Here is a 122329-nt window from a genome sequence, read left to right as displayed (position 1 = left end):
TTTAAGGAAAGACTGGATGTAGGACTTCGTGCCATGGGCTAGTTGACGTGATGGTGTTTGGTCATCGATTGGACTCGAAGATCTGAGAGGTCTTTTCTGACCTAATTGATGCAGTGGGTGTGTGAGCCGTCGCCCAGCGTCAGATGTGCCTCATGGGCCTGGGGTTAGGGAGGCCATTACTACTCAGGAGCACAGGTGGATAGTAAGTTTATGGCCTTTGGAAGAAGAGTCTGGCATCTTCAGAGTACTACAGGGATGTTGTGACGTTATGCAGGGAGAAAATTAGAAGGGCCAGAGCCCAATGAGAACTTAACTTGGCTACTGTTGTAAAAGACAACAAAACCTGTTTACATCCGTCACAAAAGGAGGACTAAGGAGGCTCTTCATCCTTTATGGGAAGGAAGGGGAGACAGATGAGGAAAAGGCTGATGTACAGAATGCCTTCTTTGCCTCAATCTTTAATAATAAAGCCAGTTACCCTCAGGATACACAGACCCTTGAAGCAGAAAACAGGAACAGGCAGTAGAATCCTCCAGTAATCCAGGAGGAAATGTTTACTGACCTGCTACATTGCTTAGATACTCCTAAGTCTGTGGGCCCAGATGCGATCCACCCAAGGGTACTGAGGGATATGGCAGAAGAGCTCACCAAGTCACTCTGAATCATTTGTCACAGTCCTGACTAAGTGGACAAGTCCCAGGTGACTGGAGGTTGGCAAATGTGATGCCCATCTACAAGAAGGGCCAGAAGGAGTATCTGGGGAACTACAGGTGTGCCAGTCTGACCTTGGTGCCAGGGAGGGTCATGGAGCAGATCATCTTAGGTGCCATCACATGGCACATACAGGACAACCAGGGGATCAGGCCCAGCCAGCATGGGTTTAGGAAAGGCAGATCTTGCTTGACCAGCCTGATCCCCTTTTATGACCAGGTGAACCTGCCTAGTGGATGAGGGAAAAACTTTGGATGTTGTCTGCCTGGACTTTACTGAAGTCTTTGACCCTGTCTCTCATATGCTCTTGGAGAAACTGGCTGCTCATGGCTGGGACAGGTGCACTGTTCACTGTGTAAAAAACTGTCTGGATGACTGGGCCCAGAGAGTGGTCATGAATGGAGCTAAATCCCTGTGGTGGCGAGTCACAAGTGAAGTTCCTGAGGCCTTGGTTTTGAGGCCAGTCCTGTTTAATATCTTTATTGATGATCTGGGTGAGGAGATCAAGGGCAGCCTCAGTCAGTTCACAGCTGACCCAAGTTGAGTGGGAGTGTTGATCTGCTGGAGGGTAGGAGGGCTCTGCAGAGGGATCTGGACAGGCTGGATCAATGGTCCAAGACAATTGTATGAGGTTCAACAAGGCCAAGTGCCAGGTCCTGCACTTGGGTCACAGCAACCCCACAGAGCACTACAGGCGGAGGGACAGAGTGGCTGGAAAGCTGCCCAGTGGAAAAGGACGTGGGGGTGCTGGCAGACAGCGGCTGAACATGAGCCAGCAATGTGGCCAAGAAGGCCAGTGGCATCCTGGCTTGTATCAGAAATAGTGTGGCCAGCAGGACCAGGGCGGTGATCATCCCGTTGTACTTGGTGCTGGTGAGGCCACATCTCAAGTCCTGTATTCAGTTCTGGGCCCCTCACTGCAAGAAAGACATTGAGGTGCTGGAGCTTGTCCAGAGAAGGGCAACAGAGCTGGTCAAGGATCTGGAGCACAAGTCTGATGAGGAGTGGCTGAGGAAGCTGGGGGTATTTAGCCAGGAAAAAGAGTTTCAGGAAAGAGCTTATTGCTCTCTACAGCTACCCGAGAGGAGGTTGTAGCAGGGTGTGGGTTGGCCTCTTCTCCCAGGTAACAAGCGATAGGAGGAAAGGAAATGACTTCAAGCTGTGCCATTGAATTTTTTCATAATATCCATTAGATTGGATATTAGTAAAAGTTTATCGACTCAAAAGGTGGTTAGGCATTTAAGCAGGCTGCCCAGGGAAGTGGTGGGATCGCCATCCATGGAAGCATTCAGAAGATGTGTGAATGTGGCACTTAGGAACATGGTTTAGCAGTGGACTTGGCAGTGCGGAATTAATGGTTGGACTTGACGATCTTAGAGGTCTTTTCCAACGTTAAAGGCTCTATGATTCTATGAAGTTGTGCATCTGGAAGTGTGAAGTTCCCACTCTTGAAAAGATGATGTGGTTACTTTGTGTGTTGCCTGGTGAGAAACTGGAAGTCAGAGTGTAGCTACAGGTAATGTTTGCTGCTGAAGGAAATTCAGCTCATTAAAAACAATTCAGAACAAGGCCAGCATTGGTTTCTGGTTTGTTTCTTAAAAATAATGTTCCATTCCCACTAATGGGAGCTCTGTGTAAAGCTGATTCACTAGGAGTTACTTACTGGGGCTGAACTCTTGGTAATAGAATAGTGGGAACGTTTTGCAGCGGTATGGAGACCTAAAAGCACTGTTGAGTGCTGACTGCAAACTATTCCAATCGTGCAGTGGTGTGCCATAAAACACCAGTGCTTTCCTTCTGGTTCAGATTTGCATAATTTTTTCATAAATAGCATGATCAATTTTGTGTCCTGTCCCGCAATAAACTTCGCATTTTATCACTACCTTATTGTTTTATGTTGTTGATATACAGAAAGAGCGTTGACCAGCGGAGCAGGAACTGGCTGTAGCATAAAGTAAAATGGTGCTGTGTTGAAATTCGAGCGGGATCACAGTAAGAACAAAAACATTTTACTGTTGCTGCTCCGGTGGAATGAGGAACCCTTAAAGAAACCTTCTGCTTTTTCATTTCCGCTCTGGAGAGCTAAAGCGTGTTAAAAGCCGAGTCTGATGTTGTGCCTCTTCCTTTGGGATGGAGGGAAAGCCCTGCCGGTGTCCTGCAGCGGCCTCTGGTGGCGGTGGGTGGTGATCGCATGTAATTCGATTACAGGGAAGGGGCAGTGGTTACCGTGGGGGGAGTCCAAACGCTCAATTCTGCTTTTCTTATAAGAAACTCATTTCTGCCGACTTCAGTGTGCTGCTACAGTAAGGACTAAGTTTTTTTTTCACTCTTCCTCACCGAAAATAATGTAAAAGCATTCGGCTGTTTCAGTACTTCGGAAGAGACTTGTTTGGGTTTATGAAACAACCAAAATATTTACACATGACACTCAGTTGCTCCAAAATAATTTACGGATGGCTGGGACAAATCTAACATAGCTAAAATGTGTATTCCAGAGTGTAAGTAGGAAAATGTGCTTTTAACAACTTGCTTTAAACAGTTTCTTAGGTACCAAAGGGCTATTATTTTGAGAAACCTGAGAATAAAACCTATTAGTGTAGTACCTTGGAGGATGTGTGAGACAGAATAAGATGGATGAATTCTGGAAACAGAGCATTATATAGGTCTGCGTGAGGCAGACAACTGCAAATTAATTTTTTCTTAATTTATTCAGTAGTCATTCTGAGAAAAGCACATTGTTCATCAAGCTGATTTGTCTCTTACTGGAGTTGGTGTTTCCTTCTAACTTTCAAAGGATTTGAGTTCTGTGTCTGAAGAACAGCGTACCTAGATACATCATGGAAAACTGAGTATCCAAAATACAAGGGATTTATAGGAAAATATCTTAAGAGGTTTTTGGAAGAGGTGGTATATAAGCAATTTTTTCAGTCTGTGCATGTTGGGTTTTTTTTTAATGAATTTTTAAAGTTATGGTTCCTGAGATGGAAAGCAAGTAGAAAAAAATCAGCCTTTACTGTGTTGATTTTGATAGGAGTGTTAAATCTTGAGCTAATGGTTCAAAGTTTGATGAACTTAAACATGACCAGTTTCAGGTTCCCTCTGCTATTTGGTGGGGTCATGAGTGTGTAAAGTGTGCTTTTTTTCTGTGCTACTGTGGTGCAGTGTCAGCTGCTCTCATGTGAGTGAACACACAGTTTAAGTCAAGCTATAAGGGGTTTTCTGTTTCAGTTTCTACAGGCAAGATTAATTTCTTTTAAAGTAATTCATTCTGTTAGGTACATATTGGTTTATTTCTGTGCTGAATACTTGAAATATATGAAATAATGTGTTGTAATGAATCCTACAGTGAAGTAGGGTAGCTTTTTTTTGTCTGATTTGGATCTCAATCAAGGCACGGGGAACAAAATAATGGAGGAAAATCTGAAGCAAATCTGATTTCTACTTTAAAATAATGCTGATCTGTGTGTTCTGCCAACTCTTGCTCAAGTTTTCTTCTAAAACTGAGCTTCCTGAAAGAATCTTTGTCTATACAAGTTTATTTAAGAGTAACTTTTACCCCCTTTCAAAAAAAACTTAAAGGAAGTTATGATTTTTATCTTTGCCTTCAGACATTAAAAATGAGCTTTGGTGCCTTGTAAACTCTCTAAGCTCAAAAATATTTTGATATTCTGCAGGATCTGAATAATGCAAATGTTGAGCTCATAATGTTGGTAACTTGTGCTTTAGGACCTCTGCCATTTCTCTGAAACTGTATCCGTCTGTTCCAGTTTTAAGGGTGTGTTTCTTAATGAGAGTAACCTATATCAGTAGCTAATAGTTACTTGTGGGTTATACAGAAATGTAGCTTTACCCTGACAAACTGACTTTAAAAAGTGTTTGTTAAATTGGGATTTTAAGTAGAAGTAGTACAGCAATGTGAGGGGGCTCTCAGAAATATTCTCAGGCTCACCAAAAATGTGATAATGACCCATGAAATCAGATAAGAACCTGAATTAAACAAAGCAAACTCCCCAAATCACTTTAAAATCAAGTTTGGCTGTGTTTTTCTATCTCCGAAACTGCTGTTTTGAAGCACTACTGTGAAAAGTGAATATTTGGAAGCCAACCTTCAAAACCAGAGTGAGCAAACACACTCAGAGCCTAACAGTTATTTTAGAAAACTTGTTCAAGCTTCATTATGCACGTATTTATGTTTTTGTGAGAATGAACAGATGGAAAAAATGCTGTTATGGTTGAGTGAGGAGACATAAATTGCAAATCAAAATGGGACCTTTTATGACATCATAAACACTTGAATGTTGAATTGCTTGGGCTTCACTCACCTTAGCCTGAAAGATGGAGTATGTTGTCTGAAATGTAGGCTGCCCAGAAAGCTCTTGCAGAGGGTAACAGACCTCTCTGAGATGTTGTGCTTTACCCTGCCTCACGGTGGTGAAGGACACTGTAGCTGGGGAAGGGAGATAGTGCACCAAGAGAAGTAGGAAATCAGTCACTATAAAGTTGATCTTGAGTTCTAGGGTCCAAAGGTACTAAATTCAAATGACAAGCTGCTTTGCCTGAATTTGTTAAGGTGTCTTTTATTGAAACTTTGTGGAGGTCAAGACTTGACATTGAAAAGGTCTTATTGACCTTCCTATCACAGCAGAAACATGGGCCAACTTGCAGCAATGCTGCTATGCGAGCCCCATGCCACTGCTCTGTGCTTTTGGGGGTTGTCTGCTTCACATTATTCCTCTTCAATTTAGTACTTTCACAGTTTTGAAAAAAAAAAAAATCCACCTATTTTTTTTATATGGCCTGCTGACTACAACTAGTGTGAGATGCAGGCTTCAGAGAATGAAGGAATCTGAGGACATGCTTTGAACATGCTGAGTTAGCACTGTTGGGAGGAGATGCAGTCCTGTCCTGGTGCCAACATAGAGGTTTGTTTTGGGAATTTGGGGAACTAAACTACAGCAAAGTCATCTTTACTCTTCCTTCCTTTTTTTTTTTTTCCTTTATGTTACTTTCAGTTGAATTCATTCTCTAGAATGCTTGACTACAAAGTTGTACAGATGGCTGTGCCAGGACCAAGGAAGCAGGCAGGAGCAGAAGAGGACAGGACAGCTGTCTGCAGCTGTACTGGCTTGGTTTTCCTTGCAGTATTTGTGACTGTGACGACCTCTTGTTCTTTTAACTGCTACTCCCATGACAGCCATTTTTGTGTAAAATACCTGATAAAACATATTTGCCTTGCTGGTCCTAGGTATTTTTGAAAATATGCTTTTAGTTACAAGCAGATTTCTATAAATGGTAGTGTAGAAGTGAAGAACCGATACACAGATAATGGATTTTTTTCTGTCACCTCAAGACTAGCTGCTTGTGTCCTTCCTGAGAGCAGATACTAAGATAGGTGGACTTCATGTTCTTGACATGAAGCTGGTTTTGGTACCTGTCTCACAATAGAATTGTCATCTCTTTGGAATCTTCTCTCTATCAGATCCACACCCCTCTTTTGCCAGTAGAGGAATCAGGCAACTACAAATGATTCTCCATTTTTGGAGGGTGGGGGGGAGATGTGGAGTAGAACCAGAGAGATATTGCCTACCTGTGTTCTCTAGGCTTCTAGGTCTCTCTCTAGCAGTTTTTGTCTTGCTCTCTAGGCTTTTTTTTTTTTGTCCTACAATAAATCTACTGCCGTTCATTTGCCAAAACAGTTTGAGTGCTGCTTTAAATCAGCAAAGAGGCAGAATACTGATTGTTTTCAGGAATAATTTCCTGGCTCTAGTAATTATTAGAGTGAGTCAGCAGTTGAAAAGTAAAGGTGTCTTATACAAATGAAAAATGGCTTGGATTTGTCATAAAAACAAATGTAAGCTCACAGGGTTTCAGCAGAGAGTGCTTACAAGTTGATATATCATAAATGCTAATGAATGTTAATTACTTGGTTAGTAGAGGTTGATGTAGGAGCAAATAGAACTTTGTTCTAAAGTGAATATTAGGGTTTCAGGCTGCAGTAACTTGTAAGTTGAGTGAGCTTTGTGTCTTATGGGAGCTTAGGAAAACGCTTCCTATGTGAACAGCTTGCAACCATGGCTGCTGGTGGAAGAGTTAAAAGGAGATGACTCCTTTGCTTAAAGATTTCTTGCTCGACCTCAAGATATCGTTGGACAAATACTGTATATACTTACATTGCTACTTGAGTACTTGAATGCTCTTTTGAAGTGGGTATAATCCATCCTTTTTAGTGCTTTTCTGCAGGTTACAACTTGACTATTGCTATTCTATTTAATAGTTTATTTCGCTTGGTAATTAAAGGAATTGGAAATTTTTTTTATCCCCCATTTCTTTATGTCGAAGAGGTACTTCCTGACAGCCTGTTTCGACGTTGGGATTTCCCAGGCATTGGGTCTGCCGTGGTGCCCGGGGCGATGCAGGACCCTGGAGAGCGCCGGGCTGCGGGGGCTGCGGGCCCCGGGGGGCAGCGGCCACCGCCCCCTCCGCCCTTACACAGCCCCGAGCTGTGCCCATCCTGGGCTGTGGCATGTAATGCGTCTGCGATTGGGATTGCTTTCCTGCTGTGCCTTCAACTCAGGCCTTAAACGAGTTTTTGTTCTCAGTGGGAAACTTAACTTGCCTCTCTCTGTGTCAGCTTTGTTGTGAGCTGAAGTCTGGCAGGTATAGGTACATATAAAACAAAAATCATGCTAGCCAATTGAATAGTATTCAGCTATATACATTAGAACGCAAAAGTTCCAAAGTCCTTCTATTAAAAAAAAGAAAAGAAGCTTTTGAAAGGGTGGGAGTCTACAAATTGATTATTTGACTTCTGTATGCCTTTTATGAAAGTATTAGTGTATGCTTAGAAGGTTTCTTGTGGCCCTTTTTTTTTTCTTCTTTCAAACTGAAGCTATTGGCAAATTGACATTCAGAGGCTTATGTATAAGATTCAACAGATGTGGCTTGCTTCTACTTGACATGATTCATTTTGATTTGTAATGGTTTATATCAATAAGCAAATGTGACTTAATAAAGGAAAAACAGCTTCTGTCAGCTTTTTTAAACCCTTCTTATTCAGACTAGCTTCTGTGGAACATACTTTAAGCACTGTTTGGGGTGTTTTTTGTTCAAGAGTGGGGTTTTTTCTCTGTATGTATGCATAATATATTTGCAAACTGATTTTTGCAAAGCAATGCAGCTGAAAGTTGTTCTTTTTTCCATCCTCTTCCCTGTATGCTCTACATTAATATTTGTTGTATGACTTTAGAAAGTTTGACCCTTGCCCCTTTTATTGTTAAAGGGCAGAACTCTCCTGCTTGTATTGGCACTTGTGCTTTATTTCATAGTTTTATTGCAAATGTCTTTAAAAATATCTCAGGGGGCCTTCAGCCTTGGTTTGTCGGGGAGGGCTCCAATGAGACAGCAAGACTGCTGTGGCAAGCTATCATCCATGTACTTGTTTTCTCTTAAGTGCTGCTTGTCCCTTGACCCTGGCACCTGTGAAAATTGGTGGGATGGGTTCTGTTAAACACTCTCAGGCTGATGTTCTTTCTCCAAGAGTGTGCCATCAAACCTTTAATATGAAAGATCTGTCTACAAAATCTACAAACAGGGTAAGAAAAAGACAGTGACGGGAAAATTTTTTTTTTCCCCCACGAGAATAGAAAAAGCTGAGAAAATCTGCTACTTTTGGTAGCACAAAAAGGAATTAAACAGTCCATATTGAGATGAAAATACAATGTTAAGCTGTAGAACAGTAGTGCTTGAAGAAGACTTGCTGGTAGAGTATTGCTGAATGACTCGGAAATCAAGCAATATGCAGGAGGATTTGCAAATACCTCCTGAGAACAAGCATAGGCCCCCCAAGTACTGTTACCCAGTGAAATAGCTAATTCACAGCAAGATCACTTAGAGTTTCTTGTTGTTGGGTTTTGCTTTTTCCGAGTTCTGAATTACTAGCTGCCTGCATACTGAGCAGATGTAATTTTACTGTATTTCTACTTTTAGTTCTGTCTCCACTTGGCTAACAAGTGGTACCAAAGGCTGATGCTCTTGTTTTCTCTTTCATACCTCAAAGTAGTCATAATTTCTTAAAGAAGTGCCCTTGTTCTCTTTATCAATTCTGTCCCATTGGCAGTGTTGTTCTCAGGTGTGGGGTTTTTTGCCTGGGAGACTTGTGGATACAATTTCCCATGTTTAAGGATAATTCAGAGAAAATGGCATAGGCTGACATTGGGGTGACTGATTTGCAGTATTTTCAAGTACTAGGACACGATGTTTTATTGGTGCTTTGCAGGCCCTAGTCAAATGGAAAGTTTTGGCAAAAAAGACTTTTCTAGGCAGGCATAGTAATTTTGATTATCAAGTGATGTTAAAAGAAAATTAAATATTCTTTGAGCTCTTTGCCTCAGGTTTGGATGTGCTTTACTGAACCATATTTAAAATTTAAAACAGATGTCATTTGTTATTATAATCTCTAAAATGCTCAGTGAAGATGTTGAACGTAAAATAATTTTAAAGAGATGGTGTGAATTACAAAAGCTACTTTAGTGCCAAAGCAAGTGGAAATACTGTAGTTGCAGTTTCATTGTCTGGCAGAGCATGTTGTGATTCAATAGAGAAAGAAAATGAAATTTTGGAGAAGAAGAAAAGGGACTTTATCATTTTCCCTCTTCATAGTATGATTGCACAATGAAGTCAAGATGAGAATTTTGGGTTTCCTACGTTTAGGAGGTGTGTAAAGATGTGAGAGAGAGTTGCTCAGAGACTGGCTGGCAAGTCTCTTGTATAAATTACGGTCAGTGTCTTATATGGTCTTGTATAAATTACAGTCTTGTGCAGTCAATAGGTGTGTATGCTGTGACAGAAGGAAGGACTTGGTTGCATTTCTTGACTAGTATAACTCTTTAAAAATCTTAATTAGTGAAAGCATAGGGTAGGGCCTGCTAACACCGTCTTAGATGTTGTATAGCTGCCGAATCATGCACGATACTGTCAGTTAGACCGCACAACTTCCACTTTGCTCCTCTGCCCTAAGGAGAAGCATAATTTTTTATGTGTGGACGAATTGTGCAGTCACCACTTTGACAGTTTAAATTACAAAATAAACAACCCTGTTTAGTTGAAAAGTATATTAGTCAGACAGAAACACAGCAGCCATTCCTGTCTATTGCTCTTTGCTGTAAAAGATGCTTACCAAGGCCATTGATGCTTATTGAAAATGCGTTTCCAATGGATTTTCTTCATCTTAATCAACAGACTTGACAGTATTAGTGAAGCATGGTTCCTCTAAAAGAAATGACTAATGTATCTTGAGCTCCCTGTCTTGACACTTTATTGTCCTTAACAAAATATTCCTGCCAGTGGGGCATGTTCCATGAAGTATTTTGTGTATGTTTTATTGCGTATTTGGAGAAAGAAAAATATAAAAGGGAAATGTTACATTTCTTATGAAGAACTATATTGTATTGCAGTACAAGTCTGGTTTTCTTTGCTGAGAGATTATAACTTCAGAGAGGATGTATCTTAGATGTAGATTACTTAGGGAAACCGTGTGCTGCATTTAATTATGTCAGCCTTCCTGTTCAGCGCTGAGGGACCTGATCCAGCCTGGGGCTGTGGATGTAGTTTCTATGGTGTGAGTCAAAAAGAAGGTTAAAAAAAAAAAGTCTTAACAGCAAGTTACAGATCAACTTGAAAAGAGGGAAAAGCTCATGTGAAGAAATAACCTACCTGCTTCTTGTCCAATGATTGGGCTTAGGTGGCTCATTGCAGCTGTCTTGCTCCCCTGCCACCATCACAGTCTGGGTGTTTTAGTCCTTGCACTGACCCAGCTGTTGGTGAGGCACTCACAGCTGATAGGATTTTGCATGTTGTTTTGATAGGTGCAAATACAAAGACAGAAAGAGTCCCTTCGTCCTCTCTGCCACCAATTGGGAGCTGAACTTTCTCTCTGAGAGAATTCAGTATGATGGCAGGGTAGCACCAAAAAACCCTTCTCTAATCTGTGTATCACTTTATTCTGGAAAAGTAATTAATTGCAGTCAGAAGGTCCTTGCTGCTTTTCTTTCTTTCATCTCCTAGACTCTAAGAAGGGTGTCCTGGTTCTGCCTTGCTGTCTCTCGGTTTGATTGCTCCCCTGTGTCTTCTCGCTCTCCTCTCTGCTCGTGTTCAACATCCAATAAAGTGAGAAACTCTGAAGTCTGCTGAAGCCCTCGGCTTCACCAGGGCAGTGCTGATTTTCTACTTGATCTGTTCCTGTGAACAACTCACGTTTAACAGGCAATGAGAAGCTTAGTGGATCTTTAATACTTTCCTGTTAAGAATCTGAAGAGGGTCTTCATTTAAGAATCCACACCAACTTTGTGTTGTTGACTCCAAATTGTTTGAACAAAAGCTATTTTATTGGAATAGTTTAAGTTCTGATATACTGGAGGTTGGACAGAATCATTATTGGCTCTGTATTTGGTTTAAGATCTGGTGACAGAAGGTGAAAAATACAGAAAGAAAAGAATAAATCTGAGTCTGATATATAGCTTACTAGTTGGGCTGAATCTAAAGAGGAGGTGATTTGGCTGCCTGTATTAGGATTCTAGGATTCTGTTATAGCAAATGATGTATTTGGATGGACAGTAAGAAATGGCATGTGACAAATAGGTAGCAATGTGCTCTTTTTACCTACAAGACTAGGAGCTTCTCTGTCTCCTCTTGGTGTGATAGGCAATGGCTTACCAGAATTAAGTAGAATAATGCAGTTAAAATTTGAGCAAAGTTTGTGTTTTGCTTTGTGAAAATAAGGACTAAAGGTAGGTAGTGGACTAAATCATTTGCTAAGGGATTACCTGAGAAAATATCACAGAACACAAAAATATTGAGATATCCTTGGCTTAAGTTTTCTTGACAGAAAGATGTAAGATATATTTTCAAGTGACAGTTTGTTTATCCACATTTTGAATGGTTAGGCACCTGAGGGCAGAGATATTTTGGCACTAGTAATTAATGCATCTGGCTCCTCATCCTCAAAATTGTGTGTGTTTAATACATCTCTATTTTTCTTCTCTTGACAGGCTTTGGCTTTTGCTTTTCCTTATAAGCTAGTGCTTAATCCACTTTTCCCTTTTATCCTGGTTATTTTTTCCTTGTGAGGAAGAAATTGTTATTGAAATCGTTATCCTTGTTATTTCTATGCCTTGTGAGCTTTCTGCCTTAAACAGTCAAGCACTGGACTGTATGGAGAAATTTGCTCATTATGACCTCTGTAACAGAGGGAGGAGAAAGTCAAAGGACTTTCTTCTGTTGTGTATTATCCCATAGAAACTGGGTTTTATTTCTGTATCTCATGTGAGACACAGAGTAATAGTATATAGATAAGCATGTTTCCTGGTGGGACGGATACATACACAGTGGTAGCTCTGCTTTCTCTGTACCAAGATGGTTTGAGGAATGTCTGAGCACCCAATTTTTGCTGAGTTAGCTGCTTCCCAGCCAGAAAAACATGCCAGAAGGCCACTGGGCCCCAAGGAGTTTGATGCCAATGCTTCCTTCCATTTGCAGCTCCTGATGATGCTGACAGGCCTGTCAGAACACCTATGAGATCCTGTTCAGCTTCTGGATTCCATGCTGGACTGGCAGGCTCAGACTGCATTTCAAACTAGCCCGTCAAATGATGATGCAAAAGCACAAAGGTGGAAGAAAAAGGTGCCTGGTCTTGGGTGTTTGTCCTACAGGGATAGAATGGCTGCTTTGGTTTGGAAGTCCCAGAGGAACCTGGGCAGTGATAAAGAACTTCCTTTTCCATTGAAAACCACATAGTGGAGATATTTTGTTCTTCTCTGGTACTTTTGATGTCTGAAGAGGATATATTTCACGAAACAACTGTCTTAAATGAACTTGAAGCACTTTGGGCTGGCAAGGACCAAGTTTGGTTGTAACTTGATCAAGATAAAAGGGTGTAGAAGGTCGCTGGTGCCTCTCTACCCAGAGATGAGTGTTCCTTTGGAACACCTTAGTGGCTTAGTAGTTTGAAAGCCAGACTTCCATTCGAAAAGGGTGTGAGGTGCCATTCTGACATTCAACTGAATGCAATTAGGAGCTTTCCAAGACCTTTATATCTGTGGGAAAGTATTTGTAAGCCTGAAGATAGAATACTTTTCACAATGTTATGTCACAGTGATAACACACAAAGTCATGTATTAAAGGAACAATGTAAGCTAACCTTAGAGGCAGAAGGAGCAGCTGTGAGGGATGTGGCAAAAGCAGGGCTCTGGGAGCTGCTTGTCTGGAAACCATATGATGGTGGTGAGCAGTTGGATATGTTGGGCCCAGATGAATAGTCTAGTGTAATGTAGTCAAACTGGTTGCAAAAGAAAGTATTCTTTTTTTTTTTTTTTTAATTAATTTCATGGATACTATAGTCTAAGACAGCATTAAATTTGAATTGTGTTGACTGCACTCTTTTTGCTGCAAGCAAGGACTGAGGCTTGGGGAGAGTTAAAGCAAAGAGAAATAACTAGTGCAGAAAACAGATTATGTTACTAATACCTTAATTAGAAGAACATAGAATATGTTAAGCTATAGAACTGTAGCACTGGGAGTATGCAACAAGTACCTGATAGAATTTACTGTTTTGTTTAGTAGGGTCTTTAATATCATCAGTTTAAGGCGTGAGTAGTTTGGATTCTCTTGTCAAGCACAACTACATCAAAAGAAAAAGCCCTATGGAAAATAAAACTGACTGAATAAAATGAAGTCTGGCATTGAACTTAGTGGTATTTCTGTGATTGTAATTTCATATATTTAAATTGATGCAGGAACCCTGAATACTTGAAAATAAACAAACTGATATTTACAGATATCCCAAGTCTCTCTTGGAATCTCACTTGTAGACATAGAAGCATGTAAGTTCCTGATTAACAAAAAGTTTTTGTTTGATCGCTTAAATGTAACTACTGAATATCTCTTTGAAATGTTGTATTAAGTTATCTCAATTTTGTTATGTGGTTTTCTCTCCAAATCTCTCAAATGAGAAATTACTATAGTAGTATTTCGAATTAGGGTTGGAGTTGTTGCATCTGTGTTTCAGTAAGGAAAATGGGTGGAATTAGAGGTTATGGTTAAGTCGTATACAGATCTGAACTTTCTTTTGAATAGTAAGTAATATTATATATTAACTTTCAAGTCATTAGTAGTATGTTTCTTTTTTCCTCTGGCTTTCTTGGCCTTTTAAAAAATTTCATTTTAATAAGAATCTTTCAGAGTTTTGGTCAGAGTTCAGGTTATTTGGTATTGAAGCCTTTTATCCTTATTTGATAAGAGTAATAGTCTTACCATATGGTGGCTGCCTGTCTCTGTTCAGCTACTGGAATTCTGTAAGTAACAAGATAAACTTAATATGAATATTGACATTTAGAAGCACTAACTAGATTTTTAACAAAGTGTTTCTTTTAAAGAGAGGTGTGTATTTACATAGTTAATCTGAACCTTCCAGGCTGTTAGGAACATCTGTTTCTAAATTGATGAGTGAGGTGTTGTTTTGTAGAGGTCGATAATTAGCTGATATTTAAATAACTAAGTTAGCAGCTTGGACAGCACTAATAATACTTTGTCAGAACTAAGCCTCATTCCAGCTTAGATCCCACACTTACCTGAGCCAATATACATATTTACCTGCAGTAGGCATCACTTGAACTGCACAGTACACTTGGCAAACGTGCATTTCCAGCATACCTGTTATTCTAAGCATATTTGTATCCCTAACCTGACATCAGAGGGTGACAGGGCAGAAAAAAAAACATTCAAAAAGGGAATATAATTCTCCTTGAAACATAATTCTGCAACTGTTGTGATTTTGTCACCTGTTTTAGAAGAGGAATAGCATTCTGTGCTCAGCACAGTGTCTTTGTTCTTTTAAAAGAAGGGTTCTGTTTCTACGCAGAATATAACAAGCCCAGATTTGATAGCAAACTTGGGGAAAAAAAGCGGTATTGGATGGATGTTTGCTATAGGTAGGATGGCTTTCTCTAGCTGTCTGGCTTCTGGCTTGCATTTGCCAGACTTCAACTCTGTTGTGCAACTAGCCAGTAGAGGGTAGTATGCTCATGGAGACTTTGTGTTGTCTTGAGTCTTCTGTCACTGATGTAAGTCACAAAACAGACTGGCTTGATTCAGTGGTCTTTTGAAGCCATCTAATAAACCAGTAAAAACCAGGTGAGTTGCTGAGACATGATGGCTCTCTGAAAGTCTGAATTAGTCATGCAGTGGATTTTGACTGGGGGAAAAAGCTTGTTGGAAACAGAAACTGATTATGGATCATGGGTGATGGCTGTGATTGTTGTATTGCCATTCTATAACAACTGAAATAAATACTGATTCTAATAAGTCTCATTTGCCTCACTTTATTTTTCTCACTTTCTCTTAGTGTTGGACTTTGCCTTTGCCAGCCGGCTGTTGCCATGGATATACCAGTCTTCATACTTGCTGCTCTCCTTGTGCATTGTGTGTTCTTGGTCTCCATTTTTGACATCTACTTCAGCTCTCCCCTGGTCCATGGAATGACCCCTCAGCAGACTCCACTGCCACCTCCAGCAAAACGTCTTGTACTCTTTGTTGCTGATGGTCTGCGAGCAGATTCACTCTATGAATTGAATAGCAATGGCACACCCCAGGCACCTTACCTGCGGTAAGTCCATCTGAAAACTCTACTGATCCACGAGATTTCGCTTCTGAAGGCAACTCTATGTAATGTCAAAAAGAGAACAAGAAGAACGACGGCAACTATGGTAGCTTGAATACTGCCTTCCCTCTGCCTTTGAAGTGACAAACTTTCAAGAGTTACACTCTGCATGAGTTTGGCTTGGTGTCCCTTGTCAGGAAAGCTGCTAAAGCAGTAACAGTGTAAATTGAGTCAGTATTGTCCCCTGCACACTACAGATAGCCAGTAACTGAGAGGAGCGTGAACTTTCTCCATTCACATCAGCATGGTATCAATTCTGAAGCCTGACAGGCGTTAATTTAACTGCTTCCTGGATGTTCAGTTTAAGAGTAGTAGTTCATTAACATGCTTGTCTTCTAACTCTTAAGCTTTTTAAGGAGTGATTAAGTGATGTCCTGAATGGATCTAACAGCAGGTTGCCACCTCCTCTTCGTTCCATCCTTCCTGCGTGCCTGACCTTGGTGCCTCCCTTGTGCTCCCTAGTGTGTCTGATTGCTTAAGGGGGTGATTTGGTTTAAGGTTGTGAAAAATAAATCCTGCCAAAAAGTCATAGCCTCACATGCTTAGAACCAATTTTCATTAACTTTCCCAGTTTCCTTGTATCAAGATAATTAATTGGTTATAAGACAATTAATTTCTTAGACTAAAAAAACCAAGACATTTGTGTAATAGCACTGGTCTGGCTTGAATATCAGAACAAACCCAAGTAATCAAACATCTGAAGCTGTTAGGGCTTTCGCAGTCCACTACTGCAAAAACAGTAAAGAAATCTGAGGGGTCCTTGCTACAGTGCTTGCCAGCTTATGTGAGCTTACTTATACCTGCTTCTGCTGCTGTTACTGTTTTTATAAGGTGCTCTTTGCCACTGGCAGATGTCTGACACATCAGTGAGACTTGTCTTTTAGCAGTGGACTTTACACTTACCTCAGAGCAGTTTCTTTTCTTAGCAGTAAAACTGTTGGTCTTTTCCAGCATCAACCAACACCATCAAGGTACGAATGGTGTAATGTCCCCATCAGTAGGAGCAATGGTGGGTAGTGGCCAGGAAAGAGTTATAGTGTGTATTTTCGCCATTGAATGGTTTGAGTTTTTAAGTTTAAAATTCAGCATTAGCATGCCTATCTAGAAAAAAGTTAAACCATGTGTTGGCTTGTCTAATGCTGGAAAGTTGGCACTTTTGTTGTCTCTGCTTCACCTTGTTTTTTTAGTTAGAGACTTTCTCTTTCAAAACCTGTAGAAATAAAACATTGTCACCGGTGCTGAAGGTAACATGGTGAATGGAGGGGAAGAACTGTCTTGTAACAAGCAAAGATGCTGACAGGTCACTGAGTGGAAGAAAATGCCAATAGAGGTTTGAAGTGCCATCTATGTTTTTCTTGTCTCTCCTTCTGCACAGAAGTACCTGAGTGTGAATGTGTTTGTGTGAGAGAGGATGAAAAGAAAAAAACACGTGGCATGTCGCGCTTTCTGAAATGTGGTGGACCAGGCAGCCCAGAGCATACCTTCAGATCCATTGCATGAGCTGCCACAATTTTGAAGCAAGAGGCCCGGTGTTTTGTCACCAAACCTTTGAGCTACACAACTTCCATAAGTTAACTTTGTAAACAAGTTGACAAGATCAGATGTTGGTTTCTGGAAGTGTTTCCTTTTTTATTCTGCCAAGTTATTGCTGTCTGAGCATTCCTTTTCCAATAATATTAACTCAAAGTATATGCAATTTAATATCAAGTTTACTTTTTTTGCACATTCATTGCTAAGTGTTCAGTCCCTTATCCACTTTATAGTAGTAGGCAACATAACATCCAGATTACTAATCTTATCCAGGTGGAGCACTTGGGGAACTACTGTGTTGTTAATATTTTCTTTAAAGGAGCAAGAACCCCTCTTGAAGCAATGTGCTATAAATAGAAGCAAAATTTTATTAGGTACATGAAATTAAAAATAAATATCCATTAGGCTTGAAGCAGATTGCTAGATGATATATGCCAAGTATCTACTCTTTTACAAATATTCTTGAAAAATCTGTTTTTCAGCAGTGTTGTGGTAGCTGTGAGCAATAGTAGGTGATCTGAATTGCTGTGGTGATGATTTCAGGGAAGATATTTTCTTCCTTGCCTGTCATGTTTCAGCCATATTACTATATCATATTAATATCAATCATTGTTATTATGGGTAGCTAATGTTTATACTGCCAAGGAAATTAATTTTTTTTAGTGGTTCTTCTGAGTAAAAGGCTTTGAAATTATTCAAAATAGCTAAATGAATTCTGAACAGGTAAATTATGATATCTGGCTATATTTTTATCTATCTATTTATCTATCTATCTATCTATCTATACTTTTGCTTGATATACATTATTGTTGACTTGAGATCCTGAAGTCAATCCTGTTGTTGACAACAGTCCCACAAAAGCAAAGATAGAGGATTACTTTCCAATTCAATAGAAATCAAATTCTATTTAAAACAATTTCCTACCTGTTGTGACCATGAAGTATGAGAATAGCTGCACATGTTTTATTTTTGTCTTAAATCTTCCATGAATACTAGTGCAATACATCCTAGTCAGTCTTCAGTGAGAATAAACTGGAAACCAAGTAATACTTAAATTCTGTTTTTAAATTAGTACTTTTTTCAGTCCAACTTACCTTAAAACCTAGCTGAGATGAGAGCTAGAAATAACATGTCAGAGTGCTATGTCTCTGTGTGCTTTTGTATTTCTCACTAGTATTTGGGCTATTCCAGGCAGTTCTGTGAGCTTTCAAGTAGGCCATGAGAATGTGGGGTCTAAAATGATTTTTAAAAAAAGCACAACAAGCAAACCATGAATGCTGCAAACTTAGAGTAGAGCCTGAAATTTTAGGCTGTAAGTCAATTCTTGCTTCATTAGTGAGAAATATATTTACAACTGAGTATAGAGATCTTGTAACTAACAGTCGTATAAAATCTCTGTTAAAAACAAAGTTAGAAAGCATGAAATTAGAATTTATTTGGACTAAAACACATCTGATAAAAATATAGACAATTTTGTATCTTATATCATGAATAACAACAGTACAATTTTCCAGTAATTTGACTGTTAAAAACTGCTTTGAATTTATTCAGAAGATTCTGCTGTTTTATCCTAAAAATCAGTATAAGGAGTGTGCGGGTGTGTTTTGTTTTTTTTCTCCCCGTGCTCCAACAGTAAGCTGAATCTTTCTCTTCATCCAGAAGATGGAGACAAGAAAGCAGCATATGGTAATGCTCACCACTTGCTTTCTGGCAGGCCCCAGCTGTTCATTTCTTCAGCAGACAGGAACAGTTTATGAGGTTGTTTCTTACGGTTGGGTCTTGTCCCTGTTTTCTTTGCTTTTTGTCTGTTGTAACTATTGTTTGTGCATAAACCCTAGACAATTTGATGTATTTCTCTATGTGTGGTGAGAAGGTATCCTCCTTCACTGTGATGTAATTACAAAAGATAAAAGGTTTACTTAAATTTGCTTCTTGTTGCCAAAATTATTTGCACCTTAAATTTGCATGTGGTTCAAATTCTCTTCATGCTGGCTTCTGATATTCAGCACAGAAAAAGGCAGACATGGTCACAAGAAGTAATTATAATTGAGCATATTTCATGAGTAAGATAAGATTTAACTAGACACTTTCTAGCTAAATGGAAATAACAAAAAATGTAGCAGCAGGCAGAAAACAATCTGTTGGGGGGGAAGCAAGCTAAAGTGGAAAACAGCAGAAAAAAATAGTATGTTAATTTGAAGTGTATTACAACACCAGCTAAACTCATCTGTTTGCAGTGCTGATGGGCCACAATAGTAATGTTCTCTGTGGGGTATCATAATATAGAACTATTTGCAGGTTAATGTTCTGCTTGTTTTACTGCGCAGCAGGTGGTAGTGAAAATCTGGTTTAGTCTGTGTTCTGGGGGGTTTTTTTGGGGGGGGTGTTTGGTTTTTTTTTTTTGTGCACTTCCTGTCTCCCATCTACCTGTACTCTTTTTATTTGCAATTTGTTGTGCTTTCAAGAAGTCATGAGCATTAACTGCCTTGTATCCTTTTTTCAGGGGTATTCTAGAGAATAATGGCAGCTGGGGAATCTCTCATACCCGAGTCCCAACAGAATCCAGGCCAGGGCACGTTGCACTTATAGCTGGATTTTATGAAGATGTCAGTGCTGTTGCTAAAGGTATGCTTGTCCTAAAGCTTTGAACACTGTCCTCTGAGATAAGGTGTTTCAGTGATGTGCTAGGCTTCTAGATGGTTATTAATGCATAGTGGTTTGTATACCAAGATTATGTGGAAAATAGTAATTTTGGATGGATTTTCCATTCTTAATATTGAAAAGCTGTGAAAATAGCTTACCTATGTTAATATTTTGTAACATGGTAAAATTTAGCACCCTGAGCCTAAAAGCAGAAGTATTTTATGGCCTCACCTCTTCATGTAACAGAGATTTTAATTATCATTTGGGATAACAGGTGTTGAAACAAGTAATGTACTGTAGTGTCTTAGCTGAACTATTGCTGTCTTGAGTTGGAGAATCAGGAGGAAAATAAAGCAAAAGTCCCAAGCATGTATTTTGTCCAGAGCTGGCTGTCACTGCGTGCTTGGGGCTTAATTATGGGGAATAACATTTTGTGTTACTGACTTGGTCTTTTGTGTGGTCCTCTGCCTTCCCTCAGGCTTCCAGGCATGAACACTGCTAATACTGTGTGTTGGTTTTGGACAGGGGAGGTGAGAGGAGTTACTTGGTTTTATCCATGTTCCTAATCAAAAGCTTCTTCCTTCTGACAACTGCTATAAATCCAGGATTGGCAGGAATTGTTGAGAGATCTATGTATTTCTGCCAGCTGCCTTTTTGTGGAAACAGAAGATCTTGGAGGTTGTATTGTGATGAATGTGTGACTGCTGGAAATATGATATGAGTGTGTAATTTATTGCCTGAAATGCCAAAAACTGAGTTCAGACAACAGGGGATTTAGAATTCAGGAGAATTTTAGCTGTTTAGAAGGTAAATCATCTGTGTGTTTTGCCTGTTTGAATCCCTGAATAATGAGATTGGCTTAGGTTTTCAGCTCACTTTTTAATGAAGGGGAGACTAATTACAATAGAGGTTGAAATGGAGTTAAAACTAAGATTCACAAATTGGAGTTCATTGTGCAATAATATAAAGGAAAGTTATTAAAAATAACCCAAGCAACATTTTGCATGGACTATCAGTCTTGTCAATGAGATTTTCTGGCAACCACATTTAAATCCAGGTGTATTTGTTTAACAGGATGGAAGGAGAATCCAGTGGAATTTGACTCTGTTTTCAATGAAAGTAAATATACCTGGAGCTGGGGAAGCCCAGATATTTTGCCAATGTTTGCAAAAGGTAAGGCTTAAATTTTCCAAATCTTTAACACATAGTTATCAGGTAGTAAAATAGAGACACTTAAAAATTTTGAGTTAGAGAACAAGGTGAATGACATATGTCCAGTTTGTATATTTGTATATACCCTATACTTGGTTTCTAGTTTGTGAATTTGTGAGTTTGAGAGGGTGGAGGAAAAGAAGCAGGCTTTTAATGAGGATATCTCTATTTATTAGTCATCTGTTTAAATAGGCCTTACCTAGTTCTGTCAGCATACTAAAAGAAGCATGCCTTAAATTATAAGGACCTAGTATTTTTTTCTTTGGTTGAGGTTTAAAGCTCTTGATTGCAAGCGTGCAGCTGGGGATTTTCTTCCTACGCATGCAGCTCCCACTGATTTGGGAGATAGAACTGCAACCATGCTTTTTGAGTGTCTGAGCTGTGAAGAAGCTTATTGTGAGTTCTCCTGCTTCTACTCTGAACAATAATATGTGAATGGAAGAACTGCATGCAAGCAGGAACTTGCTGAAGCTGAGGTCTTCTGCTCATGGTATGCAGTACATTCAAGTCTTGTCAACCCGGTGCAATTGGTCTTTGAGTGTGTAGAGATTGCTGAGTAACACGTCAAACAACTAAAGGTTTAATGTTGTTGTAACGAGGGCAGATACACCCTTTTGTGTACTCTCAGAATAAACAGACTGAAGTGAAAAGGAGACGAGCTAAAGGCATATGCTGCAGTTCTGTTCTAAGTATTGGTATTGACAAATGAGAAAAATGGGATAGGCAGAATAGGAGTGGAATATAATATTGGTTTAGAAAAAATGTGTGTCGTATTTCTCATGATGATTCTTGAACTTTTTCTGAACTCATGTCTCTTCCCTTTCTCATCCTGATATTCCCCCCACATCCCTCTTTTCTGTTCTTTACTTGAGCCTCATAAATTTATGGTTTGCTGTAAAAATATCTCCTGATAATTTCCCATGACCTCAGATTACAGCTTGTATTTGGAAATCATGTCGTGGCGGCTGGGGAGAAGGGAAAGGTAGTTGCCCTTGCACAGATTATTTATATTTTTGGGGATGTGTTCTTGGGAAAATATTTGAGGAATTCAAGAGTTTCCCAGAGCCTTGTCTTTCTACTGGTTTTGTTTGAGTAAGAGGAGCAACTTTGATGTTATCTGTAGAGATGTGCAAGGATAATACTCTCAATAAGGCTTGTTCTGAGTGGTATCAACAATGGAGTTTCCTTTTACAGGGGGTAGGGAAATCCCCCAAAGTTGGCAAAGGTTTAGTGCAGCAATGTATCTGAGAAGTAGTAGCTGTGTGGGAAAATGAATCATAGTTTATCATGATAGAGAGATAGATTAACTTCTTTTAGTTAGAAAAAGATATTTTTCTTCTTCCAAGGAGGAAGAGTTTTAGAATACAGAAGGAAGTGGGATTAAGTGTTTATTCTTTAACTTTACTTTTACAAAAAGCCAAGAGGGACATAGGGGAGCATAGCTTAATTTCTCTCCTTCTTTTCATGTTGCAAATTAATGAGGTCACAGCACTCTTCTTGTGTGTATTTTATCATGCTAAAATGTTCAGAATTTCATTAACTAATTCACCACTTCCATTGGATGATGAATAAAGACTATATAACACTTGCTACTTTTTGGGAAGGACAGAAAAATCTTTTGTTTCCTGTCATTGTCTGTATTCCCTAGATACTTTTCTTGTAATAAATCTTTCAAGGAAATGATTGAGGATTCTATAGAGAAGGTAAATAAAATACTCGCAGATCTTTTTCAATATCAGAATAGATATACATGAAATCTTAATCAAAGTCTTAATCCTGTGTGATTAGTGTTTTATTCTGAGACAGTGTTTTAAGTGCCTTGTATCTTTAGCAGGATTAAAAGGTGTTTGTTTCTAATAGTTAAACTCATTTAAGATATGTAAGTTCAGTGTGCTAATTTTAACCTTATTTTCTATGATGCTTTTCGATTATACCCTTGAAATTATCTGAAAATAATGTGCTTTGAAAAAGCCTATTTTTCTTCCACAATGCTCCTTAAAATGTTGAGTTTCTCTTCTAGACTTGCCAGAATTTGAAGTTTGACCTGAAAGGTCCAGTCCTGTACTTTTGTCATGGTTCTGGGTTGGAGTATAATCTAGAGTATTAAAATATCACACGGAAAAAGGAGCTGCTTTCCTTAAGGGAAGTAGATACTAGTCTGTTGCACCCACAGTGCCATTTGTTCCACAGGTTCCCTTTCTCTTTCTTGGAAGCTTCCAGAAACTCTAGAGTCATTGTTTAAATTGAGTATGAAGAGGGGTATCAAGACCATGGGGACAACTGGGACAAACCATTGTTGGGGTTATTCTGGACAGACAGACATCTCGGTCTCCTGTTTTAGTTCCTTGTTCCTAAACAACACAAAATTTCTCACATTCCTCATGTGGCTGTGTTTGATGACAGCTCTCTGATGCCCACACTCTGTCCAGCTCAGTGTCTGACTGTCCTTGTGCATTCATTCTTCCTTCCCCTCTTTTGTACCTGCAAAATTTACTAGCAAAGTCTCCTGCTGGTCTGGACTCTGATCCATGAAAAGCTTGTCAGACACAGAACTGCCTCACTGTAAATCTAAGTAAGGTGTGATAATTTGATCCATGATCCAAATATTTGGATATTGATGCTGAGGATGAGATAAAGTGTCGGACAAGGGAGCAAAAAGGTGGTAACTGGTTTGAGAGTTTCTGGCAACTTCAGTTATTTCCTGTAGTGTAATAGTTTAATCAAATCCAGTAGAGCTCTATGCTTGCTTTTAAAGGATGTTTTCATCCCTGGCTTCCTTCTGCTTCTCTATCCCATCTTTGCTTCCTCATCCTCAGACTTAAAGAGAAGTGTTGGTGTACTGTCACCTGGCACCTCTCAAATAACAGAAACAAAATAGTATTTTCTAACATTTTGCGTAGTAGGATTTCTTATTTAAAAAAAACAAACAAAAGAAAGGTATATTTTATAAGGTATGCATGCACTCCAAAACTTTCTTAGTACGACTTTATTTTGCTACCGTTTCTCTTTATAGCAGTGCAGAGATGGGTGGGTTTATTTGTTTTGCTGTGGTAGAAATTAGAAATGGGTAAGTGGTAGATGTATTCCTTCACTTGGTCTGCAAACTGTGTCCTGTCATTAGGCTTCTCTGATGTGGCACTTCTCAAAGAAGATCTTCTCGGGTTTGCTGTGATATTGTGGAAAAACACTACAGCATTCTACCCTCTTAGACAGTGTTGGACAGGACTTATTTCTTCTTTTGATCTCATTTATCCACCAATCGGAACTTCTGAATTCACTTTTTAATGCCTGGCAGTATTTTCTTCCTTTTCTTTCAGACTGAGAACTACAGCAAGTGTTCTGTGTTATAAGTAGTTGTAACATCTCCTGGGGCGCAGGGGAGAGCTGCGCCAGAAAATCTATGCCAGCTTTTATCTTCTTGGCTTGAAATACCTGCATCCCTTTGGGTGGGTTTGCACATAATCTTGGCTAAGCAGCTCCCTTATACTGGGATGTTAGTTCATTCACAAGCCTGGGAGCTTACACAGCGGCATTATGTAATTGTGACATCCAGCAAATCAGTTATATTCTTGCTGGTCATCAACCAATTGAAGAACATTTCACCCTCTGGGAGTTTACACTGTCACGGTATAAATGGCATCCCTGAGCTGTAACAGCTCTGCTGTTCACTGAGTTATTTAATTAAACTTCACCTAGCTTCAGATCTTCATAGGACTCCTAAAGTTTACTTTCTTCTAGGTCTCCCCCTCCAACCCCCTCTGTCTTTCTCTGCTTTGCTCCCTTCACAGTGAGTAGAGAATGAAATCAGCTTGTCCAGATGCTTTGTTTGCACATCACTGGCCCTCGTGTTGTACTTTGTGAGTGAATATAGTTCAGTAGTTCTCCATTTTCTATTTTGGATGCCTGTTTTGAAGATGCAGACTTTGAAAATTATCTTCCCGAGGTTGTCCACTGGGCTTTTGATAGCTAGAATTGATATACAGGAACCCTTCTGATGCCTTCATTATATGTGATATCTGATGTTTTCCTGTGTAAAAGACCTCATAGATAGGGCACTGTCTTGTATGATTCAGTTGAAAAACCAAAGCTGAATATATTTTTCTCAGTCTCCCCACAAAACACATGTTTAAATGAAGTTCTAAATATGTATCTTCTTTGATTAGAAGTTTCCTGGTGAAATTCTTTGTTTCAAAATGAAATGCTGTTTAATTTGCTTGTACTGGGATTTGTTTTAATACTATCTGCCTTTCCATACTTTATTTCCTCACCTGAGCATACTGGATAACATTGTTCCTCATTCCTCTGAGATGCTGGTAACCTAATGAGGTAAAATGGTATCCAGGTTTCAGAAAACCATAAATTATGGGAAAGTTTAAAATAAGGATTATCATTCCTGATAAGTTTCTACTTCTGTGCATGAAAGTATTTTTGACTATGAAAAGAGAAAAAAACCTTTTATCTCGTATGCCACCTATATTGTTTTTGCAGGTGCTACTGGAGATCACGTTTATACATTTTGTTACGCAGCAGAAAGTGAGGACTTTGGAGCACAAGATGCAGCCAAGCTTGACATATGGGTTTTTGATCATGTTAAGGTAAGCAGACAATCTTTTTATGCTAGCTGTTTATAAAAAGCACATGTTAGCTTTGTCTTAGAACATGTAAACCTTAACACAGAACTGAAAAGGAAGACATTTTTGGAAGATGTATCACATGGGGTCATAAGTACATATTACTTGAATCAACTTTCATGACTAGTGTAATGGGTGCTTAGAGGAAGCATTTGTCATTCTGTGCTGATTAAAAATCTAACACTAATAAAAGCACCCTTTAAAAACATTCTTGGCTTTTCTTTGTATTGTTTGCCTATAATCTGAAAGCCATGGAGTATTACAGACCCTTTAAGATCTTGAATGCTATTAGTCAAGGATTTTATAACAGGTGTTACAGCATGGCAGAAGTCGTAAGTCTTCTTCATGATAAAGAAATAGACAATATTATTGGCTTAATGTTTGTCAGGCTTGCACCCTGACTGTAATTGTTCAATGTGGCTTCTTCTGATACATGTAGCTGGCTTCTGATTATCTGCTGTGGTTCACACTGTGCTGTGGCAGATGAGTCAGAGGAGTCACAGTTAGTTTGGGGGGGAGAAAGGGGGAAGCAGGGGCAGCTTAGGCCCTGGAGCAGTATAATTTGTTGATGTGGTGCTCTGCTCAGCTGACTTGGGTCAGTGCTGGTTCATGACTGTTGTTTTCTCTGACTTTGTCACTGTAAGTATTAATAGTCCAAGACACATAATTTCTGAGTATTCATTAGTTTCTATATTCCTGTTATTCCATGCTACCTCCCTTGTTCTGGATTAAGAAATGCTGATAGTGGGCACTGGTGTATGAATACCTGTATCAGTGAAGCAATTGAGTGAGTTATTTTCTGGATCTCATAACAATGTTAGTGGAGCTTAAGACTTCAAGCTTCTTCCACAAGATCTCTGGGCAGTATGCATTGGTATTAGTTAACCAGCATAAATCAAATCAAACAAAAAATTAAACCAAATAAATCAATAAACCAAATCAGCATCTATTTAGGAAGCCAAGCATGGTTCTGCTTTAAACAAGGGACATAGGGTGGAAAAAATTCATTATAGTTTGCTAATTCTCAAAGGACATGATTTCCTGAGTTTGCAGGTGAAAAGATGTTTTTTCTAATGCCATCCTTTCCCTGAATGTGCACTTTGTGCCATGTTGTGTGTTGTAATGCATATGAATAATAATACAAATCAAATTGGGCTTTCAGTTACACTTGAATAGCTGTTGTCATGAAGTTGCACCCTGCTGTCATTTGGAGCTGCATAAGTATGTGAGGGTGGTGCTGCCTTTTGCTTCAGAACACCTAATGGCATTTCTCCTTTCAAACTCTAATGATGTGTTTAATATATATGTCATTACTGATTACTTTTTCCTCGGAACCAGCACCATTATTTTAAAGACATATTTTGCCCGTCTAAATTTCATACTGTGAATGGATAGGACTTGATTGACTGGCACAAACCACACATTCCATTAATCATGTCTCCAATAACGCATCAACGATTGCTTCAGAAGTGTGAAACTCGAGGCTTACTGAAACCAAGGTCACTCTGTTATTACAGGCAAACAACTTCCAGCTGTGCTAATGAGGTTACATATAAGTAGGAGCGGCAATACTCTTGGCCTACTCTTTTTATTCCTCCTTTGAGTTTTGTATCAAGGATTTAACAACATATTGTTTAATTCATATGTTGGCCAAGGTGGTCCCTGGATTTCTGCCTCTTTAGTAAGTAAAAGATGGTAACGTGCTCCTTCTCTACTGTGTAGTCTACAGGTCCCCAAGTGTCATGAGGGCCACTCGTGCCTTCCTCTTCCCCCAAAAAAGGTGGGGATAAAATGAAAAATGGCTAACTGATGTTTGGGGTGCTAGTGCTGGCACTTTGAAATTGCTTGTTCTCTTAAAAAAACCCCTAACTAATAGTAACTTGGTCAGAAGATGGGTAACTCTCACTCGTTTTTATTTGTATGGCTCAGAAGCAGATTGCTTAAATCATGAGTGGAAGAAAAATTTATGATACTTGATAGTTCCTGTCATGTCTGCTCATGATCAAGGTGCTCCTAACCCTTTCTTGGGACAGAAAATTTAGCACAGACTAGGCTGTGGGCTTATTATCAGCAGCTGAATTAAAACTCAATAATTTTAATGTGCAACAATAGCTTGGAGTTCCAGATGGGCATGGAGTTGATTGACTGCGGTTTTTTTCTGGGTTTTGGGTTGGCTTCTTTGGGGTTTGATTTAGTTTTTTTAGAAGCTTTCCAAATAATTACGGGACTGAATATGATCTAGTGTGATGTGACCTGATGATTCTCAATTAAATAACCTTTACCTAAATCATACTGTGAGTCTGTGCTAAGAAAAATTAAGGAGCAAAATATTGGGAGTGTAGATTAACTAATGGGAAAAAAAAAGTCTTCCTAATGCATTTTTGATTTTTTGAAGTATTTTGTGGAAAACAGTTTTATAAGATTGAACTCTTTTTTAGGGTAAAAGGTTGAAAATTCCAGGAACTTGGTCTTGGAGATGAGTCCCAGTAATGGCCTAACCGCAATTTATTATGCTCCAGATACTCAGTTGGTGTCTTTTGACTTGAATGGACATGTAGATACAGATGACAAATATTTGGGGTTCTTTTCTTTTATTCCTTTCTCATTTTGAAAAGAGTACTTCATTCTTGCTTTGACCCCTTTCTGCTGGAAGAAGGCCATCCAAGCCTTCAGACTGTCCCTTCCATGCAGGGTGGCGGCCAGAGTCCAGAACTGAATTATGTTAAACTTTGAAGCTCTGCAGACAGTGCCATGACCTGATGTTTGTGCCAGTGGATTTCAATACAGATAGCTCTGCTCTAATTAGCAGTACAATGGTTGAATGATTTATTTTAAATACGTAGGCGTCTTGTGCATGATCATGCTCAGCAGATCCAAACCTGGCATATGTTTATCCTGCCTTTGTACATTTTACATCTGCAAATGGGCATAACTATTTAAACTCTCCCATTAACACAAATCAACATGCACCACTTTAAGCAACCAATTAAATTAAGTTGTCCTAGATTATGTATGAAGGAGCTGTGTGAAAAAAAAGTTTGTTTGGTCTCTCTCTTTGTACATGCATGCAGTCAGCAACAGTTTATCAGCCATATTAAAGGATCATGCTTCCATGGAAACTCTGTTTGAGGGAACAAAAGGTCCCCAACAACTTAGATGTTTAACATCTGTAAGTTCATATTCTATTCAGACATCTGTAAGTCATGTATTTGTTAGACTGCTAGGTAGTCTTTTTTTCTTCTTTACTTTCTCCCATCTGAGGAGGGAGATGATTAGATAAAGATTTCACATAGTTATAACCAAACTTCTGTTGTAATGTTTTAATGGGTGTTACATTATAATTAAGTTCACATCTTGCTGTAAATGTTTTAATGGGAAACTTATTGCTGATCTTATTAAACTGCATATCAGTTGTAGCCAGTGCATTATTTTGTTGTTAATTGACAGAAAATCATAGAAAAGTTGCCAGAACTATATAAAAATAAGTTTGGAAGAAAGCTGTAGTAATCATCAAGTCCAACTCCCGGCATGAAGGTGGTTCTCTTAGAGCGAACTGCTCAGGTCTTGCCCAATCAAGTTTTGAGCATCTTCAAGGACAAACCTTTTGAGAAGCTGTTCCAATGTCTGGATACACTTAGGGTTTAAAAAAATAATTTTAAAGAGTCTCTTTGTCTTTCTGGAATTTCCCACATTTCAAATTGCGAGCTTTACCTTGTCCCATTTTTGAGGCCCTCTGACCAGTCTGGTTCAGTCTTCCCTTCACCCTCACAGTAGATGGTTGTAAGAGAAAAATGGAATCTCTCCTTAGCTGCTTTTTCTTGAGACTGGAGAAACTAAGTGCTCTTGGCCTTTTAGTTGTTTACTGCCCTCTCTGAAACTTCTTGGTGAGATTTGGCTTAAATATAAATGGAGGTAATATTACTGAATAGAGCAAATAAAAAGGAAGAAAAAAAAAGAGAAAGTTAAAGTTAACATAATGGTGGGTTGGGTGGGTTGGAAACTAGTGTAGAGTGGTGATAGGACTCAAGTTTTCTGAACACTGAGAACCAAAAAGAAGAGACATTTCATAGGCTACAAGAAGACAAAAAGATGGTTCTGGACAAACAGTTCAGCAACCTCCTGAGCAAGGTGAAGTGGTTTTTGCCCCTACTGTTCAGTATCCTGCTTACCAACTCACCACCTTTATCAGCCTAAGATCACTCCTTGTGGTGAGCTTCCTGTTTGGTTTTGGTTTGTTTAGTCAGTAAACCATTTTTAAAAAAGCTCCATGGGATAAAGTTTTCTATTTGTTCTGGGAAAAGGTGCCACATCTTAGGTTACACTTATCTTCTGTTTACCGTCTTCTTTTTAGTTAGCCAGAGTTTGGGCAAGCTCTTCTGACTGCTGCTGCTCTGGATTACAAGGTGGCTTAGGCTAGGGGAGTGGGGTGGTTTTGGTATGTCATGGGGACTAGTCTGGTGGGAGAGAGGAAACTCAGGCCTTGCCTTCCTCTGAATGGTTTCTTTCGCGCAGTCATTCTGTGATAGAAAAATATGTGCCTTCAAATATTGATCTACCATTTAGGATTTAATTTTTGTAGTTTCCTGTCTGTCTGTTTTGATATGTTGTTTCCTCTCATTTAATTAAAAATAAGAAAACAGAATTATACTGTATCCTGCAAATTACTGATGTGCTCTGGAAAACTTCTTCAATCTGTCATCAAATATGTGTAGGTGAACGAATTTCTGTGGGAAATGGAAATTTTAAAAATAATTATATTGCTATTTAATGTAATCAGATTTTGTTCTTGTGTCTTTATTTAAAATATCTCTGGACTTTGGTCATGATTTTGTTTGGACAGGAGCTGAAGCTGAGAGTGTGTAAATGTTAGTCCATGCAGCTCGTGTATATTCAGGGAGTTAAAAAGGTGAAATTGCATACTGACATGGTTTCCTGACTTAGCTTACTATGATACTATCACTGCCAACTGAGTCTTCCTCTGGGTACGATAACTTTTATTTACACAAGGTGTGAGCTTTGGTTTTTAAGAGCTCCACTGCTATCACAAGTGTGTGGTGGGCTGCCCTGTTCTTTGGTGGCAGAAATGGTTCCCTGGCTATACAGCATTTTCCCTGGACTCTTGCATGAAATTTGAAAACACTCTCATTTATATTAGTGTACTGCAAGGTTCTCTAGATGCTCTTTGGACTAAAACCCTACCCAACTTTCTTTCCTTGGGCAGTGTTATTACTAAGGAGCTGATGTTGGAATAGCTGTCTGCCTGCATTTTGCATTGCTGTAATATGGCTGGTCTAACACAGAATAGCTGTGTCAAGACTCATTCCATCTGAGGGGAGAATTCTCCCCTGGCATCTGCCTCAGGGATGCATAAGTAGGACATGTGCAAGGCAGATGTATGTTCTGTACTTCATGTATTTACAAAACATGTCATGTTTCGTTCTGTTATTTTAGTTTCTGCAAACAAGTTGTAGCTTGGTATCTCAGTCCTGCAATACCTGCTTTCAAAGTGAGAATGTTTGAGACCTTTGCTTCCAGTGTAAATGCAGTAAATTAATGGAAATGTAAAGCTATAAGTGATGCTCAGGAATGGTTCTTGTTGTGTTTATACAGGAGGCAAAGAAGGGATGATATGCAATTAACTGGTATTTCTGCCTTCACAAACTCAAAAAAGCCCCACAAACAAAGCTGACAAAACCAAAACTAAAAAAAAACCCACAAGAAAAAGATCCCCCAAAACAACAAAAGACACCTCAACTTGAGTGTTGCCTTAGATAAGCTGAAATTGTGGACCAGCTATACTGATAGCTGTTATCTTCCAAGAAGTAAATTGGGAAGTCATTATTTTTTCTCTTTTTTTTTAACTCTAATAACTACTAGTATTTTGACATGAAAACAGCTGTGTTTTAGTTTTAATAAGCTGCCTATCTTTTTCCATTTTACTCAGATTAATGTATTAATGGCTTATTCCATGCAGAGCTTCTTTAATTCTTCCAGAAGTAATCAAACATTGTTCTCTGCACTGAATGAGGAGAAAGTGGTTCTGTTCCTGCATTTGCTAGGCATAGACACAAATGGACATGCTCATCGGCCAAACTCAAGGTAATTGAGATATTAAGCATATCTTTCTTATTAGTTTTAAATGCAAGCAGTAACTTCTTTAATAGTGTTATATATCAAGCCAGAAACAAGACTGGTAGTGTTGTGGGTCATATGTGTCACCATGATTACCTGTGTTCTGAATTTTCTGGGTTATTTTGTTTTTTAAGTTCCCATCTGTAGAAGTCACAAATTATTACTATATATGGTATACCTGGTTATACTCCTCTACTCGAGTCTGATTTTTAGCAGATTATCTTAGTTATAGCCAACACATAGTCTAGAGGATATGTAGGAAATGGCAGTTTTAAACATAAAATGGATACAGTTTTCAGATTTCCCATTGCTGAAATTATATAGTTGAGTTTACAGGCAACAGTAAACTTAACTATAATGGCTGCAAATTCCAACATTATGCTTTGGCTTTCCTTATGACTCTTGAACCAAGAAGAGTTTAGATTAACAGTTCTCATCGCCAATTTGTTTTGAAGTACATTATTTGAGAACTTTCTTTTCACTTCTTCATGTGCTTTGAATGTAGGATTTTATATCTTTCTCTTGATCTTTGCATACTTTCAAAATTCATTCTCTGATTTCCTACATCATTCCAAAGTTCATATTTGCTCTATCTCTCATGTTCATTTGTTATGATTTTTTTGAAGACAGAGTTTTAAAACTGACTTTAGCAACAGCAGCAAAAAGAAAACTAGTTGCCTGAAAATTAATCACGGCCACTCTTTCTAAAAATATGAAGATTTTTTTATTTAGCCTCTATTCCACAAAACCCTAGGAGCTGTCCTGATCTATGAATCATCTCAAAACAGTGCCTGCATGGCAAGATCTTTCTTTGCTATTTAGTTACCGTCTTAAGGTAATTTTTGCAACTTACAATTTAAGGTGTTTGAGTTTTCCAGAATTTCTTAGTTTTGTTATTCTCCTTAACTTGCCTGATAAGCTGGGAGTGATAAAATTATAGTCTTAAGTCAAGGCCAGGTCATATTTGAAATATAAATCCATTTGAAACTGTGGTTTCGGGAGCTTTCAAACTGTGCTATGACAACTTAATATCTCACATAACACTCAGAGGAGGAGAGATTTTACACCTAGGAAGCCTTTTGTTACCTTGAGGATCTGTAGAGGATAAAGCTGTCTATAATAAAAGGACTGGGCATTATGACCATGGATAACTTGCTTTATGCCAAGTGTGAGAGCCCCCTTGAATCTAACATTTTTTCTTGTTTTTCAAGGGAATACAAGGAGAATATTAAAAAAGTTGATGAGGGTGTGAAAGAAATTGCTTCAATAATTGACCATTTTTATGGAAATGATGGAAAAACTGCGTTTATTTTAACTTCTGACCATGGAATGACAGATTGGGGTGAGTCTTTTTAAATGCTGAGTCGGCTGAGATTTTGGGCATCTGGAGTGTGATTAGAACTCTGTCCCATTAGGAGCTTTGAAGCCCCTGCTTTAATTTGATATCCTAATTGTTTCTTGTGTATCAAGAAATGCAAATTGCTGTGACAGCTGTGTTCCATTTCTGGATAGAAAAAAGTAAGGTAAAGCTTAACTCCCTCAGTGGCTGCTAGTAGGGATAGAAAGACCTGAATACCTCCTCTGCAGAGAACTAACCCAAGCAGGAGAAGACTGTTATTTGGCTGCCAGAAGCAAAGTTGGTCTTGTTCCAGCCTATGTGGGAGATACAGTTTTCACTTTGGTGCTTTGAAACACCTGGAAAAGGTGGGAAATCTGTCCAGATGCTGGTGGAAAACTTGACAGGGGGGAGGGAACGGGGAGGGAAGAAAATCTTTTTGCTTATTTTGGGCTTTTAAGCGCAGCAGAAAGGATGGAATGGACTGCTGTATGATCTTTCTAGATGAGACTGGTGCTGGAGACTAGATGGAGGAGCTGAGGGTACAGAGAGGAAAGTGAGGCAGGGGTCAACCATGCAGATACCCACAAAGGGCACTTGTGAAACACCTGACCACAGTGGCCAAATGCCCTGAGGCAATTTTGGCATAACTAGATTAAGGGCAGATGAGAAGAGTTTAAGATGGTGAGCTCATTTAGACTTTTTTCTTCTTTTTTTGTTTTTTTCCAAGAATCTTAAAAACACTCCTGTCCTTGTGTGCAGCCAGTGAAAGTGCTAAGTCTCTCTTCCAATGTGCATGTTTGTAACTATTGTGATATTTTTGAACCAAGATGGCTTCAGGCATGGTCGTGGGAAAATGGAACATCTTACTCTGTGTCTGAAATCTTAAGCTTTTTCAATTGAAAGGATGCAGACTTTTTCTGTCATCAGAGGTGACAAAAATATTTGTATATTTATTCATAATCAGCCTAATTACTGCTCATTTACAAAATAGTCCATTTTGTATATTTACTGCTCAACTTACTGTTGAGCTGACTGCCACTTGCAAAAAAATTTTAATTCTGCTATATTTTCTTTCTGTTTCAAGTAATCATTTAATAATTTTTTTATGAGGAAGGTGTGTACATATATTTTGTGTATATGTGATCATAGGGACCTCAGGAAGTCCAACCACCTACTCAAAGCAGGATTAGCTTTGGGATCAGACACAGATGCTAGGGCTTTATTCAGCAGAGCCTTTAAAACCTTGAAGGGATGGAGCCTATGCAACCCCTTTGGGCAGCCTGGTCTGCTGCTTGCCTGCCCTCATGGAGGGGGAAAGGTATTCTTTATCTGCAATCTGAACTTCTTTTGTTTAAACTTATGCCTGTTCTCTCCCATCCTCCCCCAATGCACCACAGTGACACCCTGGCTCCATCCTCTCTCAAACCTTCTCACAGTGGGGTACAGGCAAGATGCTCAGTTGTGTCCTCCCTCAGCCCTTCCTCACAGGGCAAGTGCTCCTCACTGAGACCATTCTAGGTGATGTATGTCTTCCTGTACCAAAGGAGCCCAAAACTGTCTAGATGTGGTCTCACAGGTACTTAGTAGAGAAGGATAACCCCTTCCCTCTACCGTGCTCCTGTTAACACAGCCTGGGGTGCTGCTGGCCTTCCTCACTGCCAGAGTTTGCTGTAGGGGCGTTCTCATTTTGTACTGGATCCTTTGAAATGGGAATAAAAGGTGATAGGCGTAAGTCTTCAGGCTTTGAGAACCACTGGTCTGTCATAGTTTTCTCTCATCTCTTCCTGCCTCCAAGATAAAGCCTGATCCTCTGTCAGAAGTGTTAGTAACTTTAAAGCTGACTTTAGTGAGTCCGAGAGCAAACACAGAGATGCTGCTCAGGCTCATAGCAAGCAGTCTGAAGGCTAGTTCAGTAGCTTTTATTTGAGCTTGTAGTATACCAACTGCTGCAACCTTTCAGTGGTTATTTGCAGAATGGGATGTGCACCAGTTTTAAAACAAATTAAACATTAGAATGTCGGGGGGACCTTTTAGGGTAAAGAACACATTCTGGATTAGACATGATGAAGAATCTGTGGTTGCTGGCAAAGACCAATGAAGTCACTTGCTTTCTCTGTCTGACTCCATAATTTTGCTTTAAGCTGATGGCAGGTGGAACTGCTGACCACCAAGGTAGGCAGTTCCATACCCACCCTCACCTTACCCACTTCTTCCTGCTACCATCCTGGTACAAGTAGTACTGTGTGATATGCTGGATCAGAGAACAGAGAACTAAACAACAGCACCCTTTCCCTCCCTTTCTCATGGGCAGGTCCATTTGGAGGGTGCTGAGGGCTGGAACAGGGAACAGACCCAGATGAAAATAATTATTTTTCTTCCCCTCTTATAATTCAGATCAGGCTGAAACCTGGTTCTTATAAAAAGGAGAGAATGTATACAGCTGCCTGTCTCAGCTGTATCTGTCTTAAAGTATTCATAGAGGCAGAGTCTCAGTAAAATACTGATGGAGCTGGTGACTTGGCTAAAATGTAAGCTTACCAAAATTTCACTTTCCTCCTGCAACAGAAAGAAATAACTCATGCCTGGAAGATGGAGGATGTGCTCTCTCCATCAGCTCTTTTCCCAAATTCTGCAAAGAAGAGCAGTTGTTACTGCTTTTAAGCCCAGAGAGTGCCCTCCAAGGGATTTATGAACATCAGGAATCTGATTCCCAGACCTGTGTGTTCTTAAGCTTAGGGCTGTTTAAAGAAAGCAAAATTGGTTCTTCAGCTCTGCCAAAATGATTGTTTTAAGGACAGAATGGGGTATGAAATTGGGAATAACCTTGAGGCTGTACAACAGTGTGCTTTCTCTCTCCTTTGTATTTATTAAATATATATTTGTACACACAGGGAAGAGCATGTGTCTATGCAAATACAAGGAAAATGTATAATCTTGTAGACCATGCAGTGACCAACATAGGGTTTGCATAACAACGTTATTCCCTTTGAGGCTGGATTATCTCAGTGCTGTGGTACCTCACCCACTGGGTTTAATGACCAGCGTTCCTTTCAAGGTTGTGTGGCTCCTGCTTCTGTGCAACTGCTGCTGAGGTGTCATAGTTTTCAAGCTTCCTCCTTTTGGCTGCTGATACATTAATCTGGAGGGAATCAATTTCCCCAGGGAAGGAAATCATGTTTTATCAATTTTTAAGGAGTCTGCTCCTAGGCTTTAAAACCTTAAAAATGAACTTGTATCACAGTGGAAAGGATGACAGTTGCAATGCATATTGCTTCCTGATTTTGAAAAGGAAGTCTAATTCTTATTTAGGAACCAGAGATCAGTTCTATATGATTTTTTTTTTCCACACATGCCTAATTTTACTGAAATAAACCAATCATGGTTTTGGTGGGATGCTCAGGATAGTCATATGCACGTGTTTTGGGCAGGTAACTCCTCTATACCTTGAGGCTTTCAAATACTATGGCTTTAGTTTCTATATCTTAACAATTTGGGGATTTTAATATACAAAGTTCTATCTCTATAGATAGACTTAGTAGTTATTATAATGACTTAACTGGTACTGATTTCTCAACTTGCAACTTGAATTTAGTTGCTTTATTGTAACTTTAGTGTTAGTGGCATAAAAATAAGCTATGAAGCTGGAATAGATTTTCTGTAACAGGATTTTAGTATGTCTACTGTAACAAGAACTTAGTACATGTGTGTATTTTTTGTTGCATGTAGATTTTGTTTGGTTTTATGGCGCATGTCTTAAAGTTTATACTTTATTTATGTTTGGTGTGTCTTAGGATCCCATGGAGCTGGTCATCCTTCAGAAACTTTAACACCACTGATTGTGTGGGGTGCTGGAATAAATTATCCACAGAAAGTTACATCCCAGTTCTTTGAAGACAATTTTTTGAAAGGTAGGTAAAATATAAAACTGGCAGGGCATGCTGAAGCAGGATACTGCAAAATTGGATAGATAATATCAGAGTCAGTTTTCTTTTCTAATCATAGAATTGAAGACTTTCTCTCTCTGGGGACAGGAGACTATTCATGTTTGTGAAATTTAGTTCCAGAGGAGACTTAATTCTTAGGAAGACTCCCAGAGGTTAAAAGCTATTTGTACAGAAACATGATAAGTTGACAGGTTCAAAGACTTTTCTAGCTTCACAGTACAACCCTGGGGACTTTCCAGGGGCTGTTTTGTCTCACTTGCATCCTTGTAACTCTTGTGGAAATGTAAACAATTTTTCTCAATGAAAAACTAGGACTCTTTACTGGTAGTTTTCCCCTTTGTAATTTATTTAGGAATAATTAAAAAAAATTAAGTTTTATTATTTAAAATATATAATGCAATAAATATTGGCTTACTGAAATATCAATGGATTTAGAGAACCATGTGTGATTAAATTGTGCAAGCTCTTCCTCTTTCATGTGCCCCATTCTTGTAACCTGCTCTGTTTCTTAAGATGCTTTGAGTCTCGGGTTATTAATCACAATCAATAAGGTAATGACTTTTTATTTTATTGAATTGCTTGTCAAGCTACATTAGAGAAAACAGGTAAAAATTACTTCAACTCTGAGGTTTTAAGTCCGCCCTGCTCTTGAGAAGGTATTTGGTAACAGATTAAGCAAATGGGACTTATCAGATATAGACTATGCTAACATTTCACTCTTTGTGATTAACTGCTGCTATAAAAGTATGACACCTCTGATAAAATTAAAAATGAGTTGTGGCAAAAAAATAGAAAACAGAATAAACCAACCGATCTTGATGTCTGTGATGGCTGATCTGCTTGACTTTTAAGGACACTTGACATCTAAGGGTTGATCTGTAATAGTTGAATTTTACATCTGTCAGTTTCCTTGGTTCTCGGCATTTGACTTAAAGTTGATGAAAATGGTGTGAGAGCATTTCAAAAAAGATGAGTATTGAGCTGACTTCCAGGTGCACAATAGGGAAATGTTAGGAAATTTCTATTTTCTTAAAGGAGGGCATTGGTCTGCACCCTACTGTGCCTGCTTCATATTTTCCTTCTGATGGTTAAAAACAAACAAACAAAAAACAAACCAAACAACCAGACAAAAAACCAAGCACACCAAAGCAAACATCATAAACTCCTCTCTTTGTTGTGGACTTGCTCTGCAGCTTCCCAGCTGTCAATCATATTGTTGGTCTGTTTAGACACTATCTTTACAGATTCTTAATTGCCATGGATGATCTCTATTGGAGATTTGAGTCTCTCTGACTGTCTTGGGAGTTTGAATCTCTATGTGAGTAGCAAGAATCAATTATCACTTAAAAAGTGACTGTTCTCTCTATGGTTGTACATTATAGCTTAAAGTAGGTTGCATAGCTTAGAAGTAAAGAAAAATTGTTGAAATGGAACTTGGCACTTTCAGAGGTCAATACAGTTCAGCTACTCCATTAAGTTACAATACCAGATATTTTCACAAAGCTAACATGTGAAAGAAAAGATGCTTAAAAGAGTGCTCTTGAAATGTTCTTTGAATCTGCCTTTCCTGCTCTACACAAATGCAAGTGAGACTGTGTACAGGGAAGGAGAGTGTCCTCAAGACTGCTGTGACACTGGTGAATGCAGATATCAGGCTTACATTTGTAGTTGCATGCGCCAATGTTCAAATTCTTGCATCTATTGACAATTCTTCCTAATTTATCTGAGTTAAGAGTTCCTGGAAATATTGACAGAATATTTCTAATGCTGACAAACTTCTTATGCTCTGTTCAGTGCAAGCATACTGTGGGCAGCTCAGTGAATTGTCTCTCTTCTCATTATTGCCATTGAGAGTTTGTACCACCAAAGGCAGTGCCAACAGGCAGGACGTAGTCTGTCCAGTTTGTCATAGAAGGATGAATGTGCTCCTTGGATGACCAGAAGGGCACAGAGTCTGCTCTGGGATGACAACCTTCTCCTCATCAGTTCCTTCACCTGTGCTCTGCCTTCCCTCAGGCCTGGTCAGGCAATCCTCTTGGAAAGATTTGTTATGGCAGCCCTGCATCCTGTGGGCGACGTGTAATATTACCCATTTGGCCATTGGTTTGAGCCTTCTTCAGAAAGAAAGAGAATACAGAGCTGCTCTTCAGCTCCTCATGGACTAATGGTTGGCCCTGGGGTGCAAGTCCAGAGAAGCTTGTAAGTGAAAGCACAGTCTTCTGCAGCTGGACAGCAGCAGAGCTGCAGCCACAGCTGAGGAAGTTCAAGTGCACCCCTCCACTGTTTTTGCTTCTGTGAAGTCTTTTGTGAGATTTTCTTCAATTCATGTAGCCTCATCCTCAACCTCTTGAACTGGTGCTTCCCTGCCCTGAGGCAAAAAAACCCTTTATCAGTTGGTTGGAAAACTGAGCACTGTATAAGAAACCTAGACAGTGAGCTGGAATTGTAAAACAGTGTGGGCAGCACATACAGCCAAGGCACTTCACTCCTGGAAGTACAGCCCAGACTGGCCGGTCTGCAGGTTCACGGTATTTCCTGGGCTCCATGTCCTACAACTCCTGGTCCAATGCAGATGTTTTCAACTCTGCCTTTGGAAACATCTGAGTAGGGGAAGTGGAGATGAAAAAGCTTTTGACAAAGCTAGATGTTTTCTTTAGCAGAGCTACAGTTTCTTCCTACCTTAAGCACATTTTGTGTGTGCATGTACAGTTTTTCAACATTTTTCTTTGGAAAATCTTATTTAAAGGAAAGCAAGCAATGCATTTATATAATAGAAATATGAGTGAGGGTCTGTTTCTAGAAATATAACCCCATTTCCCTTTTCTAGGAAGCAAAAGGAAGCAAACTTGTTCATTTTGGTGTGAATTTAGCACAATTCATGATTAATGCTGCTAATACCTTTTCTGTGTTGCCATAGGAACTTGCTGTAGCTGTATGTCTCACTACTGTTAGGGTACATGGCTGCTCTTCAGGGAGTTTTTGGGATCAAATAACAGTGGACCTATACTGAGATCCCCAAAGCTAGCAGTGGTATGAACTAATTGCTGAAAATAAGTTTGGTATATGCAATACTGTAAATGTATGAAAGAAAAAAACCAAAACCAGATCTTGCTAAACTCTGTTTTTAAATAATTCTCCACCCCCAAAGAAATTAGGGAATTTTCTCTTTATTTCCTTAGAGGCCAACGGAGAACAGGAAAATACACTTTTGAACCAGCTTTTTGTGTGATGCACCACAGCTTTAGGGTCTAATATGTTTGCACCACACTGTACCAGTACATTTGGGACCTTGAGTTAACCTTTTTTATAAACTACTGAAGAGATTTAACAGCCCGTCTCCTAAACCTCTTTTAGTTGGCACAGGAGGTAATACATCACTGTATTGAGAGAAAAAACCCAAAACCCTTGGCCTTCCTTCAACTGATCTAGGTCACAGATTTGCAAGCAGCAATTTATCCTACTGTATAAAAGAAAATGTGAACTGAAATGAATGCATTTTGTTGTTTCTGCCTGTTGAGTTCCATCTGTAACCTTCTTGAGCTAGGATCCTAAAGTCAAATTATATTTTTTTTTAGTACCAACAATTTACAGAAAATGGCAACAAGACATTAAATGTCAGTGGAATTACCCCTTTCAAATCTGTGTAGATTAGCTGTTCATGTACTCTGTTATTTCTTGCAGAATGGAAGCTGGAGAACTTGAAGAGGCTTGATGTCAATCAGGTATCAAACATACCTAATTTAATAGTTCATAAATTTTCACCTTAAATGATTGATTTTGTGTGATTTAAGCTAATTTAATTTGAATACATGATCACACTGATATACAATTTCCCTAGAATGTGTTACTTTAAGAGTTGCAGGAACTGCACTCATACTGAACATAATGAGGATAAGTTTAAACTGCTTCTTGACACATGTGGCAGCAATATACAACTTCTCCTGAAGATACATTATTGCACCATTTTAGTTAAGTGATGGTACCCTTTGTAGAAAGGGTGCAGTACAATGTAACAGGTCCTCCTCAAACTCGGTGCCAGTTACCCAGAAGTAACTTGAACGGCATCTAGCAGGCTTGCAGAGTGGGAAGTAACTTGTGATGCTTTCCCTCTACTTTTTGTTTGGAAAATGCTCTGGAGCAGAACTTAAGCCTCCTTGGTATCTCCTATGAAGATGTCTAGCAAAACACAAAAAAAACGTGATCTGATAACGATTTTTCCCAAGTCTGTGAGCATCTGCTATGTGCTTTTTCCTACACTTGTTAGCCATGTGTATGTTTGGTTTATTTTTTCAGACCCATCTATTCAATGTCTGTATTTTGTCACTTTTTTTTCAGATGTTACTGTTATTATTGAATCAAAACCATTTCTTGCTATAGTGTTAAACTGTGTTATTTTTCAATAGGATCTGTGATTATGGCCCAGGCACTTTGCAGTTGAGACAATTAGTACTGTAAAGGAAGAGAAAAAGGTGGACAACTTATCCTTTGATACTAAATCAGCCAAGCTTTTTAAAATCGTGGTTCTTCTTACTTCCTGTTGTCCTACGTAAACCGATACATGAATAACAGATTCCAAATCTGCTCAAACAAAGGAAATAAACTCATGCTAGAAAGTTCAAGTTGGCAGTGTTCTGGATCAACTGCTTTCAGCAAAGCCATGGTATAAAACTGGAGACCAGTCTTCCTCTCAAGGTTGATAGGAGTTATGCCTGTGTTATTTTGAGACTGTATAGAAGAGTCTTGAGTGTTGCTTTGTCCTGGATAATGGAGTTCCCAAAGACAGAGCTTTTATCCTGTAGTATATGTGGAACTATGGGTAAAAATAGCACAGTAGACTTCTGACTACCATTACACTACATGTATATTGTTATCTACAAATGATGGTTCGGAGTCTGCACAGTAGATCCGAGGCTGGAGTAGTGCCTTGTTTTCAGTGTAGTTTCTTCAGATTTATGCTGAAGAAACAAAGAATTTTGGGCCTAGTTTTATATTAAAGGAAAATATAAACCTAGTGAGAGGGAGTGTTTATCGTCATGAGTAGAATGTAATGGTAACTTATTTTATGAGATGCCTTGGTGTAGATTGAAGAGCCTTTCTGAGGGCTGACTGGACACAAATAAAAGTGCAGAAACACTCACTGGAGGGGAGAAAGTGAGTAATCAGCACTGTGGAAGCATGGGATATGGAGTGTTGTGAAAAGCAGTATATCCAGTGTACTGCTTAGAACTGTAAATATGAAATTAGTTCTTTCCATCATATAAATAGTCATAAAAATGTTATGCCTCTCTGAGTGCAGTGAAGGAGGTGCTGGATTCCTGTAAATAAATACTGGGGGAGGGGTTATATTTGCTTTTTATACCAGAAGTATTTTTGAAGGTTTATTGGTAGTGGAGCCTCACATTTTGAACCTAATCATGCCGTGACTTCTAGAAACTGCAAAAAAAAGAAAACCTACAAAGGAGAGTTGCGTGTTATAACTTTGCAGTATTACACCATTTTCTTTTGGAAATGCAGATATGTTAAAATTAAACTGAATTTATTAGCTCCAGAGGCTGAAATTGTATTAAAATAGGAATGCTTCTGCTTGCACAGGCTGATATTGCACCGCTGATGGCTTCCCTTATCGGTGTACCTTTTCCCCTGAATTCTGTGGTAAGAAGTACAAATGTTTTTACATATTATAAAAATCTGTTTACCATAGAGGAAGAAGTGTTGGGGCCAAGTCTCGAGGCATATGAAGGGCAAGATTGTAGATCTGTAAAAGTGCTACAGGATATGAAGACTGCTTGTAGTCTTAGGTTTATGTGTGTATCTTCAGTTTAGAGTACAACCTCAATCTTTTTATATATTGTATAGGGCTATCAATTGGAAAGGCAGCTGATCCTTTTGTCATCTGCAACTTTATACTCTTGAGTTGCATAAAGGTTTTTTATTATTTTGTTTTTAGGGTGGTAAAAATGTGATATGGCTTGAATAACACGATTTTGATCATGAAAGTGGAGCCTGTAAACAAGCTTGTTCCTGCAATTTAATGTTTAATTATTTCTTGATTAAACTTGAGTATTTTCTTCAGATGATGTCTTGTACCTCTAATTTAGTGAACAGTGAGATGGCTTGGCTTTTTCTTTTAATTTCTTTCATGTGTTATTACACAGTCCAAAAGTTGCCTCATAAATATCTAATCGACAATTAGCATTTCACTGGTGTGCTTTCACGCTGCTAGTTTCACATTTAACACACCTATTTGCAGCACATTTTTTGAAATATTTCTTCTGGAGACTCTGCCCCAGTTTCTGTTTCCCTGTTCTGCACTCATTGCTGGCTGTGCCCAGCATAGAGTGGCAGGGGAACTGCTCACCTTCCTATCACAGGTACTGGGTTGAGTCAGGCCCGGGCTGACTTCCTTCCAGGCTTTGGATAGAGGACTTTTAGGTATTTCATAAATGGCCTCTGATTAGAGGTCAAGGTTATATTATTTTATCATATATTGTTTAATAACAATTTCTGTTATTTATGTCTTTTGCATTCCTGTAAAAGCTGTTTTAAACGTTCCCTGTCATTTTGCAAAACTATGTGAGAAGAGTATTTTCAGTGGAATTACATTAGTTATTTCAGCAGTAATTTGTTCTATTCTTGCTGCTCATTTGGCCAGCAATTCAGTCAGAGAAATTCCTGGTTTTTCATTTAAATTTTTATTTTTCTTCCTCAGGGAACTCTGCCTTTGGAATATCTGAACAATAGTGCTCATTTCAAAGCAGAGAGCATGTTTACCAACGCTGTTCAAATTCTTGAGCAATTTAAGGTACTAAACATATTAAAAAAAATACTTATTTGAATAATAGTTGTTGCTACATGTAAAATAATTATAGGACATACCCTCTATATAGTATGCTGAATTCAAAGGAATAAAATTGAATGCATATACTGGGTGATGTTGATTGACTAGCTCTGAGCTATATCTGAAGGAGTTGGAAAGACTTTAATAAACGACCTTTATTAAGATTCAAGAAAAAAGTTATTCATTCTCTTTACAAAATAAAAAATGCTGATGTTTATTGATGTTGATATAAACCTGCTTGCACTATGGAGGTAGAATCTGAGTCCTGGTACCTGAGAAGGTACCTTTGCAACGAGGGCTAGGAGACAAGGCTCTAAGTCAGGATCAGTACACAAACAGGTCAAAAAGGTAATAGACTCCTGTCCATTAAAGAAATGAAATTAGTGGTCTAATTAACTTTTAGCTAATGCTGCTGTATCTGTTGTTTTGCTTTGTAAGTGTTCATTTCTGGCTTCTCTGTCTTGCTTCATTTAATATTGGATATTATATTTAGGAGGACATTTGAGTGGTCCAAACAAAAAAGGTTCTGTTTCGCTAGACAGTGGAATAAGAAACTGTCCAAAATCCCAAAATCACAGTTTTGGCGAGGCATAGAAATGCTCTGAGGGAAAATCATCCTCTCCGTAGATAGGAAACTGAGACACACAAGAACTGTTACCCTGTCAAGAAAACCACGTGATGATAGTGGAACAATAAACTAGCATGAGATGACCTGCAAGAGTTTAACACCTTCAACAGCTTCTGTCCCTTGAATGCTGGGTTCTCAAAAGTGTGGATCCTAGGGGGCAGTATCAGCAGCAGAGTCACTTTCAAATTTATGGTTGGAAGCTGCTATGAAACAGGGGAAATGCTGGACTGGATGTGAAGGTGAAGCATGCTGATATCACCTCCACGGTTGAAAGACCTCTGCTTTAAGAATTAAGGATGTAACTCAGGTCTTTTTCAGTTAAGTTGTTGTCTTGGACATTATTTAAAGAAAGAAGTAGTTCTACTTCTCCTTTCCTTTAAGTTTATTTTTAGTCTGTCGTTTTTTAGTGCTAGATTATCTTTTTTTTTTTTCTTAGCTTGTTTCTGGCATTGTTTTGCAATGATCCTGTATGAATTTCCTCTGTGTTTTTCTGCTGAAGTAGTGCACTGGCTTAGGCATGCCAATTGGGTTTTCGCTTTTCCTGTGGTGGACTGACCCAACCAGAATTTGTACTCCCTGGAGAAGATGGTGCCTTAAGTGGATAGGATGAGATGTGTGGGTTGCTACTTCAAGCTGTCAGGTTTTGGGAGCAGTGTGCTTAGGAAACTCCTGTCTGCGCATTATACCAACTGTCAGACTTGAGTCAGGCTGCTGCAGAAGGCTTTAAAGATGTTTTGGAGGTCCTTGGGCAAAGTGGCTCTGATGGCATCAAAACCTGTTTTATCCATGTGCAGGTTAACTGATTTAACAGCACTGCTTTGGCAGTGTTTGCTGCAGTGTACTAGTTCCTGTCTGACATAAATAATACTAGTTTCATCCAGGGAGGTTGTCACTGAAACCTGGTAGCACTTCTAGCCATGTCTTCTTTTTATCCTGCAAACTGTAGAAGTCCTTCTGAGAAAATCAGTAGCTGGTGCATTGTTTATTTTATTTACTTCAGAGCAGGTCTGAGTTTCCAGGAACTCAGAGGAGTTGCGCATGCTGGAGTGTAACACCTAGTTTCCTGGACAGTATATTCACAGTGTGATTTCGTTCCTTTTCCAAAGTCTTAGAAATTTCTGTGATTTTTATTTTTTAGTTTACCTCCTGATACAATTTTTAATCTTGCTGCAACTTGCATGTAATGATTTAATGCTCTTTTATGCAGGTTAAGATGAGTCAGAAAAAGGAAAATACACTGTCATTTCTGTTCACACCGTTCAAGTAAGTGTCTGTAAAAGCTATATATATTTTATCCGACTGTTTGTTGTATCACTCATTTTGGTATTTCAGTGAGATGAAAGAACAAATTCAGTCTCGAATCTTTTTTTAAAATGATACTATCCCTATAGGGTTAGGATATGCAATCTGTTCTTGTTTTTATGTATATCTAAAAGTTGATCTAAGAATTGTTTCTTCTGTGATTTAAATTCTAATTAAAAATAAAAAAAATGCATTCCATCCAGAAAAAAACCTCAAAATCTTTAGAATTGGTGTTGCCTAGTGTCAGTGTTTCCAGGGCTGTGAGGGAGTTTTTGTAGTGCTTTGTGTATCTGCGAACTCTGTGTTCTAGTGTATGGAACAGTTACCGACCCCCTTACCCTTCTGCCTTATCCAATTAAAGCTGCTTTTTCCTTTCTCCTCTAAAGGTTTTTAAAAGCTTTGCCTTTGGGTGCATGTGATAGTGTTCACTTCTGCTGTTGGTTTGTGGAGTGCTCAAAAAATGCTTTGTCACCGAGAGCAGCTGTTTTCCTTTGGGAAATAAAACTGATGTTAATTAAGATCTTTAAATCATAGCAGCAGTAAAAAGTACTTGAGTCGCTTCCTGTGAAGTATGTTTATTGCTAAAGATGATTGCTGTCTGTTTGAACAGACATTTACTGTGTTATTTTATACCGCTAGCTTCCTCAAAGAGAAAGTTCAAGGCAATCTCTGAGATATGAGTCAAGTCAATCTTTGGCACATAATGAATCTTTTAGATCAAATTCTGATTAAGAATGGCAGTTGCATTATCAAAGAATTTACTGATCTATATGAAATAAAACGCCATATGGAAAGGATGGTCGGTCATCTTTGATTCTGTGGGGATGACTATTAGTTTGATTTCACAGCTCTTTAAATTTTACCTTTCCTCGAGAAATAAGACTGATTCTATAAAATGGGATGTGCTTTTCTTAATGCTATATTTATCTCTAAAGGAACTAAGTATTACTGATTGTCTTATGGACTGGTGACTTTTCTTTTTTATGATATGTTGGATTGTTTTAAGTGGAAATGCCAGACACATTTATCACTTTGAAAATGCGACTAAAACTTGGTATGAAAAAGTTATTTGGTATGGTCTATTGCAAAAATAAATTTATTTTCTTTAGATATTCTTAAAACTTTTCTGAATCAATATCTGGATTAATGGTCCTTCCAAGAATGGTTTTTATATGACACCAAAATAATTCCTTCAGTGTGTGAATGTCACAGATGGAGTGATGCACCTCACTCATAAGAGAGAAGTAGCAACATGTTTATTGATATAAAACACGATTTAGGAAATTTTGATAGTAAATGCGACAGCTGTTAACAAAATTCAGTGGCAAGGTACACTTGATTATTTAGTGAATGGAGGACAGGGTCAGACAAAACTGTAACGGAGACCCTCCTGTTGAGTTGTGAGGTTCAGAAAGGACACTCTGGCGTTCTAAACTCCTTCTTAGAGGGAGTTTAGGTGTGGCTGAGTCCAGACTTAGTCCCAGTCTTGGTCAGTGGTTTATGTCTAAAGGATTATATGTGCTCAAACAGTCCTTTATATTATTTAGCTAAGATTTCCAAGTTAGCATGCTAATAATCACTTGCTGAGAATCTATTGTGGCAAGGAATCTCTCAGCTTCAAGAAGTAACCTAGAGGCATCTCTACTCAAGGGGGGATCCTCTTGTGCAGGAGAGCTCAACAGGTCCTGGACTGTCCACTAGTTATGGAGTAATTTGGTTGACTTATAGTCATACTTGTGTACCAGCTGTATTTCGGTTGGTGCAGCCCTCCAACCAGCCCTCTGCTGTTGAGCAAGATTTATAGCCCTTAGCAGCTACCATGTTGTTACCTGTTTCCCCCAAATCCAACTTGAGCCAGATGCAACCATCACGGCTGCCAGTGGTGGCTGTTGCTTAAGCAGAAGGCAGGGAGCCCACTGCCACAGTGAATTACTTAGCGGGAGGTGCCTATGCTTGCGAGGTGTATCGGTAAAGACTTTCTTTGAAACGCAGCTGTGAGTATCTGCTGATTTTGCAAGGCAAGGTGCACAACCTGTTCCCAAGGGAGCAGAATGGTACCCATTGCTGATATTGAATACTTATCTGCAGTTCCAGTTAGATATATGAAAGGATTTACTGTCTGAAATTTGTTTCTTTCCCCCTTCTTTTTTCTCCCTACCTTTTTTTTTCCCAACTATGAAAGACGTATTTTCAAAAACTATTTGCTTAGCAAAATCAGAGGCTTTTCTTATCAGATTTCAGATAAGAAAGGCACAATGCCTTGACCTTTATGTGTAAGAAAAGGAGGTGCCAAGTTACCAGATGCTTTGAAGGAAGAGAGAGGACAAATCTGAAGACTGCTGACAGAGGAAAACTGATGTCCAGGATAGTGAACTATCTTAGCTTTCTGACCATTTGATGTACCTTAAGGCAACTGCTGAGCTGGCACATCTCAAAGAAGAGTGTGCCAAGGGGCCAGATGATACCGTTGCAAAAACATTCCCAAGGTTGGCATCTTTGATCTGTGGAAGTAATCCTTCAGGAAGTATCAGAAGGACAGTGTAGTGAGGTGGGTAAATGGGGCATCAATATTGCCCTAAAATCCTCTTAAACAATTAATACAATTTGATTATCACAACAGGTACAGGAGATTTAACAAGTAAGTTGCACAACAGCACGGGAGTTCTTTTGCGTATTCCCAGTGTATACAGTGCTTTCAGGAAGGGCTGTGCTTCCAGCTGTTCCAGTTGTGATGTCTCACAGTAAGATGGCAAGAGCAGTAGTTAAAGAACCAAAATATACAAAAAAATCCAAGAGATGAGGAGCTAAATTATATATAATCAGTGCTTGCTTTCCACTAGATGTGCTTTTTTATTGAATGTCTTTAAATTGATATCAATAAGAGCTGAGGGGGTTTTTTAACAGGAAATAGCTTAAGTATCTTATTTAAAGTCAAGTTTGTATCTTCTCATATGTGAAAAATCTCGTAGCACTTGATGCTGCATTTTTCAGGTAACCTAATTGTCTGAATACTACATTTTAATCATCCAAAATACTTATTTTTGTGTGTATAATCCAGCTATAACTTACATATTTATATAAAGAGTCACTGCATTTTTAATGTGCAGTGTGCAGCTAATGAATAAAAATGTACCCCTCTCTCTCACTGTATGAAAATGTAACTCTTTCCCTTTCGTCTACCCTGTAGTATAAATTAAGATATAACTCTCTTAAATATTTGGATGGATTTGGTGCAAGGAAGTATCAATCATGTAGAGACTGAGTCTTTCCACATAATTGCACGTCATGTATGTTGTCATAGTGATAGGAAAGGAAATAGAGTGTAGAGTGTCTTTGAAGATTATAGAAACTTAAAAAAAATACCTTTCTTTTCTTCCTTTCTCTGGTGACTGGAGTTACAGCACTACATTGTTGCCTCTGTCTGATGGCCTTTCAAAACTTTAATAATAGATATTTCTACAAAATTGACATTTGGATCAAAGTGAAGCAAGTGATTTTTTTTTTCCCCACCGTTGGGCGAGGCAGAGTTCCTTAAGATGTCAGTACATCCTTTGAAACATCCTATTCTTGCTTTGTTTAAATGAATTGCATTTATTTAAATAACTGGTAGTATGTAAGATATCCGTGATATGTGTGATAATGCATTGCAAGAGCAAACGTTAAGGAATGAATGTCAAGAGAAAAGGCTGAAACTATTGAAGTAGGGAAGGATATTCTACTAGTGATTGCTCTCCCTGTCCATTTGTCTGAATACTTTGTGTCTTCAGAGGACCATTGATTTAGCAGAAGCACTGATTTATCTGCAGAACCCCTTTATCCTGTGGTCAAGAGTGAGGGGCAGCAGCTTCTATCAATTTTTAGTGAACCCTGAAAAGGCAGCCAGCCTTTTCCTTTCTCCACTTTGTCCCTATTGTTTTATCAGGTGTGAATATAGACATAAGCTTGCTGCTGGGACTGCTGGCACAAACAGCCCAGTACGGGCATCTTTAGCCTGTTGGTGTCAGGGAGGTAGACTGGCAGCCCTCTCCCTTCCACCCTTGGCTTTAGGAACCTGTGCATCTACGTGTGAACAAAAAACAGAACTGCAGTGCTGTAGAGACAAAGGGATCGAATGAAAACAATGGTTTTTTATTATTTAAAAACCCCCTACTGATTAAATAGTATATGTATTGTCTCTCTAGGGAGAAATCAATGCTCGTGCTGTAAAATGCATGCTCTTTGGCAAAAATGTCAGCTGCTCTTTCACTGAATGGGCTGTGTCTGAAGCACTCTATTAAATGCTGCTCAGAGAGGAGGCAGTCCTCTTAGAAAGCAGGCATCCTGCTCTGGTCTTGAGTTTCAGCAGCACACTCAGGAGCTTCTAGTTTGTACATGAAAAGCTTACTGGTAGCAGCTTCTGTTCAAGAGGACCAGACATAATGGGATTTACTATCAAGTAGGGAATAGGTAAGGTCTTTAGAGGGGGCTAAAGGTTAGTGTATAAGATAAAATGCCATGAGATTAATGTATATTTCTCTATTTTCTTGGACTATAAATCCCTTTGGCCTTTTCTTGGAACTTGTGAGGCTTCATGCAGTGAGGGTGAGGGAGGACATACAGGCAGGTGGTAGGATGGGGTGGGCAGAGAATGTTCTGCTCTGGGGCATGAGGTAAGGGAGACTGTGCAAGGTTCTTTCTGGATCTCAATAAGAAAGGCCCAGTAACAAACAGCTAAATAAAATAGCTGTTTTAATAAGAAAATAAATGGAAGAATGCAGATAGCAAGTAATTCATACACCCCTTCAGATGCTGGGTACCCTTTGTTAGTGCAGCATCAGGTGGATTTTCTGATGGTGCTGCACAGATGCTGGCCTTGGAGAAGTTCCCTGTTTTGGTCATTCAAGCTACTATATGATTTTCTATTAAGAAATCAATTCTGGTAGTCATTTCTACTGTCAGACAGAATGGAGGTTTACATGAGAACTCCTTGCAGCACTTCTAGATAAACATGAGGGCAGGCAGGTACTATAATCTCTGGTATGGAGTGGGAGATGCCTGCAGGCTCCTCAGTTATTGCCAGCTATTGGGTTTGTCCTGTGGCGAAGATATTTGAGCACCACAGGCCTGGACCTACTTAGGGTAACCATCATGTGGATCACTGACTCCTTGATGTATGATGGTCTCCTGGTCAGGATCAGTATGGATGGTCTCCCAGACTTTTGTTTCGGTGGCCATGGGGCCCTGCTAGTAGGTACTTACCCAAACACAGCACAAGCTGCCTGCTTTGGCTGCAACTGGTTGAAAAATGGTCACTAGAGTTTAGGACTGGCATATAGGATTGTGGAGCAGAAGAGGACCTGTGGCATAACGCTACCTAGTCACAACACTGCAGATGTCTAGACCCAGTTCATTGTCATAAATCATTGATATAAATCATCATGCATCTTGCAGATGTGAGGGCTGACTTACAGCATTGGTAGGGTGTTGTTATTTAGAGTTAGCACACGTCCCTTCCTTGTAGTACTAAAATAGAAGAGACTTTAAAAGTGGTACATTTCCTTTACTCCAAGGAGCTTCCACCTTCCCTAGGAAGCAGTTTTCCTTTCCAAGGCTGCAACATCATGTCCTGCTGTGGGTTTTTGGACAAACCTGCTGTCCCTGGAAGATCCCTGCATCCAGCTTCTCAGTTCCACTTTGAGGGGGCCAAAGGGACAGTTTTGGAGCGTGGCCTCCTTGCTCCTGGGCTCTGGTTGTCTGAAATTCTTGTCATAGTAGTTTACATGCAAAATATGCTGTCTGCAGCCTAGTTACCTTAATTGCTTCTCTGTTGTGATTTGGCAGCTGGCAGCTAACTTGTCTGCTCCTTTTTCTCTCATCTCTGCTATCGAAAGGATTTACATAAATATCCCAAGGCACTTTGCTGTTGAATATGCAAATATGCTACATCAGGGATGCTGATTTGTGGACATTAAAAAGCTATTTTAATTCCTGGGACTTGACAGTCCAGGATTAGACCATTAGCAGTCAGACCACTTGCTAGGGCTTCACTGATGTCCTGCTGTTTCCTCCTGTGCATGTTTGTAAATCTGAATACAAAAGCATACATGTATTGGTGGGTTTTTGCAGCGTGTCAGTAAAGATGCTTTTTGCTACCTTTGGCCTGTGGAAGTGTGTGTGTCCTCCCTTCATTTCATTATGCTTTAAAGAACAAAAACCTCAGAACTTAAAACCAGAAGCTTCTTACTGACTTTCTTACTCATTTTCTTTCTTTTGGAGTGCCAGTGGTGCTTTTTAATGCTTCTTAAAACAAAAAAAAGGTTGCAAAAATAACTGATTAGAACCCTACAGCTAGACTGTCTGACTTAAAATATAACACAGTAGTCAGAAAATCCAGAAACACAAAAACCTGCTTGAAATTTAGACACTCCAAAACTGAAACTCCTGGCAGTGAAACAGCAGGAGCAAAGAGAGTAGATCAAGTTGGAAGAGGGAATATTGAGGGTCTTGGGGCCTAAAAAGCTGTAATAAACCCATTAGTGTAGGTTATGTTGAGCAACTTTTCTTTAAAAAAGCACAGCTTTGGCACACTGAAAATGGGGCTGTAATTTTTTTGTCTGTAATCAACATGCATCTTGCTTCTGAATTATGAAAATTGGGTTTTGTTAGGACTTGCCTGTTTTAGCAGCTTACCTGAAAATATTTTAGTAAACAAGTAAGATTAAGGCTATTTAAGCAGATTAAGGATCACTGAGTTACCCACCCAGTCATTTAATCTTTGAAACTTCACTCTCTGATCAAAAGTAAAACATATGCAAAGGACTGTCTCTATATCTCATAGTATGTGCTTTCAGTCTGTCTTTGGCAGATACAGTAGAACAGTTCTTTCTTTTGAAAAGGCACATCTGAAGAACTGGAATTGAACACATTTTGAAAATGGAAAAATTCAGTTTCTGGCCATTAAAATTCACGTAAATAGGTAATTTGATGAGGCCAAAGAACTGGAACACATTCTTTTTTCCTGATCATTGCCCCTAGTAGCATCATGTACTCTGTACCATGCAGCAAGTTCAACAGAAAGTAAATATCATGGTTCCAGACTTTGATTTTTGAAATACTTATTCAGTCAATTTTTCCACATTTCCCTGAATGAACTCAAGACTTTACATCACTTCCCATGCACTGTTTTTCTTATTGTTCTCTGCTGTTGATGAAGTAGGAAGGTTTTATATTATGCTTTTTATTCTGCTCCTGAAAGACTGTGCACTGTACTTTCAAAAGAAACAATTGAATGATAAAATGAGGCTCATTTGTCTCTGCAATCATGGGTTGCTAATAGGGGACAAATTTGATATGGAGCAGGAATAAGCGTGCAGTCAGGTTTCTCCTACATTAATAGTGTTGAGTGCAAGATCTGTGTCTACTTTCCCATTACCTGTGTGATGCTTTCTGAGCTGCCATCTCTGTTGTGCACTGGGAGTGTTTGAAGGCAGCTTTCACGGGAGACTGACTTTGGTTTTTGAAGCCTTTTCCTACACTGGCTCGGCTACTTGTATAACTTTTGAATAGCAGCCTTGCAAAAAACATCGGACCAGTCTTACATCCACACTTTCAAGATGACATTTTGCCAGCAGTGGGAGTGTGGATCAAAGCAGTAATAGTGGGCCCTGTAAGTACTGTTTCAGCTGCTTGCAGAACTGACGGATTGGAAGCCATCTCTCCTCCATGGTATGGCCCTCTCACTGACGGATGAGTGGCAACAGAGTTTGAACCTGGTTCTGTTTCTGACAATTTTCTCCCATGGTGAGAGCAGAGATGCACTGGTGCCTGCCCCCAGCAGTATCAGAGTGGCAGAGGACAGGTGTGGGTGGCAGAGGCCTCAGCCGCTCTGCAGTATGGATGGTACCAGTGGAGATGGGCAACATTAACCTGGGCAATTTATTTCAGGTTGGAAGTCACTATGATACCAGGGATCTTCCTTCTGAAGAAGAGGACAAGAACCTGTAATTACTCAGCATTTTGGCAGAAGAGGTTACTGGAGTTGTTTGGACAGTAGCACTCTAATGGCTCTTTTGCTGCCAACAATTTTGGAGTTAGAAATTTCATAGCAAAGCAAGTGAGAAGCTCTGATTTACGTGGTGTTCAGAAGAAGGCAACCCATACAAAATTCTAGTATGCTTTATTCAGAAGGCCTTGCTCCATCATGGGGCTATCACAAGGTTCAAGGGGTGTATATCCATAGCTTTTAGCTTTTTTAGTTTTGTATCAACAGGAGTTGGTCCTTTTCTCCCCATCCCCCAGCCAGCCAATATGAAAAGTTTGAAGGCTGAAGTCTGCCGAGCAGCTACTTCTGATTTGCTGCTGGATATGGATCACAGAAATGTGACCACTATATCTTCTGCAAATCTTACCACTCCTAAAGAGTTGTAGGATGCACAGTAGTTTTTTTTTTCTGATAGGGAAGAGTGAGAAGGCAGTGGTAGAAGGGTGTAGATGTGCATGAACTGAACTGATATTTAGGTACATGGAGCTTGTGTGTATATGTAGTAAATATATGTAGTGAAACAGCTGAAATAAATTTGTTTTCATTTGACGGTGAACTAGGCAGAGATCTCAGTCTTTATCTTTGTATATGTCATCTACAGGTCTATGATGCTTCCTTGACTTTCATTATTAAATCTGCAGCATCTTAAGTGTTAAACTACTACAGATCCTAAGGGATTACTCTTTATAGCAGAATTCTGGAAAATTTACTATGCATTAAAATGACTATAAATCATTACCCAAATAACCAATTATAATAAAATTAACAAACTAGCAGTGGTGGATACAGATGTATTTGCAAGACATCTTCCTTTGTTCTGAGTTCTTTTATTTAGTGGTTTGACTGCAGCGTGCTACCTATGCCTTTGGGGATGGTAATTTCTGTAGTGTGATGATAAACAAGACTCATTGGCCAAAGAGAGATCCCCTTGACATTGCTATGGTGAATGTACTTTGTCACAGTCTTGTTGAGAAGTGCTGTCAAGTAGCTTAGCTTATATGAAGCATGAATGATGTGTTGGAAAGATTAATTTTGTCAGGTATACCTATGACAAGGGTAGCTAACATCTCAGAAGGGAGACTTACAAGCCACTTGCATGATTAGGCCAATCATTTTGTTTTGTAATTAATTATGTTTATTCATGGATGAAGCTGTGATTTCTGTCTGGAACTAGAATTAATCTCTAATAGCCATAATGGAAAATAAAATTACTCTTCTAGAACAACCATGGTTTTCTGTAAGAATGTAGACTTAAATCTTTAGAATCCTGATGATATTGTGAATGTGTATGTTAATAGCATGCATGACCATGGAATTCTTGGTTTTTTTCTCAGAGAACTTCACTTTACAGTGAATGTGTTTTGCAATACTTTCAAGAAAAGAATAGGAGGATGGAATTGAATCTACTGAGTGGATTATCTTTGTGTGTATCTCTTAATAGGACAGGTATTTTTGTGTTATGGAAAAAGACTTTTGATTTTACTGGTCAAGTCTATTCATCTTGAATTTGGTAGAATTGGATTTTGGTGATGGGTAACTGGGAAAAGTGTGTATACACATACCTTTTTTTTTCCTTCTAGGGTTCAAAATCTTTCTAATAATGATCAATAAATTAACTTCATTACTACTAATATTAATTACATGGACATGTGCATTAAGTGATTTTGAAAATACATTGACATACTGCTAGTGCCTCTGGGATGTTGCATGCTCAAACATGGGGAAATGATTCTGATCAGTTTATTCTTTTCTAACACTATCTGTATTCTATTGGAAACCTTTTAAATAGTTTAAGTTAAAATTAAGTGGTGCTAAGCATAGTTCAAGCTTTTACTTCTCAGATTTAAATTTTCCTTGTGGTTTTGTTTTTCCTTTGTGAGTCTTGTAGGCTTTATAGAATCACCATTTCTAAAGTCCATGGCTTTCTTCTATAGGCAACTTTCCACTTCTGTTCATGGCTCGTCTTTGTCTGTTTTTGCTTTCTGCTACATCTAGCAAGGGGCTTCTTTTAAATCTCTTATCTGCTTTGTAGCTTCAGGAAGCAAATCAGTGTTCTCAATGGATGCTTATGCTGAGCAATACTTATTCTTTAATTAAGGGATAATCAGCATATTTGCTAACTCTTCTTTATAGGCTGGTGTAAGATACAAAAGTTCCCTAATCACTTTTTTGCCTTTTTCCTTAATACAGAGGAAAACTATCTTAAGATAATGATCAGACCTTGCATATTCATAGAAATTAATAAATTTTACAAAACCAGTTGTTAGACAATTGTAAGATCAGCCTCCTGAAAAGCGTATCTATGGAAATAAGCTAAAATGTGTGGTATGATGTTAGCTATTGAAAATTAACAATGCCCCTGCTAATGGTAGCCCCATTTGACAAAATAATTGTTCTGTGTTTGACTTACTTGAAACTTTAGTGTTTAAAAATCCCATTTATTCTGTTACACCATTCGTGTACAGACATCCCAGGTGCTATCCTCTTAAGAAGGAATAGGTGAAGACTATTGTTCGTTAATAATATAATGATTCATTGAGAGTGAAAAGATAATAAGGGAGTTATAGCTAAATGACTAAAGATATAAAGTAAAATACAATTTTACTTTATAAGGAGCTTGCATCGAATATGACAAGGATAAAATTCACAGAAAATAGTATGTGTAAGACAATAAAAATTAGACAGGGAACATAGGAACATCTTGGATGTATATTTAAGTCCTGAATAAAGCACCTGAATATTTATTCCAGATTTTCTTTTAAATCCTTACCTAAAAGCTGTCTTTTTTTTTTCTCTCCTATTAATCTTCACACATGGTGAAAAGTCCCACCTCCGTTTGGTGTTTTGCCCCCTTTCCCCTACCAAACAACTCGGCAAAATTTGAGGGCCACAAGTTTCCTTGAGGCAGTATTTGGATCTGGTTTGCCTACTTTAAGAATTGATTCCAACTGTAGCCCTCAAGCTGTGGAGCTGTAATGTTGGCTTCCATTGGGTCATGAAGGTGCAGAAACAACCAATATTCACTTTGCTATTTTTCAACTCCGGTTTCTAAAATCCTCTGTTCTACCCCCAAAGTTAAGGTGATCAAACTCTTACCATCACTTTGTCATCATCTTTTCCTCCCTTTTTCCTTTTCCATGGGACCTCTGTCTTCCTACTTGTTCATAGATACCATCCTTCAATTCTTTTCTAGCTTGAAAAGAGAAAAACATTTTTTTAATACAGTTACTCTTCTCAATACTAAGATTCATTGCTGCTCCTATTATCTAGTGTTTTGGAAGATTCCTGCACAATACTGCTGTGCTCTGAACTTAAGGAAAGAGCATCAAAATATACTAGGATGTTATTAATTATAACAATTCAGATTGTTCAGGCACAGAATACTTGCAATATATTTCATGGCTCAAAAGGTGGTATGTATGTATTGTTGATTACATATCAGCTGATGCTGGGCTACAGGCAAAAGAGGTTTACAAGTGTTTGGGAGCTGCAGGAATGAGCATTTCCACGCAGCAGCTGTGTAAGATCAAGACCTGCCCCTGTGGTTCAGCTGAGTGGGAGTGACCCAGGGCTGGTCCTGATTTGGCATTGCCTGAAACATGAAGTTGGTGGTTGTGTATGCAGCATGTGAAGGAGCTTGTGTGAGGGAGGGAGGTGTGCAGCTGGGCCATTGTATGCTGGGGGTGCTGGGGAGGTGGTGCTGTGCCACGGTGATGTTGTGGAAAGTGTGCAAAACTGCTGTGTGTGTTCATTAGCTGTCAGAAAGCTGTGACCCAGGATAGTTTGCTGTGGTGGCCTAGAGCGCCAGTGATTGTGCTTTGGCTTATAAGTTACCCAGGGCAAGCCTGGGATCCTCTGGCCTGCTCCTCTTCTTAACTTGGAAAGAAAATGGTACAGGAGAAACTGGTCCTTCCCCTTTCCTTTGGTGGAGTTTGATTGACTGGCTTGTTTGTCCTTGTTGCTACTTTCTGTGGCAGAGGAATTGTAGCAATTACTTAGGTTGATGATCAAATCCATTAAAATCAAAGAGATTTTTATCACTGACCTCAGTGTAGCCAGGTGACTGTGTTATCCCCTGCTCTTGGGACTCTGCTAATAGCTCCCTGTGTAACAGCAGACAAGCTTATAACTTTTCAAAGATAAGATTGTTATGCATCATCTACTGTTAGTGTGGAACCTGAGCAAATCATCCTATGCTGTCAGGCTTACAAACTGCCTACAATATTTTTAAATCAGTTAAACTGCTTAGTTCTTGGATGTGCTATGCTTCTTGTCCAGGGCAACGGTCAATAATAATGCACAAGGGAGATAATTTTTGGCAGTATTAGATGGGATAAGCTACATAAAAGAAATGTCTCTTAATGCAAAAATCTTGAGATAGGTTAAACAGAAGCCATATTGACATGTGTATGAATAGATGTAGAGGAATAGATTAGTCTCAATTACCTATTTGCCTCTAATGAAGTTCAGAATATTTTTGTTATGTTTCATTCCAGAGTAATTTTTTTATTGCAAAGTTTTTTTTTTCTGCTCATGAAAAAAAGAAATGTTAATATCTCTTTATATTGTTGTACAGACCACTTTCTGAATCTGAACAAATAAACTTTTTAAAGAAAATAAGATTATATATTCAGCAGCAGAAGTACAATGAAGCGGTAAGTCTGTTTTTGTTATATGTAAATATTTAGAGTTGTTTAAATTGAAATGAACTGAGAAATAAAACTCTTTCATCTCCTATGATGCATGTCTCATTAACACAAAAAAAATTTCACTTTAAGTCTCAAAAATTTTGCATTTGGATACTAGTTCTAATCAATAATACTGACTTGCTGTATTTTTTTCTCATACTTCTTAAACTATTACCATTCCATAGTATTCTGACACACCATATATTTTTGTTTTCCACTGTATAAAAGGGTAAATTGAGAGAGAAACTGAAGAATGTAATTCATGTTCACACTTCTTAGACTGCCAGTTGCATGAGAAAAAAGTGATATTTTGCTCCATCATAGGTCTTGGGGTTTTTTTTTGTTCTTTTACCTGAACCAGCTGTTCTTGGTTTTAATTTCACGTTTTCAGTTTGTCAGACTGGGAACCATATAGGAAATCATGCTTTCCAGTTCCAGTATTACTTTCCTAAGCATTTGCTTCCACTCACTGTTTGATAGGGTACTTGATGGGTGCAGTTCACCAGTGCTTGTATTCTGATGTTCACAGAAATAATTTGTAGAGTTAAATGATACCAAGAAGTCTTTCATTTTAACAGGTTTAGTTTGGTCATTGACTTCTGTGTTAAAAAGTACGTGAAAAAATTGAATATATAAGATTGCATTTAACCTGCCAGATGCATGGAAGAATAATTCCATTATGTATTAAGGTTCAGTTCTTTTTCCCTAATATGATTCTCGGGGCAATAAATTACTATTTTATGCACAGGACAGCTAAATCTATTTTATACCTTATGCCTTTTTATTTATTTTGTTGCAAATTGGAAACAGTTCAGTTTAAATAAATGGATCTATTTTGCTGTTGGAGCGAGTTTTCTTTTTGGTTTCCTAATACTTCTACTTGGCTGTCACGTCTACTTGTAGGAGACATTTTGTACCTTTCAGGAGTAGAACCTGCGATTTTGTGTTGTTGGTTATATGTAAGTTTTAGCCCTTGTTCGCTTGAATGCCCCAGGTGTTCAAGTTGACTCTTGATCACTGGCACATGAGACTTGCACTTGTGCCCTGGTTGTCCTTAGCATCCTGTATTGCAGTGCAGGAAGGTCAGTGCATTACCAGAAGCTGGGATGTGAATGATTCTTTGCCTCAACTCTGTAGCTTTTTGCACTGCAAATATACAGTCATAATTGTATCCTCTAGAATGCTGTCACTTGGGGTGAGTTTACCCATTGGCAGACTTGTGATCTCTTCGGTTGTGGCCATACCTTTTTCTGTTGATTGCTGTTGTTAAGTCCCAACTGAATACCTGCACATATAAAGAAGCATCATCATGTATGTTCAACTTCTTATTCTACTCCTCCTTACGGATCTTTTAACCGCTAGGGAATCCTCTGTGACCACAAATAACACAGATGAGCTTCCCATCTTTGGGTAAATAAGAGGAGTCAACACATCTGAATGACACTCATGGTGGGAAAACCCATTGTTTTTATCATGATGTCTCCCTATTGGAGATACTGAGTAAGGGGGCCTGTGATTAGAGTAGATACAACCCTTCTTGTGTCCAGATGATTTACGTCCTGAGAACCCTAAGCAGCTGCTTTGTGAATGAAGCTGGGACTCCAGTGTAGTCTCTGAACCCCAGGAAGGAGGTGTTTAAGGCTGTGGAGAGTGACCATGTTTCAGCTGCATCTGTAATCTTCCTCCTGCATAAATGTGCCTTCAGAAGCACATGACTGTTTTTCAAGGGACTAACTTATTATGGAATATATATAGTCAAATGCTTATGGGGAAACCAGTGACATGCTTGGTAGTAGGTGGTGTTCAAGGTGTGCTCTCTGTGTAACTTTCACCATCTAACTGCTGTCATGGCCAGGGAGGATGGCTAAGGAGCCAAGCGATGGCTGATTTTATGTCCAACAGGAGTCCAAAAGAGTGCGTTCTCCAGCACCTGGTGCTGGCCAAAACACTGTAACTGAGTGTGGAGAGGACATGAGCACCAAGAGTGCTGGAGCTGCCTGAGCTCCAGTTGCTGTCAATTAGGTTGATCTGTGGAATGGGGAACTTACACTTATAAACTGTTGCTTATATGTTTGGTCCACCTCCAGGTATCCTTGTGCAAAACCCTGATTAACCTTGCTTTGGAAGGCTTGTCTTATTACCATACTTATGATAGATTATTCCTGGGTCTAAGTATTGCAATGAGTTTTGTGGGCTGGACAACTTACGTGATTTTGGTGATTATCAAGACCCATACCAATTTGACCAAGACTGTTCCAACTAATAATAAGGTAGGTTGAAAACATATAATTATTTTTTTCTATCAGTTTTCAGCATTATATCTGTGCTCAGTGACTCTGTGTGGGACAAACTGCACACCTTACACTTCTTTTGACTTCATGTGGAAAGTGGCAAGCTGTTGAGTTTCCCAGCTGCTGTAATCCTGTGTAGTGTTACTGTTTGGTCCATTTATTAGGATCAGTACTCCTAAGCCATGCAAGTCTGAATATGCAATACTGTGCTTCCTCAGTTTCTTCCTTCCTACGGGTTTGCATTTTACTAGATGCTAACGCAACTGTAAGCAAACGTAGTGGTTTAAAACTGGTAAAGGATGTGTCTTGAATCAGGAGCCAATTTTCAGCATTAATTTTAGTAAAGTCAGCATTCTGTTGTAATAGTACTCTTTTGGAAGAATGGTCTTCCAGTTTGATTTTTGTTCTTTACTGTAAAAAAAATTTGCATGTAAATTATGGTTATTCCTGTCCTCTTTGGCAATTTTAAATCAGTTTTCAGAAACTGTGCAATCCAATCATGACATTTTTTAAATATATAACCCATTTTAATAAGTGAGTTGTGGTTTCACAGAGCAACCTACTCTCTTGCTCTTTATGATTTGCAAGGGTGCAGCAGAAGACATCAAAGATGAAGGAAGGTCTTTTTGACGAGGTTATTATGGTTTGATTTTTCACAAAGTAGAAAATCATAGGAAATTAATTTACTTTCAGTCATTCATCAGGAAAAAAGATACTTCAAAAAGGTGAACAGGCAAAAAGCTGGCATTTCACTAGAGAAGGATTAAAGCCCTAAATGGGGAAGGGAAGTTCTCCCAAACTTCAAGAATTTGTTTCAGAATAAAAGGAATTGTTTCATTTGGTAAGGTGAATGAGAATGAGCACTCAATATCTTTACTGCCTTCAACACATTACTCTGAGAAAATTCCTATCATGCTATCTTGAGGTTTCTACTACTGGCTGAAATGAGATAGCCTTGGCCTTTAATGAAAATGATCAAACAGAATTAAAATGGAAAATATTAATAAGTGCTGTACAGCATGATTTAGGTTTTCTTTCATCAAATAACTGAGAGGAAATAATCCAAGATGCATGTTATGTTAGATATGAACAAAATGATTACAATAAATAGACTGAGGATCAGGCATATTAATAACTACATTAAGGAAAGTTTTGCATTTTTAGTTTTACATAGATTTTCATTTGGTATATTGATTTTATTTGTGGAAGGCATATTTTATGCTAGTAACACTGGCAGGAAAAAAAATAGGCTTCTTAGTTCTTTGTCTATAGAATTTCTCTTTCCTCACTTTTCTGGAGAAACCTTTTTTAATGTTCCTAAATACTTAACCACAGTGTAAGGCTAATGCTTCATATATGGAAGTTATTTGGTTTATAGCTCATATTGGAGCTACTTAAAGAATTTTGCTGAGAAACTAATCTACTATTGACGAAGAGTCTCCTGCAAAGCACAGCCTTATAAAATCAAGGAGCCTCTGAATAATGAAACTGTATATCCTGTATATATCATCTTTAAAAGTTTTTCGTTTCTTATGCTGCGTATGAAAGAAACTTTTTTTCTTTTGGTGTAGTAGTGCTGTTTTGCTTAGCAAGAAGCATAACCTTTTGATCTATTTTAAACATCCACAGAAAATGCAAATCTGGTTTCCATTTTCAATGCATGACCGACTCTATTGTACTCTGTAATATTTATATCCCTATATGGACTAAAATGTTGATTGTATGTGTTTACTCATTCAGTGATAAATTATATTGTGTGCCTATCATGTATACATATTCATTCTGTCTACATGTCAGCAAATGTAAAATTTAAAACTCATAAAGCAAAATTGCACTGTCAGCTTTCCATAAGACATATCTTTTCTTAATTTAATGGCATATCTTAGGAGAAATTCTATTTTAAAAATCATTTAGAATTTACATTTACTGTCAGTTTAGATCAAGGCAGTTGTATGTCACCAGGAGGGTGTGGGAGAAAAAATGTTAATCCGTCTATGTGAACTGGTAATTGATTTTTCTTTTCAGCATATTTAGCTTGGTTGTTTGTCTACATAACTCTTCAAAGAAACTAGCATTTCTATGGAAGAAAAGAGTGTCTTTGTCATTACCTACACAGTACACTAAGACTACTCGGTCACTAAATCAGTCTTTGCTATATCAAGTTGCATTATGTACAGACAAAATTGTTTATTTAAAACTTGTACATAATCTAATTCTTCTGATATCTGAATGTCCCTGAATAAGGAAGAGCAGTTCAATGACCAGATAAAAGGCAGATGCAGTGTGACTTTTTAATGCTCGTCTTTGCACAAACAAGGGATTGCTGCTATCTGATGATCGAGAACTGACCTACCAGTCTTAGATAACTAATTTTAAAAATTTCCTTTCTCTTTTTGATGTTCCTCCTTACAGTACTCTCAATCTGAGAATGTATTTCTTTGAGTACATAACGTTCTGATCCCACATCTAATTTATTTTTTTTTAAGAAAAGCCCAAAGCAGGAGCTTCAAGTTAGGATTAAGTATATTAACAGTTATAGCTATGCTACCTTTCAGTGCTATGCAGTGCTAGTCCACTGTTGTATTTTGAAATTGTGGGTTCTTTGAGTAAGGCAGTTTCTCCTGTGGAAGGCTGGTCACAAGCCTCCTTCAGTAGCTGTTCCTAGATCCTGAATAGTTGTGGGTTTTTCCGGTAGGAGTTAATGCTTTGTATTTTAATTTAATTAGTTCTCTTACAAATGTCTCAAGTAGGAGAAGGAAACATCCTGATGGAATTTTCATTAAACGCTTTGACCGTAATGCTATGAACTTGAACTCCAAAGGCTGAACTCCAAGTCTGTTTTTAGAATCTAAACTTGAGAGTTCTTTTTTCCAAGACCCTTAGCATCTCTGACTGCAGATGGATTTCAAGTCTCCATGGAACATAAATAACATTGCATATATTGGGCTTCCAGTTTGTACAGATTTGCTTTTCCTGTGCAGATTTTACTGGAGGACCTTATGAAGAGATGTATTTAGAATTACATCTTCAAATCCTGCTGTTGGTTGGTTTTTTTTTTAATTTGGCTGACAACTTTGTTCAGAGCTGTGTACATAGCCACATGACAGCTTGTGTGGCTGTGTTAAAATAGCATTTGTTTTACTGTGTAACTAAAAAAATGGAAAATCGTGTGTAGTTTAAAATATATTATTGCTGTTTCAAGAATGTTTGTCCAACCATTTGTTTTTCAGAAATCTACTGTTCTCTTCTATGGTTTTGCCTTTGCTGGAATGATAATAGCTTTTTTCCTGTTGATTCAAACATGTCCTTGGACATACTATGTATACTGTCTCTTGCCAGTACCAGTATGGTATGCAGTTGTGAGAGAGTAAGTAAAGAATGCAATTTATGACTACTGTTTTACAAGACCAGGTCTGGGCTCCCTTATTGTTGAGAGTTAAATTTTTCCCATAACTTTGGGGAAAAAGTTAGATACAATTCTATTAAACTTCATGAAATGTTTCCTAAGCCATTCCAAAGGACTCTGGTTTATATTTCAGTTGACATCGAGTAGTTTCCAAACTGACTGATACAGCTGCCAATTCTAGAAGATACCTTTTCTATTATAAAAAATAAATTAAAGTATTTCCAAGACAAAATGTTTTTAGTACTCTTGTAACTCTAGTAAAAGAGTGCTAAAATCTTGGGCAAATACCTGTAGCAGCTGAGTTATTTTGTAAAATGGAACTGGTTGTTCCTTTTCTTCAGCAATTTTGAAATAGTCTGATCCTGCAAAGTGTCAAGTGTGCTGAACTCCAGCTGCTCTTGGAGAACCTGTTCCAGTCATGTTGAGGAATGTGCTCCCATATTGAAACAAATTTGTCTTCTTTGGGTCTCCTTTTACTCCAAACCCAAAAATACTTGTTACCTTCTGATTCCTATTACTTTCCTGATCTACTGGCAATTTGTAGATACCACTTCAGTATTATTCAGAGAAAATGAGACCAACTGCAGTTAGATAATGAGCTGTCTCATAAAACACTGGAAAAGCTAACAGGGAATTTTTTTTCTCTCTCTAAACCTTCTGAATGTTTCATCAGTTATGACAGACATTAAGCAAAACATAACCAAAAATATTCATAAACTCACAGTGAATTTGGATGGAGAATAATCTGAAACTTGTCCAAATACTGGCAAAGATGTGCCAGAAATGGGAGAAAAAGAGCAGGAGGGTTTTATTTTTGATTTTATATCAAGTAAAGCTGGACAGAAGGATCCTCTGGCCATCACCCACTCCGTTTCTAAACAGCAGGCATGACCAACAATATCTGTAACTTCTTTTGTGCTCTGACCCCTTCCTTGCCCTTCAGAGGTAAAATTTATGTTATTTCTGTTTTTTAAAAATAAATATTGTCTTGTTCCATCGTTTTAACAGAATTCCTGTTATTCAAGACCTGACCACAAATGTCTTATCACTTCGTATTGGTCAGTCTATAGGATTCCTCTTGGTTTGTATACTGGGAATTGAAATACTAGTAAGTATTTGATCCATATGTATCAACAGGGTATCTCATTTCTAGCATTCCAACTCTTTGAGAAATGAATGTCCCTGATTTTCAGTCTTCTGTTGGATTTTTTTTTTTTTTTAATTAGGTCTTCAGCTTTTTCTACCGCTCTGCACTTACTGTTGGTCTTCTTGTTTTTGCTGGCTGGCCAGTGATCACACAGCTCTGGGTTCAAGCAAAGGTACTGTATTGCTTTGCTTAAGCAGAGCATTTGAAACTGTGAACAGATGAATTACATCTTAGGATGTTGGAACTGGTCTCTTTGGAATGCTGCTTTAGGTTCCTGTTCAATTTATGCTTTTATTCTGATCCTGTCATGAGCAGCATGTAGCAAAGCAAGGAAATTTAATATGATCTGGAGAGGTCTGTAATACAACATAGATAATAAGACTGCTTAAGAATTTTGGGGTAGCTATGAATTAGCTATCAGTTTTCTGTTGTTAATAACAAAAAAATGCTTGACTTGATCATATGAAGTGCACATCATTTATCAAACTGTCACAATAACAATAATGTTGACATGTGCAATTGGTCACCATTTAAGTAATATGATCATTTATTAAAAAAAGAAAAAAAAATGAGGATAACTGAAAAACGCTTGTCAATTCATCATTGTCTGCAGTCAGCTGGCACACATTGTTCCTCACAGCCAGCTTTCTGTACTGTTTTTCCCAGGGAAAAAGCTCCATTTTCTTAGATATGGATGAGAAGTGGCACAATCTTTAAGATATTTAATTTTATTTAATTTCTTCCATTAGTTTATTCAATCATCTCTTTTTTCATGGGATACCTAAAACCTAGGGTTCTAGGGTGAAAAAAAAAAAAGGAGTCAAGTTGCTAAGTCTTGTTCTGCAGGAACTGTCGAAGTGGAGGCTTGGATTTGTTTACTTACAATTTTTGTTACAGTTGAGTAATCAAGTAACTTGTCTTAAAGCTGGGTATGCACAGAAGATGTTTTGCAGCTCTGAAATTTCCTTTCAGGAATGCCAGTTTGACTTGAGCTTGAAAACTTTAAATGATCTAGCTCTTAATGTTTTTATTTAACTAAAATACCTGGGATAATGGTTTGAGTTTTTTTCCTCCTGGCAAAGGGTTTAGAGAACTGCTTAGATGATTATAGTGGTTAAATCAAATGGCACACAGATTCAAAGACTGGAAAATGTTACCATATTCTCAGAGTATTCTCTCTCAATGCTGATTAGTTAACTGCTGCAATCTTCTGAGGACATTAGTTTTATGTCTTTCTTCTGTTAGGTCACTCATCAGATTTCTGGCCCCTGCAATGTGTGTGAAGGCCACACTTTGAGAAAGTGCTTACAAGTGTAAACTTAGCTTAATTATCATTGTCTTTGATGGGATTTTGACAGCTGTGTAAATGAGATTCTTTTCTGTATTAAATTGAAGTGCTGTAATATCAATGATCCCTTTTTTAGTTAATTTTACTCTTGAGAGATGCGGGGGTTTTTGCTTGTGGGAGATGCAAGTAGCCATTAGTAGTTCACTGAATATTTCTTTACGATTAGACCATTGTCTGTTCACATGATCTCAAAAAAATCCCATTTGTTTTTCTTTTTTTTTAGACAAGAGCATTGATCTGGACTCTTCTGTGTGTGCTCCTTGCAATATTTCCATTAATGCCTGTTGTAGGAAGAGAACCAAACATTCCTCTGGTGTAAGAATCTCATTTTGTTCTTTAAACTTTTTATTTCCCTCTTTGATATTCAAAATTGAGGCTGTCTTTTGATATGTGTGAGGAATTGTATTATTGAAAGCTGTCTGAGACAGGTGTTGAAATTCAGAATTTAAATAACATGATTATAGAGACCTCTGTTACTCACTAAGGTGAATGAGAATAGACAATTCTTTTGCCACATCCATTTGGTCTTTATGCTAATCTGTAATTTCTTGTCAAGGGAAACATTTCTCACAACACAAAAATTTGCACATTTTACATGAAAATAAAGGTCCTCATTAAAGGAGGAGCTTCACTGGGGTGCAAACCTGGTAAATAGCGCTGACGTGAATAAGAGCATTTAGCCAAAAGCAATTTATTTTTGATACCATCTTTCTGAATTTGTCCATCTAATTTTGAATAATCTATCTTTGAATAACACTCTGTACCTAATGAGATATTCAGGGAAATAGAACAAACAGGATAGGCAGAGCTCTCTTCTTCCTCAGTGTCTCCTTTGTCTCTTCTTTTTCCACTTCTACTTCTCCGTTTTGACTTTTCCTTTATGGTGTTACTTGTCTGATTTTTAACAGTTATTGATTTACATTTTCTTCTAGTGCATCTTTGTCATCTCTCCTTCTCCTCTTGTGAGCTACTCTTTGATCATACATACTCTCATATCTGGATGCAATCCAGGTGGTTGGTCTGAAGGGTTAGGCTTGTGGTGTCATTGTATTTACTGTCGATAGAGACTTGAATTGAATGGACTGCAATGGCTCCTGCTGTCTGCAGAAGATACTGTGCCCCACCAGAGCCAGGGTACCTGATCCTCAGTGAAATATGGGATTTGAGTAGTAATATATGATTACAGGTAGAGTTATGAGCCCAGATATTTCCAAGATTATTGACATTCTGCCTAATTTTTTTCACTGTGTTTTAAATCCATCTGTTGAAAACCCTTCTTAGTCTCGATCCTTGGGCACATTACAAATATTCAAGACAGATTTGCTTTGGCTGTATTACAGCTTCTCAACTGTATATACACATATATGTATTTCTGCTGGTCCAAACTGAGGTTTTGCTATTCTTTAAAACATTTGTGCACAGCTTAGAAATCACAATAGAATTAAATTACCTTCAGATCTTCCTCCCTGACATTTCTCTATATTCACCTTGCCCAGGCTTTCTATTTTTTCTTCTAATGAAACATTGCACCTCTGAAACACTTTGTGCTTGTCTGAATCTTTTCAAGGGAGTTTTGAAGCTGAAAAAGCTTGAAGCAACAATTAAAAATATATGTATATGTGACACTTCTAGATGTTGAAGATAAGTTGATTCTGGGAGAGAAGATACAGGAGGGAGAAATCAGAGTGCCAGTGAGAAACAGGTGCATCTGTTCTTGAGCAGTGGCACTATATGTCAGGTTAGAGCTTCTCAGTACATTAATAAAACTTGTATGGTAGGAACAGGGAGCTCCTGACTCAGCTCAGTCATAAAAAAGAAGTATATAGGAGGTGGAAGCAGGGTCAAATGATCCAGTAGGAATCTAGAGACACTTGTCTGAGTATGCAGGATAGTTTAGGAAAGCCAAAGCTCTCCTGGGGTTGAATCTGGTGTGGGAAGTAAAGTGCAACAAGGCAGTGTACAGCAGCAAAAAAAAAGACTTTTGATTATATTTACTGGAATTTTATTGTTCTTTTGTTTGCTTTTGCAGAATAGCAGCTGGTTTGCTGACCCTCTTGATCTCTTGCTTCTCATTGGCAAATAAGTACAGAAATAATGAAGATCTGAAAGTATATTTTTATCAGGTCAGTTGCTACTTTTCAGTAATTCTCAAATTTTTACATGCAAATTTTTACTTACTTTCTAAGAGCATGTTCCTATCAAGGCCACAATTTTCAAGAAGAAAGTTATTGTTTCTAAGAGTTTCCCCCTTGACTATTTCAAGAGAACCATGTGCACGTGTGTAATTACCATCATGCTGTGTTCCCAAAAGCCCATCCTGTGTGTATTTATACTGATTGATATATAGGTGTGTACATATTTTGATGCTTTGCTTGGAGAGTTTGAGAGTTTGTCCTGTCTTTGATCTGTGTACGTAAGTTCTAGCGACCTTTGCAGTAGTTGCATGTGCACACTAAGGACAGGCTTGCTGGTTCAGGGGGCTGAACCAGTTCCAGTTTTTTGCTGTAGAATAACAGTGTGAGACTGATACTAAGCTGGCTTTCCATTGGTTAAGTCTTTCAGATGAAAAATAAGATTTTTATTTCTTTATAGCTTCATTGAATAAGTAGATTTTTTCAGAGTAGCTGCTAATTAAGTTCTAGAGAGCTTTAACATTCTAATAATAGCTTACATGCCTACTGTCCTCTTTTTTTTTTTTTTCCTTTTCTACTCATTACAAGATAATGGTTTTATTTCAGGACCAGCTTTATTAGTTATGACTTTGTGTGTCCTGGAGTTTCTTATTGAGCTAAGCTATGCATTCATTATATCAGTGATTTAGGTATAGAGCTCAAATTGGTTGAAAGGAGGAGGGGAAACAGTAATGAATAGTTAAAATGCCTTTACCTGAGCATGAAGGCATGTAAAATGTGGTGGTGTTTTCTCTGAACTTTCACAGCTTACATGCAGAAAAGATATGTCAGTTCTTTTCCTAAGCATTTAGAACATATATTTCCAGTGTAGAATCGTCAATGGATTTCTCACCAGAGTGCCTGAAAACAGCTTGCACTGGATGAAGGAGGGAGGGAGCAGCTGGTTGGGCAGCTAGCTAACTCAACTCAGCACACAACTGCTGCAACATCTCGTGTGGTGTAACTTCGTGGAGGAGCTCAAAAGTTAAGATGATGAAGAAATAGATCTGTAGTAAAAAAGTAATGCCAGAGTACTCTTAGGCAAACTTAGAGAATCAGGAAATTCACTCACAGAGGCCTGAGGTACTTAAGTAGATGAAAATGTTCCACCTTCTTGTTCAGAAAGTAATGTCTTAATTTTTCTCCCAACATTTAAGAAGATCATAAAGTTCCTCAAATTGCCCCTCAATCGGAAGATACTTTACAACAGTGACATCTAATTACTAGTCTCTATTAGACTTTTGTTTCAGCACCTTACTTGGGAATGGAAAACATGGGCTCCACCATTCACACTTTGGGTAAGGAAAGGACTGAGAGGTGAGAAAAGGACATTACAGAGGCATTATACATGTTTCTAAATAAATACCTTGTTTTAAGTTTAGGTTGCATTTAGTTGCTTTGAAACATACAGGAATATGAAAGGAAAATGCTTGTCGGAATTGAAGTATTTCTAGGCAACAGAATTCCTTCATTCTCCTTGTATGTTTTCCTTTGAGTTGGACTTCTCAGTGGGAACAGGAAGGGGTAATTTTTAAAATGCTTGTTTAGAGCATTTGGAAATCCCGAGTTTTGATTTAAAACTCCCAGACGGTTTTAAGAGTGAGATGAGTCCTCTAGTCAAAGGAAACATACCTATTTTGCAGTGACAGACAGTAATCAGGGCACTGACATGCATATCCATAAGTGCACTCAATCAGGTTCTTGCTTTGCATCTGCCAAGGGGTTTTGTAAAAGTAGGTTTTTGCAGCTCCCCCACAGGTGGTGTTTGGAGGCAGTCATTGAAGGTTATGCTTTCCTCTCATAATATTGTTCCTTCCTAGAGAGGAAACTAAGATTGTTTCTTTGATGTTTCTTCATTTTGGGGAATGAGAAGATAGATGAATTCACTGTAGGTCTTTCTTCTCTGTGTTCCACTTTTTTCCAAGTATTGACTGAAGCAGAAGATGCAGTGTCCCTTACTCCTATGGTTTTTCTTGGGGATTTCCTTGACTGCTCTGCTAACACCTTTTATAGGTTCAGCTCTGACTAAAAGCCTTTGAATTACACAGTGGAAAAGGAATGGCTGGGGAGTCTAGCTGGTTTTGTGTATTTTTTCCATTTAGCAAAATGGAAGTTCTATTTTTCTGGCCAAACTTTTTTGCTGCTTTGATCAGGATCCCATGACTTCTTTTTGGCTTTGTTTGTTGGAGGTTTTTTGTTTGGTTTGTTTTGGTTTTTTGTTTTGGTTTGTTTTGGTTTTTAATAATTTTTCTCTTTGTTTTGGTGGTGTCTGTGTGCAAGAACCCTCTTTTAAATCTTTCATTTTACCTCACCTCAATTTTTTGCATCTGCTGATTGGGGATGAGATGCATTTTCTTACAAGAAATAAGATAATATTTCATAAAGGCTCAAGTAGGTCTTATTTGCCTGAGTTGTTCTTCACAAATTATTTTGGAATTACATCTGAATAAAGACACTTCCCTTTTCAGTTATCTTCCTATTTCAATCACACAAAGAAAGGGATTCAGCATAGCCTAGGCTTTTTGTCATGCTATGATGAACTTTTTCTCTTCTGAAGAAAACTTTGTTCTTTTTTGTCCAAGTGAGCTTCCTTTTTCATCTGGGAATTAGCCTGTAGTGAAAATATCATGCCTTGTAAGGAACAAAGCTTGTTCCATTACAGTAATTGCTCTGCTTTTGGTCAAAAAGAAACCTGAGCTGGCAGATACCATCAGAGTAGGTGAAAAACCTGCCAGTTTGTGGGTAGTCCTTCATAGAAAAGATAATTCCCTCTGATGTGGTCCTGAACTGTGTTATTTTTGTGTTGGTTTCTCCATGGATGGGACAGAGTGTACACCTTAACAAACACCTGTATGAATCTAAGAGGCCACTTACAAGCTGCTCATTTATTCACTTTTTTTGTGCATACACACTGTAGATTTTCAACATAGATATTAGCCTTAAAGTAACAAAAAAGTCTTAGGCAACAAAACAGCATGATCAAAAAGATTTTTCATTAAAACTATCTAAATATGTAAATAGAGACATTTTTAAAGTAAAAATACTTGAGTATTGAGTAACTTCATAGGGTTACATTTACATTTCTGTTACAAAAACTTCAGTTATGTTTAGACCTAATTTTGAAGTTTTGATACATGTCACTGCTGGAGGTAGAAGGTACTAGTTACACCCTCACCATTTTTGAAAACTGCCAAGAGTTTGTCAGCTTTTCTTTTGAGATCATTAAAGAGGGAATAACATTTTTTTACTGAATTTTCTTTACTCTGGCAAGAAATTGCCTTTTGGTTAATTATCCTTCTGTCTTCTAGTGAAGTGGGTGTCGGTCTCTTCGCCCAAGTAACAAATGATAGGACAAGAGGAAACGGCCTTAAGTCACACCATGGGAGATTTAGATTGAATATTAGGAAAAAATTGTTCACAGAAAGGGTTGTCAGGCATTGGAACAGGCTGCCTGGGGAAGTGGAGAAGTCTCCATTCCTGGAGGTATTTAAAAGACATGTAAATGTGGCACTTAGGGACATAGTTTAGTGGTGGAGTTGGCAGTGCTGTTCTTTGGGCTCACTGATTTAAACCTAAGGTAACGTAAACAATTCTTTGATTCTATGATCTCTGAGAGGTCACCAAGGCTTCAGGAATGATGAAAACAGGAGTCATTCATAATCCATCAGTAGGCTACTGCAGTGCTACTGTACAACTTAATTTTTTTGTTGGAGAGAGCACCAGTTTCTCTGTGCCAGCAGTTTCATGGGTGATGTCCAGTTTTTGCTGCACTACTGAAAACACTGCTGTTTCCATTGCTTGATAATGTTGGGCCAAGTTATTATTCCTAGGAGGCTTGAACTTCATGTGTGTCCAAGGTGATCAGTTTATTAGTTTTCTCCTCTAAATTAGAATTATAGAATCATTTTGGTTGGAAAAAACCTGTAAGATTGAGTCCAACCATTAACCTAATGCTGCCAAGATCACCCCTAAACCATGTCCCTAAGTATAACATATACACATCTTTTGAATAGGGGGAGAAGTAAACAGAAGAAATCCATGTCATATTGTTGGAACCAGGGGAAGGAAGGGTCTTTTCAACCCACCTTGTACCCAGCTAATGATACTGGTTCTTCTACCATTATGCCTGCTGCGGCAGAGCTGCTGGCGGTATCGGGACTGCAGGTGTCATCCTTGGTTTCCCCATTCTAGCTGTGACCTACGGATGAGTGTGTCTCAGAGACCTGCTCTTAAGCTGTTCAAAAATAATCTCTGAGCTTCAGAGAAGGTTGTGAAGGATGAAGGAAGACAGTTTCTTAGCTGTTTGTTAGCTGTTTCCATCTCCATGTTGCTTCTACTCTGTTTGACAGAGATGTTGGTAAAAGCCAAGAGCAATTTGAACATTATTTAAACTGTTTACACAGGGTTCTTAAAAGCAGATGCAGAGCCCTTCCGTGGACACTGGTATAGATCTTGCAGCAGTACACTGTGTTTACTAATGTGCCCAGGTCATCACAAGTCTTCCAAGGCACAAGATATGTTATGGGACATGACACAAAGTGAGTGCAAAGTGACTGCACCAGTGTCTAGGGGGATAGCAGAGGGATTACCAGAGCTCGTGACACTAAAAGAACTTGAAAAGATGTATCAAAGGCCTGAATACAGCAAAAGTATCCAAAATTAACATCAGAGGTCTAAAGAGTCCGATTCCCTGTGCTTTTGGATGCCTACTGTTTTGACCTTGGTTATTGATGTCACAGAGAAATACAAGGTACGTGTTCTTGTGGCCTCAAATTAAATAGAAGCAGCAGATATTGAGCACCTGTGAGACTGGCCAAAAATGAATGCTGACTGCTAAGTGTATCCTCTGGGCTGATACCTAGGTATCACTTCGTCTAGCAGAAAAATAGCAACTATTCATACGGCAAAAAGTGATGGATGTGAACACTGGGTAGTTGCTGCACACTGAAAAAGCCACAACAGCAATTACATCTTGTAATGCAGTTTTAAAGCACATGTTTGTGAAGTACTGTGCATGCTTGATTTGCCTTTTAGTGGAACTGCAGAGTTGTGAATAAATAGCAGTAATTGAAAACTTGGCTCAAGCATTTTCTTGCATAATTGTCACCTTTCAAAAGTAACTGACTCATGAGGTAATTTTCCTAAGGTTTTTTGCATGTACTTGGTGACTGAATGGTGTCTCTTGAATTAGTCAAGGAAAAAACCCTCTTCAGCTTCCCTGCTTCTCCAAGGCACAGGGCTCTGCTTGGCTCAAACAATTTAATTGGAGGGGAGAAAAAAAGCTTCTTTCCATCCCTTAATCCAATCTCTTCTGCTGCTGCTTCTCTTCTTACTGGAGCAGTTTTGCCCATGCAAAGCTCTTGCCTTAAGTACCCTTCCCCTTTGCCCTGTACCTGATACTGCAGCAGAGCCAGAGGTTCTACTTGTTCTTGGTGGTGGTTGTTTGAGGACAAGTGCACCTTTAAAAGCTGGGGGCATATGTTTGCTGTGGTTTGCATGAGTGTTTAAGTGGTTACTCTTGACAAAGAGCATGTCATGTCAAATCAGTGATCCAGGGTCCTTGTGTATGCTATTTTAAAGTAGCACAAATAAATAATAATAAGCATACTAATAAAAAATAAACTAGAAGGAAGCTTTAAAAAGCTCATAATTGCAAATTATAAAGAGTTAAAAATTCTTAACACTACATATCAGACTTCCTGTTTTTAAGGTGATCCAGAAGAGGTGTTTATGCAACTCTAAAGCATATTTATGTATTTAGTATGGGATGGAAGAGATCCATACATTAATGTTGTGTTTCATTTCTTCTTTCTAGATGTTGAGTATTGCTCTTTCAACATATGTTGTGAGCAGTACCCATGACAGTCTTAAGAAAAAACTGGGATTGCCTGTATTGAATCAAATTATTAGCTGGATGATTCTAGGTAAGAAAATCTTCCCTCTCAAACTTCTGTCTGACAGTTTGCAGAGTCTAGGGTTGGATGGGGGATGATGTTGCTTTTTCATTACCATTTTACTTTCCTTTATTTGACTCCCAGTAGTTCCTCTGTGTGTTTGCTTTCCTAAGTGAGTTTTTTTGAGGAATGTGTTAGTCTTCTAAAATTTTACTCCTTTGTACGTTTGTGATAAATTGCAAATACCTTTGATTTACAAGTAGCTTTATCTTTTGAGTATACAGAATATCTTGAAGACCCCTTTTAGAGATGGAATGGTATAAATTCCCTTTTTGTTTCACTTGGAGCATAAGCATATTTTCATTGGGAGATAAGGGTCATCTGAGATGTTCTGCAAGCAATCCAGTTAAGCATAGGGAAATGAGGAAAGATTGTTGCTGTATTTCAAGGCAAACTTGAAGTTGCAGTTGATGGGAGAGACTCTTGGGGTGTGGAAGTGGTTTTGAGAGCTGCCTTGAAAAATACCTGTGAAATAATGATGCTAGTGTGTGATTGATATCTGTTAGAGCCTAGTTATTAAAGAAAAAAGCAACTCACAAGTCCATGGATTTTTCACCTCTCCAATGAAAATCTTACTATGATTAAACAGAGCAAATGTAATTGTCACTGGGGTTGTGGAATACAGTAAAGCAATATCTTTCATATTTCAGCTATAAAATAATTTCTGTAGGGCTCCAGTAGAAAATGCTAAGCATAGTTTACCCTTAGTGATCTGAAATATGGGATTTGTTTTAGAGCTAAACGTATCCCATGCACAGTTTGATAGCAACTCTTTGCTAGAAGTCAAGATCAGGAATTTAAACATAACTTAATTAAAGAATTATGACCCACGTTGTCTAGTTGCTGGATGTCTTGTATGTTCCTGTACTGGTGACATTGTTTTAACTTAAGCAGATCTTGTCAGTTTTAGCAATCCTGCTTCTGTTTGAGCAAACGGATTCAAGATTAATTCCAGTGATTGTGATCAGTGTGTGTATAGACAACGTTTCCTTAGTAGTGTGGGTTTTTTTGTAGCATTTTCCTTTCCATCATGCTTTCCTAACCCTTTGAAGCCTGCTAAGCTAAATGGGGATCTCTGTGTGGATGAATTTCTTGCAGTTGTAAAGTCAATGAAATCAATGAAGTCCTGCTTGGCTTACTGGAGCAGGAATTGAGCATAAAGGTTATATTTCTCTTCTGTGTAAGGATGAAAGAGAAACATTTTTCATCTAAGAGATGATTCAGTCAGAGAGGTTTGGAGTTATGAGAAAAAAGTATATTAGATATTCTCTTTGCTGTGGGTGATGATAAAAATAAAACTTAACAGTGAAGTAAACTGTAGGTACCAAACAGTCTACTTGCTGCCGCAGTAGTATTGAATATTTTAGCAAAGTCTTTCATACTGGAAGTAATCTTTCTAACTGAATATGATATACAAGGCAGGAGCTTTGTGTACTTGCTGAAATTGCTTTCCATAATTAAACACAGAAGTAAACAGGTAAAACACTAAGCCATCCAACATGTCCTCAACACTCCTCTTGGAGAGAAGTGTCTTGACATTGCCATAACCACAACTAGCACCTGCCTTGTTCCTAGTGTGTACCACAAATTATGGTACCAAGAATTAAGGTACCAAAGTCAACTGTAGCTTTTCCAAGGTTGATGGTATTACAGGTGGTCAAACTCCTCTTCATCTTTTTACTTACTTGTGGAAGAATAGCACTGTTACTTACTGAACTCTGATTTTGCAACTCTCTGTGTATTTATAGAACCAGAAACACAGTTATCAGCATTTATTCATAATAATACTGATATTATTATCATGTCAGTATGATAATAAGACTTTTTGCCCCCTTCCCAGCTATTCGTTCTGATTAATATGAAGCCTATTTTGTTTAAATTTTAACTTAGATCTAAAATTAATTATTTTTGAGAAAGAATGGTATTTGGAGAATCAGGCAAATGATTCATGATAGATGGGTTCCTGCAGATCTGTGTCCAACTGGCTTTAGCTGTTACACCATATGATTCATGTAGTGTATGTTAACCACTAACATAGAGGTAAAACGGTAACGTATAAAGTTAATCCAGCTGCTATCCATGTTCTTCAGAACCATCTTTGTATTAGCAATATTTCTAAATTTATATTATATCTTAAAATTTTCATCAGTGGGAAACCTATATGTCTTTTTCTGGTTAATATCTGATGTGTCACATCAGAGATGGAAGGGAAAGGCTAATTATCACCTACCAACCACTCATCTGTTCTCATCTGTGATTGCACTCAGAGAGTGTTGCACATCTGATATGTTGAGTGTCATTCACAGAGGCCAGTTGCCATGCTGAATTTACTTCCAGTTGTTCTGACTTGCAGTGAGGTCCCTGGAGTTCCTCCTTGAGTCAGGCCTTCTGGAACATCCTTGAAGTCACTTATTCTGTAATTGTAGCAGTGGCCAAGGCTGAAAGCCAGGAAATAAAACATACTGACCCACAGGATTTAGAAACCGCCTCATTTCTCTTTCATTGATTTGTTTACTGTAAATACTCATGTATACTTTGATTATAATAGTAAGGGAGCACTTTCCATATATTATAGTTTTATTCTGTTCCTTAGAGTGATTATTAATTATGACTTACTGTTGATGAAATCTTTGAATGATTCAATAATGTGAGGGTACTATACTGCAATGAAGAATCACATGAACGTTATTTGTCAGCATACTTCCTTATAAACATACAATTTTCATATAAAAAAAGATCATGTTTAAAGATTAAATCACAGCAATGCTTTTCCTTCTCCCTTTCCTTAAAGCACTGGCCACTTTTTCTCTGTTTTTCTTCCTCTTTACTTGCTGTTGCAGTGTCCCATTTTCTCTCTTCCCAGTTGTCCTCACCTCTTGCAAACTGTTAGTCCCTATTCTGACCTGCAGAGGTTTCCCAGCTAGAGGAGTCTCTTTAGGGGCAGCATGGACTCTGCTAACAAGTGTTGACTGGGCAACTGAGCCATGGGCTGCACTAAGGAGTGACATGCTACTCTTAAGACCTCACATCTGCATTAGAGAAATGCATTATAAGTTGAAGGCAAGAGGTGTGAGTCATGACAGATATGTCCCTTGTAGGTCTTTAAATACTCCTGTTTTAAAACTTTCAAGTAGAGAAGCTAATAAGTTGATGGTTTCTGTATCTTTATTACCAGTATTTTCAGTTGCATCTCAGAATGTGGCAGGTTTCCTAATCTAATTACAAGGAATAGAAGGCCAGATTGGATGGGACTCTGAGCAATCTGGTCTAGTGGAAGGTGTCCCTGCCCATGGGGGGTTGGAACTAGATGGTTTTTAAAGTCCTTTACAACCTAAGCCGTTCTATGACTGTAATCCAATGGAGCAGTGGCTCTGTCACTGCAGTTTTCAAGCTGCCAGAAGTCCTCAGGGCCATGGTAAGGGGCTCTCAGAGGAGTATTAAACAGTCAAGTTTGACTGGCTTTTAGGGTAGTACTTCTGCATTTTCTTACGTACCTATTAATATCAGTTCATGAGAATTATAAAGGCTGTGAGGTAGAAAGACAGGGAATTAAAATTATAGAGAACTAAAATTCCTTTTGATAAATGTGAAGCGTTCCAAACATTGGTTTCTCTTTAGCTAAAGTGACTTCTGAAAATAGGGGATCATATATGACCTGTATTGAATTTCTGTACATGAAATGTCAAGATTTGAAGAATATTACTTTGCTACCAAGGAGGAAATGTTCTGCATGTTGTGACTGATAAATCTCTTCTTATTGTTGCAGTTTCTTCCCCAGTGTTGCTGTTACTGAGCCCCACGTTTCTCTTTCAGCGACTGTTCAGCATATTGCTCTCCCTGATGTCCACCTACCTGCTCCTCAGCACAGGGTACTTCATTCTTACTCTGTTTGGATTGGTTTTACATATAAAATCCAGGGCTGTATGTGAAGCTGCTTCATCTCATGCACAGTTTTGTTAGAGGTGTAACGTTTACTTCCAACTGTAGTCTCACCATTTATCTCCTTGTTTAGTTTACTAAATAAAATTTCTGGGGAACTTCCATATTCCTGCTTGTATTATAAACACTAGTTTGTTGACATTCCTTTCAACTAGACAAAGCAGTGGCTAGAAGGATATGTATTCAAGCCATCTTGCAGTAAAATAAGAGTCTGGTTTAGTTTATGTCCTTTGTTGTTTTGACATGTGCTTTTCTGCTTGCAAACAAAAGGAAATAGCTTCTCTCCTGGCTGCTCAACACTGGTGTCTAGTTATGGCTTAAATGATGTGGGACAGGAAACAGGTAGTCCCAAAATGAGGGAAAATTTTATTCTGAGAGATTTTTGTGGAAATAATTTTTTTTCAAGGGGATGCTTGTTCCTATAAAGACTAGGTCTTGCTTCTTTTTGGATAAAAGTCAACTTCTCTGATGTTTTAAATGAAGAAAACACTATGTCAGCCCACCCTTTCTTTTCTTTCAGACTTGGTAGCTCTTAAGAGCATAATTAATGGGGAGTATAGTAACCATTCTTTCCGCTTTCCCTCCCACTTATCCTCTGGATTTAATTACACTGGAAAATTAAGTGGAATTAAATATCTTGCAGCAGACATTTTGCAATAGCTGCCTCCTGTGGATACTCTCATTTTGGTTGAAGCATCTCTTTTTTTCTTTTGTCTTCTACCTCCCCTTCCTCCCACTTCCCCATTAAGATTTTGATCCTAATGTTACTCCTGACTGCACACACATTCTTACACTCAACTTCTTAGCCTATGCTGGCTACCGGATAAAGCATGAATGTTGTTCCCTCTGAAGCTGGCAATCACCCTCTTTGTATTTTAGCCCTGCACCAGACCACGTAAACATTGACAGTTCTGGCAGTTCTCTGCTGTCTTCCTACAGTGTCCAAATAGACCAGAAAATTTTGGAATAAGCCTTAAGAAAGAAAACAAAAGCCAAAGTACTTGGTGCCAAAAGTATCCAGTGTTTCTCTCCTCAGGGTGCTCTTATACCATGTACTGATAACACCTCTCTGCACCTCTCTAGGTGCAGTCAGTGGAAGTATTGAAGCCAGCTGAAGAGCATGGTTACATACAACCAGTTGTCACTGACTCAGTTGAAGGCATTTAATTCGTAGGCATTATGAAGATTGTAGGTACTTCTGTTTACTGACAACCCAGCTGTTGTTGTCTTTCTGTTTTAATTATCAGAATGACAAGATGTTAAACATGAATATCTATTCAAAATTTTTTGTTCCAGCTTGAAACTACTCTGTAGCTGCACTAGTGGGGAACCCAACAGGAAAAATACTAAGATTAACTGTGATGATTTTCTTGTTTTCAGACAAACAAGTGTGTGTCTAAGGAGGAAAAAAATAAAAAGGAAAACATTTACAATCTTGTCAGTATTATTATCATAGTCAGTGTTAGTATTACAATTTTATCCTTAAAGAAAAAATTGAGATGTACCATAAAGTTCAACAGAGATGTAGAGGGCAAGGAGAAACTAAATATTATCCGATTACAATCTACACCACTATGTTATCTGTGGGTTTTAATGTCTCACGTAAGTGCACTCATACTTTGCTATTTGAGTGCTGTAGGAGCCAGAAGTACTCCTCTGAGATTGAGAGTGGAGCTAGAACAGCTTAGTGGCCATGGTTATAGTGTGACTTGGGGCTGCTGTTGTGAAGGATTGGTATATAGTGCTATAGCAGTATATTTCAGTTCGGTTAAATGTAATACTCTTTTTAGTATACACATGCCTCTTTCCTTGGAACCTCTCTCCTCAACAGAGTACTGCCTCTCTCTTCTCTCAGAACTAAACTGAGATCACCAGAATGAGTTTGTGTGATTAGGTCCTAAAGAGATACAATGTAGAGTTGCTGTCTAAGTTGGACTGTAACCCCTCGGTTCGAAGTAGCTCTTGTTACAAAATTTTCCATTTTGCAGAAAACGAATGTCAAATGTGATTCTTTTTCTTCTGCTTCTTTTTAACTTTATTCCAGTTTTGTTAGAATTAAAAAGGGTGCTCATACAATGTTGTGGCAACCATCAAATAAGAAAATGGGTGCAAAACACAACAAAGCTGAAGCAACCTCTATTTCTCATACTTTTACTGTTTAATTATTGTATGGCCTTAAAATTCAACCAACCAACTGTGGGTACTCAGAAATGGGGAGAGAAGGGAGAGAGTACCACTAGGTCTTGGTATAGTCTTTGTGTGAAGAAAAAAGAAAAGAAACATGTCAGCATTTGATGTTTAGTTGTTAGTGACTGCATTTACTATGATTATTACGTTACTCTTCAGATATGAAGCTCTTTTTCCACTGGTGCTATTTGGTTTGATGTTTGTGTGGATAAATATGGAGCAAGAAGCACTGCAGCGCTATGGTCTTTCACTCAAACCAAAGGTAAGAGCTCTCGATAGATATATCAGGTTAAGTAACAGCTTTATCTTTTTTTTTTTTCTTTTGAGAATGAAATAAATATTCTGAGTGGTTTTCAGACAGCAACACATTGCATTTCTTTAAGTTTGGGAAGCCCTTATCAGCTGTTTCATGTGACCGTGTAAGGAAGATTTGTACTTTATTGAAAATATTGCACATAAGAGCCGTTTCTAGGAATGCAGGAAGACAGTTTGACTTAGTAAGATATAGTGGTATGTTTTGTAGGCTACAAAGCTCTGTTCATCAAGTATAGTGCTAATTCAGCATAAGGTACCTCTTTACTTACTCTAAAGAGGTACATAAGTAACTCTTTAGAGTAAGTACAATGTGACTGTACTTTTTTTATTCTGGTCACAGAGTCACGACTGAGAGGCTGAAAAAAAATAATTTGATTTCTGAGAAGACACATAAGAAATATTAGAAATCTTCATTTGACTTTCTTCTACTCTTTGTTCAGGGACGGAGATTTTTCTCTGTTTAGACAAACAAGGAGCTGGAGACTAGCCTGGAACTAGCACCTTCTCAGATTTACTTGGAGAGGGAGTTTTGTAATCAACACAACTTCTTTCACCTTAAAACTCAGTATATTGTCAACAATTTGCAGAGCCCATGCTGCTCATGCTGCAACTTAACTCTTAGGTTAGGTCAAGGGTTTAACAAACTGTGGCTATGCCATTGTTTTGGTTAGATCCATGTGCTTGTTGCAGTTGTTTGGGTCCTTGGAGCCAGATAGGTGTGCAGCAGAGCTCTCTCCCACTCCTCCCAAATGAGCCCTCCTTGGTGCAGCTCACAGACAACCTGGTTACAGATGCATGGGAGTGGCCAGAGTCACTCGAAGAGAAGTGTTGTTACACATCTTTCCTTCCTTTTGCAGCTCATGATAATTAGGGAGATTAGAAGATTATTTTGCGATTGAAATCTGAGCCAAGTCAATCATCGGAATGAACCTGACACATACTGTGGTTTTGTAGTGCTCTTACAGGGAAGACAGTTTTGAAATTTGAGAGAGAGCAGGTTTTACCAATTCAAGGCTGAATATCAGAAATAAAAACAGGAATCACTTTTTATTTATGCTACGTTTAGCTAGGATGATGAGTGTGAGCATATTTTGTGGCATCTTAAGTGATAGAGATGGAATCTGAATGTAAAAATGTACATTTAGCATGATGCCATGATTGCAACTAAAGGTGTCTGGCATCTCTGGGATGTACTTTCTCTTCCATTCTAGAACCCCATTCTATCTTTTGCATCTTGTAAAAAGACATCTGTGATGTTGGTCTGGTGTTCTCTTTGTTGTAAAATAAAATTCTATTAAAACAGTATTAAACAGTGATGAATGCTTTATTAATCAAATGGAAATGAAAAGAACATAGGTATGCTGTAATTTTTTATGTTATCACTTCCTGTATGTCAACATTCACTTAAAACTTTTGATTTCAAGTGAAAGGAACAAAAATGCTTACCCATGCTTCATGTTTTAGGTTAGAAAAAATCATCAGCCTGTTAATATATGCTGCAAAGTAAATCTTGTATTATTAGAGAATCTGGCTCAGTTCTCTGATGATGTGAGATTATTTTTAATTAAAACGTTGTCCGTGTTGAATGCCTATTACTTGATTTTTTTCTTTTCCCTAGTGAAAAGCAGTTCACTGACCTCTTAAATTCCGTGAAGATAACTTCTCTTCAGGTCAAATGATATTGTGCTGAGAACTGAGTAAAGGAGATGGAGAATATTTTAGTATTTTCATTCACAAAAGAAGTCAAATGAGGATAATTGCAGTCTTTTATTTCTGTAGGTCTTTATCTACATGCTCATGTGAGCAGTGGAAGTGTGTGTGTGTAGGAGGAATATTTATGATGATAAGTCTAAAGCATAGAAGTTCATTTTTAGTGTAGATAACAGCGGAAGTTCCACTGTTCATTTGATCATCTCACTTGTACAGTCTTTCTGGCAGATTCATTAATTCATTAAAGTATAATGAAAATATGGGAAAGGTTTTCAGTCCTCATTATAATACTCTAATAACAGATGATAGGGAAGTAGGTTTCCTTCTCATTCATTTCAGTAAAAATATGGTGGCTCTATCAAAGTGCATTAGTTGATATTCAATATTGATTTCTTCTGCTCTCTTTCCAGCTTGCTGTTTTCGACTTTGCCTATGCTGTGGATATAACTCAGTTTCGAGAGCTCCACCTAGATGATGTCCGGAGGTCCTTCTTTTTTGTATCCTTTTGCTGGTTGCTGCATTCTAGGGAAAAGATGGGTTTGTTTCAAAGAGACCTGTAATCAAAATCTGTAGCCTGGTAGTCATTGGAAACAGAAGCTGGTAAAGATGATTTGACTCATTTTGCTCAAAAGGCAATGATCTTGTACATTATACTTTTTCATCAAGTAGTTAAAAATGCACTGTTTTGGAATCTGGTTCCTTGCCCACTTATAACCATTACACCTGAGGTAAACTTTCTTTTAAGGAATTCTGTTTTCAGTTTGCTTTTGTTTTATTACATTTTGGCTGGAGGGAACTCATTCACCTTCATGAATCAGTTGAAAAAGGTGATATTAAAGTTATTCTCATTTTTAGCGTATGGCAGTGTGTTAGGAAGCAACTGTTAGGAAGCAGGCATGGGCCATGGCCAAGCAGATGAAACAAGAAAGTTCCTGCAGGCTCTTACTAAAACACATTCACAAAATCTGGCCTAGAATTATTTATATTGCAAGTGGTTTCTGCTGTTAGAGGTGATATGGGCTTAGGAGGGAAGAGCTGTTCATTCACTAACATAGTTAGTTTGCATTACTGTAGCTGAAACTGCAGCTGATATTTTTTTAATACTGTACAGACTTGGTAGCATTGTAATTTTTCTCTTTCGTCATGGGACTGCAGTTAAGTGAGAGCTATTTGGCAGCGAGTATGATCAGTGGACAAGTAGGAGAGAAACTGAGCCAGTCTAGAACATAGGGGTTTCTAGTGCAGGTGGATTATTGTGGTTGCAGAGGGAGTTGTTTCAATAGTGGTTCTTGCAAAAACAGACCTTACAGTTTGTCAAATAACCAAATCTGAGAGAGTGTATCACAGACGCAGAGTCCACACTGTTTGACTTTGGAACTATGCTGTTGAACACTGGGAACCTGCAGCAGAGAAAGTATAACAGAAACCACTTTAAGAAGGCAGTTTAGTGCTAAGAAAGAAAGCAAAACAGTTTGCTAGATGCTGGATGTTTGTCTTTGCTTTAGAGTATACCTGAAAAAAGCAGAGACATCTTGCAGTAAATTTATCAGTTTCATTTGCTATTTTAACAAAAAATAAACTTCTAGTAAAGCTATTGCTGTCTGTCAAATGCTAAAAATTAGCCAAAACAAAAAATCAAGCAATCCAATTGTATTTTTTAAAGGTCCAGGATAGTACTACTTTAACACTTGAATGTTACTCTGCTGGTTTTGGCTGAGATAAAGTTAATTTTCTTCATAATAGCTAGTGTGAGGCTATGTTTTGGATTTGTGCAGAGAATACTGTTGATAATACAGTTTTTACACAGAGTCAAGGCCTTTTCCGCTCCTCACACTGCCCCACCAGTGAGCACTACTTTAATTTAAAACACCTGAATGTATTTTGTTCAGCTCCTGAAAAGATAAACAATGTGCAAATCTCCTTTGCAGAGACCAGATATGATGCACTCCTGCTCAAAAGATGTTCTGGCTTTTTTAATTTAAGTGTTCTTTAATGTTCAGAAATAGAGGTATTAGAGGAGAAACCTTTTCTGCTAGAGCAGTCATACTGCAACTGTGACCCTGCAAACCGTGTGTCTTAGGATGAACTCAAGGTTCCTATATAGGGCCCAGTAGTCAGCATTTGCTGAGAGAATGTATAGCCTGGTCTTAGGGAAGAAGATTCAGATTGCTCATGCTTAGCATTTTGATTAGACCTATGTGCCACTGGTATTTTTTTGTTTGTTTTATTGCAGACCTGTTCTCCATATAAATCTTAGCTGACAGAACTGTACTATTCTGTTAGACTACTGTGTTACTAATCTTGAAGTTATGTGATACTCTTGGGAAGCATAATTTCTTCAGCTATGCTGACCTAATCCTTCCAAAATATGGCATGAGGAATCCCAACAATTCTACTGAACAGTTGGTAGCAAATTGTTTATGGAGAGACTTAAATGATCCAGTGCAGGAGCTATAACAGAGCGAAAGGGCCAGAGGGAGGCCTGGCAGCAGCAGCCATCCTCACTGACTAACCCTCTGCCTTATGCAAAAAAGCAGTTAAAAACTGTCCTTCAGCTGAAGCTGTGTGAGCTGTAATGGGCTCCAATGAGCTCAGGAGGTAGAAAAATGTCTTCCATGGGCTCATATAGCAGTAAGTGTTGCATCTAGATGAAAAGGATAGGGTTTATCAGAAAACTTCCAGCTATACAGATATTGCCGGATTCGTCCTCCCTCCCTCAAGTAAGGAAAGAAATGGGTGTCCTGTGTTGCAATAGGTAGACTCAGCATAACCTTTGGACAGCAAATCCATGGGAAGGATAGCATAGGAACCTTTAGTCTTGTTTAAGAGCCAACTACCTCTTCCACAGTCAGTTCTTCAATAAAGCCATCTCTTTTGGTGTGCAGAACACATGCATATGTCATTACTTTCTGCAAAAGCACGAGTGTTTGAATGCACAGTTGAGTTTGTGGTCCAGATATTTCCTATCTTGCCAGGTAGGGGCCCAAAAAGCCAGCTGCAACTTTCTTACAGAGGCCACAAGACAGGCTCTAAACCCTTACCCAGGCAGTCCCTGTCTTTTAAAATTGACATAGTCATTTGTGAAATCTAGGGTAGAGCTAGACAATACTTGGGATTTCTTAATGCAGTATAAAGCTGTCATAGTGGGTCAGCTTCTTGTAATTTCATGATAGATTTTGAAAGTAAATTGGAATGAAGGAGGGGGAATGATGGTTTTATTTTATTGTAGCCATTTCTGTGGTGTATTGTCCTTAAATACATTTAGGTTTTCTTCATAGTAACAGCCTTTTTTGGCACTGGAAACATAGCTTCTATTAACAGGTAAATTTTGTTCATTGATTTGAGACACAGGATACAAAAAATTCTTCCTGCAGTTGACGTACTAAATATAAATTTAGTTAGCAAAATCAGGGCAGCAGAGTTAAAGCAATAGTCAGTGGATTGGTGATTATTTTGCTTCTGCTCTCTGTGACATGTTCCCGAAGAGCTTGAGCTTTTTGGTTATGAAATTGTCTCAATTCCATTAGAAGTTACTGACAGCATGAAGAGAGAGAGCTTGCTTGCTCACAAACAGCATGGCACCTCAAAAAACACAAGTAGAGAAAAATTGTAGAGAAAGAAAATTGAGGCTGGCAGTCCCTGCTAATTTAATATTTCAACAAGAGAAGAGAAAGCTGGAAACCTTGTTTAAGACAAATGTATATACACCCAGTGTGTTACAGGGTAACTAAATGCTCTATTTTTTAATGGAAAATGCCACTTCAAAGATATGTGATGTCTTTTTCATGTTTCTTTAGTTTCGATCCTGCTTCTGTCTATTGTTTCTTGACTGTGTTCAGTCCCTTCATGATGGGAAGCTTGCTTGTACTGAAGGTTAGTAATCTTACCTTAGTGAAATTATCTTAAAGAACTGTTGAATAAATAATGTATAATGTTGTTACTTTGCAATTCACAAAAACACGTATGTGTATTTGAGCTTCATTGATGTGTAAAGCTTTCAGCCTTTGTAGTGTTTCTAAAAATAGATCATTCTATTTCCCAAAAGAGAGAAGCTAAAGTGTGTGGATGTATATTTTAACAGCATTAGGTCACTATATCGTATCAAAATGGAAATCTCAAAGTTGAAAAGACTTGATTCGTTTTAAAAATTATAATCTTTTCCTTTAGCATAATATCTACAGAAATGTTGAGATTATAAATATATTATTAGCTTTAAATATATTACATTAAGTACAGGCTTTGAATGTTCTACTGATTAGGTTGTCATTTTACAATGGATATTATTTTTTATATTTTTAAATAATCTGTCAAAGATTGGATTGCATGCACTTCTTGTTTGCAGGCAAGGTGTGGGAGTTCTTTGCTAGCATTTGAATAAAGAGTTTGCCAGAAGGGTGAAGGGAAACACTGACTTTTTGGGTTATTGCTAAAATAAGCAATATTTCTTGCCTCTGCCTTTCTGCTGCTTCTGTCCTGGAGAAAGCAGACTTAAATTACAGGTATACTGCATGTTATATGGCAGGACACCAATAATGCAAACCTTCTGGATGCAAGAAATCAGGTTTTAGCAATGTGTTGATATTGCCAACTTAAGGATTGCAAGTCAGCTTTGTAAAGAGCAAAAGGCACTGTTCATGTTTCTAACTTGTTTTTTTCTTAATTTACTGAACCATTTACATTTGTTTGACTTGGCTTTGGAGGGGCAGTGTGATCCTTGTCTTACTGAATGCATTCTATATTTAGACTTTTTTGTGGTTGAGATGAGATTGTCCTATTACACTTGGAGTTCTGTCACATGAGATACTGAATCTAAATAGTTGTGACTTCTAGTCTTGTTGCAGTATTTATCACTAGTGCTAAAATGGATAAATGAAGTGAGGATCATTAATGTGTTTTAATTATAGTTTTTCATTTACTGGAAGTGTTTCCTGCAAAATTATTTTCTACCCTGTCTAGCCTATATTTTATTTTCATGACATAGACATTCTGTGATAATTTGAAAAGCAGGAAAATATTTCCACAACCTGCCCGGGTTGTTTTGTAAATATTACTATAAGCCAACATGTTGCTTGTGTATTAAACAGGTTGTGATCCCATTTGTTCTGGTATCATGTGCTTTCGAAGCTGTTCAAGTCACAACACAACTGTCTTCAAAGAGGTACAGTAAGTGCTATATTTCTGCATTAGTAAGTGTTTCAAATATATTTTATAAGAATTCAGGACTGTCAAATCTCAATCTGAATTTAAAAACCCCAAAAACTTTTAGATCACATTGTTACTTTTATTTGTTATTATGGTTTGGGGTTTTGTTTAGTGATTTTTGCAAGCTCAGGAGTTGTTTTCTTAGTAATAAATGAGTATAAATGGAAGTGTTCACCCTGTCTGAAACAATCAGATATTTAATATTCTTTGTTGTCAATACACAGAAAGAGCACTTTTTCCTCCATAATGTAAAAAAATGAGCAGAATTTAAAGTCTAATTTTTATTTTATATTGCATCTCTGCCTATAGTATAATATTTTTAAATAGCCCATTTATAAAGTAACCACTTTATAGATTTGTAGCACTGACCTCACCACAAATAGCATTTTAGAAAAAGCAAAAAAAAAATGGCCAGATGTCCTTTCATTGCACTTCAGTGCTTCCCAGATGTGTTCAGTATTACATATTTTTTGCAGTAGGACCAGATGGCTGCCAGTCCTTTCCTCATCTCTAAAGACTTTGCAGAGACCATGTGAGATGGGTGCCCAGCCTCACAGAGGGCTGTATCCAGACTTGAAATATTGTCATGCTTTTCACTATCTAGATTTTTATTTTCTGTGTTAGCCCTCCTTACCCCTTTCAGTGGACCCAGTGCACATGACTGAATCCTCTGTTCATCATGTGTTATTATGGATAGTGCTGAGGTGGAGGAGGTCTCTGTCAGCCATGTGATTTTCAGCTTGTCACCATGTGATGTTGTGTGGGACTGACTAAAAGTCCTGCTGTCAGTGGCAGAAGGACCACAGGGACTTTCTCCTTCATATTGCTCAGCAAGAGAAAGCTACCCTCACGTACTGTGATGCTCTCTGCCTTTATGTTTGTTTTCATCCTGCCTGTGCCTTGTCTTTTTTCTCCTTTGTACAACACCACTCTGTACTAATGAGAGATGGGGTAGTCTGAAATGTGACTTCTTGTGGGAGTGGCAGCACGAGGTTCACCATCTCTTTTACCTGCTGTGTGTGCACTGTACTTGGGCTATCCTTGGACCCCCAAGGAAGGGTGTTCATCCTCATCAGTAAGGCTTATACAAAAGGGACTGGGGTTGCTCAGACAACCAGCTAGTGATTTCCATTTCTAGGGCTTGAACAGCATAAAGGTCAGCATTTCCTAACTTGTGAATGCTTGCCTTGGCAGCGCTGGTGATATTGCAAACTTTTATGGAATGTTAATCTGTGTGTGTGAGAGGGGAAATAATACCAGCTTCGTAAACCAGAGGACATGAGTATGTCTGTGCTGCTTTATGAGGCTGTGGCTGTTACTCTGTCTGGTGTTTGTGCCAGCTTCATTTAGCTGCGCTCAGGTAACAATAGCAGTGATACTGCCACAGCACCAGCCTGGGAACAAGCAGAAACCGCAGGACATGCCCAGGATCCCTGGAGGGGTTGTGCTCTGATTGTCAGTGCTGCCCCTGCTAGATAAATTAAGCCATCACAGGGAACAATCTTGTCTTTGCAGTGTATAAACATGCCCTGAGATTAGCATTGTCCTTCTGTTGTGAAAGGCTTCCTGCAGTTCAGAAAGGCAAAAAGTAGATTTTTATTATTTGGACAAATTGCTCCTAAACTCCCTGTTTACAGATTAATTTCCTTTCTTTGGGGAATGCTCTGTCCCAATATGTTCTTGGAGCTTGCCTGTGAAAATAGCCCTCTAGCTGAGTGCCTCCTAGGCACTGTAAGATTGCAACATCCTATCTGAGCCATAAGTAGGGGAAGAGAAGCCTTTCTGTGTGTCCGAGAATGCAGCTGGTTTGTTGCATCCTGATTTGCTAATGAAGCACAACTGACACAGGCAGTATCAGAAACTTCCTCATCTAGAGGCATTGGTATGGGTGTCCCCCCAGTACATGCTCATGCAACGCTGCAGCAGGACATTTTCCTGAAAAAAATCCTTTGTGGTTTTATGAGGGTAGTACTGATAAAATATCTGTATTCTATTTAAAGGGTTTTTTTGTTAATGGGTCAGCTGTTTGCAACATTGTTTCAGTGTCATTAACTTAGAAACCAGTTTTAACCAGTTACAGCAATTGCTTTCACGTAATTTACGATTTACATAGTTTAATGAAAAGAAGATTAGGTTAATGGGGGGGAAAAACTAGCTCTGCGTCCTCCCTTCTGGTTTGTTTTACTGGCCACAGCCTACTTCCTGGGAGTAACCTACCACCTGACAGAGAGGCCCAGGGGTTTGGGAGCATGCCACCAAAATGCTGGGTGTTCCCAGAGCAGCTTATGGGCACCCAGAGATCTGGAAGGGCGCAAAGCTCCTCCTTTAGCAGTCTCTTTCCCAGCAGGGTGTTGTCAGGGTGGGACTGATCAACTCAGGTGTCTGTCTGCCTGTGCCAAACAGCTTTGCTCACTCTTGGGTACATTGTGAAGCTTCTAAATCAGCTCTATTTGGTCTAACAAGCACAGAGTTTCCTGCATGAGGAATAGGCAGGTGCTGTTTGTAAAGATACTCTTTTCTCCAAAAAATTACTCAAGTTAGGCTTCTTTGTTGCAAAATTGAAACTCTGTTAATTTGAAATGCCTTTTTCAGGCAGGGTGGGATTATAAATGCCACATGTCCTAGTCATGTATTTTAACTGTTCTCTAATACTTTGAAATAGACCCAAGTGTTTGAAAGGCAAGTGCAAGAAATCCTATCTTACTTTACTTTCTTTGTGGGGGTTTTAATAAGCTTTTTTAACATCCGTGGCCATAAATAAAGGTCAGTGGTCTGATTTTTTTTTTGGTTTTTTTTTCTTTGCAGCCTTTTCCTCATTGTTCTTGTGATTTCAGACATTATGGCTTTGGTAAGTTGTTGTTGCACATTCTGTTCCAATAAGATCAAGAAGCAGAGGGTTCTCCTAATTCCGTCAAGAGAGATCTGAATTTGTTTCAGACTTCAAAGTTCCTGTAAGTAGGGCAGAGAATTGGATTGAAATCCTAGCATAACTTAGAGATAAAACTCTTCCAATCACTGCTCTTCAAATTTCATGTAATTAATGCATCTGAAGAAGCAGTGTTCTCATAATAATAGGAGACAAAAATGAAGTAATAAGTTACCAATCTGAGTTTTTCGTATACTTTACAGTCAAATTCCTAGGAAAAATTTAAATAAGAATATCAGTTTTAGCTGTGGGCATGGTTTAGTTAATTTTTCAGGAATTTGCAACCTTTTACCCACACCAGCTTCCCTTGAAAAAGAGAAATGCATTACCCACCAACTCTGTTAAAATTGTCAGAATCCAAGAGATCAGCAACATCCAAAAAGACACTTTGTGCCCTTTGTTAGGAAATGCTGTCTTCAAAAAGCTTGCATCTGCAAATCAAGCTAGCTAAAAGAACCCAAAGCTGAACAATACCCCAACATAATTTTTGCAGATTAAAAGTATGTTTTTGTTGTCCACTCAAACTGTCTTCATTTCAACAAGCAGTGCCACTAGCTATCACAAGGTAAACAGAAACCTTTTCAAACCAGCAGGTAGAACTGGTGTTGTCACTTCATACACGCTGTTTTCATTTTGTCCCTTCGAGTGAGCTTTCCTGATCTTATATCCTAGTACAGTGAGATCTGTGAATATCACCTGATAGGAAAAACAGTGAGTAAAAATCCAATAATTACTAATTTGTCTGTAGAGTGAGAAATGAAGAAGGTATAGTTACATCTAGTTTCAAATAAGTCTGTATGACTAATCTGATTTTGGATAATTACCACAGGAAAAGGATTAAAATACCATTAAACCACATTCATAACATTTCACTAATAAAATCAGTATAACTAAATCAAAAGAAACCTGCAGGTATTTACTGGTGTGTAGCAAGCCCAGTATATCCAGGTCTTACGTCTCACATATTCTTCTATTTCGGTTTAAGTATTTTAAAACAATTAACAAGTATGTACTTGGTATACAAAAAACAAAAAAAAAAAACGTATAAAGAAGAGAGGAAATTGCAGGACAAAAAAAAGAGAATGGAGTTTGTGATCTTGAATCAACGTGGCCACCAGCTAGAATTAAGGGAAGTCACTAATAGACAAGTACTGTCTTCTCTCAACATTATTTCCACTTTACAGGTGGGGAACTGCCAGAGTTGCCTGAAGAAATTTGTGTTGAAATTCCATGAAAACTTTTAGGCACTATACATTTGAGATCTTGTTATTTCAAACAATAAGGCGGCTTGGCTTTTCTTATTGGAAAAGTTCTGGTATTATTGTTTCTTACAAACCCAGCTAGACAGAACTTATTGCTTCTTTAGATGTTTTTGTTTGATAGCATGTTAAATCTATTTCTTGTTCCTAGATTATTCTTTACTATGGTCCAAATGAACATTCCTTGAAATGTTTTGCCCTTATTTTACTTGAAGAATTAGAAATTTGGAGTAAACAACCTTAAACATTGGGATTTAATTTTCTGCTTTGAATTGTGCAGTGTTTATGTACTAATCAAAGTTGTTTTATTTCTTAGCATTTTTTCTTTCTGGTGAAAGATTATGGAAGCTGGCTGGATATTGGAACAAGGTACAGTACCTTTTTTGCCTCCAGTGCATTTTAAAGGCTCATAGGTTCATATTGTTGTTTATCTACTCATAACTCTTGTAATTTTTTCCAATTATTCTCCTTAATCTAATGATTCAGGTATGTTTCACTTACTTGAAACACATGTGCATGCATATGTATACATATCTCAAGCTAAAACTTGTGTCTGAAAATCTGTGCCAGAGCAACACAAAATAATGAATCTAACATGGCAAGAAATACAGTTAGTAGGATTTGTTTCATTGCTAAGAGTTCATTACACAAAAAATATTATAACTACTGTTTTTCATTTTAATTAGTTGTAATCACTGTTAAAATAACAATTTATCAAAGTTGTTAATTATCTTGTGTCTAGTTAAGCCTCCTTATACAGTCCACTGTGAATTCATGAACCTTGTGTAAATATGTTGGTGGCTACCAAGGCCCATGCATTTATCCTCCCTCTGCTCAGGGAAAAGTTGAACTTCAGCATTTAAACACAGAAATCACAGGTAACGTAACAGAATTTGTTTTGCATTATGAGTCATATTGGCCTCCACAGCATACATCGTGGGGCAGGTTTTCAACTGTGGAGTCTTGTTTATGAATAGTCCACAAATAATAAACACCAGGAATACACATTTCAGGTTTACCTTCCCTGAGTTGTGGAAATAGATAATATGCCATAATAAGCTTAGCGGGGAATGTGTCGTTACTAATCCAGCCAATCTGGTCACTTGACACTGTTATTTAAACAGAAGTTGAATAGTGACCCATTGTTAATATTCTGTTTAGTCTACTTTGCTGAGCCCCCACATTCCCAGCAGCAGGTGCATGCATGGACACACACGTGCACACGTATTCTACCTGTTTTCTTTCAAGGTTCCAATTCCTGCTTAGAGCTACCTTTTGAAGGTTCCTAGGAGGCAGAGATAACAGTTGGATCAAATAGTGAAAATGATGCTTTAACGTCACGCTTCCTTGCTATGGTCAGGTTATGGTAAATCAGATGGCCTCATCCTTTGGTTTTAATTCTTATGCAGATTAATAAGGATATTAAAGACCTCAGAAAATTTCTGTTCTGCTGGGTAAGAAGCTTGCTAAGTAGGAGTTAGCAGCAAAAATATAAATTGTTACAAGTACTCAAAAGCTTCCTCTCTGATACATGGCCTTCATAGTGTAGAGCTTTACAACAGTGATGCATTGTTTGATCCATTTCAGCTGGAAGTTTGCCTTATTCTGAAGAGTTTAGGAGAGCTTGTTATGCACCACTATAATTCTGCCTCTCCGCGTGTGTGTTTTGATCACTGAAGAAAGCACAGAAAAAGGCCTTTCAGAAAAGTAATTTGTGATTAATTTTTAACGTGGCAATGATTATGTTCAGGCAGTCTCTGTCATTACTTCACTTTTGAGTGCTTGACTCTACCACCTATGTTATTTTATTGTAGTCTCTTTATATTTGTTTTGTATGTATGTGTGTACAGGCACATAAGATAAAAATAATGAGATTGCATAAGAAAAGAGGTGAAACCATAGAGACAGTGCTGAAATGGTCCTTGTTTTATATAGCATGAGTGTCACTGATAGTCAGAATGGCCAAAACGACAGAGATATCAGACGTAGTCCAGGTGTAAGGTGATCAGGAAGCTGTTTATTGCTCTCAAGTGTTTCTTTTATACTCTTTGTACACTATCGTACCACAACACAATTGGTCAAAAGTCTCTAGCATAAGGCACTGTACATATTCTCACTGGAGAAACAGAAGACACTGTGCTTATTGTTATTGGTGACCTGAGGACACTGTGCACACTTGTCATTGGTGATATTGAAGACACTGTGCACACTGTCATTGGTGATATTATGCACATTTTGACTGGTGACCTTTGTTCTGGGCTGCATTATGTTTGTTCCGTCCAGCATTACAGTAAATATTTCCTTAAAGTTGTTTAAATTCCTCGTCACTAATTGCCAGGCTGCTGACAGGTTCTCTGTCAACCCTGACACATGAGCATTATTTTCGCACCAGAACTTTTTCCTCTGAGCAGATTTCTAATGTGTGATCCTCAGGCCTTGGCAAAATTAGCAAGCAACAGCAGAAGATTTTTTTTGTTTATTCCTGAAAGGGAAGATGAGCTTTGCGGGGGTTTGGGCAATTCCCAGAAACAGTGGGAGTGAGATACTAACGTGGCTTTTTCCTGTCCTCCTGTTGCAAGTGCAGTGACAACTCCGTGACAATTCTCTGCAGTGTTGTCTGTTGCTGCTTTGACAGCAAGGTCTGAAAATATCCTGTCTTAGTTGAAATTTTACATGTTGCCAAAATTTTCCTGAGAAGGCTGAGTCAGTTAAGGAAATGATGGTTCTTTTTTTTTTTTTCACCTCCAACTGTTTGTATCTGAACAAAACCTGTATAGGATTTCTCAGAACAAAGAATAGGAGCACTCTTAGGGACACCTGCTCTTATGTTTTCTTTTTTTTTAGGGGGGGGCAGGGGCTTTGTTTGTTTTGTGACACTGATATGAAGTGTGTGTGAGCAAAAATATCTGAATTTGTGTTTCATTACTGATTACCACATCACTGAAATCACGAGTGGAAAAGCAACAATGTAATTGCCCAGTGGCTGTTCATTCCTCTGAAGTCTGTTAGAGTCCAGTGGTATATGTGCCACATTTGTAAAGCTTCTGATGTATGTTTCCATACTCATTCTTTTTTGTAGTCATGGCTTTCTATGGATTTTCTAATTACCACACTTTAAAACTTTTGTATTTCCTCTCTCTTACCAAGAATATGCAAGTTCAGTAGGAGACTCTCATTAAGCAATACTTGTTTTTTCCAATACCTAAGTTTCATTTGGAAGGGCTGGTTTTAAATCCCTTGCGATAAAAAGACCTTCACTCCTTTTTTTGAGCTGATGTTTTGTTTCCTAGTGGATCTCATTGTTTGTAAATCAGGTTTGTTTACTGAACTGACATTTCCTTTTTTTTAAACATTTCACCCCTAACTCCTGACTTCTATGTCTAGTTCTACCATGTCTTAACTACATGCATGACATGTCATTTTACTATGCCTCATATTTGTATTAACAATGCGATGTCTTTATTCTCCTCATTGAATTCACCATGCCACCTAAGTATTGTCTTTGAATGGAAGCAGATTTCTACCTTTTCCATTCTTCCAGTTCATTAATGAAATGCTGAGCAACAACAGATCCAACATACAGTCCTGTATTACCACATTCAGCAAGTTATCAACTGATTCCCTCCTTGCAGTACATTATCAATTACCATAAATATTTATGGCTTTCTAGAAAATTTTAAAGCCTCTTTTCTTAATGGCCGTGCCAAAATCAGTGCGAACTTGTCTTTCAGAGAGTGCTTTTCATTGTTTTGGTGTAATGACGGGATAATAATCTTGCGGTGAATGTGGAACTCAAAGCAACGGCTTACGCAAGCTTCTGAGGCCTGCTACCCTTTACCTCTATATCTCGAGGTAACCTAAATTGCATCATATGCAATGTCACTAAAATAATTTCTCTGCGGCTTAAGAGGTATATTTATCTGTCTCTATCTATAGATCTCCAGAGAGAGAGAGAAATAGCCTTTAAAGCCTACTATGTCTTTACAGTATGTGCAATTTGTAAATATCTTTACAGTCTGATAGTCAAGATAAACCTTAAAGGTTCTTTATATGGCTATTAAATAGCTTTATACAGACATGTACTGTACTGCTCCATCTTTTTATAATAGTTGCTGGAAGATAAAATTATGATCTTAACTGTTCTTCTGCAGTCTTGAAGGTCCGGGGGCACAGATAAGTACGAGACTGGGTTTATAGGCTTTAGGGATAATGGAATTGATTTCAGGGTTAGGGTGCTGGAGTTTCTTGGTCTGACTATTAAAACAAAAATGATGGGCTTTATGATTTGTTTTTTGTGAAACAGAGGAGAGAGGGTGTGGAATCCTGGTTGTAAATGCAAGAGACTTAAAATTTAGAATCCAAATCTAGAGTTGTAGGGTGTGCTTGGGAACAGTCCCACCGTTCAAAATAGCATGTCATGGAGAAATAATATTTTTGGACTCTTCTGGAGAGTGTTCTTCACTTCTTGCACAAGTCATTTTTGTTTTACTTGTTTTGTTTCTAGTTTTTTAAGTGCTATGGTAACTTACTCCATCTTCTTGTCTTTCCAGCCTCTAATCAGGTGTGTCATCTTAGGAATTAGCCTGTCTTGAGAGAAAGCCAAGTTTTGGAACAAAATTGATTCCGGCCCCCCAACCCCTCAAATTTTTGGCTATCTTAGACTCTTCTTGTTTTTGATTAGTACTTCTCACCAATATACACTGTCACAAAAAAAGCCAGGAGATGGTAGTACCTCATATGTTCTCCTTGTGGTTCCTTGCCACTGAAACAGGTGTCTTCCTCCCTGATAAAGAATATTCCTACCACTAGCTTTGTCTGTTGACACTGATCCATATGTAGAGCACTCACCTTTCCATTGAACAGCATGGCCTTACCATAGATCATCCATGATTGCCTACACCTGCTACCTCTACCATCTCATTTACAAGTGTTGCCTCACTGTGCCCCATTATGCTATTCTCTTATATCTGTTTATGTTTCTTCTTCCTCCACATGGATCTAACTTACCTGGAGCCTAGAATCTCACTCCCTTTTCTCATTGGCTCAGGTTTCATTTCTGATGCAGAAAGCTTGTTTTGAGAATTACCTTCTTCACTGTAACTACAGATCCAGTCAAGGATGCAGTTCTGAATTGTATAGGGATCAAGATTTTGACACTGCTGTTTGGCATATACTCATACGAGTCTTGCTTTGTTTGTTTACCTACAGCATTACCTCAGACTAAAATGTAATTTACCAGACAGAACTGCCCACAGGCACCACAGTACCAGTTGCTGATAACCCCAGAGATGCTGACTATTTGTAATTACATGACAAGTAGATTGAAATTGTTTTTAATTGTGCTCTATGGCAATATATATATATATTTATTCTGAACAACTGATATCTTAATAAAGGAGCATAACTATTCAACCTTTTGCAGAATAGGAAGGGAGAAGTGTGTGCAACACACTCTTCTTTGCAAAGGTATCCAGTCCTTCAACTGACAGGTAGCTAAGAAGAGTTTGTGGAGACCTTTGCCTTTGAGAAAGCCTGTCTCTATGCCCCCCAAATCACTGATAAGCACTCACATCTGAAAGAGCTCCTTTTGGGTCAGACAGGACCTGTCTAGGGTCTTGACAGATGCCTGTCTAGGGACCATGCTGATGCCAAACATGGTCCTCTGGTGGCTGTCTTGGGGTATCTGTAGGAATAAAGGCAGGGCCTTCATTTGGGTTGTCATTTTCAGATTTCTCATTCAAGCTTTCTTTGAAAGTTAGAAGGAATGCGACCTTGCTGCTTACGTGAAAAACTAGAATTCTGGAGCCAGGTGAGAAGGAAGGCTGAGTTTTTACCAGTAATGCATGAGACACTAAACCATCCAGCTATTTATTGGAGTAGCTGTCCTTTAAGAACTATGCAAACTCATGTACCTGTGGTGCTTGTAGAGTCCCCAAGGGCACATGAAACCATGAAGGTAACTGCAACAAGGGTTTGAATTTCAGCTGTCAACATCTCCTTTCCCATGGAGAGCTGAAACTGAAGCTGTAACACACACAGATGGTCTTGCAAGGGCAACTCTTGAGGGAGTTGCGTTATCTTGTTGTAGATGTGCTGTGTACTACAAAGTCTGAAGTGCACTGCCCAGGTGACAGTAGGCTTCCTGCCTGACTTCATGCATGATCTCACTGTGTCTTCTTACACCTTCCCCACAGAAACGGGACAGGAGCTTGGCTCTCATAGACATGCTGCTCTGCTTAACTAGAATTGCAAGAAGCAGATGCTTGTAGGAAAGATGTTTCCTGTCTGATATGTTAAACCTCGAGTTGTTCACATTACTGAATATTTTCACTTGTGCTGCATGCAGGTGGGAGTTTACATGGATGCAAGTTTTTGAGGTGGATTTTGCTCACTGAGGTCTGAGCCCATTTATGCCAGTGGATTTTTCTAATTGCTTTCTTAAAATTATATATTTTTAGCAAGGTATTTGTGAGAAGGTTTAGTCAGACTTAACTGAAACGGAAAAATCCTATAGCATCGGTAAAGTCTGGTTTTGTGTTCTCCGTACGCTTTGGTCCTTTAGTTACTGGTACTCTGGCTGTAGAAGAGCTTGTGCTCATTAGTGAACTTTTTGGATTACTTTTACTCTCTCGCAGTGGTTAGTGGCCCAACTTTGTTAAGAGCTGGTGCTTCTCCACTTCACAGAGCTAAATTGTGCTAGGCTAGTGCCAGAGTTGCTACAGTCTCAGGGTTGTGAGGATTGATAGCATCGACATTATGAGCTTTACTGCTCTTCTGTGGCTAAACTCTCAAACTGAATGAGTCCTCTGGCAGAAATTCCAGATCATTAAGCCAGCAAGTGTTCCTTGCAATCCTTTTTTGTGACTAAACTCAGACTTCATAGAGTCTGAAGTTACTCTACTTGTCCTAAAGAGCCATCTACTTTGAAATTGTGGGTATAAGTGCATCAGGAGGTATGAGTATCTCTCATGTCAGAATGCCAGTATCTTCATTAGTCCCAGAAAAAACCAAAGCAGCACTGGATGCATGATGAAGACAAGTGCAGAGGTGTTTCATCTGCAGCTCTAGCCTGGAATGTCACTGGCTTTGGAAAAATTCTGGTTTCTTAATGACTAGTGGTTTACATTAACAGCAGCTCGATTGAGATGTTACAGAATCACAGGATGGTTGAGGTGGGAAGGTACCACTGGAGGTCATCTAGTCCAACCTCCCTGGTCAAGCATGATCCCCCAGAGCATGTTACTCAGGATTGTGTCCAGATGGCTTTTGAGTATCTCCAGGGAAGGAGACTCCAAAACCCCTCTGGGCAGCCTGTTCCAGCTCTCAGTCACCTGCACAATAAAGAAGTTCTTCCTCATATTCAGGTGGAACTTCCTGTGTTCTAGTTTTTGCCTGTTGCTTCTTGTTCTGTTGCTTGGCACCATGGAGGAGAGCCTGGCTTCATCCTTTTGACATCTTTTTTGAGGAGGCATCTGCCCTGTCATCCACGTCATTGGTGAATAAGTGAAATAATACTGGGCCCAGTATTGAATCTTGGGAGACACCACTAGTGACAGCCTCCTACTAGACCCTGTGCCATTGATTGCAACCCTCAGGGATCAGCTTTTCAGCCAGTTCTCAATCCACTTCACTGTCCACTCATCCTGTATGCACTTCCTGAGTTTGCCTTTGAGGATATCAAGGGAGACAGTGTCAAAAGCCTTGAAGTCCAGGTGGATTGTATCCACTGCTCTCTCCTCATCTATCTCCAGTTAGTGTCCCGTCATAGAAGGCAATCAGGTTGGTTAAGCATGATTTCCCTTTGGAAATCCCTTCCCATCCTGACCATACCTGATCACCTTCTTGTCTTCCACATGCTTAGCGATGACCTCCAGGTTGAGCCATTCCATCACCTTTCCAGGAATGGAGGCAAGGCTGATTGGTCTGTGGCTCCCTGGTCCTCCTTCTTGCCATTTTTGAAGACTGGGGTGACTTTGGCTTTTTTCAGTCTTCTGGCACCTCTCCAATTGCTCACCTCTACCGTGAGCTTTCAAAGATGATTGAGAGTAGCCTGGCACTTTCTTCAGTTCCTTCAGCACTTGTGGATGCATCCCATCAGGACTCATAGACTTGTGGATGTCAGACTTTAAAATAGTCTCTAACCCAATGCTCCCACACCAAGGGAAAGTCTGCCTTTCTGCAGACCTGCTCCCTGATCTCCTGGGTCAGGGATTCCCGAGAGCTAGCCTTAGCAGTGAAGACTGAAGGAAGGAAAACATTCAGTATCTCAGCCTTCTCTGCAACCTCTGTTGCAAGGGTCTCTGTTCCATTCAGTAGCAGATCCACATTTTTCATAGTTTTCCTTTTGTTATTGGTGTCTTTGAAGAAGCCCTTCTTGTTATTCTTGACATCCTTAGCCAGATTTATTTCCAAATGGGCCTTGAACCCATTGAACATAGGATGCTGAATATCCTAGGTCAAATCTCAGTCTGACCCTGAATAGCCCATCTGTAACACTAGGGAATATCAGGTAACAGAATTTGAGCAAGTGGAGAACAAGCTCTTTGCTCATTAGACTTTTAATCATTAGTGACTTAAGGATTTTCTAACCCAGAAGCTGCATTTTCATGTTGTGTTTATTAGCCACTCTTGAACTCACCTCTTTAATCTCTTTGAAAACATATGTTACCACAGCAGAGAATTCTACAGTTTTCAGAATGGTGAGGGAAAAAGTAGTGTGGGGGGGTGTTGTGGGTTTTTTTTGGTTGTTTTGTTTGTTTGTTTTTTGTTTTTCTTACAGCTTCTTGTCACCGGAATAGTTTTTTCTCTAGAAAATTGCAGTTCAGCTATCATAAATATCTGAGTTGTCTTACTACCAAGGAATGTCTACCTGATGGCAAGTTCTTCCTAGATTCTGTGTTACAGTTGACAGCAAATGGAAGTTTTGCAATTGTTTCAGTCACATAACTTGAATTACCTACTTGAATAAAAATGACACCTGACACCTCTTACTCACTTGATATATGCTCAGTTGTGGTTTCTGGTGTCCCCACCATTTTATTTTGTCACAGACTTTGGTTTTGACATGATAGTGCTGCTCTAATACTTGTCTTGTAGGAGCAGCATATATAATGACATCCTAGGTCAATAATTAGGCCTAGTTAAAATGAAAAAAAAATATTTAGAGGATTGTTTATGTCAGGATTTTTTTTTTTTAACTCTGCAAATTTGTATTTTTCTCTCACTTTTTTTATCTGTCTCCTCCTTGCAGCATTAGCCACTATGTGCTGGTGATGTCTCTGACCATATTTATGATGTTGATGAATGGACTGGCACAGCTGTTAACCACACAGAGACTTGAACTTCCCAGAAGGACTAAGCACCATTCCACGTGATAAAGCGATAAGTGTTCCCACCTTGCTCAAATCCTCAGGCTTCCTCTGAACCAGTCTCCACCTCCAGGATGTAAATATGACTTAATGGACTAGAGTGCCAAAATCCCATTCAGGGATCAGAGTGCTCTGTTGATACAGATTAAATGCTGTGACGTGACTGAAATTTGCATTTGAAAATTGCCATTTAGACATCAACGGGGATAAAAAAGCCTCTGGTTTATTCTCCAAGTGTACATATTTCTTGAAAATAAAAACAGCAACAAAATTCTTTTTTAAAATAAATAGACAACTGTTTTTTGTAGTTGGTTTGTTTCGAGTATTTTGGTAGTTATAGCTTGTCTGCCAGGTGTTTGTCCCACGCATGCTCTCATTAAGAGTCTGCAAAGTTCTAGCTTCATTTCATGCCTCGCGTAAGCATCTCGCTGACTAAGGCATAAATGAAATCATTCTGGGCAGATCACTGATTTGTGTGTAACTGATGTGGCATATCCATTTCAATACCTCTGAACCTGGCTGTGCTTTCTGTGACTGTGTCAGCGTGTGTATGTGAGATGTTGAGGCAGGTTAAGGCTGGTGTGCTGTGAGGCTGTTGATGTAAGACAACAGCTTTTAAAAGCTAATCTCACTGTGAATTGCTGCCACTGCCTGTGCTCTCCTGCTGCCTCCTGCGCTTGGGCAGGCTGAGCAATATGCCACTCAGGTGGCTGATTCAAATGAAAAGGAACCTGATTAAAGGACAGTAAATAGCATTTGAATTCCCTGGTCCAGTTCATGACAGGGTAGGCAGGAAGGTTTAGGGCTGATTGTTTCTGTGGCAGCCCAGAGTTAGGTCAGCATAAAGAGGTCATGAAACCAGCTGGAGTTGCTGGTTTGCAGAGAGTGATGCCACATGGAGGCTTTTTTCTTTGTTTCCATGTTTTCCTTTCCACTTGTGTTCTGCTCCTGATTACAAGCGTCGGTAATGGCTGCACTGTGAATCAAATGCAGACACAAATCCCCTGGCTGTACACTGATTACAAGTGAGAGCAAAGAGCCAGGATGCTTCGAGGCTTTGCTGTTGTGAGCGCTCCTGGGGACTGAGTAACTGTAAATCCATTGCATGAAGCTTTTGAGATACACTTGTAACCTTGTAGCCCTTAGAACAGCAAGCATCAGCTTCCCTACCACTAACCTTGGTTGATTATGTATCGCAAACTGCAGTACCCACCTACACCTCAGTGTTTCATCATTCCCTGAAGTCATCTGTTGTGAGAATGATACAAGCATTTTATCTACTGAAGCAAAAATTGTATTTCCTGTTAGGTGTCCTGCTTTGAAACAGCTTTTTCCATCTACACCATCACTAAAAGAGCTTTTGAAGCAGATCCCTTTGCACAGTGGAGGAAGCAAGGGAAAGAAAAAGTGTTGTTCATTCTGGCCCAATCTATGATTGTATCACTAAAAATTGTGCTATGTAATATCCCTGTGTCACACTCCCAATTTGCAGCCAGACCTTCCTATCTGGGAGCTCATACATATGGGACATGATGCTGGCAGCCAAGGCTAGACCTGCGTCGTGAGGGCTGCTCCAATGCTCTTTCCAGCCATCTGGCATTTAGCCATGGTCACGTGTCTGTTTAACGCTCTGGAAACTAGTCATCCCTCTGCAGGAAGTTTGGCTGGGAGAAACCAGTCACAAACCTCCATCTGCTTGTTGAGTACTAGGGAAAAAAATCGCATCAAGGGCCTGCAGTCATCCGTGCAGCTTCGGAGTGCCTCTTGAGAGTGTCTGAGCACTGGTCAGGGAGTAATTTTTTCCACTAGGTAGTGGTCCAGTGGTCCTACTGGGCATGTTGCTAGCACAACTGACCTCATTTGTGGAAGATATTTTGCATTTGTTACAGGCTCTACCTGCTCATCTCACACCGGAAGGTGGGCATGTGCCCACTGCTGGTAGTTGTGCCATACAGCCAAGGCAAGGAGCAACATAAGCAGGTGGAAAGCTGCCACTACAGTAAAGCTTATGTGTAGGCATGAGAATCTGCCACACTTGTTCTTGGATCCAGTAAGTATCCTTTACAGAGAGCTATCCTCACCTCAGCCCCACTCTGCAAGTATCTACAGTGTACTCTATCACTGCAGCGTACTGCATCGTCAGCTCTATGAACTGATGTATTGACACCTCTGTCTCCACTGCTGTCACTTCAGTACACACAGCTATAAGCCGCTGACCGTCCCAGTCTCCATTGCTGGAGTGATTTCTTCGCAGAAGATGGGAGCAGCCAAACAGCTGGCCATTGAAGAAACTGATTGAAAAAGTAGCAATGTGGGACTTATAGGGCTGCCACTCCCAAGGCACATCTCCTGCAAGATGTCAAAACTGCTTGTTATCTATGACAAGACCAAGTGAATGCCCTATCTATTAAGAGAAAGCACTGGAGGTACACACTACTGGCTCTGCAGGCTCCCCAGGAGAACACATGGGAGCTCAAGCCTGATGTCTTTTCTCACCTCAGGGGGCTGGTAATAAAACAGCATCTCAGCCCACTGTGTCTAGTGCTGCTCATCTGTGGTAGTAGGGATAATCTATATACTCTGGTATACAGGCAAGGAAATGGATATGCAAAATACAACCTGCATCAATTACTCTTTCTGTTTTGTGGTTTCCATAGTGCACTTTTGTACAAAATAGGTGTTGTTTCTTACATCCATTCTTGTAAGAGGAGAAAGAGGACAATGAGCACAGTGTAACATTTGGAACACACACGTCGTTTTTCCCCCGTGCTGCTCTGCAGGGATCTGGTCTTGTTTGCCATTTGCTCTGGTTCGACCATGGTGGTAGCAACCTTAGCTGACCTTTCCCTTTCCCCCGCTGGTTCCTTGCATCTCTGTGCCATTTGTGAATTTGGTTTCTATCCGAGGCTGCAGGAGTGCTGGAGAGCAGCTCTCATGGAGAGGCAGGATTGGCTGTGCTATTCTCACGTCTCCCCAGGGGAGGCTCTTGCTGGAGTCTTGGCCTGCACTTTTGGGTTAACTCCAGCACAGGGAGGTGTCAAAAATTCTCCCACTCAGCTACTTTACAAAGCCCCATGGGGTGTATGACAAAGTCAACTCTTTCTTCCCACAGATGCATGTTCCTCTCCAGAAACAAATGTCATCAGCAATAAAAAGTCCTCCCCAACCGTAGCAGCTAAGGTAGGGAATAAAATTTTTGCTCAACTGAGTTTAAGCTTTCTTTTGTTCTACTTGTGGGTCTTTGAGCGTTATCCCTCCTCATGGGATTCAGACAGGACTCAGGCCAAAGAAAGGGGCATTCTGAGCCACAAGAACCTTCCAGATCAGACTGTGTGTTTTCAAGGACATGAAGACAGAATTACCCCCAGTCCTCTTTGCCTGCATTCTTTCACCTGTAGCAGAGCTGCAGACTCTCTGACTCCTAGAGCAGATGAGGCTCCAGAGAGTGAAAACTTAAGGGAGGAAAAGAAAGGTAGATTGAAATTGTTATTTTTGCCTAGGATTGCACAATTTCATTTTTTTTTAACTAAAAACCTTTGCAAGAAGCTTCTATCTTTTTGCTTTCAGATCCATGGACCCCTGAAGAGATAACCATAAACCTGGAGTGCCCATCAGGTGGTGTAATATGAGAGAAGCTGTACTGAAGCACAGCTAATACAAAGATCTTGTAGTCTTCAGCTCTAGGAATTGTTCTTTGCTATTGTGCTATCAAGGCTGTACATGGCAACCTTTTGATATCTGTCCAGGGAGTGATCCGTTTCTTCAGATAGGATGAAGCCTAGATTGTATCAAGACCTCTTATGATTCAAACTAAATGACTTCCCCTTCCCCCTCACAGAGTAAATCAGATTTTACAAGCTTTGGCAATTTCAGTGCTGCCATATCTGTTAGTTGTAAGTCTGCTACAGTCTTCGCATTCTTGAATGAGAACAAAGATATGAATGAACATTCATGGTCTTACCCAAATCTTAAACTGCAGTGTCTGGTTTGGCCAAGTCATAATACAAATGTTATTTCAGCTCCTACCACCCCAGCTAATCTGTAAGACTGTGATGCTTATTGCTTTTCAAAACTGTCCATGTGAATCCTGCAGTCCCTTTTCCTGTGGCTTTGGAGTGTTCAGAGTACTTTTCCCAGATGCCTTTGGCAAAAAAGCATGGAGGGTACCATGCTTGCTTCTGCATCCTGATAGATGTGGGGTGCTCTGAACAGGAGCTAGCTGAAGACATTATTTTGGGGAGCTGTGGTTGGAGTAGAGAAGGGAGAACATCTCTGTCTTGCACCTGCTCTGGGGTGTGCTGTGTGTCACAGTAGTGGGGCAGCTCCAGATGCCCCCTTCTCCATCATCCAATGGCTTCAGCCTGCCTGAAGGCAAAAAACTTTTTTCTCTTGTGTGTCATCCTTGGCCAGCTGCTTTGCGAGCTACCAGGCTGCGGAAGGTTTGGGAACCTGTCTTGCAGTGCTGCCATAAGTGTGGGACAGTCCCAGGTCAGTCCTGATCATCCATGAGAAAGGGCTTGTGGTGAGCTGGAATTGACTGTCGTAACAGCTGGTGGTCACCAAACTATTTATGGTTCTCACTGGTCTCTCTTGGACTAGTTATATTTATAAGGATGTGCAGGGTTGAATCCAGTTCATCAGCTTAAAGAAGCTCTGAATTCAGCTGCTTCCTGCAAGGGCTCCCTCCTCACCCTAGGGCAAGGGCACAGTTTTTTAGCATTTGAGGACTGAAAAGGAGAAGGAGAAGGCTTGAAATCATGGCACTCACCCTCTTCCCGTGACCTTTAAAATCAAGCTTGTTGATATTTTCTTCATTTGTTTATTTATTGACTCTATGCTTGTTAGCAAGCTTCATAACTTTCTGACTTTGAAGATGGATAAGATGGAAATAGATGAAAATGCACCTTGTTTTGTGTGCATTTTATTTTCCATTTGAGTTGTAAGAGTTTTTCCTTTAATGTTACATAAGGTGAAGCTGACATACAGGTTTACCTTTCACTCAGGGCAATACCACTGGCAAACCTGTTAATGGCTGAATATCGTCCAGTGCTTTCTCGAGACAGGGAGAGAAAGCACCACGCTAAGATCCCACAGCCATCAATGCTTGCGATGGGGCACGACCAGCGATGGAGCCCACTTCTGCTCTGAATTTCTTGCTATCTGCACCCTGCTTCTCGGGGTATCACCTTGGCCACAAGGCAGTCCTTCCTGACCTGAATTGTCCTGTGACCTGGTGTACAGGCCACCAAGTCCTGCATATGCCCGGTGCTTGGGCCAGTGGCTGAGCAAGGGATGGGATAGGGCAGAGTCAGGCCTGGGGAATTTCAATTTAAATCACTGCAAAACAGTCACACCCAGGTCCAATGTTTTTACCTCACAGCAAGAAGGGGGGAGAAACATGAGAAAGCCATGTCCACTAGCATGGCTCTTCACCGTTCCCACTGCCTCCTCTTCCTTCTCGAGGGGTTAGCAGTGTTGCTCCAACTGTACCTGCCCAAGCCCATCCCAAGCTTCAGCAACCACAAGCTGATCCAAAGGGCATGTGTCCAGTAACAAACGTTGCAGAACTGAACCACTGGCATTTAGGGCTGGGGTAATCTCTGACCAAGACCTCGGCTCCTCTAATTAAACTTAGCTTACTGCTCTTGCAGAAATGCTGAAGGACAAGGCATTCTCAGTGCAGTTCTCATATTGACTTTTGTGGAGTAACCTTTATATATCTCAATAGATGTGGCCTTTTGGTGCTGGACATCATTATTCTGCCTTCTTGGCATATGAGACAGTGTAAGAAAAAAACTGCAGAGTAATTTCAACACAGGCTGAAATTTGGTGGTGTGAGTCCTGGTGAGCACACAAGCAGAGACAGGCTCTGAAAATACTGCAATTTTATTTTTGTATCAATTTCCATATTAAGTTAAGACACATTAGAACTTATTGTACAAAGCACTGCTATCCAGAGCTATATTTAGCTGCTCAGATGTTTGTGTCTCCATCTCACTAGATCTCCAGAAGTGACTGGATATTTTCCATCATGGGCTTTGAGTAGGAAGCTTGTTATATTTGACCTACTGTGAAAGGAAAATATCTGTTATGCCACCGTGCATTTTTTTCATACAAGTGGTATCTTTCTGTGTCTCTTCTAATCTACATTTACACATTATATTTCCTTTAAAATGCTACAAATTTATTTGCTTTAATGTAACTTGGTAATTAACTGATAGTTACAGACAAAAGCAGAAGTGAGTATGCGTGTCATTTTGAAAGAATTACATCATGCAGGAAAACATCCTAGTATTTGGGATGATGGCCAAATCTCCATGCAGGACCTGAACTGAACACAGGCCTTCTGAAATCTTTTCTGAGCCTCCTCCATTTCCTGGGGCTTTATTTCCCTGCTAATCCCAAAACAGCCATGCAGTGAACCCTGCCTAAGATTTTCTTCCCAAGCATGGCTTTCGGTCGTTTCCCTCAAGGATCCCTCCTACCCTTGCTCCTCCAGAGGCCTGTGTCCTGTGTGGCCCAGGACCTGACCTGCCAGTCCAAGTCTGCAGCAGAAGCTTGGGAACATTTGCAGAGTCAGCACCTGATCCCAGGGCAGTTCAAGGGACGAGTTTTGTCCTGTTCAGTAGTTCATGATGGCAGCCAGTGTATCATGAGGGAGCCTGTTTCCCTAGTTGGCTGCTTTTTTGTTTGTTTTTTTGTTTGGAGGGGGGATTTTTTATACTTAAAGCTTGAGGTTTGGTTTTGGTTTTTTTCAATTAATGATTGTGAGACCAGGTGTTTGCATTAATTTATTTTAATATGATTCAATCTGAACAGTGTTCGAGCTTCCTCTTAGAAAAAGTAGCTGACTGCAGGGGTTTTTTTTCAGGCAGTTTGCTTGACAGAGAATAAATTTTTACAAAAAGTTGCTCTAAAGAGGAAGGGATCAGACTCTCATTTTCCCTTCCCAGTATTCATTTCTTCCAAAAGCACCTGACACCTGGGGAAAAGCAGCCTTTTCATTAGTGGGTGCATAGAAGGCCTCACAGGCAGGAGCACAGAATAACTGGCTCTGCAATCTATAGAACTGCAACTAATTGTATTTTAAGGCCCTATTTCAGTGAGGCACCATTGCTGTTTATCGTTCCAATACAATATATAGGAACTGAATAGCAGCAACTGTATTTTCTCCCCTTGTGGCAATTTTAATTCTTTGTGAAAAATGATGGAAGCTGTGAGCTTTCTGAATAAAAAGCAACAGGGCACAGGTAAGTGGAGGTGACATTCCCCTCTACTTCACAGCAATTAACCTCAGGAGGGAAAGAAAAATTAAAATGGTCACTGGTGTTTGGGAGAATTACCTTGTGATACACTGCAAATACCCTTGTAGGTAGTTATGTACCTTAATCTGTGCCAAAGTTACGCAAACATGCTTATGGTAGGTTTGACAGCTTGCTCCCTTTCTCACTCTCAGAGTGGGGTAGAAGATGGATAGATGTACATGCTTCTAAAGGCAAAATGCATGATAGTTGTCAGGTTAGAGCTAAATGGCATTATTTATTTGCTTATTTTGCAAGCCTGTGAATGCATCTGACTATTAAGAAGAGGAACACGGTAATGATTCTGTTTAATTAAGGGAGAAGTAACTTTCTTGCCAGTTCTAAGTGCTTCTTGATCTATCTGAGGTGTCGCAGGACTGGAGAACTCTTGCAAAGGGCTGAGAAAGCATTATTTGTGCTCGGTGCACAGAGCTTTATGAAAGCAATTTACATATTTGCACACTGAAGCATAACTACCAGAACATAAGCAGGGTGATAAATGATTAACTATAAAAGATTGACGGTTTGGGCAAATATCCAGCAGAGCACTTAAGCATGTGCTTAACTTCAAACAACCTCACCCTGCTGACGGTGTCAGGTTCTCTCTTAAGTTCAAGAAATCGCTCATGCACTTTAGTTAAACATGTGCTTAAGTGACCTGGAGGACCAGAGTCTGGCTAAGCAGGCTTATAAAGAGGAAAAACTTTCTTGTATAATGCTTAAATTGGGATGGCAGCTGTAAGCAGGACTGTAAACAGATCAGAGCTCATCACAGATGGAGCATCCCCAGCTCCTACTGATGAAGTGGGAGTTGTCAGTTGCCTAGCATTTCTCAGACATAGGGCAAAAATAGAGGTATTCCAGCAAAAGACTGGTCTGCTCATCTCAGACCAGTTTTTTGTTCTGTGCATTTTGTTCTGGTTTGGTTTTAATTTTGGGGAACATAAACATATTAAATATTTTATTGTTGTTCTGTGAAAATCACACTCTGCTTTGGCCAAATATTGCTTTCACTAAATGGTTTAATTGGAAATAGAATTAGGCAAACCCCCCCCCCTCCAATCCCCAACCTCCCAACAGTGTTTTCATTTTCCAGTAATTTGAAACTCTTCTCCAGCATTCATCTCGCACTGGCCTCGTGCTACTCACTGGGAATGCTGTTAGTAACTTCATCACAAACCACTTTTTCACAGTGTATTTGGAAGTTCCTGAAGCTGAAGCTCCATAGCACAAGTGTTAAGCAAGAGCTAAAAGTCCAAATCAGGGTCTTTCTGATGAAGTTGGTTTTGATCTCCATGTAACAATGCAGGAATATTTTCATGTACCTGAGTGAAATTTAGCAAACTAGAACTACAAATGAAGTCCAGTGCTTTCTCTTTTCAGCAATTCTAAAGGAGAATATTTGGGCTTTTATCCCTGTCAGAGTGATATGCTCCTTGGGTTACCCCTTCCATCTTCAACAGATACCTGGAGAAGAACGGCTACAGTACATTTATCAGGCATTCTTTCAAGCATGTAATCTTCACAATGATCCTTGTGGGCTTTTACATCACCACAGAGCAGTACATGCTACTGCTGCATGTTCTTTCCATTTTGGGAAGCTTTTTGACTCCATGATTTTATTTTTATTTTATATTACCTCTGCTGATCTCATCTCTCTTAAAATACGTCTGAAGTTCTTTGTGGTTGGGTGAGGCTTAATTAAAGTGTGTCAATGTGATGGTGTCTTTCATTCAGGAGACATGTAGGAAGGTGATAAGCTCCTTTTCTGGAATAAACATTAATCAATTCAGTGCCCAAAACACTGGCTCAATAATTAACAAGAAACAGAAAAAGGACAATTTTGTTAGGGCCCAAATTGAGATCTAAGTAATAACGTAACATTACTGGAGTGAGTATTTTCCTGAGTAGCCAGGAGCAAGCACGAAAAATAGGATCTAGAAAGTCTTGAAGACAGAAAAGAAGTTAAAAATACAATTTGGAGAGAATGGCTGAAAATTGTCATTATAAGTTTGAGTGCAGGCTAGAAAATGGTAAAGAAATTATCTCTGATTTGATTCAGACTGTCTTCAAGGCTTTTGTATTTCTTTTTTTCTTTTCAAAATCAAGAGGTCTGCATAAAATAACCTGAATCCCTAAGCATTTTCTCCTCCTAATGGAAATAATTTGAAGGACACTGAACTATGATCAAATAGCATGAGACACAACTACAATTAAAGAAGCCATATTTTTGTAGTGCGGGGGGGGGAGGGGCTGGAGCTTTCTCCATATGTGTTTAAAGCAACAAAACAGATTTTATGCTTCTGTAATGCATGGACCTTGGATATAAGCCAACAACTGCAAAATCCACAGGAATTTCCCAAAGCCCTTGGAAGCCAATGGATTGAAAGGTCAACTGTAGATCGATCAACAGTCAAAATGCTCTCTCAAGAGCATAAGTTAAAGGCTGGTTATTACAAAATTCAAATGCTTACATTTACGGCGGATTGGGGGAGAATGGGGGAGACCTCCAGGCCTTAGGATGCTGGCCCCATTACCTGCGAAGTGAATGCCCTTCCCCCCACCCCTGCACGTGGTCCGGTGACCCCGCAAGGAGCACACACAGACCACCTGGGAGGGACTGACGAAAGAGGAAGTTTATTGTGGGGTTGGGGTTTATAAGGCTTTCAGGAGGGTCAAAGGGGGCCAATCACAAGTTCAGGGTCACACAGAAAAAACCATCAGGTAAAGGGTCAACAGCCAGTAGGAAGGGGTTAACAAAGGACCAATGAGAAACACCTCAGGACACCTTCCCAGGACACCTTGTGTGGGAGACAATAGCTTCACAGGGGGTGTCTGGAAGAGGGAGACAGTGACACTGCAGAAAATACACAAACATGTTGAAACATGTTTAAACTACAGTAAAAACTTCTGTTTCCATAAGGTTAGAGCTGTTTTCCTCACCAGTCCATCTCTGACAGGACTTTTTCCATTCTGCACATGGCAAATCCATTGCCACATCCATTTTTTTTAAGTCTACTATCATTCCTTTTTTAAAGCCAGGTTTTATATAATGGACCTATTTGCCAACTGTGGCTTTCTGGAGTGTTATTACAGGTGCCAAATTGCTGCAGCTTTTCCAGGTAATGATTGAGGTGACAAGCTAACTGTCTTCTCATATGTATCCTGCCCTATTCCCTTCAGCCAGATCCTCCAATTCCCTTGATCTCAGATTTGAAATCCCAACTTTTATTCAAAAGTCTTTGTGTATTGGTCAACTCATGGGTGTGAGCAGAAGCAACGCCTGGTTGGCTGTGAAGAGAGAAAAATCACTAACATTAATTTTCTTAACCAATCCTGATTTCTTGGGAAGAAGGTATATCGAGGTGGTTTTTATCTCTGGCAAATTAACTTGAGAGTTGGTGAGGGATGTGGAGGAGGAGCCGACAACTCTTCTGTTACTGTTATTGAATGATTTGGCTTTGCTTCTCTTACTACAGGAAACTATATATATATTTAGTCTTTTTTTTCTGTCCTTTTCCTGTGGACTCAGACAATTGAGAAATCAGTAAATCGCTTAAATTCATACCAGGAGAGGCAAGTTTATTGTATTCTGGTTTGAACTGTTCCTTTGTGTTTTGTCTCGCCTGCAAAATCTTACTTGTTTCTCAAATGCAGGATAAGTAGACAGTATATAAGTCAAAAAATATGTGATAATAAATGTTTAACTGCAGTTTTCCATTCCATATGCTGAAAGTAAGAAAACAGGGGGGAAATAGACATGTTAATGATGTCCTATCATTATCATATTCTCTTAAGCTAACATGGGAAGATGATACATAATTACCTGGACAGAGACTAAGTATATTGGCTTCAGCTATTCCTCAGCTGGAGCTGTTTTTCAGTCTGTGAGCACAAAAAGCTTTAAGGGATAATGCATAAAAGTGCTATTATCTTTGGAAAAAGCAATATTCAGCTAGCTTGGCCATTATGTAGGTGAAAGCACAATGAGTACATTTGCATGAGATTAGTTAAATCATCTGAGCAGAATGTCCCCCCTCTCTGTTTCACCCCATCCTCAGATGCTGGGGAATTTGGAAGCCAAAGTAGCAAAGAATTTGTAAGACCATATGAGCACTTCCATTATTTTTGTCTCCTGAAAAAAGAGGCACAAAAAGGTGGGAAGAGACTGGCTAGTCATGGGAAATGCTAGTGGGGAAATTGGCAGCTCTGGGTTATGTCACGGTGTACAACCTCAGGTAGCTTGATAAAGTGTCTGGGATCACCTTTTTGCACTTGATTTAATTTTGAACAAAATGTCATGACACCAAAATTCCCACTGCAATCCACAGTATTCAGTATGAGGGCCAGTACTTCCCCTGTGAAATGGGAATTTTTAGAGAGGATGACCCACCCACAGTTTACCCCTTCTCTGAAAGGTTAACAGCCTATCTGCTTATGAGGGGCAATTTCCTGTCACTCCCTTTGTACTTGCATCAGAAATCTGATCTCTGTTGGGGTTTCTGGGAACCTCAGTGAGCCAAATAATATCCCCCTCCAGCATGAACTTAAGTGCCATTTCCCAAGTTTTGATTGCCTGCTGCCAATAAGGTACAATATTACTTACTGGAGCCAAAACAGACTAGCCCTTCTGGCGTAGCACTAGTGATGGATGGGGTCCTTTTTCCTGGGCTGGATTTGTGTGGTTCCAAAGCCTTTGTAGGCAATTTAGAGAATGTGTCCCCAGGATGTTGTGCTTTGGAAAACAGGCATAGGGATTGGAGCATGTTAGCTCAGCTGCGGTTTTATTGGCAATATGGGACATGAAATAACACAAAGTTCTCAGTTGACCATAGAAATGACTAAATAGAAGTACTTTACCGCTTAGGGAGTGTTACATTCTTGTCATGTCTCAGCATTTTCAGATACAACAGATGAAACAAATTAAATGATGCAAACACTAAAAGAATGCATTTTTAGCCCCATCTTTGTTACCTTGCCTGAAAATAAGTAAACACAAGTAATTAGAAGATGTATCTCAAAGACATAGTAGGTTGGGTGGGACTTTTGCCTTATGTTGTACATGTAATATGAATGTGTGCGCATCTGTAGGTGACCTATAAGCCATATCTGCTGCGCTTGTTACCTCGTGGGTCTTACAGGGTAGGAGAAACCACATGACTGCACATCCCTTATTTGCATTCCAGTTGTATACAGCTTTGGCAATTTGTTTATGCAACTGAATGTATGCAATCATCAATAACAGTCTGCAATAAGTCCCAATTAATGTTGCCGCAGGAATCGTCCTTCATGTTTGTGCTGGCTGAGATTTAACCACTCAACATTAATGATGCATTAATGTTGTTTTCTGGTTTTGGTTTTGAGTTTTTTTTAATGCTGTGTTTGCAGTATAAAGTCCACCATTTATTTTGTTCTCTTTGCTCAGCAGGGACACTTTTTCCACTGACTCTTTATGAGTCTTCTTCATGAGCACAAAAGCCATTTATCTTTATTAGTTGTATATTTTGCTCATCACCTCTCTTACATTTACGAATTAAATATTTATTGATTTTTTTCCCAAAGAAGAATGCTCCACTGCTCAGTAAGAACAATTACCACCAGCTATGCACAGACAACTGTAAGCAAAACAAACCTGCTTTACTTTTGTAAGTCATGTCAGAAGTGACAGGAACTGAATCTGTCTTTTATAGACATCCTTGTGGAGTTGAGGTTTTTTTCAAGAAATCTGTAAAATGGGCAGTGAAAGAAGGGCTAGCATCTGTTTGTTTGCATAGTTTCTTTTTTTTGCTTTGTGATACAGAAACAAAACTGAAGGAATTTTTTCTTCTCTTCTGCACTTTTTGCTTGTGATCCCATTGATAGACTAAGGAAACTGAGGGCTATTCATTCTGTCTGATATCATATGAAACCTATTCAATTATAACTGAAAGCAATTAGCTTACTCTTAATTTTTCATCAGTTAATTTTAAGGCTCAAAGTACCAGATATTACTGCATCAAGCCTACAGCTATAACTGGAAGTTGCTGCAGAAGGTTGTGCAACCCTGCACAGAAAAGGGTGTGTTCCTGTAGCATACAGGACAAATCTCCATCACCTCTGAAAATATGGAGGTCGTTTTCAACCTAGATAATGTGCCTCCAGCTGCAGCCAAGGAATTTGATGCTGAGTTCTGTCTAAAGCATGAAAACCCCCCATCAAAGAAAGCAATCATGGAAAATAACTCTAAAAATTGTTTCTCCTCCCCAGCAATATCCTGTATTGTTTGAGGTTATGTCCCATGAGCAGATGATCTGGCAGACTCTGGGAAGGCTGTGCCTGTGCCCTCTTCTCTGCTGCCTGGCCATGTTCCCTGGGTGCCCAGGCAGGGGACAGCTGGACAAGTAGTATTCGTTGACCCACTGGCCGGTTGTGCCCAGTCTTGGCCATGTGCTTTTCCCTGGGATGTCTTATTCTCCTGGACTGCTATATCTTGTCAGCCTTGTGAAAGTTCAATTATTTTTGAGACTTACACCTCTGTGACTCCTTTGAATTCAGCTGAAATTGGCTGAGAGACAGAGGCAGAGAAGTCTTCTCTCCTGAGGACATGGGGTAGTAACTCTTGCCTCCTGCTGACCATCCTTCTCCACTCTCCCTTATTGCAGCCCTTGGCAGTTGGAGATTAAAGACAACTTATGCCCTCTGGTAGAAATCATCTGGGTGGATCACCCTTTTTCTGGTAAATACTGCCTCTAGGGAGGCAGCTCTCTGCACCTTGTGATCCAAATGGGCTGAAACTAACTCCCTTCCGCTATTCACTGCTGATGCCCCTTGAAGCTGGCAAGCTGCCCAGAAGACCTGAGCTTTGACTTTTTTTTTCAGGCTTGGTGTAGTTTGGGAAAGAAAGGAAGCTTCTGAGACCCTCAGATGGGAGCTGTTATCCACTGGCCCCTCTTGAGTGGACATGCAGCTGGAATGTCTTTTTTTCAACTTCTTTTTTTCAGCTATGCTGGCACCAGTGGGATCATATAAGAACAAAGAAATGTGGGAAAAGGCCCTTTTGCCCAACTTCCATTGAGGAATGCCTTGGTTTAACACTAGTGGAGCCAGAGAACTCAAATGGCTTCAGACTAGATGCATTTTTCAATAGACTCCCATAAAACCACTATTTTTTTTGCCAGCTCTTGGGGGTTTGCTTTTCTTTTTAAAGGAATAGAAACACGGAGAGGAAAAAGCCTTTCCTCAGCAGCACTGTTGACAAAGTTGCAATTTTCATTATCTGCACTTTTCTTCCGCGGCAGCAATAATGTCACCTCCCTCCATCTCCTCAGGGGTCTTGTGACACATCAGTCAAATGCCCACAGCAAGATTGCCACGAAATGGCTTTTGACAGGAAGGGCAGCTTGTGCCCCGCAGCTATGACGGCTGTTATGGTGACAGTGTGAGGACAGCACAGGGGCAAGCGCTGAGGCAGCATCAGGCCTTGCCTCCTGCTCTTCAAAACACTCTCTAGTCTGCTTTTCTTGTAGGACTTTCCCCCTTTTGCTTCTGATGGATTAATTTCTCTCTGCAGCCCTATGTTTGCCGTTGTTTCTTTGCAGCGAAACCCCTCTGTAGTGATCCACTGAAAGGCAGCAAAACTGAAGGTAATTTTCTCTGTGTCTTGGCCGAGGAGGTTTGGGTTAACGCTTTCTTGCCAGGCACAAACCACACAGGCCATCCAAAGCTAGGCTCTAATTAGTCATCTTCCTACAACTTAAGCTCTACTGATATTGCGTCTTCATTTTACTATTTCTGTGGTGGGTAAATCCTTTCTTTGTGAAATGCTTTCCTCTAGCTAAGGAGGTGACCATGCCACTGGGATAAATACTACTGAGGGCCAGGAACCACAGTGCCAGGAGGTCCAGCTGGAAGCACTGCTGCCCTTGGATGTTAACAACCCTGGCAACCCTGGCTGGTATGGTAAGGTGAGCAACGCTCATTGAAATATGCATGTCCTGTCTCTCTGTCCTTCCCTACTGGTGTTTCTAGTGTGAAGTGTTGCAGTGGGAAGACCTCATCCCTTGGCTGCTAGGGTGCTGGGATGCTCTCAGGTATGCAGAGGGAGGAGGTTAGCTCCATGTCCTTTGCTGCTACATTCCCCATCAGGGCAAAACCAGGGTGCTCTGGGGACAATTTTGTCCCAAGGGGCCTGTGCTCACCGGGGAGATCCCAGGGCTCTGCAGCAGCTTCCTTACTGCCTAGTGAAAAAGGCCCAGCTCTGCCTGACAGTGAGTGATACATTCTCCTGTGGCATCAATCCAGGAGCAGCTTCACCCATGTCAGGTTTGTGATGAAAGATACTCTTCCTTGCCACCTCCTCCTCCCCAGGACTGCCTCGTTGAAAACTGTGGCTGGCTTTCAAAAGCTGGCTGTTTAAAGAGATAACAATGTGCCTGTCTACGAAAGCCAGCCATCCTGGGTGAGCTCATGAGAAAATCTGATCTAACCTGCCTGTTGGAACAGTATTTATAAACACTGCTACCCAAGGATTAGGCAGCCCAACCAGGCTGCACTGATGTAGTCAGTAAAAGCAGCTGTTTATATTTCAAACTTTCTGATGTACTACAGTTTTATAAAAAAAGTCAGAAGGTCACAGGTTTTGGTTTTTTTTTGTGAAGCCTCGAGAAGAGCAAGAATTACTTCAAAACACTGCTGCATCCGTTTATTTAAACATTTCAGAATCTTGACGTTATGTCCCCATCCCCCATCTCAAATCTTATCAAATATCAAGTTTTGTCTTCGGAGCTATAAAGAAAACCAGAATGCATTCTACAGACCAGCGGCTCGCTGGATGCAAATTCCCACAGTTGCACCCAGGGTGGGGGTACTGAGCTGATTTTCACGAGCTGATGAGCTTTAACTGATGCCCTGCTGCATGTAGGACTGGGTTTTTCAATCAGGTCTGGCCCAAATACAGCTGGGTTTACGCCTCTTAGGTTGTGAACCACTCAAACAGCGAGGCCCCGGTTAATGGATTTCAGGTAATCTGTTTAGGATGATGGGAAGTAGCTAGGGAATGAGGGTTTGCTTGCTGGGCTCGAGATAGGATTGCTGGGGTCCTCCTGTTGTTCCCCTGATGGTTCCAGTGTTTCTCCTCCTGTCCTGGGCTCTCGCTGTATCCGGGGCTTGGTTATGTGGCTTTTATGTCGAGGCAGAAGTGCCTTCAGTGTATCTGTGCTGTGCCCAGGGTTCACCCCACCCCCTTTTGAACATCAGAGGGACTCCCATGCCCAGTTGCTGTTGAAAGAGCTTTCCTCCTCTCTGCCTTAGCAGCTAAGCGGAGGTCTGCACTGCTGCATTTGTGATACCCTAGGAATGTTTTTTTTTTGGTTATTGTTTGTTGTTAAAGCACAGTAATCCTCTGATTCCACCCCCCCTGTGTTTTATGTTACTCGACAGTCAGCACTTTTACTAGATGAGATTGAAGGATAAAGGATGTTTACTTAGGCCTAGGGGTGTGTGGTACTAGAATGAAGTAAACAAAATAAAAGAATTATTAGTGTTGTACTAAGCTTTAAGTATATTTTTTGCTATTTCTTCAACCCAGCTAGCTTTTTGGGGTAGTTCTTTATCTGCTGCCACTGACGTTAGAATATTCTAGTATCTCTTCCTCTGATTTTAAAGGTGGCTTCGAGAGAAACTGTTCTGGTTGCTATGTTCTTTCATAGAAAGAAATTTTCTCTTCCTCCTGTATGCTTGCCCCTTGGTGCTTGGGATTTATCCCTGGGACCTGGCTCTGTAAGGACTTGCATCGCTTCTGTCTTCCCCCACCCCCGCTTCAGGTTACTGAATTTCCTTTTCTTCTGTACAAGTAATTACCTCATTCCTGGCTTCAGGCTGTATGCCTTTGCTTAGGAAAACGGCCGCGCTGTGACTCTAGCATTTCTCATGCTGTATCATTTATAACAATAGAAACGCCGGTTAGGATTTATAATTGATAGCTCGCCACAAACTTTGCATACAGCCTAAATGCATAAACATGACCAAAGGGTGATCTGAGGACGTGATTCTCAACATGATGTGATGCTTGGCTCCCACTTTGTTAGTTTTTTTGGGACTCCCACCCCAAGCAGCTGCAGAAGAGATGCTTTAATTCCCGTAGCTGATGAACGGCAAATCCCATACCTGTTGCCCTTCCCTTTCTGTCAGCGTGTTGCTGTTTTTGCAGCAATTTTTCTACATCAGTGTCTTTGGCAGATGCAAGCCCAAAGAAGAGAGGGACCTCCAGTGCCTGGCTGGTAGCCTTGAGGAGAGGTTTCTCCAACTCTGCTGTATTCAGGGCTTGGTGGTTCCCTGCCAAGACAAGGGCGTTTTGCCACCATCAAAGAGAGGGCATGGGCTAACAGGTTCTTCTGAGCAGGAAGGAGCTTGGTGTATTTGTCAAGCCTATTTCTCCTTAGGCTTTACACACAGGTGGGCGTGAGTATGCACACCTGGTGTATAACTCCCTGTCTCTCACACCCCTCACCCCATAGGACTTGCCTAATTGTCCCATGGATGTGACCCTATGGATGGATAAAGGATGGTTTGGAAAAACACTTTTAACTGAAAGGCAAGGCCAAAGAGGAAATATTTTGCTGAAAAGTGATTTCTATCTAAAGAAGTAGCCCTTCCTTGCCTAGTTTCTATATTTAAATTTTTATCATATTAAACAGTACTTTAGCAGGAAAGTCTCTGTGCAGACATCTGTGCAGGAATCAGAGTTTCAACAGAAGGTAACTTTTAATATGACTTAGCAATTTTTAAAAAAAAAAGACTCCAATTAATTTTCTTTTTACTCAAAAATACTCTCTGTCACTTGCTGAGTGCATCTGGCAAATTTCAAGCTGGCAGTTCTGTACAGCAAAGCTATGCTGGGGCTAAATCGGACTTTACATTAGAAAGTAACTGCTCTCCTTCTGTTCTTTTTCTACTGCATCTTTACAATGGATGTCAGTCCATGAATTTAATTGTCAAGATGGGTCTGAAGGATTCATTTGTCATATCCCTACATATACGCATGTTTGATCTTCTCGAGTAGGGATGAATTTGCAGCCAAGGCTTGATTCATAGATGATAAAGCAGCTTTGAACTTCTTGTTGAAGCCCTTCTAAAAATAATCCACAGGATTAAAGACCTCTGTCAGAAAGTCAACTAAATGGTAAAGTTAATAATCTCTGCCAGTGCTCCAGGCATAGGTTGTCACCTAACAAACAATTGGGGTTTCTGGACCTTTAAGAGCAAACATCTACAGTACAGCTCATGGATCAGTAATACTATGATGCAATTTAGCAACATTTTAGAAGCATGGGGGATGGGAAGGGAAGTCAATCCAAATGCCTTCTCCTTACTTGAGGAAAAGGGCACTCAGAATGAACTCTTTCATCAGCCTGGAGGTTTTCGGTTGACTGTGTTAAAACGGCAGAGCAATAGGGTTTTTTGTAACAGTTATATGATAATACTTTCCTTTATGAGGGTAATCCTATTTAAATGTTTCTAATTTATAATTAAGTTTCTAATTTATAATTAAGCTAATTCACTAGAAAAAAGTGCTAATTTTCACTAGAAATCATACCACCCTCCAGCCCCATAATCTACCAATGCATTTACAGTGATAAAATGAACTGTTACCTTCTTATGACTGAACAAATCTGTGCATGCTGGAGCATGGAGACAGGCTCGTCCTGGGTGGAGGGTTCCTCAACAATGGGCAACTCCTTTCTCTGTCACTGCAAATTAAAAGGGTTCAAGAGCTGTGAGAAGGCACAGGCTCTCTGTGAGAACAGGGTGCCAGTATAGGATGGGCTGCAAAGCTTCTCTGGAGCCCCTGCTTCTCTGTGATGTGCAAATGGAACAGAGAGCCCTGATGCTCTGCTGTGGGGGACTAAGGCTGGGCAGGTGGGTGGTAACCCAAACATGGTTTTGCTGCTTGTTTGCTCAGGTTCAGAACAGGCACCCAGAAGCTCGGGATGGCTCAAAGACTCCCTGCTATGCAGCACCCTGGGGTTGGAGAGGAAGAGACAGAGCAGGGCTGAATCCTGGCAGGAACACTGCAGTGGGCACCCAACCACCAGGCTGCTGTGGGAGTGGGGACCACAGCAAATGAGGCCCCTTGCTGGCTGCTGTCATGCCCTGCACTGGCACTGGGGAGAACCCTGATTTGGAAAGCTGCAGTGATAACGTACGGAACTCCTTTCCCTTAAATCAAAAAAACCTGGACAAACAAGTGTAAAATCAGCTCTAAGTTCAGAAGAGAAATGAAAATTGGAAAATGCATTCAAAACTTTCACAAATTTGATATTTCTTCATTCCTGCTATTAAGAAAAGAAATGGAACTCAGTTTTTTTGGTACTGTGATCTGAAGGGAATATTTCCCAGAAGAACTGGGAGGAGGATTCTGAAAAAAGGTTTCACTTTTAGTTTTTCTCTGCTTGCTCATCTTAGCATGAGGTTTGCAGTTGAAGAAAATATGCAGTTTGTAATCTTCTGGTGTGGTTTTTTTTTTGTTTGTTTGTTTTCGTGTTTGGGTTTTTTCCCCTGCAAAAACAGTTTTAATGAAGGGACAAATTTATTATAACACTTGATTGCTAAAAATCATCACTGTCTTTTAATGTTGCATCTTGATACAAATGTGAAAACACAAAAGATTTTGGGGCTGAACTTGATGTTCTGCACTATTTTCTCTATCCTCCTCTCCCCCTCTTCCCTTCCAGAATCACTGATGCATTTCTAATAGGAAAAATGCAAAGTGTGCAAGTTGTCTCGGCACTGTGGCTCAACATCTTGTCATGTTGCACTATTACGCTGACTTTTCTGCACAGGGAGAGTGCATGAAAATATCCTAGAAGCACTGTTCTGGTTCAGGCAACCACAAAAGCAATTCTATTTTTTATTGGCTGTGGGAAAAGAGATTCTGCAGAGATGGACACCTCGGAGCTAATCAGCTGGTTTGACTTAAAGGGGGCTGTATGGAGGAAAGCCAGCGGCATACTGCAGACCTAACTGTGCTCAGACTTATCTGTCCTTTCTTTTGTCTGCTTTTTGGAAGCAGAAAGGAAAGAGAAGGAATTGTAGAATTCTGCTTCCAGAAACTGGGTGTATTGAGTTGTTCATAATTATCTTATAAAATGGAAGGGGATGAAATAAGGAAACTTGACCCAATTATTTTCAAGGCTTCTGAGGGATGAATTTAATTATTTTGATACTTTGTGATTTTGCCCACTGAAGTATGAAGTCCTTCAGCTACATGTGTCTGTCCATGTGTTTTTATTTTAGGATATTTATAGAGTTCCACTATCGTGGTAGATGTGCCTTTCTCAATCCATAGTTCAACACATGTCTCTGAACTAGTATTGGTGATGAACCCCCTCTTTACACAAAGGGAACTGAGACAAAGCATATGTAGTTGTTGAATTCAGATGGAGTTTGTTCCTCATTTAAAGAAGAATGTTTCTTTTGGTGTATGTTGAATTATCATGCC

At 39.3% G+C, this 122329-nt stretch overlaps 1 protein-coding gene across 1 annotated transcript; it reads left to right on the top strand.

The window, feature by feature from the left end:
• The first annotated feature begins 15112 nt into the window (after positions 1-15112).
• On the top strand, positions 15113-101851 carry PIGN (phosphatidylinositol glycan anchor biosynthesis class N). The gene is made up of 28 exons (XM_018076893.2): positions 15113-15367; positions 19455-19576; positions 20669-20767; positions 25295-25401; positions 31412-31536; positions 32781-32911; positions 36700-36816; positions 40534-40574; positions 42445-42504; positions 43562-43654; positions 45526-45581; positions 58217-58295; positions 60416-60598; positions 63850-63986; positions 65034-65133; positions 65252-65344; positions 66744-66835; positions 68550-68643; positions 74507-74615; positions 78412-78514; positions 80931-81033; positions 83207-83293; positions 86062-86117; positions 86594-86669; positions 87881-87954; positions 90804-90846; positions 92500-92552; positions 101434-101851. Exons 1-28 carry the CDS (start codon positions 15141-15143, stop codon positions 101555-101557), a joined length of 2784 nt encoding a protein of 927 aa, XP_017932382.1. The 5' UTR covers positions 15113-15140; the 3' UTR covers positions 101558-101851.
• The last annotated feature ends 20478 nt before the right edge of the window (positions 101852-122329 follow it).

This window comes from Manacus vitellinus, unplaced genomic scaffold (assembly GCF_001715985.3).
Source record: "Manacus vitellinus isolate BGI_N305 unplaced genomic scaffold, ASM171598v3 scaffold_33_pilon, whole genome shotgun sequence".
Lineage (NCBI taxonomy): Eukaryota > Metazoa > Chordata > Aves > Passeriformes > Pipridae > Manacus > Manacus vitellinus.
This window is presented reverse-complemented; position numbering and strand designations above follow the sequence as displayed.

Coding starts and splice junctions, on each gene's coding strand:
- PIGN (XM_018076893.2), top strand. CDS start 15,141: ATGGATATACCAGTCTTCATACTTGCTGCTCTCCTTGTGCATTGTGTG. Junction 36,817..40,533: donor TGAAGACAATTTTTTGAAAG/GTAGGTAAAATA, acceptor TATTTCTTGCAG/AATGGAAGCTGGAGAACTTG. Junction 87,955..90,803: donor ACACAACTGTCTTCAAAGAG/GTACAGTAAGTG, acceptor TTTTCTTTGCAG/CCTTTTCCTCATTGTTCTTG.